The sequence below is a fragment of the Sylvia atricapilla genome, chromosome 4, assembly GCF_009819655.1.
Source record: "Sylvia atricapilla isolate bSylAtr1 chromosome 4, bSylAtr1.pri, whole genome shotgun sequence".
Classification (NCBI taxonomy): Eukaryota; Metazoa; Chordata; class Aves; order Passeriformes; family Sylviidae; genus Sylvia; species Sylvia atricapilla.
In genome coordinates this window covers 43,552,928-43,697,106 of record NC_089143.1, presented here as the reverse complement: position 1 = coordinate 43,697,106, position 144,179 = coordinate 43,552,928, and the positions used below count along the sequence as shown (strand labels likewise).

The following is a 144,179-nucleotide window of genomic DNA, read 5'->3' as shown; positions in this document are numbered from 1 at the left end:
CACGGTGCCTGTGAGCAGTTCATGAGGACACTACAAACTGTGTAAGAGATATGTGAGTTTGTGCTTGTCACCGCACTAAGCTGCAAAGTTTGTGCACACTGCTCTTGGAAATGTGACAAGAATGGGCCACAAGAAATTATTATGGCAGAGTTTCCGTGGCCAAATCCAGACCAGCAGAGAAAGTATTCTTTAGTGACATACCTTAAGAAAAAATGCCTTCAGCACAACAGAATGGATTAGCTCAGCAATGCATGTTCAGCAGCGAAGTTCAGGTTTATGTCTAAGTAAACAAATGGTTACTTATCTTCTCTGGTACCAGGTGGTATGATGTGTGTCCTGCTTTACTGTTGCTCTATCATAATCCTCGATACTTATATTATATGAACATGGATCAAGTTGTTTTGGTTTCTAATCGTGCTTTTTAAGAGGAGTCGCAGGGCACAGTGATCTGTTTATAGAATATTCTCTGGTTTTATATTTGCCAGAGGTATACACAGGCAGCAGCAGGGGTATAGTTTGTCTAGATGCCAACTTTTCACAGAAGAAAAGCTTCATAAATCACTTCCCTGAATTGTCAGTGCTGTTAGCAACTCCCTCTGGTGTTGCACAGCTGAGGGGCTTATGTCGAGCACAGCACTCCTCTGCAGCCAGAGGAGCCCTGCTTTCATTTATTTTTCTTTCTTAATTACCTATAGTAAGAGAAAACCGGTCCAACCTGAGAAACCTTTATAACACACACTGGATGATCAAAATACCGTGACATGCTTCTTCAGTGCCTAAAAATTAATTGTGCACAGTAGCCTGCATCTCTGCTAGACTCAGCTTGGAATCACTTATTCCTAGGCATTGTGGTAATAACCATTCCTTGTGGACTCTAAAAAAAACCCCCTTTTTTTTGAAAAAGATATGGTGTGGATGTCTGGACCTGAAGACAGATAGCTAATGCAGACGTATGGACAATGCACACAAAAGCTTCCCAGTGTCTGATGAGAAGAACACTGGCCATAAATTCTCTGTCTTTAACTTATAGCCACACAGATGGTTTTGATTACAGCAGATGTTGTGTGAAAATTAGCTGCAGCTTGTGGCTAATGGAGGAACATTTGTAGAAAGGGGTTCAGGAGGTGAAGGCTATTTTTAAGACTCCTGTATGTAAGACTAAATCTCTGTCTATACAAGGTGGCAGTTGACTAAAGGTGCAGGTTGTAGGCACAGAGGGGTAGGAAAATATTTAGCTTTGCACAGCTACCTTACATGATACTGCATGTAGATGTGCAGCTTAGCTTGTACTTAGTGATTTTATCTGCTTCAACCCATTGCCAGTTGTCTCTTGGCGTGACAAATTTCTCTTTGGAATATCAGAGAAGGAAATGAAATGAGGTGAAAGTGCCTGTCTTTTCTTGCATGCTGCTTCTCTTTCCCATACAGATGTGCAAAGATAAGATGGTGCAGACTGGCCTTTCATTCTGGCTCTGGTGCAGAAACCAGGAGGGGTTACCCTCTCCAAGCACAGATGCCTGGCAGCATTTGGATAGGACTGCTTGCCACCTCTCCCCAGGTCCATGTGGCCTGATTTAGGTACATAAAGGTGCATGCATGCTGCAGGTAGTGTTCCAGAGAGCTGGAGCCATCAGGATTCTCTACCAGGCATGAGCTCTATGAGGGAGTGTTGACCTCTGAGGCTGATAGGGAAAAATTGCCCTGCTGCCTTGGCTACATTTCCCTTTTCCCCAAATATCTCCATCATGGCTGGGTTTGACTGCCTCTTCCAGGAAGGTGACAGGAGTGCTCTTGCCAGGACAGGCAAGGGGGTGTGGAGGCACAGAGGCCTGGGCCAGCCCCCACTGAGCTGCCAGGCACATTGGGAAGCTCTTTGCCTTCCTGTGGGAAGCTTTTGCCTTGGCAACCAATGCTCAGCATACATCTCCAGCTGCTGTAGGAAAACAAAACTCCAAAGATATTGGGGAGAGAGAAAAGTGTCTCCCAGCAGCTCCATCCTCACAACATAGCCAGGTTTTTTGCCTCCAGCAATCACCCTAGCAACCAGAAACTGAAAAGGAGAACCAATGCATCCTTCTTCAGACATCTGAGCTTTATTTCACCTTTTGTTCTTATTTCTGCTTTTCCCTGAATACACAGACAGACCTATCTTCCATTTAATATATTCTATATGGAAAATTACACAGATTCATTTTCTGCTTTTTGAAACTCCCTAGTTAGCCAGTTCAACTCCTCTGTACTTGAACATTTGCTTTCAATAAGAAAAAATGTTGATTAACTCAGTGGTCTGGCCAAATCTAGTAAGTTTTTTCTGGCAATACCTCTAATGAGTCCCATTTATTAATTTTTTCCCCCTACCTTACTTGTGTAACAAATTTCCAGATATTAACATTAAGAAAGGCGGTATTTGGCCTGTTGTATGAGAAAAGTAAAAACAAACCAGCACAGTTCCTTTTGTAGTTCTGGATTTCATGCTCACTTATTACATATGAAAGGACCATTTTATAAAGTATAAATCTGGAGCTAAGTGTTAAATCATGCTGGTTTATACATACCCTTATGTACAAGCATGTATGTGCTTGTATGTACACATGCAGATTGTAAAGTGTCCATTGCAATCAAGCGACCACTGATCCATGCTGCCTTTTTATTTTTGGCAGGTCTTTACTCCTCTTTTTTAACACCCACTTCTCTCTCTGTCTCTCAGGGGAATGGTCCTTAATGTAATTATGCTAAACTGACGTTCTCTTTGTGGTATTTAACAAAAAAGAGTCATCATTTTTTCAAGCATTCACATATTATGAGTCTGTATTTTTTGGCTCTAAATTAGAATGACATTTGATTATGTTTTTAAAATATTATAGCTGGATAAATTAATTACACCAGAAAATCCAGAAGAAACAAACAATAAAAATAATAATAAACATTAGCTGCCACCTCAGTCCAAGCACACGTATTATATATTAACACTTTATTATTTCAAGTGGATGTATAATTACAGGAAGATGGAGACCATAACTAATGTCAATGCTAATGGAAACCCGTGGGTCATAAGTGTTTTCCTGGGAGCATATGGTTCCCAGGGAAAGCAGGGGGCTGAGAGGGTCCCTCCTTGCCCTGCTGAGTGGAGGTCTCTGGGTTTAGCACGTCTGTGGTGGTCACACAGGACACTGAGCACGTTGCCCCAGAGGAGGAAGGTATAGAGCTTTTGTCTATTGTGACACAAGAAGGGCAGCGCATGCCTTGGCCCGTGGGCTACACCTCCCCCTGGTGGGACCACCCTCCTCGCTGAGAAGGTGGCCAGGTTTCCCCCAAAGCTCTGTCCTTGGCTTCCCAGGTAGAGCTAGCGGTAATGACAATTAGTTCTGCTTTTGTGATGTTTGCCTCTGTCCATGGAAACTGGCCTCACACTACCAATTTTTTTCTCATTCTGTGGGCCACCAGCTGGTAATGATACGATTCTTGTTTACACTGACCTTGGCTGGATGTGAGAGACTTAGATGTAAATGGTTCCATCTCCCATTCCCAGACCCTTAAGCCATTATTCTCTTCTGCCCTACCAAGCAACATGCTGGTTTTAATAAAACATATTGCCATTGCTTTGAATATTTATACCCTTGAACCATTCAAAAAATCTATTCACATTAGTCAAGTTAGGCAAAAATAGCTCAAAGAGAGCACCCACTGCCAACATTTTCTTTGGTTAGTGCTACCGAAACGTCCCGTTTCATTCTATGGCTGAATTGCAAGGTAGTTATTCCTTATTAATTGTGAACATAGTGCCATTAAGACTGCCAAGTAACAGTATAGCCAATATAACTCCTACTCACTTTATAAAGACAAATATTAAAGTCATCACTTACTTTGTGGCTAAAAAATGGAAAAATGCAGGAGCATACCAGATGAACCTCAGACATCACACCCTTTGGCACTTGCCCCAGAATTTGCTGTAAATGCTGTCAGCTGTCAAATCCACCTGGTTACTGTGGATCCTGTTGTCCTGGCCATCCAATGAAGACAGTGACTGTGTGTGCCAAAGCTGAAGGGCTTCTGTGGTGAAACTCTCTGTGACTGGGGAGATGCAAGGACACACCTCCTGGTCTCAAGCATACAAACTTTTGTTTATTCCTGCATCTAAAGCTACACCTAAGGCCTTATCAGAGCCACTTGCTTTTGTGGACCAGTCTGTGGCAGTGGGATAGGTTATTATGACTTGTTGAACTCATTTTTCTCCTAAATTTTTCCCCTCAGTGGAAAATGGACATTTCTAAAGCTCAGTCCAGTTGCAGATAACAGCAAATGTTGCATTCATTGGAATTTCCTATGGGACAGAAAGTCTCACATTCAAAAGGCTATAGGCAATATACAGCACTACATGGTGCATAAATGGGAACACGCAAGCTTACCCGAGGAACTGATTTACAAGGTACAGTAGCAGGGCTCTGGGACTCTGATAGGCTGTAGCTCATCATTATGATACTGCTTTTCAATGACAAAGTAATCTGGAGCATTGCCTCTACTCCCCATCCTCGGATTTCCTGGAAAAGGATGGGGAAGCTGTAGTGATTTACTTGGGTTATTGTGGGTTATCTTGAATTTAATAGACTGAGAGATCAGTGTGGGTGCTTTACGTGTCCTTCTGAGAAGTGCACAGCACAACCTTTCTAGCAGGATGAATAACAGCTCATATAGCAGAGAGTGGTGCAGCAGCATATTCTGCTGTCTGCTTAGCCTTGGAAAAATGCATTTGCCTAGATAAAGGGACTAAGGCTGAATATCAGGGCATGCAGATATCTTACTACTACCCAGATGAGTCTTTAATTTATCAGTAATTTTTGAAGTACTTGATCATTTCTTAGCTTTAAGAGATTTTTGCATATGAATTAAAGAAAACATTGCTTTTCTTACTTATCTCATTCTAAACTTTAAAGAAGTGACCCTCAGTGAATTGTTGTGAATACTTTGGCACATACTTATTTGAGCTTCAGTAAAACCTGCTCAAACACATTAACAGTATACACACAGGCCCAAATCACTATTAATCCTTGCTCAGGGGAAAGTTTATGGGGTCCCAGCTGTACAGGGCTTGATGCTAAGATGAAAGGTCTTGTTCTGGCAGAACCACCTGCTCTTTTCCGAAGCCAAAGGGCTGCATTTGCTCATCAAGGCAATAAAACATACTCTTGTTCTTGCTGGCGTGAGAGGTTTTGAGAGCTGCAGTCCCGGTGACATAATGGGTTGCAACACACCGAGGGTGATGGTGTCCCCGGCTGCCGCACGCTGAGCACAGCGGGCTCCTGCCTGCTCACTCCGCAGGAGCCAAGTGCTGGAAGGATCCCTGGGAGGAGAGAGTCACCCAACAGTGCAAAGGTGCGACCCTCTTGATGCAAATGCATGAATATTTGTGGTTTAACTGCAGTGGTTTAGCTGAAAAACGATGCAAGCTCACCTCTAAAATGTGAGGGTGTGCTGTCAGAGGTGAAAGAGGCAGGTCTTAGTCATGCTGCTTGCACGGCAAGCTCTAGGGACAGCATCCATGTCCACCTCAGCACAAGAGCACACTGGCTGCACCAGTGCTGCATTTATTGGACAGACAACTTTTATTCCTCCTACTGCCCTGGGACAAGATCATGACCAGCTGGACGTGGTCACTTCCATCCTTCTGCTTTTCTTGTCGATTGTCCCTCAGTGGTCCCTTATTGCTTCTCTGGAAGCATGAACTGCCACAGAAATTCAGGCGTGACTGAAAAACTCAGTGAACTTGGAGGAAACTGATGTTTGAATGCAGATTTCTGCCCAGTAGGCAGCCCTGCCCACACAAATATCTCCTCAATAGACTGATGCACTGAGCTGCTTTGCTTGGACAATCATCTATATTATACAACTAGTAAGGTTAGGTCCACAACTGGTGTTTTAAACACATCTAATAAAGTGCTCTAATATGAAAAAAGCAGGAGTTACGTGAAATATCCAGGTTGCTGATACTAAATGAATACTTACACTAGACTTTAACAATATTCTGTGGGATGATAACCTCACAGCTGCCTTTCCAAAGTGTTGATTTAAAAAAAAAAAAAAAAAAAAAAAAAAAAAAAGACAAGAAGGAATGGCCATAAATTGTTTACAACACTCATTAAACCTGTCTTAGAGCAGCTTCTCCCTCCCCTAGGCCAGGGCAGGTTGCCAGCAGGGAGGCAGCAGAAGGGCTAGCTTCTTCCTGTATGTATCCCACTCATGGAGCCAGCTGAAATCCAGAAACTGGATTCCTACTCACCTACAAGCCCTGAAACAGGGGGAGCACTGAGGCAGCCAAGCACCGGATCCTTCTGCTCCCTGCATATGTTGCCAAAGGAGCCTTGGAGGGAAAATAAGTGACATGAAAAAGTGTCCAGCTGTAAATTATGCTGTACACAGGATGCAGAAATCTGGGAAGCTTTGTAGCAGACAGTTCCTCTGGGCAGTCACCAGGAAGACTAGCTCACAAAGTCCCATTGTGCCCTAAATGACAGACCAGGGATGTAGCCACTCTTTAGCTGGGACCTCTCCACATCACTTCTCAAGTCATCACTCCAGAAGTATTCACTTTGGCTGGTTTTAAAACATCCTGGAGGAGAAAGATAAGGCTTTTCAAAATATAGATTATAATATATAAATTTTTTCATGGACCTATGTAAAAGGATATTAGACAAAAAGTTATTTTTTCAGTGCATATTTGAAAATAAACCTCCAGTTTGTGTAGCTTGCATGCTCATTACATTATACACTGTATAGCTCATCATGCTCATTATGTTAAAGGTTTGGGGTAGGTACTTTTTTTGTGTGTGTGTGTACAGTGACTTCTTCTAAGACGGGTTATTAAAAGGAAGAGAGATTAGTGACGTAAACTGACTATAAAAAATCTGCAATGAAATAAATGAGAAAAAATCATAACCCAACTTCCTTAGGCCAAAGAAAATGATGATGTGCATACAGTGTATATTGTGCTATTATTGCTGTATCTATAATGGAAAGTTCCTCTTCATCAAATCCACTAAAGCCAGGCTCATTTTCTTCATGAGTCTTTCCTTCTGTTTGGGCTAGAGAGGGATGAGGAGAACTCTGTTCAGCAGAGAGCAATAACATTTCCACAGAGGCAGCAGTTTTTGTAGGGAAAGAATCAGCTAATTTTTAAGAAAACACATCCTTGCAAATGTATGTGTAGGTCATCATAGCTAAAATAACCTTAGAGTTCCTTAGCCCTTAGGGAACTTAGCGGAGAAGAGTTACACATACTGATAAAGGATCTGAGTAGAAAATTCTGTAATACCACTTCAAACACCCATGTAGAAATCACTCTCCATTTCAGAGTAGCAGGCATAAAACTTCAGCACATCGGTCTTCAGCACATCCTGTGGTTCTTACCCAGACAGAGAGGTAGTGGGGAGAGGGGAATTTAAGGGAAATAAAGAGTGCCACCCAGACCTGAGCAGATTTTGAAGTGGGTGTCACTTTAGAACCTTCCTTTCTGTCATTTGCTGTCAGCCTTTCTTCAGGGACAGAATTATCCTGTATGAATTCTGATGGGGAAACTGGCTTTATGAGCCTCCATGATGATTCAGTTTGTATAACAGGGTGATGTTGAAATAATTGGAGAATTCTGCAAGGATTCTCCTGGTGTGAAATGCCACAAAAATTGATCTTACTTTGAGAATTCCACTGTTATCATTTTCCCCTGTGGCCGGTGAGAAATTCTTGTGAAACTACACGCTACTCAAGAGAGATTCTTTTTCTCAATTCCTCCATCAAAACAAGCAAAACAAAGTCTTTGGACTGGGTGTTCTTTTCTGCTTTTGCTCAGGAATCTCTGGTGGACAGAATCTGACTTGAGAGCAAGACTAGTTTTGGAGCTCCTTGAAGGACTGAGCATCCTAAAGCTAATCTGTAGCTGTGGATCACAAAACCGTTCTGAGATGTGCAGTCAAACTGCTTTTTGCCCCTACTGTGAATTTTCAATAATATTTCAAAAGCACTTTGGTGCACCTCTCCCTTTCAGGGAAAGCAAAACAGAGGAGTGGCAGAATGGATCTTGGAGACAAGCCTTTCATCGCTCATTGGCATTTGTGGTGAGTGCAGTGTAGTGAAAGATGCCAGCTGTTCAGGGGTTCAGTAATAGTTCTTCAGTGCATGGTGAGTGGTACCAAGCTGTATCATAAGAGTATTCTGACAAGAAGCTTACTTCCACAAAGCTAAGGCTTCTAATTGAATCTTTAAGGCACTACATAATTGTTTTCAGGATATCAGAAAGTAGAATATACATCTGGTAACAGTAAAACTTAGCAAAATATACACTTAACCCCCCAAAAGATGCAGTCTGATAAAGGACTCATCTAAAAGTCACAGAAGTCAGGTATGCAGTGCCTGAGGCTATGCTGGGAAATTGTATTTACATTTACTGAAATGTGCTGTCCTTGTTTCTCCCTTGTGGTTGCAATGATTCAGAAACAAGTGTGAAGCAGCAGGCAATTAGGTTTTGCCACTCAGAAAGTTGAAACTTCTGCATAAGTAAGCATGGCTAGGAGGCTGGAAAGGGTGGATGGAAGAGAAACTCTTATAGAAGCATACATTTCTGCACATTAGAAGTGGCAGAGTCTGAGGCTGGTGGAAGCAGTTTGTGCCAGAGAATCCCTGCACCTACCTCACTTCTGTCTGTGCAATGGGTCTATAAATGTCTGAGCCATGCAGGGTGGTGTAGAGGCTTGTGAAGGTCTCAGACTTTTTCAACATTGCCACACAAGGAAGAAGAGTCTTAAATCTGGACGGCTTTGGCATAGGATGCTGAAGCTGGGAATGCAGCAGAGCTGTAGATAAAAAGGTGAGGTTTGCTCCTGCACCATCACAGCTGGAGCAGACACAGGGCTGCCAGCACTGCTGGTGAGCCAGGGGGGACAAGGCTCTCTGGCAACCTAACCCATTGTGCTGGTTTTAATACAAGCATCATAATGTCACTCTAGGACACCTATGAGGCATCCCTCACTATGACCTTGGACAGACATTACAGTGGCAATCTGCAGAATCAGAGGTTATATCTTTTTTTCTGGTCCATCAATGCACCTACTAGCTTTCCTAGAGCCTGACTGGTGTTATAAGTCACGAGAAGAAGAGAAGGCTATGTTACATCTGTTGATTAGTAACAAGAGTTGAACTCCTTTATCCACAATGGTTAAAGAATAGCAGTAAATGTATAGACAAGTAGCTGACTTCTAACACCCAAATGCTACAAGCTAAAACTAAGTATGTATTTTAAGGAACGCCTTGTGCTTAATTTATTTGTAAGTAATACGCTGTGACATTTCTTAAAGACCTTGTATATAACTGAATTTTATTTTAACTGTAATACATAAAGCAAGATTTAATGGCTGGCTTACAAGAACTAATAAGCAACTAAAGCTATCTTAAAGTGTCAGTGTGAGTCTGGATGAAAAGAAATGCCTTGTCTCTAGCCATCTGTTACACACTGGAGTTAAACAGACATACAAGTGCTTTTTCCTGGAAGCCATCTGCACAAATATTGATTGAGTAATTTCATAAAATTCCGATTTAGTAATTTACCAGCTGACAAGGTGATAGTGCACAGTGTAGGTTTTAGTTTCCTGGCATTTCTACTGCAGCTAAAACAACATTGATGTGCATTTCTTTTGCCACTAGCGTTATTGCAAAAGGAGACATTGGAATCAAATCCAACATAACCTATTGAGAGAGTCTGTAAAATATTTTCCTATTAACATCAGAATAAAAAATAATGTGGTATTCCAGAAAATTGAATGGCACTTACATTCCATAATCTTCATCAGATCAGCTTGCATGGGGTTTTGTTTTTCCTTTGCCTGGTTTGAGGCTGTTTATATTAATTCCATCCAGTTTTCTTTTAATTAGTTTAAAATTCTAGGGATTCAAGATCATCGTGGTATTTAAAAATGGAGTTTCAGCATCTGTCAGCAGTGGCTTTTTCAACCCTCAAATATTTAAGAGCTGCAATCTTTTTTCATTTTTCCCTCCCTCCAGACAGTGACTTTGCTGTTGTGACTCATGCCTTCAGCACCCCTGGCAGGCAGGCAGCTGTCGGCAGCAAACCACTGCTGGGTTTTCAGCCGGGGCTGGAGCAACAGGTCTGAGCTGGGGGAGCAGGCACAGAGATTCACCCCCCGTGCAGCCTGTCCTTCCACCACCTCTCCCCGTCCTATGAGCCCTGCAAAGCAGGGAGTTGGCAGTGCTCTTGTCCTGCCTCTTGCCATAGAAATGGATTTTTCCAGGGATAAATGGTGCCTAGTTTCACTATATTTTTCAGTTTCATCCCTTAGTGCCTTAAAGAAGCACCACTTTTTCTGAGGTAGTTGGAGGCAATTTTAGTTCCATCCTCTCATCATTGATTCTTGCCTGATTCCCACGAGATTGGACCAATTAGAGAATTCACGTAAGACAAGAGCATAGAACAACAGAATCATAGAAAAATTTAGTAAATACCTTTAAGATCATGTCCTGGGTCATAGTGTAGGATTTGCACAAAGTATTCTATCACCATCTTCATGAACTGATGAATCCAATTGTTGGAGCAGTGCTCTTCCCAGGCCCCCCTCCCTCTGGCATGCCTTCTGTTAATGGCCCTTCAGTGCCTTGCTGCATGATTCATAGACAACTCCCTCAGGGAGCTATCTCTCTTTAATGGGCCATCAAGGACCCACTGTATGACTCATCATCCCATTGTGAGATCCTCCACCCATGGGGAGGAGCCAAGCATTCTCACCTGGATATAAGCTGGGATTTGGGACAGTACAGGCAGCCCTTACCCACTGGATTCCCAGAGGACCAGAGCTATCAGGCCTTTCTATGGAATCACTGCTTCAGGAAGACCACCTCACCTGGATTGCTTCCATCACCCTGATCAGGTTGTATTCTGACTCTGTCAGTGGACTTTTTGTATTATTGCATTTATTTTATTTCACTTTCCCCCCCTCTTTCTTCCTATTAAATTGTATTTCTGACTTGAAGCCTCTCACTTGTTCTGCTTTCAAACCACTACAGATCATCAAATCCAACTGTACACCTATTACTGCCAAATCCACCACTAAACCATGTCCACTACATACAAAATACAGAAAGAGTAAGACTTCTTTTAAAATACAATTTTTTTTTTCTTGGTGAAATGGGTAGGTGAGAAACCAGGTAGTAGATGAAGGACAAGGCACAAGAAGACTTATTTTAAAATTTGCAGTGTGACAGAGGCAAAGTTTGGGTTCCCAGTCCAAGAGAAGATCATGCTGTCATTAATGCCAAAGAGAAACCCTTCTGGAAATGAAGAATCATTTCCCTAAAAGTTTGCAGTCCCACCTCAGACCCCAAAACTAGGCTCAGGCAGACACAAGTGGGCAGCTGAGGCACTGCACTCCCCCTGCTCCATCAAGGGCCAGAGTTAAAAGAGAAAGAGGAAAAAGTCCCATGTGCATTGATGCTCCTGGTACTTCAGCGTTGCCCCTGCTTCATGCTCCATTTTTGAAAGAGGTCAGCAGAGGTGACTCAGGGCACCGTGTCAGGTGTGGGTTCTAAAAGTGGCTCTGTGGGACAGTGGGATCTGGGCAGCCCTGAGCCCTGGCCTGTGGTTACACAGGGCATTTCCAACCAAGCCAGAACTCTACAAAAGTTCTTTAAATATCAGCACACTGAGGCCTCTGACATAGCCTCAGATGGGGTATGTCAGCTTCATATCTGCAATGGGCATCTCCACCCCTTCTAGAGCAAAAACAGTCTTAGCTTTGCTGAGCATGAATTTGTTTTACAGCACAGCTTTCCTGGTTTGAGTGTTTAGGGGCTGTAGCTCTAAATACTGATGAAGAACTGTGAAACCTGGCAGCTAGTATGGCCCATCCTCACCACTGAGATTAGCTCAGATGGTGTTAATAATGCCAAGGTTGTAGGTTTGATCCCTGTATGGGACATTCACTAGAGAATTGGACTCAATGATTCTTGTGGGTCCCCTTCAACTCAGAATATTCTGTGATCCTGAGAGTGTGTCGTCTGTTTTGCACGTGTGAGCAGGCACACACCGTTCATGAACACCATTTTAGATGCCACTGCTTCCTTTGGTCCGGCATGGGTTGAATCCCATGGGTCATTTAATGGCTTATTTACAGACAGTCTGGATAATAGCAAGGAAACTGTACCACAGGACCAGTGAGGCCAGAAGCTTATGAAATCCCGAGCAAAGGAGTAGGGGAGACACAGCCACCTGTAAAAGCTTCTTGCCAAAATGAATGGAACAAACTCTCCTCTGTGTCCATTGCAGATCAGGCACAAAACGACAGGCTGTCACTTCAGCAGCGATGACTGAAGAAAAGCATTTTACCAGAAGGGGAAGTGAGTCATGCAATAAATTGCTCAAGAAATTTTTTTCAGCCCTCAGCACCAGGGGATTTAGAGAAAAGGTAGATGAACCGTGAAGGTATTAGTTATAGGTGATCCTGCTCAGGGTGGGGAAAGGGCATCCGGATGCCCTCCTTAGCCCTCCTCCAGCAGACTCATGGTGCTGTATGTCAGCCCACTGTGTCTGGGTCTGCCACCCTTCTTGCACAGGAACAGAAATGTCTGTGCTTCTGTCACCATCACATAGCTGAAGACGTATTAAGTGAATGCATATGCATATATTTATAGGAAATATTTCGCAGTTTCGTTATGAGACAGTCTTCCAACTTAAAGCTCCTAAACTGTTCACAAAGGAAACCTCTTAAAGTATGAAATGTATGAAATGAAAAGAAATTTCACTTGCACATGCTGTGGCTCATATTGCATTGGCTGGAATAGCATTGAATTTTTAGGATTTAAGGGATAAGCTTTATTATGCTTCTGTCACACCATGACTTTGTTTTATAGGAAATAAAATGATGTGAGGAACAAAATAGGAAAAAAACACTCAACAACTCAAAGAACCAATTGGAGTGAAGGCTTTGGAAAACATTGTCATTTTATGAATTATTCCAGTGCTATGCTCATAGTTGTATCCTAGCTGACAGAAAAAACCCTGATCTGCTCTTTATACAAACACCAGGGGAAACAGGAACCTGACCTTGTATCAACCCTGTTTCACCATTTCCCTCCTTTGGGAATCTGAGATCAGCCCAATGTTATGTGTTAAATGAGGCTCCTGTGTCAGCTCCCCAGCCTGGACATCCAAGCAGTGCTTCTTCAGATGGGGGAGAATAGGGAGGTTATTTTGAGGAGGAATGAGCTGTTCTGAACAGCTCATCCACACAAATTAAATTAACCACTAGCCTAGAAACAGGATCATACAGCCATCATCCAAAATGCAGCACTGGAGACATTAATTTCCCACACAGCTCTCCTTGATGCTGCAGGGCACTGTCTGGGAATGAATCTTGTACCTCAGTGGTTCAGCAGCAGAAATGGAAAGAAGAGCTTTGAGGAGTAGGCCTGAATCTGTGAGGGTCGTGAGGAGCACATGAGGATGTAGTGGTGAAGGGATGATGGATCAGGATGAAGCTCAAGGTAGATTGAGGTTCTTCTGCCTGTGAGTCAAGCCATCCATGCTTGGATGATTTTTCTAATTAATCACAAAAAGAAGCAGATGCAGAATGCTGGCTACTGGGACTCAAACCTTCTGGGTCCTGCTTACCCCAGGAACCCCACAGAGAGCCAAAACAGAGTTTTTCAGATTTTCAGAGCCCTTCTATGACCAGAGTTCCATTTCCACTTGTAATTCCTACATTATACAGGTTTTCAGGAGAAATATTTCAATGTGTCAGTCCTGGTTCAGTGATGCTCTACACTTATGTCACTGACAACTCTATTTATACAGATTTAAATCAAAATTATAAGCATCTGAGGTTTCAAAAGCTATGAGAAGGCAAAAGTTCAGCTAAATTGCTTGATTGTAGAATCACAGAATTGTAGAATAATTTAGATTGCAAAAGCCTCCCTAAGATAATTGAGTCCAACCATTTTCACATAAAACATTTACAATAAATATTTGTAAGTGAAAACACATGACTTTTATTTTTTGGGTTAATAGATGAAACAAAATGTTCCACCAACCTACTTTTGTATATCTTCTTCAGGAGATATCTATATATAGTCACATTAGGAAGACCTTCTCTTTTACTGAAATTACAAGGAAAAACAACACAATTACTTGTATCATTATCTTAAAAATTAATAACAAACCCAGCCCATTGCACAACACTATTCTTAATATGTGGTATGAGACATGCTGCCATCTCACCCGAACAGTTACATGCCAGCTTGGAACTGACCTCTCTGACAAAGAGCAGGGAGCTCAAGGTGAAAGGCTCCCTGGGGACAAAGGTGACTCCAGCAGCCAAAGAGCCACGCATTTTCCAGCATTCCATGGTGAGTCTGGCTTTACAAGAGAAGGTGTTTCTGAAAAGCAGATGACTTTTCAGACTCAAAACTTGTGACATTTCCCTCATGGCTTGTCTCATGTAGCCTGTGGAAACTTGAAGTTTCCGCATGCTCAGCAGTGCAGCTCCAGTCCCCAGGAGATGTTTGCGGCCCTCAAAGGGCAGACAAGAGAAAACCATGACAAACATTACCCCAGACCCATCCTTCACCACTCCCTCTCCCACAGAGAGGAAGTCTCCAAGGGGAAGAGCACTGACTTACAAAAATCACTTGGGCAGGGCCCAGTAAGTCTTATTCCCATTCGCATTAATGAAGCTGTCAGTGGTGCCTCCGTGTCACAACCTCCTCCAGCCACTCGGGTTTTTACAGTGCCAGGGGCAAAGCCCGCAGCTGTAACTGCCCTGCTTACAGTGCCTCTCCAGAAAAGCCCCCCCGAGGCCCTGGGAGACATTTGTTGGTCTGTGGTGGAGCAGAACACATGTCCCTTGGATCCAGTAACCAGTACTTGTTTGCTGGAGAGTGACCCACCTCTGATCAGGTATTTTACTTGCAAGAAACACAGCATTCACAAAGCAGTAGCTAAAGGCAGCGTGCTAATAACTACCATAGCTGCCTTTTAACAGGGCTCAAGTCACCAGGGAATGTGGACTAATTTGCTGTAATTGGTTTAATATGTTTAGTCTGAGAAAAACATTTTCAGCCCAATAGAATTCTGAGAAATCCCATGTCAGTTTTAATTGGAAGAGGGTTATGGCAGCACTGAGGTGCCCTAGGGCCAGGGGGTGCAGGTCTCTACTGGTTTCCTCCAGGCAGGGCTCAGCCTCCTTTGGGCCTGCCCCAAGGTACCCCAGCTGGGGTCTGACCTTGCTGCTCTTGGAAACGAGATCTTCACTGCCTTTCTTTCCGCTGCCCCTCCCCCTCGCCCTTTTTTTTTTTTTCTTTCTTTAAGTTTTGTTTGTTTGTTGCTTTCTTGGTTTTCTTCTTTCTTTTTCCGATCCTCCTTTTCCCTTTTTTCTTTTTTCCCCTCATTATCCTTTCTTACTTTTTTTTTCTTCTTTATTTTTTACAGAACCAGAATAATAAATGAATAAATAAATACCTGAATGTCAGTGGCAATATGTAAGCAAGGAGGCCAGATGAGTTTAGGTTTTGAAAACCCTACACAGGGTCAGCCTGAGTCTGTGACTCTCACATACCCTTTCATGAGACACACAAGGATTTGTGTGTGAGGTGCTTGCTGCTTGTCATCTCACTCTGAACGCAGCTGATAGTATCTTCAAAATATCATTGTCACCACTTCTGGGCAACCAGGAAGGTCTGGACTCAGGAGTGTGGAATTTCCTTCTGCAGAGACAAATGACTTAAGACAGATACAAGGTACCATAACCCCATCAAATTTATTTTGAAGTATGTACATTCCTGAACAAGTATATTAGATGGCATAAGTAATGAGAGCTTAATAGTTTACAGATGATGTGCTCACATACACTTTGCAAGCTCCAGCAGCCAGCTGTAGTCAAGTCCCCAGTTTATGTCCCTGACTCTTTGTTTTCCTCAAACACTGCTCCAAGTGTGTAAAAGTGCTAAGTCCTACAGTCATTCCCCTCTTCCTTTTGGCCTTGGAACTCTGCAATCTGAAATTAAACTGAAATATTTTCCTGTGCTATTTCTTTTGAGTCAAAATTCAGTCTGGACATGGTATTTGTCAATTAATACTGAGATTATAGACTAAGTTTCACATATCTGAATGCACAAATCTAGGAGAGATGCTCCAGAAAGGAAGGTAGAAAGCAAACATGGGCTCAAAAGGAGAGTTTTCTGGGTCAGACTTAAAGAAGCAGAAGTTAAACCAAGCAAGAGGGGTATCATCACTAACCTTGATATGTAATATTAAGAACTATACATCATAGTGCAGTTCTTTTTTCATAAAATTCCTCATTTTGTGACTATCTGGCAGGCTGAGGAGAAATGTGAGGCTTCTAACCATATTTTCCCCTCATTTATTAAGTGTCTTTGCTCAGGTCATGTCTAGAGTTGGATCGTTTCTTATGTCTTCAAGAATGGATGGAATTTAGTTGTTGCCACTAAAACAAATGGATGTGTTTGGTAGCTCATATAAACAAAGTCAAGTCTGGAGAGGAATGGTGAAGCAGCCTGACAAATCTTCCTAACAGCAAAATGAACATCAGCTCCAGTATTTGGGAAATGCCTATTCTGGATTCTAAAAATGCTGACTTTCTCTTCTGTTTGACAGTGACACACAACCAAAATGTTTTACTGAGACAACAAAAAAATAGAGGAAATTTTAGGCAGAATATGAGGAAAGAAGTCCTGATGGTCAGGTCTACTACTCTGTGGCACATCCACTCCAGGGAACTGGTGAAGAGAAGCCTAATCGATTGAATCATATAAAACTGTATTGAAGTAAACACTGGAAAATATGCTGAGAAGGAAGAACTAGCTTCCACTGACAGATATCTAATTTCTGTCATTCTTCAAAAAGCCAGCATCACTGTCATTATGGGAGTGATACATTGCTGTGGCTGGGGAGCCAAGGATGCCAGATCAGCCCCACCCGACAGCACCCAGAAGGCACTAGGGCCACGTTGTGTACAAGTGGGCTCATTGCACTGTGGTCACGGGAGTCACTCTAGAGCTGACATCAGTCCTTGCCCTTGGGAATTTGGCCCGTGGCTGGCAGGGAGCAGCAGCCCTTGGTGGCCCCAACCAGTTCCGTCCACCTCACCCACCTGGGTACCACATACGTGTGACCACAGCACAAAGCTCAGAGCCTCAGAGTCACAGCTGTTCAAGGATTGAGATGGCTTTGGTTTCTTTTAGATTGCACAACTTTTAGCAGGGATTTGATTTGGTTTTAGGCTCACTAATTTTATCTGGAGCCAGAGGGCTCATACAACTGTTTACCATGCATCCGATGAGGATGCCTTTTTGAAACCAGTAATTGAAACCCAATGCTAGCTGGAGTTTCCAGTCTGAAGAAGCTTACATTGAACCTGTTATGAAATCCTGTTATGGCTATCCTGAACCTTGGAGGGTCCCATGCTGTTAGGGGGATCAGCAAAGAGATGAGCTCCCAGGGAAGACACAAGACTGCAAAGGTATTGTGTGTCCTGATGGAAAGTTTGAGGTTGCATGGAGATGTTCAGACTGGGAAGAAAGGAAGCAGTCAGGGAAAACTGGGGGAGCTGCCCTGGCTGTCCTACACCAACCTGATAGAGCAGACAGTGGTTACCACTGAGGAAAGCAATTAGAGAAAGGGGGAAAGGCATACCCAGCAAGTCGAGAAATCCTACTGTTCATTAAAAGAAGCTATATTAAAAATTATGACACCCCATCACATTATTGCTTTTACAGAAAACCACTATAGCTTGTGCAAACCTGGTCCTGTCTGTTCCCCTGTGGAATAAAAGTAGGGAATGAGAAAGACAGACATATTATATTCCAAAGTTTTCAAGACTGACAGTCGGTTCAGGGATCTGCTAGTTTCCAATCTGCTAGTTAGTTCTCCACACCATCTCTGTGACCCATCACTGTCACCCTGAATAACAGCACCTTCAGCCTGCAGAAAGTGCCTTGGGGTTTTCACTGGCGAAAATAGATGAAGCACAAAAATATTTTCAATCAGTACTGGAACAAACCTCACATTGCACAGCTGCAGTGTAAGTGCCGTCCCCCAGAGACCCTCTAGAATTTGATTAAGGTATATGGAAACTTGACTCATATTTTATGGACATTCATTTTCATGATACATTTTTAAAGAGACAGCATATATTTCCATCCTTTGGAAGAAATTAAGGCTGTTATTTTAAGAGGAATAATATGTTTATAACATGCAGCAGATCTTGATGGCAGCTGAAGCAGCAGCATGGGATCTGTGACACTAGCTGCTGTGGGGGGCTCTGTTTGGTGGGAGAAGCACCATGAACCACTGTAGAAATCACAGTGATTTAAGTTTTAATATTTAAGACGAAGAATAAGCAGGAGAAGAACTTTAAAGCTGCCATGGGATGTGTACCCCAGGCTTATGAGAGCAGAACTGAGTGCTCAGCATCAGCAGGCAGGGAAGGAAGCAGGGTTACCTCCTACACCCACTGGCAAAAGCCCAGCCAAAAAAGCTGTGATATGCTCTGGGACAAAAAAAAGAACATTGAAGAAGGATGAGATGCCATCTATCTGCCCACAAAAGAACCTTTGGGCTTTTAAAAAAGGAAGCGTTATCAGACTAGGGGTGAATAAATTAATGAATGGGCAAACACATAAAATGGGCTAATTCATAGGAAAGTGGGGTAATGCTTAGCAGAGCACATGCTCTTTAGGGCCATTCTGTGTGCTGTGAGAACTGCCAGAATATGCTGCACTTGCCCCCAAAAAGTGGGGCAAATACAAAAACGCTTACCTGTGGACTTTAACGTTTTTGCAGGTTATGAAACTCACAAGATGCTCCAGCAACAAAAGTAGGGTCTGCTCCACCTTGTACCTGAGCCCCCAGGAAAGACAGGAATGCTGTTGGGGATTCACACAGCTATGTGAATCTGTTGGTGACAGCAGAATAAACTCTGTTGTTCGCAGAAAGATGGTGACCATGAAAGACATATTTTGCTAAAACCTCATTATTGCAGTAGGAACACTCTCCATCTGTTTTTATGTAAATAATTTCAAAGTGTATGATTTGTGTAATGTATTTTGTTTGAATTAGTTTTCACCAGTGAGATGAGGATAAAGATTTTCTTTTATATTACACAGCTGGTTTTACTTCTTCTTAGCATCCGATACTTTTATTATTTCTATACAAATTCCTTTACTGCAGGAGATTTATTACTTATAGTAATCTTGCGTGCTGTGAATTTCTTATAGCTCATTCATTTGGTCTTTCATGTGACTACTCTAGACAGGAGATAGAATGAAAAGGAGGAGATCTAAATCTGGCCAATTTTATGGGGTGGTTCATCAGGAGTCATGCCTGCTGTCTTTTTTATGGTATCAAAGTTTATATGTACATTGCTCAAATAATTAACTAACTAGTTAACTCAAATAGAGCAGCAAAACCAAATTATTTAATGCATCAAAATCCCTCAGAGATACTGAAAATTGTGAGTCTTCAGAGACAAATACTGCTTTTATTACATAGTCAGACAAGGACCCCATAACCCACCAGTGCTAATGCAAATAATAAATAATAATGAAACCTGCAGGAGCAATTTCAGAAAATGCATTGATACTGAACACGAAACTGCATGTGTCTAACTGAGAAATTGGTTGAGAACAGCAAAATTTTGTTAAGCGATAGAACCAGTAGCAAACGTGATGTGATTTCCTGGGTCATTTATCCAAAATAGAGAGGATAGGAGGAAGGGAATGATGTACATTCAGATAATTTTCTTTTGGCAATTTCAGAATAAAATCTTTTGATGCTTTTGTACTGAAACAACATTGCTTTTAGAAGAGGTAATGGCTTTAAACTGAAAGAGGATGGGTTTAGATTAGACATTAGGAAGAAATTCTTTACTCTGAGGGTGGTGAGGAACTGGAACAGGTTGTCCAGAGAAGTTGTGAGAGGATAGTTCATGGACAGGTTGGACAGGGCTTTGAATGTGGTCTAGTGGAAGGTGTCCCTGACCATGGCAGGGAAGCTGGAACTAGACAACTGTTATGGCCCTTTCCAACCCAAACCATCCTGTGATTCTACAATCTTTGCCAAAAGATGAGCTGTTTAATGCAGCCCAAAACACGAGCACATGGACGGTGATGTTGTGCCACATCCTTGGCTGAGCTGCCCTTTACACGTAACTGTGTGAAGGATCAAAGGTTACTGACAGATGTCATAAAGGTTCAAGCTGCATATACTGATCCTTCTTCGTCTAACACTAAATTACTGCTCCTCCACCTAGAGGGATATTCCCACAAGATTATGCTGCCTGCCTTATGAGTCTACTTGATATGTATCAAAATAGCATTTGTAAATGATGTGTGTGAGAGGCTAGGAGGGAAATGTAAAGCAAGCATTGCAGAGGTATAGCCACAGGGCAGCACTGTTTAAAACACTCGAGAGATTAGGGAGTGTAAGCAATTTCTAAATATCACCTGAACTGATCTCTACAAATAAGCAAGAGCAGTGAGACAGACAGATACAGAGAGGCAGACATGACATAGGAATCTTTCTGCATTTCAGTCCGAGCCCTGACTGTGCAGGGGATGGATTTAACAGTGGGAAAGTGAAAGGCAGAGGATGGCAAACTAATGCTCTCCTGCTGAAAGATGGAACCCACAAAGCCCCTATACCACCCACACCACCCATTTCGCATGTAAAACTCGACTCGCTTCATCCCTGAAAGCCTCTGGACTTATTGCTATATATAGCCTTATTGCAGATCGAAGTGTTAATTTGTCTCTGCACCTACAGTGGTCTGGGGAACAATATCTGGCATCTTACAGAATCAAAGAATTGTTAAGGCTGAAACAGACTTCTAAAAATACCAAGATCTCTAAAAATACCAAGAACTTGTACCAGTCCCAACCCTACAGATGGGGCACAGGGTCACTGAGCATCATAAGGTGTGCAGCTCCATTTCCACTTTGGGCTGTTGTGGGATCAGTATTAAGTCTTACTTAAATCCTCCATGTGGGTGTGTGTGGTACAGAGCGGACGCAAAGCATGGAACTGACACTGCACCTCAAAAGCCAAGGGCTGAAACAGGCTGAGTAAAACCAGTTTTCCCTCATCTTTCTCTTTGGTTTTAAGTGACTGGATTAAACACTATTAAGTCAGTCCAGTCAAAGTAAATGGTACAGAGCAATGTAAAATTCAAGCAATGACAGAAGTAAAGATGCAAAAATTGTTTCTGGGCATTGTCTGTTACCTTGGCCTGCTGAAAAGGCTTGTTGATTAGCCTGGGCCACTATATAGATATACTGGATGTCACTTTGATTTTCAAAGCTTTTTCAAAAAAACCAAGCAGGCAATTACTGATATGCCTTATAATGATTAAAACAAACAAACAACCAAACAACCAGCATTGCTCAAGTTTTTTTGTGAGAAATGGAGTTCAACTTGCAGTTTCTTTTTTGTTGAATTTACTTACACCACTAAAAATTGAGTACTTTGACTTTAAACCAGCCACTGGAGGCTATTGGATCAATACATAGGTGGATTTGCCTAATGAGTTACTGCACTCTTGCCACAAGCCTAACATCAAGCTATGTTAGACATAAATGAAGGGAGGTAAGATGACTTTGCTAACTTTCAGTGTATTTTTCATTATTGTACAACTCTCCTGTTGTGGGGAACATTTTTAATCTCAGCTTCTGTCAGATGTTACAGCTTAAAGGCAGAAGAAGAAATACACAGGACTTCCTGAGGCCTCCTCTGAGCTAGAAGAATAAATCAGGGTATGTTTATTTTTTAAGAATTAATTTTGTTTCTTGTCTGCCCTCAGTATTGTCACAAGAACATTGTGATTTCTTCAAATGGTTGCTTCGTCCATCACATTTATCATAGTCCTTACAGGTCTGCTTCTATTCTACAGACAGTTCATTAACCATTGTCAGCACTTGATAGCTGGCATCCAAAATTCATCCTGCACCCACCAATTGACTCCATCCCTCTAAATCATGCGGTGTAAATAACTCCACACTCCAAACTAGGGGACAGAGGAGGCAAGCTGCTCCTCCAAGCAAGATGATAGGTTTCAGTAATAACCTTGACAAGCAGGAGAGTGAGGCAGCATGGGCTGGAGCACCATCTGCTGGCATCCTCTCTGCTGACTGCTTTTGCTTTGGGTCGATCCCTGGCATTCATGGACAGCACAGCTGGTTGCACCCAGAGGACACGGTGGCCAGGGAGCCTTGCCCGCACTTGAGGAGCACAGGACACGGTGGGAGCCCCCGGGGGAGGCAGGAAAGGGCAGGAGAGGGGGTTTTCTCCCCTCCAAAGAGTGTCAGGAGCCCAGGGGGCTGCGACAGCCCCAGGAGCACAGCCCGGAGCTGACACTCCATCCCCCACGCTCCCGCGGCTGGGCACCCGGGAATCTCGTCACCACTGCTGGAGAGGCAAACACCTCCGCAAAGACAGCTGAAAACTGCAGTGTGACCAACTCTCAAACACATCGTTTTGGCTTTCTGGGTACTGCTGACCTTGCCTGAGGCCTTCCCTGAGCAGAGAACAGATTTTTGCAAGGGTGATTGACCACCAAGAGAAGTGGAATAGATTTTTGCAAGAGTGATTGACCGCCAGGAGAATTAAATAAGATTTTTTTTTTTTGGGGGGGGGGGGGGGGGTGTTTGTGTGTGTGGTTGTTTTTTTGTTTGTTTGTTTTTGGTGGGGTTTTGGTTTTTTTCTCTCTCTCTCTCTCTCACACACACACACACACACCCCTTTTATCTTTTTATCTTGTTTGGGTTTTTTTGGTTTTGGGGGGTGTTTTTTGGAGGGGGGAGTTTGGTTTTTGTTGTGTTCCAGTACATCATCATAACTGTTCTCTCTGTCAAGCATCCTTTCAAAGTCTGGTTTTATAACTGTCAGAGGACATTCACATATTTTCCCTTTCCCCACATTAGCTGCTGCAAGCTCAGTTCATGCATGGATTTCTTGCCACATGCATTCCACAGAGGACAGAAGGGCCCAAGCAGCTGTGAAGAAATCCTGGCTCATGCGGAGGTCTCCACAACTTGGAGCATCCACAGGTGCCAAAAGAAACTTTCTACATGGCCACATTTTCTATTTAATAGTCACTGAATAAAACACACACACAAGAAACTGCAAAGGAGAGATCAGTAAGAACGATCTAAAAAAGTGACATATGAGGTCACTTAGAGCACCCTAAAGATACAAAAACCAGGAAAAGGGAAAGTAACTATCCTGTCATGCAGTATGGAGAAACACTGCATTGTCCTCTGTGTCTGGGAATAGGACACTGTGTTCTCTGTGTCTCTGGGAGTAGAGAGCTCAGCTTGCCAGGAAAGAGTTCAGATTGGACAGTTACTAGAGCACTACAGCAAGCTGCATGTGGGGTCTCTGTGGCCAGGAATAAGTCAGGCTTTTCTCAAGAATGAGGGAAGGTTAACTGACCTTGTCCCAGTGCACATCTTGAAATCCTCTTCCAGTTGTGTCTGCCAGCCTTAGTGTCCTGACAGCAAACTCATGCACCGTGGTGCAGACTTCCCAGAAGGAAACACATTTGTCCTCTTAGAGGCACATCTTGGATGTCTGGAGAATAAAGGAAACTATAGATGAAGGTAGGATGCAGATGAAAGTGGATGTTCAGAGTTACGGGTTTAAATTTAGACAGAAATTAGGATCAAATTCTACTGTAGCATCTTAAACATTTTTTCTCCCACTTTGGAGCTGAAGTTTGGTCCTCTCTACCACAGTCTCATGAGTAATATTTATGAAGACTAGGCCACGTCTAAGCATGCTCAATGTCCTAACATTTTAGGGCCCAGCTGTATTATTATGTATTGTTATTATTCCTCTACACATTCTCAGCCTTACAAGCAAAATATGGCTCAAAAAACTCAGGTGCCATTTTAGACTTCAACAGGCAGACAGAAAATTTGCCATGTTAAAATGAACAATAAGGACCCTTGTCTGCATAAAACTGAGAATTCCCATGGTGAACAACTAGATGTGGGAGGAGTGAGAAAACAAGGAAATTTTAAAGGAAAGATAGCAGACTGAATTAAAGACTAACTTTCAAATGTTTCCAAGCCTCTGTCACTAGCATCGGTGCACTTAATAGGAATCATGCTAATATGCAAATGTTTTCAATTAAGCTATTATCTTTTCATATTTCATTTGTTTATTTAGCCATGGTGTTAACAGTAAAATTATCTTTTCAGCACAGAGCCTTTGGGGATATTAAAGAAAGTTCCTTTATTATTTCAGGAGGATCCTGAGAATAGCATATATGTTGTATGTAGATGTGGCAGATCAGTGAAAGCATTTCATCACAAGACACACAAATCCAAGATTTTGTATTTTGTTCTCATGCAAAGGCATAACAAGAAAGAAAAGTTATAAAAAACACAGAGCAGCAAGCTAGGAAAAATCCAATAGTTGAGCACCACGAAGCCTCCTTAAATCAAGTTTTCCTAACTTGCTTTCTAGATCCTGGTATGTAACTGACACCTCACACTCTCACCTGTTTGGGTAGAAGTCTGGAAGAGAAATGCATACTTCATCTTTGGATTTCACCCCGCATGCAGAACCACATGTGTGCCTCAAATGTGTCCCCAGTTGAGGATTAAATTTTAATCTGCATTTTAAAGCACATGTGGTGGTGATTGAAAAAATTGGGGAAGAAACATTGCTGTAACCACAAGTTATTTAAAATGTTGACTCTTTGAAACTGTCCTGAATGCTGTAGAGCTGGATTAACCCAGCTGGTGAGATAGATTAATATGCTGCATGTGGCTGATGTGCTCATGCACCTGGTAAATTATACACATATATACACAGTACACAATGCTAGTGACATATTTAAGAAAAAGACATGGTGGGAATTTTCTCAAAAGTACAGAAGTTTCTCCAAATTTCTCTATTATGAGCAGATGTATACCAGTAAAATGGGTTTGAACACAATGATTGTCAAGGTGGCAGCATGAGAAAGCTTCTTTGTTGTGATGGTGCACAACTCAGGGGCATGTTTTTCTGAATAAGGAAAGTCTCTGGTTAATAATTTCTTGAAGGCATACCAGTCTGCTAGCTACACATTTCTATAATGTGAAAGAAGACAAATTTGTGTAAAACAATCACCCTGTATCATTTGTATCCTGCCAATAAATAGGCTACACAGCCAATCCCTGAGTATGAAAAAACATGGAATGTGAGATTTGTTACATAAGGCTATGCCTTGAGATAGGGCTAGTTTCCTATTTCTCTGGACTGCATCAACACCGTAATGAAAACAAACCAAAGTCTAAGGAGGCCACAAATGCCACATTCTGTCTGCTGTGCTGATGAAACTTTTAATTACAAAATGAGTGAAGCTAGTTAAACTCCATAAAACTGTTGATTGTGTTGGCCTAACACAATTACAGTTCTTGCAGAAACATACCTTTCTGCTAGCTCTTTCTCCTTTCTCTTAGGCATGTTGCTCAAAAAACATAGAACCAAAGGATTTTTAAACTCCACAAAATGTAATTTGCATCACTGGATTTGTGATGCTGTTGTTAATGGCCAAAATCAATAAACTATTTAAGTGTGTCAGTATGCTTTACTGGCTGCCCGTAGGTATGAAATAAACCCAGTTTCTGCTGTAGCCTTGTGAACTGGAGAAACTGAGTGTGTTGGAATAAATCCATATATGCTCACTGGAAAAGTGTGGAGTTTATCTCTGAAAGCACACTTTCAAATTTGCTGGCTGTTGAATGAGATCAGTACATAAAATGGATCACATTCATTTTTGATGATATTATGTCATCCTCAAAAATGGGTTGACCTCTACATGTCTCAAATTCCAAATCATATACTTGGTCCTGTAAATTTTCTGCATGATTTTGTAATAGCAGTGTCCATCAGTGAAGTCAGCTTCAAGTATGCCAAAATTGTGAGTCTTAAATTCATACTTCATGAAAATAGAGCACTGCAGGAACTTGAAATAAATATGTGTGAATAAAAATGTTTCCTAATAGGAGCTGCATGGATTTTAAAGAAGTTACAATGAGCACTGTTCTGGACAATTATTTTGTACCAAACTATTAGATGCTAAGGAAAGTAACTCATTAAAAATTTCTTCATCAATTCTCATACGAATTCTTATATATAGTATTTCTGTGCGGCACAGTTGAATAAAGATGGAAATCATGTTGTGTGCTGGAACAGATTAGCAAAGCAAGGCATTGGCTGTATGAGGCATGGAGAAAGCAATTTTGTGTCAGCTAAATACCTTTTGATGTTTCTCAAACGAGATAGCAGAAGAGATCCTGAGAAACCAGGCACCTGCTAAAAAATTTTGACTAGAACATAATCCAACAACAATGGCCAAATTTCTGCAGCGATAACAGACCAGGCTCCAACAGTTTGCACCTACAGAGGTAAATCAAGCAATGTCAGGGAAAATAGTGTTGTAACAATCCCTGCCTGTTGTCTCAAACAGTTCCTGGGCATAGGGGAGAGAGATTTCTATCTTCACATTGTCTTGATGTGCATCTTCCAAAGGTGGGCTTCTTGCCCTAACTGTTCCTATAAGGACTCTGTCTGCCAATGCAGCAAATAGGTTGATGAAAAAACATGGAAAAGAGACTGAGAACAGAAGAAGAGGATCTTTTTAGATCCTCCCATATTTGCTGCAGTTTCATCTCACAGATGTTTTTGGAGAAGTGAAATTCTCTGAAACAGAGGGCAGAAAGCTGGCTTTTGTCAATGCACTCAACAGTCTTACCCTCTGGCCACACGGGGTTTGTCAGCTTCCTTCAACAGGTTTTGCAGGTGCTGAGGAGTGACAGCTGCATGTTTCACTGTGAAAGGAGCATTATGCACTGAGGCTGTGTCCACTTCCCCCAAAACTCCTGGTGGCCTTGTATGAGGTGCTGACAGTAGGCAGAAATGCTGCAGTGATGAGTGCATGGTGCCTATTTCCATTGCCCTGTGTTTCTGGGATGAGTTGATAAGGTGTGTGAACACCCCAGGACTGCACTCCCCTCAGAGCTCCCAGGCAGGGGCAATGGTGGTGTCACCCTGGCCAGGGACTTGGAGGGTACCAAAGGGGGGCACAGCTGCTGCCATCAGTGCAAGGGCAAGGACTGTGGGGACACAATGGAACCACCTCTGACTGCAGCACCCGATTCCCCACTCGCTCACACACATGCTGAACCACAAGTGACTCCAAGACAGCACCATAAACAGCCAAGAATCAGACCAAATAGGACTGAGGTCTCTACAAGCCTCAGTATTTTGAGTAGCTCACAAAAGAGTTTCTTTCCACTCCAGCTCTGTACCATCAGAGCTTGCTTGCCAAAATTGGAATCCATTGTTTTGCTCCACCATATATGTAGGCTTTGAGCGGCTTTTTTCCCCCCTAAAAACAATCAACACAAAATGAAGGCATCTCAGGCACTTGCTGAAGTACAAACATCCATTTAAACTATATATGGAAGGTCGACCTACCTCCATACCCTAGCTATTCAGTTCTGACACATTTCCAAGTCCAGAAACACCAGGCAAAGCTGAAATGCTGAAAACCAGTTAAACCCACTTTTTCTTGGGAACATAGATAATTGTTTTTAAGGTCTTTTTATGTCATAACTGTCTGCATATCTAATATACCATTTGAATGTGCAGTTTATTTCTACTAAATACCAGTTTGCCACAGCTGAAGGCCGTTGAAAAAAAAGCCCTGTTAGATCATGGCTTACCTGAATTCTGTTTTTCCAATGGTACTACACAGAAAAGAAATATGTATGGCAAAGTACACACTGCAGCTGGCAGCTAAATGAGGGTTGCTGTAGTATTTAAGTAGTGAACCTTGGGGCCAGCCCATCATCATGTAAATCCACACTCCTTTGTTGGTGTGGTTTTGTAGGAACCTGGTACCATTAATGTCTCCCCAAGTCCAACAAAACAGTTCATCAGTGGGGAACCCACCAGTCCTGCTTTGCAAGTGAAAGACTCATCATGAAGTCTTTCAATATCAGCAGGCTATTTAAAAATGGAATTTGTGGCAGTCTGCAAGAGACTTCTGTAATTTCAATTAGGCTTTCTTTGGAATGGGCTATCTGAGAAAAGTATGGCTTTGGAAAATAAAGGCTTTATCTACTTATTAGCAAGTCAATAAAAGCCATGAAGACTCCAAACTTCTGCTTTGGCTTTGTGTGCCTTAACAGACCAAACAACCTAGCTTCATTTGAAACTGGTTTCAAATTACTTGCAGATGGCTGGATGCAGATGAAAGACTGCATAAAGGTGTTCCTTATTCTATTCTCTACTCCCTAGACTATTGGGCTATGTGCTGACACTTGGATGCTTGTTTTACAATATCATTTGACATGTGGGATTTATGTGTCAAAATTTCATTTAAAGCCAAGAAAATGTCAACTAGCAACTACAGAGAAGCAGAGAAAGACTGTGCTTTTCAAGACAGAAGTCAGTGAGTTGGACACTGCCAAGTCTTAACCCTGTACCAAGCACACACAGACAAAAATTTGACCCAACTGCCAGCAAACTAAGATTCCTTTGGTGTGTTCTGCTGAGATTCCATTACTGCCTTTATCATTAAGAAAATAATGCAATAAAATGAGACCTTTTCCCTGAATGCATTAATAAAGATAACTTGTTGGTCAAGCTCCAAAACCACTGGAGCCACATTTAATTTACTGCCTTTATGGATTTAGGATTTGGTTTGCTGCTATGTTCAGACCACTGCAACAATATAATGGGAAATTGTAATGGCATGTTTAAAAGAAAGGGTTTATAATTTATCACTGAAGCTTTAAAATGTCTTGTGCAGACATCCACAATTAAATGCTACCAAAAATGGGCTTTTCACATGGTTTCACCACAGCTCACCAAAGGGGAAACTGCGGACTAGCCAAATAATCATCAATGTAACTATTTATGCCAGTCACCTTAAACCAGTTTGGTGCAAGGAACAACTAGAACAGCTTTTGAGGGTGTTGCAACCCCATTTTACTACTTCTTATGTTGAGTGACTGTGTATTACTTCATAAAATACCAGATACCATACTGCTTTATTCCAAATCAATAAAAATAATGAGTTATCTAAAGGTCCTTCTGATACCTTAAGAATAGCTGCTCAGAAAGGGGCTGGTATTTTTTCCATGCCTAGTTTAGGCAGAGGAGGCTTTGCCATCACCAACACATGAAGCACTGAGAAAACCAGAGCACTTGTGAGGTGGTGTACCATGGCATCACCTCATGACAGAGATGAAGGTGACATGAAAGACCTGTATCCCAACCCTGTCCACACAGGAAGAGCATTGCTTATTAAGGGCCTGATTCTGCATCCTCCCACACTGAGCAGAAACTGCTCCAGCAGCTGCCTTCTCTCGGGTTTGCTACTACCTTGTGATACAGGAAAACTGGGAAATGAAGTATTGGCTAGTTTGAAATGTCCCTTACCTCTACAGGAGAATATTCTTCAGAATGAGTTTTTAAGGCGAAAGGCCAGCCTGAATGATTAGACATAAACTGGCATGGGTTCAGCTCATCGGCAAAAGATGAGCTCGAGGTCCTCTCCAAAAGCCACGTGCGTTCCTCTCCTCTTCCTGGGAGAGCAGGATCCTCTTCTTCTTCCTGCTTTAGGAGATGACAGCAGGAGCTCAGTCTTCATGTGGCTGAGCAGTGTCTCATGATAACATAACATGATCCAACCCCTGGCTGAGAACACACAAAAGCCTCTGACAGAGGGTGATCACCACACCTACACAGCTCATTCAGATTAATTCTAAGATTGCAGAATATGATAAAGAATATCTGAAAAAATCTTTCAAATTGTCCTTTGAAATGCACCCAGCTCTTTACTTTGGAGCAAGATAGAAATGAATTTGCATTTTAAATTTACCATCAGGTCTGATTAAATGCTTTGTAGGTTGTGTTGAATAGGGCATTCTTCCACTCAGGTGATAAAAAAGGCCTTATTTAGAAAATGCAGCTTCTCTAGAGACTTGCTCTTACTGCAGAATTAAACAAACACATTTTTTGTGTTTAAGAGTTTCCACTTCTGCAGCTTTTGCCAAAAGACTGAAGAGGTCTGTGATGTGTAATTTACTGCTCAGTGATTTTAAAGATGAATATTTGGATTCTCATTGATATTTGGTTTTTATTAGCTCATTTTGTTACCAGGGAGGTTTCCACAAGAAGCTTTATATAAACTCAATCTATTTTCTTGTTCTGTCTTTGGGATACAGTATGTCTTGCTTCAAGAAGAATTTGGAAACAAATGCTCTGGGGTTTTTTGGTTTCCTTTGCTTTTTTTCCTTTCCACAACTCATGCTTATACTTTCTATTAATTCCTTGCTGAAGGTAAATTCTTTACTGCTGGGATTTCTGTCAGTAGCTTTGGGATTCTTCCTCCTCCTCCTCCTTGCAGACCTGGAGAGCCAGGCTTCCCAGGGCAATGGAGGGCACAGCCTGCATCCTCACTTTTCACAACCCAAAACCTACCTGAAGCCTATGAGCGTGTGTCTCCAATAGGGACCGACCATCGCCAGTGAGAAATAGCTGAGACCCTAAACAGCCAGATCACACCAGGGCCCTTGGGACCAGCTCAGCTTTATATCACTTTATACAGGTGCTGTAAAATCCACCATGGCCAAAGCAGTTTTTTTAGGAACATCCAAGAAGTGAAAGAACACAGAAAGTCCTGAGAGACTAAAATCATGGTTGGACCAAGTTTAGAAGTTGAAATCCAAAACATGAACCCTGACAGCCCATGCTCAGCAGGCAGCTGACTCTTTTGGGAAAACCAGGACCAGGATGGCCCCTGGCTGAGGACTGAGCATGGTCCTCCTGCCCACGCCAGATGTTGCCCAAGCCTTGGCAGCTCATCAAGCTTAACCCAAGTCAAGGCCCACAGACAAGACCCATTAAATGATCACTCCACTGGATGCCCAAGGACAAGCCTCATAGGAGTTTTCAGAACAGGACTTTTCACAAAATACAGCAGCAATGTTGGTGGAAAGTGGACAGGGGGAGGTGACACCTTTGTACAACAGCCGAACAGCTGGAAAGCTCTGCCAAGGAGCAAGCAAATCCACTTCATTTCCTCCTCCCTGTGGAAGGCTTACAGCTCACCAGGTTCCCTGATTGTGTTTCACCTGGGCACCTAATCAAACAAACTGTTCATGAAGCAAGAGCTGACTGAGCAATATTTCAAACCCTGCAGCTCTATGTACAATAGAAGTTGTTTTAAAATTACTTGCCAAATTAGCTCAAGGGAGCCAGAAGCACGAACTCCTAGCCAAAGCCCTCAGTGCAAGTCTGAAAGCTGAAATAAAACTTTTAGGGCTCTTGAAAGAACAGGAGATGAGGGAAATGGCATTCACATTTATTACAGAAATGTAATTCATAATCCCAGCAGTGGGAATGTTAATGCCTTATGATTAATGACAGCGATTTCTTTGTGAAAGCAAAAAGATCTTTGGAACTGAGGACACTAAAAGAACAAATGAAACATCCTATAATCATGGCAATGATTCAGAAAAACAGATAGGTATGTGCCCTACCTTAAGTACCTGCTTAAGTGCTTTGCTGCCTAGTGCTGTGCTTGAGTCAATGTGCTTTTTTCCTGTACTAACGTTTGTCTTGCCTTTTTCTTAGTGAATGTATTCTGTTTCTGCTTCATTTATTTTTAAGAAAAATAGCTTTCCAGAAATGGATAAAAAATTTTCAAATATTTATTCACTAATGTTTCTTATCTGCCATTAATAATACATTCAAGAACTGCCTCCACAAATTAGCACTGACTTCAGTATGTCTACCATCCCAAACAAAAGGCATGTGCATTCCAACAAAATACCTCTGAACTCCTCTCTTGACATCAGATATTTCACCCCAAAATTAATTCACCTCTAAATAATTTCCTGTCCCCTTTTTCTTCATGTTTGCCTGTAGCATAGAAAGGCTGTGACAGGCAGAACAAGATAGTACCTATTGTATTGCATGGGTATTCCACCACAGCATACAAACCACCATCTATTTCTTGCTCCATTCATAGAAAGTGAGGTTAATTAACTGTCACAGACACCCACAAAAATGACACTGTAGGAAGAAAAGACATCCAGCAAAGTCTGAATTACAGTCTTATGTCCATATGTTGTGCAGTTTTCTATCATTGATAAATCCTTGAATTCTTATAAACAGGTAACTTGGCACTGAGCATATCCCTGTCTGAGAACCAAATGCTCTCTAGGCATGAGGTTCTAAACCTACACCAACTTTCAGTCAGTCTTGCACAAGAAATACTGTGATTTTTAATTGAATGCAAAATGGCTAAGTGGATTTTCCACAAAGCTTCAAATGTGAGAAGTATGTGTCATTGCTCATTTGGAGAGAAGGACTTTGAAACACCTGCAACTGAAGTCTTCAAAAGAAAGTGCAGAAATCTAAGCAGAATGATCTCAGTGTCATCTCTGGGACATCAGCAGTAAAGCAAACCATGACAATTCAGGTAAGAAAAAACCCCTGCATTAATGTGCCATGATTCCTGTAAATTTCTCCTATGAATAAGAATGCTTTCAGATTAAGAACTGGTACTTTACCTCTACTTGCTGCTCCAGTGTGGTTACTTCAGCCACACTGCCACCCTCAAATCACAACAGGAGGTGACAGCTGGCAACTGACAGCCTCTCCCCCTCCCTGAAAAAATTATTTATTTACAGCAAGGAGTGAGCAGGGAAGAGAGGAAAGAATATAATTGTTAAACCATAGGCTATACACATAAATTTTTTTTCCCAAGTAATATACATTGGAATCTCAAGTAAATGGAGTGTGTAATTCCTTGTGAAATGGACACGGAGTTGACACAGAAACAAGTACTACAAAACACAAACCAGCACATGCACAGAAACTCATGTATGTCTCTTTTGCACTTGGACACACACAGAAACTGAGATTTTTTTTTAACCAGTTAACTGTATGTTTTTCCCTAACATCTTCCTTTCCATACTTTCAAACCCTTATTTTTTTAATTAAGAACATCTAAATTTTTTTTTTTAAATGACAAAGCCACAGCAGACTTGAGGTAGGCTTCTAGAGTGCAATTACCCAATTCCACAGCACCAGTCCCTTCTCCTTTTGGATGGTAGTCACAGACTCCAGATGCCAATGTACTGAGGCTAATTTTTTCCATCAGCAACATCAAGCTATTTGGCAGGCAGCTCTAGAATTTTTGCTGGCTGCCTCAGAGCAGTTAAATGGCAGCACTCTCCATATATTGCCTGGGAAACTGATTTACCTGGGTGGTATTTTAACCAATGTTTTACCTTACTTGTACATTTTATGCAACCGTTTCCTACCAAATAACATGCCTGTGAATTATCTTCCCATTAAATTTCCACGAAGACATATTTTTATTTGTAGTCAGAGTTTTGTGCTTAAATGCTCTTTCGCTATTCACAGGCTCCTGTGGTCAGAAATCCAGAGTAGCAGGATTCCTGAACTCCTGTGTTGAGGGACAGTGGAAGTCATGTAATTAATCTCCTTGATTCACCAGTCAACCTGGGAGAGACAAAAGCAAAATGGTTTTAGCCCCTGATCCCAATTTCAATTTGCATTTGTTTGCAGTATATTTCCCGTCTCAGTGTTCCTTCCACTGGAATAAAACATTCTACATGATTCAAAAGTTTTAGAACACACGTATTTCTGAGTGAAAAGCTATTAAAAAATCTATTTTTTTTAAATTTCCTTAACAAATATTGGAAAGAGGTGCACTTTTTTGTTTACTTTTCTGATTTTTTTTCCTGACCGAAGCATTAATGGAGTTTTTTATGAATTAACAAGAAAATTATATGCCTGTTATCCTGATTTATTTTCCATAACATGTCATGAACTTCATATTATACCATACAGATCATACACAAAAAATATTGGTGCTAAGTTCGTATATATTTCTAAAAACACATAAATATATATATGCATGCTATCAGGTGCCCAGCTTGAAAAATACAGTTTACTTGAAAACATACAATGCCTAAGCTGAGTGACACAAAACTGGTCCTCAGTAAAGGCAAGTAGAGGGCACAGTTCCAGTTGGAAGAAGGGACTGAAAGGAGAATTGAGGCTCTTGGTGCCCATGTGGTACTGGATCAATGGGACAGACCTGCACCTGGGGATGCTGAGGCTGAGGACAAAGATAAAGGGTTTTATGACATAGCTACATGTCATCCAAACTTTTCTGTGGAGGAGGGAGATAATCAAGATCAGACCCAGGAAGTACCTGCTGGAAAAGGTTTGGTTTTAGCTGATGTTCCAGTATGGAAGGGAATAGCATCTGGGTGGTCCATGAGCCCACACATCCACCACAGCTCTGAGAGTCCATGACCCCAGGCTTGCTCTCCTGACAGTCCTCACCTCTTTCTTTCACCAGAATTTGACTCCCTTACAAATGAGAGATGACAGGCCATTGCTTACACCCCCTGCAATCAAACCATCCGGCACTTTCCAGGGAATGATGAACAGTAGCCTCTCCTCAAAGGGGGCCAACAATCTGCTGCTGCTCAGCTGAATGCTGGATGTCTTTCCATGAGCTGAGTCACAGTGATCAGGCCTTCTGCCGGTTTGCCTATTAAACCTTTGCCTTTCAATTAGGGGTCTGGGAGGAGGGCTGTTTTCTTTGGAAGAGGAAGGGTGTCATTTTCATTTTTTCCCTCTGGTGTTTCTTCCTCTTGGGAAAGCTCCCCCATGGAGCTTAAGTGTGGATAATTTGCTTTCTGTGTCAGGAAAAGCATCACGTGTGGATGTGTATTCCAGTGGACAAAGTGTCCCCTGGCTGCAGGACACATGCCTCAGAGCAGGCTGGTATCCGTGGAGTGGTGGGTAGCTCTCCCCACTGCCCGTGATGGGAAGTGCTTGTCCTTTTCACTGCCTGTGCACTTCTCCAAGCAAAAAGAAGTCTCCCACCTGTCCCTACAGAAACAGGTACCTTTGTGCATCTGTGCTGTGTGGTTGCAGAAAACATCACATTAAAACATGAAGGACCTGATGTTCACCTGCACTCAGAACCCTCCACAATTTTCCATCACTGCAGGGTTGTTTTAAGAAACAGGTTGTTGATAAGAAACAGGTTCTTCATCACAGCACTGTTCCTCCTGTGCATCTTTTTCTGTAATCCCAGCTGGTTTCAGTGCTGTCAGAGCCTTCACAAGAGCTGTGCCTGCCTCCCCTGGAGCTGATGACAAGCCACATGAGTGACCACAAGAACATTGTGTCTCATTCCTCTGCCTGGAGCCTTTCTCCTCTCCACCCCAAACCACAGACTTACCAAGAGCTGCGGAAGGGAGATGAAGAATTAAACCACATTTTGCTCTGTGTCTGAAAAAAACATAGCAAGCAGTCACATTTTGTAGAAAGTAGTAAACAATCAATTTTTTGTAGGACTGAATGCATCAGAATGACAAGAAGTACCTCTTGAGCTTTCTCTGAAGCTACGTTTCATATCCATTTCTGACATGGCAATGTACAATGTCCATCTTTTCACCAACGTACCATACTAGAAAATAAGATAATGGCTGGAACTAATTGTAATTCCTATTTTAAATTTATGGAGGTCAGGTCCTCTTTAGGATAAATTGAAAAGTCTTCCTCTTGCCTTCATCATTGATTCAGTTTTAGTGTGCTGGACTGTGCCTAAGTGCTGGCAAACCACCTGCAGGTTGATATATCCTTGCTGCAGCTGGAGCCCCTGGGAAGACCTGGCAGTGCTAGGGCTCCTAGTGGAAATCCAGGACTCCATCCATTTATCAGTTTCACAAGGAGCTTGCTACTAGCTTTAGGCACCTACATGTTCCTGCAAAGCTGCCTCCACTGCCAAATAGGATTTCTCCTTGTGGTGTGAAAAATGTATCATTTTTTCCCTTAACAACAATTTAAGAAGCCTTATTCCCATGCCAATTGAGATATTGCAAAAATCTGAGGAACTATATATAACTTGCAGCCTGACCTCAGGAGCTACTTAGCAATCTCAATTTGCATGTAACTCAGCCGGGTGACCTCATTCTCCAGTGTCCTTGGCTAGGTTATATTGTCTTACAAAAGATAAATTTACAGATGGAGGCCCAAGGGTAAAACTGCATAGGGTATAAGATCAAGATGAACCTATGGAGGCCTAAAGTCCTGGTTAGATGTCAGCTGTAAACCTCATGCAGGCACTTTTGGGTTATGCAGAAATGTAAGTTCCACACACATGCTCTGTTGACACTGCTGTTTGTCCCATGAAGTGTTTCTTCTTGGACAGACAAGTCGGATCCTGGGACATAAATACCACTATTTTATCACTGACTGCTGCCACGTGGAAGATAAAACTTGCTACTCCCCCCTGCCTTGCTGTCAGCCCTTTCTCCCCCAGCAGCTTGTCAAATGCTGTTGGCAGATCACACAGCTTTCCTGTACCCAGCGGTGGATGCCTGCCTGCCATGATTCCACACGCTCACAGTGCAGGGCACAGGGAAGGCTGAGCACCATCCACCCCCTGCTGCAGTCAACGACCACCCCATCCTGAAGCCCATTGGTGGGCCACTGGGAATGGCAATACCCAGTGTTTATGGTGAGCAGCAACTCTGGCATTGCAATGGTGCTGTGTAATTTTCAAACCTGAGGCTGCAACTTCTTGTGTCCTTAGCCAGGAACAATTTGACAGCTGCCCTTGTACCAGCTGGGCTCCAACTCTGCAAGGCTTCACCCTTCTAAGGGGAGCAGCCGTGAAAAGGAAATACAAAGAAATCAAAGAGAATGGTGTGACAGGTGGAGGGCTTGTGCAAGTGTGGCAGTGCCTCATCCTTCATTTTTACTGTATTATCTGTTACAGATGTCTGTAGGCTGTGGCTTCCCAGTCTCCAGTAAGATTGGGCTCTGAACAGGAGGGACCAGATGAAGGTCTTTAGCCAAAGAAGAGAAATCAATTACCATGATAGATGGGTTGTAGCAGTCGAGGTGAGGAAAAGAAAAAGAGCCAATGGGCTCTCCTACAGCACACAGCAATAGCTCATTTAAAGCAGCTGTAGTTCCCCTTCAGGAGCTGTTTCCAGCCACATAAAACAGCCATGGTCAGCAGAATAAATGCTCACCACCAGACAAGTGTGTTACCAGGAGCAGCTCCTGTCTCACTCAGAAGCTTCTGAAAATTCAGTCTTGAAGAGATCCTACTGGTATTTGTGTACTTGCATGGCTTGGTGCTTAGAAAATAATCATTCTTCAGTAAGGAAAAGTGTGGGTGAACAAAAGATTTTTTTTTCCTCTTTGATAAATCTGTTGCCCAAGCAAATTGTTTGCATTATTCTTTGAATGAAAGTGAGTAAAAATCATGGCACTGAGGGCATCACATCTTAGGTGTTCACATGAGAGGCTCTGGCAGTGTCAGGTCCTCAGAAAGCATCAAGAAGTAACCTTCTGAAAATGAATCCTTCCTAAAGTTACTTTATGTATATATCCAAGAAATATATCCCCTAAAATAACAGTTGCTTTAAAAAAAAACAAACTCTTTCTATAAACTAGGAATCATTCCACTATAATTTTGATGTAGCAATAATTAATCAACCAAATTCTACTGGAATATCTGTACACGTAGTCATATATGAGATCATTATTTTCTTACCTCTTATTAAATTAATATTCAATTGCCTGCATAGAACAAGTTTAGTTACTATTTCAGGAATAGTATAGCTTTGTTTTACACTAAATCCCCTGCTTATCTCCTGTACTATCTGCCCATCAGAGGATCTGAAACACAGCACTTTTTTAATACCAAGAAAAATACTATATACAAAGTGCTTTTTCAATAAGAAAAACAGGCCCTGCCAGATATGAATAGCGGCCATGTGCTAGACAATGGTGCTTGTTTAATTTGCAATCATACACAAACTTAGCAGTAAACAACCAAGTAAAAAGCAAATAATGAGCAATTGATGGAGAGCATTTTTTACAGGGGATAACAAACATGAAAGCCAAGATGAATCCATTGCTTCAGTTTCACAATGTGAATTAGAAACAGGCTGCATACATTCCGTTTTAACTTAGAGTATAAAGGGTTCTCATTATCTCAAAATCTAGATTAATTTTCAATACAATTCAAAACTTACTTCCTCCTAGTGGTTTTTCCAAAAATTTTATAAGTAGGGATAGCTGTGGTAAATAAGGCAAATTAATTTTATAACTTAGATAGATGTGAGACAGCAAACTGTCTTGCTATTAAGCTACAGAAAAGATGCAATTGATCACCTTAGACAGCTCAGATAAATCTTTGTGTGTTTAACATTTGTTTTGAAAACACAATTTTGCAAGTGATTGATGTGAAGAAAATTTGCTACAGTCTCCTTTTGCCATATTAGCCAGAAATGTCTATATTAAAACTTAACACACCCCCACAGAGATAAAATGTGCATGGGAAAGAATACCACAGCTCAGCAAAGCATGGGGGGAAGAGCCCACTGGGAAGAGCACAGAAGCAGAAAGAAGAGGATGCCACAAAACATCAGCAAGCAGGAGGATGGTAAGCAAGCCTCAGAAAAAGTGAAAGGAGACAAAGAGCATATAGCAGTGAATAAATAAAGCCAGAAACATAGCAATGATTATAAAAAAAAAATTATAGTAGAGGAACAAGCCTTAAAGAATGTTAAAATATTATTTATCAACTCCCAGTCTCTGCATTTTATGGTGCCCACCTGATTGGCAGGTGTATTAGCCAAGTTCCCACAAAGAAAACTCATTTTTCAGGCGCACTGCTGCATCTGGAGGGAGGTGTTCTGTATTTGTCTTGATGTGGATTTTTGCCTACATCCACAGGCTGTCACGTTGCTGAGAATATCCCCTAATGCTGCAGGGAAAAAACCTGCCACAAGCAGTTCCATTTGCAGCTAAGGACCAGGGAAATCTGCCAAGCCTCTCTAAAATTAAAGGATATTTTCTCAGTTCCTCACAGAGGATGACTGTAGATGTCACACACAGGACATTCAAGTTAGAGAACTGAATTGCACAGAGAAAACAAACATTTGGGAAAAGTTTGAGCTCTCCAAAACTGGAGAATATTCTTGACTGGATGAAAAGAGGGGAAACAGTATATACTTGATATGCCATATATTCCTACAACAGAGAAGATGAGCTAACAACTACCTTACCTGACAGCAATCTATGAAACTCCAAAAATCTGTTATTTTTACCAAAGCAACAACAGTGAGAGACTTGGAAGGACAATACATCCTCACCCTGTATGGTGACTCCATACAGGGACATTGAGAAAGAAACCTACCCTGCAGTACAAGTTCTGTGCTAGATCCTGACATTTCTGTATGGATTAGATGCGGATGGGTGTGCAGCTCCCTTCAGGAGCCATTATTATTAACTAACATTTTTCCATGTGCAGCGGACAGGCTAATATTACCTATGAAAAACTGCACTTTGTGGCAGACTGACTAAAATCATGCCTCCTGCCTGAAAAGTGACAAGTAAAGTGTTGCAAGAGTACAATAAAACCCCAAAGGCTAGGTATGAAATGGATAAAATTTAATGATATAAGACAAGTTGTTGACTGTTTTACTAAATTAGATGCAAACCATTTCTGTTTAGCTATATTCCCGTCTGGAGGGGGACTGTGACAGGGGGCTACAACAGTGGATTGACAAAACCTTTTTAAAATGAGAACACAGTTTTTGTAGTAAACCAAAACTGAGAGAAACTTCATTCACCTCTGCCCCCTCTGAGGGGGCAGAGATTTTTGTTAGCCATCAATATTAACTCTTTCATTTGCCAGGGTTCATATCCTTGGCATGTGTGATCACCTTTATTGGTTTCATCTATTCTTTTAAGGAAAGAGTGAATTGTCTTTCCTTGATTTTACAATTTTGAATATGGCCCAGACTTATGATTTTGAATGTACTTCCCTCCATGCCAATCAAGAATCCTAAAGACACTAAGCCTTTAGCTCCAGAGCCACAGCTGCCTTCTTTATTTAAAGGTTTTTACCTTTACCTTAAACAGAACACTCTAAAGTGTTGTCTGCAGTGCATAACCTGCTGATCTAACGCTTTAGGTTTTAAATCAAGTTGATGCTTGTATGAATCTTAGTAACTCATTTGTGTCACAGAGAGATATTCCCAAACGTACACATCACTCAAAACAACTAATTTTCAATACCATGAAGATAAAGGTAGGCCTTTTCCCACATAGTGCATGATGATATGGTGAAACATATTGTTGTCACCATATGGAAACCAGAAGTGTAAAGGAATCAAAAAAGCAATTAGAGCAGTTAAGAGGAGACAGGAGAGTGCAGTGGCTCTTGAAGGCAATTTTGCCCCTCCACCTTGTAGCTTACCATGTGTCATGGTAGATGCCAGGCCCCCAGTGGACAACTCTGTTCTGGCTGTGGTATTCTTACCCCAGAGGTTGTTGTTTGTTGCTGGGGCAGAACGCGGGATGGTTCCTATGATCTTCACTGCCTTCCTTAGGAGCTGTGGATAAAGCAAGCCTTCCTGCAGCTGCCTCTGGAGGAACGTTAACACTCTGAGAAGTCACCAAGACATTTGAGCTGTATCCTTAGCAGCAGATGCCTTTTGCTCTTTCTTTTCATGGTACACACTACAGCTCCAGAACCATCACAGAGTACAACTGGGCTAAATATGCACATGGGTGCAGAGAAAAGTTTTTGCAGAGGCAAATGCTACCACAGTCCTTCCACTCTTGGACTATGCTGAATACTTTTGCTCACAGAACTGACCGTTCATTAGCAGAAGCTGTCATTCTTTCACTGCGGGTCTGCAATCCTGCAGCTCTGCTGGTGACACACAAACTGGAATTCAAGCTTCTAATGTAGCTGGGACTTGGCTGATCAACATAGTGGAAGACTGGGGCCTAAGCCCTAAGTCAGCATCCAGAGTTAAGAGACAGCTGAAGGGCTGGAGCACAGGCCCAGCCTCCTCTCCACATGGAGAAGGCAAGCAGCCACATCGTGCAATCACAAACATCCTGTCCAATGGTCACATATTCCAATGGTCACAAATATTCTACTAGACTCCATGGAAACAAACAAAACCAGAACAAAATTGCAGAAATCTTGCAGATCAGAAGATGTGCTCTGAGCTCTTGGACACCAGACCATTTGGATTAAATTGTCTAGCTTTATAATGTTTGTGGGGCAGGGAAGGGAGGGACCTTTAGCCTTTAACTCTTCAGTTTATTATCATATCTAAGTCCTGCTCACATTTTTTATCAGATGGAGCAGATACTCCGAACGGAGTCTTTACGCAGTTTTGCGTAACACATTAATGATTTTACTTTGCTTGTTTATAGTGCTCTGTTGACTAAAGAAGGGTGACCTTTCCTTGAAGAAATGCTTTTCTCTAAAAATGTTTGTTTAAATCAATCAAAATTCTTTGTGATTTGACTGCTAATTTTTGGCCAAAAATAATTGGACCTTCAAACAATTCAGAAGTTCAAGTGTTTTGATTTGTCATTGCCTTGAACTGTTTTGCTTCCTGCTTTACTAAGGGCTTTTAAAATCTATATAAATGCTTTTATTGAGCTTTCAACTAGATGCATTTTTGGTGGTGGTCATGATTTTACAAGGATGTAATTCATTGAACCACTTCCTGCAGTTTTGGGGGCTGTCTACCAAACCCAAAAACATTGTCTTTTACACCTCTCCCATGCAGGCAGCCAGGGATAACCATTACTCCAGGTTATTGAAATTTAGAAATGCCTTCCTAGTGAGACTTGCTGCTGAATAACATTAATACTCTCTAATCCTTCTGATCCATAAGGAAAGAGTTCCTAGGCAAAGTAGCAATGCTCAAAATGCTCAGGGAGCTTATGATCACTACATGGGCACCATGCTCCAAACCTGGGTGCACAATCACGGTTTTCCTAAATCTGGGTCCATTTTTACCTACATGACACTGTCTGTAGCGTCTAGAGTTTTATTTAATTAAATACATCACACAGGAAGTTACTCCCCTTAAAGCCCTCTTAGCTCTACTTTCTCACGCCAGTAGAGGCAGCCTCTCCCCTGTGAAAAGTGCTTGTGCTGTTGCTTCCTCCTAAAGCTTCAGTGTTTTACAATCAGCAGTTACTTGGAAGGTAAAGGCTCCAATCAGCAGTCTGGAGGCCTTTCTCTTTTGATTGGCTCTGGATTTATTTGCTGCTCAGCAGGACAAGTTCAGCAAAGGGAAATGAGAGCACTTATCAATGCTGTTATCACTGCATGCCTCAACTCTAAACCAAACCAATAAACAACATATTCTTGAATAACAAGTGCTAGAAAAGGAGAGAGTTTGCACAGCAGTCACTCTGCAATGTACAAACATAAGAAACAAACATGAGAAAGTCCCCACACCATGTAAGATCTCCTTGATCACAGATGCAAGGCTGAAGGCACAGCTCACATCTGCTTAGAGAATTGAACAGGCAACTTGAGTTAATCCATTAGCCACCATGATTCCCAACTCTTTTCTCAGACTGCAGGGTACTAGGACAAATGTGGCCAGTATTGCACCAGGACAGAGTGCCATACCAGAACCAAAAGTATCTGACTGACCCCTTTTTGTTATAATACTTCCCTTGGGTACACTTCATTCTCTGGTCTCTTAGTGAACTGCAACTTACTCTTCAGATAAAAGGTAAGAAAGTGCAGAGATCCAAGATGTGATCCTGTTAATGTCATTGACTAGAGATCATAAGGATTTTACACTCTTCTTATGTCAAAACTGGAACAGCCAGGAAAAACAAGTAAAATACCAGTCATTTTGTATCACTACAGCAATTATTAGCAAATAAATTCACAACCTCATCACAAGTTTTGATTTACTTGATGAATTATATTGTAAATTATACTATTTATGCAAGAACACAAATTTTCTACAGAATTATATAGTAAATTATCTTTTCCCTTACCTCAAGTCTCACCTTTGTGAACTGACATTATGTACTTTATTGCTGTTTAACTCCCTCTTGAGTCACATTTCAGCCTCTCCAACATTTGGTTCAGCCAGGCTGACAAGCCCACAGTAATAACTCCAGTTGTCTCAATGTCAACATTGACTTAATATTTACATTTATGTGTTCCCCATGGTGTAGGGGACTGCCACATTTAAAAATCAGCCCCTTCTCACGTAGCTCTTTACAAACTCTCATGAACTAATTATTGAGACCTGTAGGTTAACCAGTCTGGCTATCTCAGTGGAAAGTGTTGCATGACCAGCCAGAACAAAAGCATCACTTGCTTGTCTCTTCTATTTGTCACCTCCAGTATTTCCCTAACAGGAACTTCAGTGCTAAGCCTTTCTGCTTAGCTTCATCCACTGTGGCTAACCCAGCTGGATCAACAGCTTGAATCATTTAAAAGAAAAGCCAGCTGCAAACCCAAGGAACAACTCCCAGCTCCTTGTCTTCACCAAGCCACAAGAAGGCAAGACCTTTCCCCAGCCATCCTGTGCAGGACCTCACTGCGAACAGACCCAGCGTGTCTCTCTGACTCCAAAGTGGGGTGCTAAAAGCTCTCAGGATGTTTGCAATGACAGCAGCCACAGCAGGAAGGTGATACCTGGTTTGGTGTGGTTTTTTTTTTTTTTTTTTTTTTTTTTTTTTTTTTTTTTTTTCCCCATGGAATTTAGGACAAAGCAGTAAACATTCAATCTTCTCACAGGAAGCTTCTGTTCATGCTACTGTTGTTTTGTTCACCCAAGTCTGTGCTAACTGGATCAAAGCTCCATCTAACCCAAAAAATCTAGTTTTTCAGAATATGTTCCCAAGTTCAGCCACTTGTAGCTGGAGGATTTCCTGAGCCAGAACAATGTCATTCTATAAAGATCTCTGGACAGAGGTTTCTTCCACAAATTTTTGTGGGACATTTTAAATTTTACATACCAACATAGGCATATATATGTGGAACACTTTGGTTGCTGTAGATACATTAATTCAGAAGAGACTATGTATCATTGATAAGCAAAGTCATTGTAAGAATAGCTGCTTAATAGAGGCCAAATGGTTACATAAGCAAAATGAATCCAATTAAAAGTCCATTTTTCTCATAACCACAGTCTTCTGAATCACTCATTGTTCAGGCTGAAGTTTTCCATGCCTAGAGAGAGAGGTTTTCTTATCCCCTTACAGTCAAAGCAAAATCCCTGCAACCATTTTTAGGTTATGGGAGAGTGATTCTAACCAAATTTTTTCCAGAAGAACTACAGTAAAAACAGATGAAATTTGAAACTTGGCCACGACTGAGTAATCAATAAAAATTAGTGCCCTTGCATGCTTTGCAAGTAATTTTCTGTAATTTAGCAAAGTTGCTGCTTTTCACAAATGCATGCTGTGTACTCCTGGCTAAGACGTCTACAGGTGGATGTACTGCAGGGGTGAGTGAGCACAAGCATTGATTTCAAAAAGATCTCTGTGTTGCTCCAGAGCCTGCCATTCACTGAAGTCACCCTGTAGAAGAAATAATTCTCTTTTATGGATATGGAGATCTGAGATAATCCAGCTCTTGAATTTCTTCCAAACTCCACCAGGTGTGAGGGCCTTGTGCTCAGAATGCAAGAATAGGGTAGCACAGGTAAAAGGCAAGAATCAGTAAACCAACCATCTTCTTATAAGAGCTTTACTGAGTTTGAAAAATACACTTCTTACTCTTCCCTGTTTTAAGAAAATCCTTCAGCAGCTCAGTGTTGGAGAAGAGAGAGCCCTCCCTCAGAAAAACCAGTGGTCCCCATGTAGTCAGGGATGCCACTGAGATAAAAATGTTGGTGGTTAGTACTCCTTAATATAGGTCTTACCTCATAATTCTTAGTTCTTGAATGAGTGCTTTTACTCCTTTGCAACCAGGAACAGCAGGAGTTCTGGGTGAAAAGAGGTAACTGGAGATTTCTGCTGTATTCCTTGCATTCCCTGAGACAGTGATGACAGACAGGTAATCTTCTGAGTATGACTCTTTAGAGAGTCAACAAAGTTAAAAGCTGATTGCTCAGGGCACATCTCCCAGAGGCATCTGCTGCCTCAGGAAGGAGTTCACTGACTGAGTAAATAATCCAGGATAGGCAAGAACCCTGGCAAGGCCAAATGCTTAGAGAATTGACAAGCTAATGTCTAAGCTAGGCTACTTGAATCTCCCACTCTGCCTTTGGAGGGAATATTTCTTTTAGTGGTGGCCACATCTGATTATTTTAAAAGATTCATTGTCCTTGAAACAATATAAGAAACCACATAAGATCACAACCAGCAAAGGAACAAACAAAAATCAGCCTCAGCTTCACCCAGTGTCATTTTCTGAGAGTTCTTCTCAAATATCTCAATATCCCTACACATCACTCATCTGCACCTCTTTGTTTACATGAATAAATGCTTCCCACAATGTCAGAAAGGTTTCAATTCTGGCAGTAATCGTCAAAGAAATTCTTATTAAGCAATTTCCTCCATGTTGATTTGCAGTGATTTAAAATAAGATTCCTTTTCTGGGAATTGTTTCCTTGGACAAAAAGTTACAAGTGAAACTCTTTCTTGACAGAATTTATAAATTCAAGAAGAAAGGAAATAACACCATTCTGACTAATCTGAAAATTACTGTTGTGTCTTTTACCTATTCTTAAAGACTTTAAAGCATTTGGATGATACATGACAGATTTTTACCTTGAATTTATGCACCACTGGGAAATCTCATTATCCACCAGGCAATACTGAAACACAAAACTCTACAAGTTATTTATATGATTTACACCTTTTTGTACTTTTTTTTAATCAAGAGCTTATCAGCTTAATATATTTATCTATTTTGTTCTTCATTGAAGCACAAAATCTGATCTGAGCACTTTTAAAAAATGAAGTAAACAAACAAGGTTAGCCAGATAAAATCACATAGAAAATGATGCACAAAAATGATACTAGAATTACTTTCAACATTGAAAACACTATCATGGATGACCAGGGAAGCATTAGGTATGAAGAAAAAGATGTCTTTAATGCTGTAAAATCTTAGATTTTCACTGCTTTACAAGTTTCAATCCATTTGCAAAGTTGCAGCTATAACTGAATAAAACCTGCTACATAAAACCAAAGAGAGATCATCCACGACAATTCCTATATTTTGGAAACACAGAATTGTTTTCAGTACTAATTTTAGCAGTATTCAAGACTGAAATGTGAAAGGTATCTAATATAAAACAAGCAACTTATACGTTCTTTCCAAAAGAAATCAAAATATCAAAACTATTTTACTGTTGGGTTAACCAACCTCTAATAACCAGTGAATCAACTGGAATACTCTGAAGCATCTCAGCACAGGCAAGCAAGAACCAAGTCAGACCCAAGAAAAGAGCTATTTTTTAAATTCTTTGGCAACATAATAAAATGGTTTCTGTTGGAAAACCTAAATTACCTTTTTTTATAGCCTCTCCATCTCATACATGAGATTTTAATTTTTGTCACTTGCCATGGAAAGACTTTGATCATGTGGTAAATGGTTTTCAGTAAGTGGGCAGGACTGCAAGTAGCAAGATGCGGAACAAGGAGCATGTCCTCGAGTTTCGTTTTGATGGGTTGCCTTTGATCCCACAAAAACTGGATTACAAAGTCCATCCTTGCAGTGGGTGGATCACCTCAGGAACTCAGCAGAGAACAAAGCACATTCCAAAGACAAAAACTGTAGGACCTGGCTTAAAACTCTTGAGCTGCAATCCAGGGAATTCACCAAAAAAAGAAACCTGATACTTGTGCCAAGCCATCTAACAACCACAGAATTTGGGAGAGTGTTCAGTTCACTTCCTTTTTTATCTGTTTGTCCAGTTTCCAGCTTTCCCCTTTAAGATCACCAAGCTTGTTCTTCACCAGCCACTGTTAAACAGAGTTATTTCTTGAATATTGAATTGTATTCTGTTTTGCCTATACCTTGTGCAAATGACAGGAACTGTTCAACGTTTATAATAATGCAACAGAGAAAAGATTTTGAAATACTTCAAGACTACACAGGATGAAAAAAGTAAAAGCATTCAGAATATCTACAATAAAAGAAAGAGAAGATGACAAAAGAAGTCAAAGATTTGGTTTTCCTCTGGTGAAAGCCAGCCAGGAATTCTTGAAATTCTTCAAGCTATATTGAGCTGCATCTTCTAGATCTAAACATGAAGCTACACAGGATTTAAGCACATGTTTCCAAAGACTTTTCAATCACTGGCAATTTCTGTTCTGACAGAAAGACTATCTCTAATCTTATTGGGTCTCTACATCTTTTACAGCCTATTCATTAAAGTTGTTTCTGACTCTAAAATTTTGTTTCCGAGTAGTGAGTTTTGTGGAAGTCATAAAGTGTTAGATTTAATGTAGAAGCAAGCATAAAATGATGTAATTTTTCATCATGTGAGCACTCTTCCACACATCTAAGAGATCTGTCCTAGGTGAAAACTCCTACTGATGCCCTAGGGAAGAACTGGATTCAAATGCATCATTCCCAAATTACAGTTACAACATTCCCAAGTTACAGTCTTATACTTGCAGGTACTGAAAAGAGGGAAACCTTGTGGCTGATGTCAAGAAGAAGAAACTACATTAAAGAGAAGAAAAGTAGTGCGACTTCTCTCTCCTGTGTCCCCTGACAGAAACAGATTCCCGGCTTGAAGTCCATTCGGGAAAGGACATTGTATTGCATTTGAATTGAGCACTCCAACCAGGAGGAATATCCATAGGAAAAAACAACTAATTAAACCACCAGCAATCCATTTAAAACAACAACAAAGCCTGCTGGGAAAGCTCCTGGGGAGAAGGTAATACTGTTGAATTTGGTGCATTTCCTCTAAGATTTCTTAGAGGAAAAATTGTACAATTATAGGTGTAATACATAAAACGCAGTGATTAATTCAGCCTTTGAGCTACAGATGATGCTACCGAGAGCATCAGCAGTTAGGAACTTAGGATCCAGCTGTGGTAGTTTTGCATGCACAGAGGACCCAGACACCAGTACTGTGAGCAGGGTGATGCTTTCTCCAAGTTAACTCCTCTGCCCCCGAAATAAACTATGAATTTCACCCATGGAACTAGCCTGCTCAGAATAAAAACTACTGAGAAGCCTAATGACCTGCCCGGGCTCAAAACATAATATTTAGTTTAATTAAAGAAAACAGTAAGCTCTTTCTACCTGTCTATGGTTAAAAAATAGTCCATCTGTCACTGATCATGAGATATTCTGCCTTAGCAAGTGCCAAAAGTTCCGAAGATCCTTTCTAGAGGTTCCTAAATGCAAGATATTTAAGTTCCCTTACTCTCACAGAATTCTTTATAGCTGGAATTGTAGTATTAATAGAGCTTGGCTTTACAGGCAGAGACAGAAATAGAAACAATAAAACTTTAAAACTTACTAAAATATTTTATGAATAAGCTGCTGTAAAATACCAGGCATCTACAGAGCATGCAGTGGTGTGAAATTTGTGGCTTCTTGGAGATGACCTATATATCACAGCATCTTCACTCAGAAACACTGAATCTTTCCAAATGCACACTGCAAAACTTTCTCAGACCACATTCCAAAAATGTTAAAATTTTTATACCTATCCCAAACACATATCTTCTGTACTTTCACATCTCTAAAATGGAGTGAGATGATTCAGTAATGCAACATTTAATAGCAAAATATGCTTTCAGCAATCTAACTACAGCTGTCCGGTTTGAGTTCAATTCCCAAAATAATTTTTGGCAGGAAGAGATACTGGGGGGATGGGGTGAAAGAAGGGGGTAGGTGAAAGATGGGGTGAAAGGCAAGGAAACAGAAAAAGAAGAAAAAAAAAGTAGATTTGTGAAACTGGAAGCTTAAGTAAAATGTGTCTGCCTTTGAATTTTCATCTATTATTTATTAAATGTGAATATTTCCATTACATTTCAAAATATCTTGATGAGAATTCAAAAAAAATATTTTTAAATATTTGAACCCCTGGGCAAATTTTGAAAAACCTCAGTTGGTCCCAAACTCTCATCAAGAAACGGCAGCTCTAGAAAGCCTAATGGATTAAACAGAGCTCTGTGAAATACAGTACCCTGAAGTGTGCTGAAGCCCAGGCCAATACGCACATTCTCTTCTGTACTTGCATTCATGTTCTATACAACCTTTTCAAATGATAGTATTTTCTTTCTCTGCACAAATAAAGGTAAATTCTTTCTTCAAATATAAGAGTGAAGCACTGTTAATTCAGAAATACTCAATACTTCTTTCTGGTTTGTTCTTCGAAGGAACATGAAGAACCACCAACATTATTCACGGATAATAAGCATTGTCCAGTCCATTAGTAAGTGAAGGAATGGTGATGTTATGAAGGTTGAAAAACACATAACGGGATGAATATGGCTGAGTCAGAAGCTGGGACACTTTGCATACAACAATCAAATAAAAATTGGCTGCAAATACCTAAGGTCTACAAATGTTAAACTGCAATTATTTTTGGTATTTACAAATACTGGAATAACAACTGAATTAAATGTATTTCGAGATGTTGAAAATGTAGGTTCTGATGACAGCCACAAAAACTTCTCAAGGACTGGAGAAAATGATGAATGGTGTGACAGTAGAAAAGGTTGTAGAGTTACAATGAGCCATCATATCAGGTGCTCCTTAACCTAAAGCAGAAAAAGATATTGTACAATCCAATAGTTGGTGGATGAAGTTCGGCCAATTCACATATGAAATTAATCCAAATTCCCTTTTTTAAACTGCTCAAGTTCTGTTTCAATCAGGCTTGTTTCTGTCACTGGCTCTACTGGAAAATATTAAGCAGTCCAGAAAAATCTATCTGTCTCTACCAGCAACCTCGCTCCAACTCTATTTTTCCCTGCCAATATACTCTGCAATAAATGTATCATGTTGCAGTTCTAGAATTAACTCTTACTTGGCACTGTGTCAAATGCCTTTCACTCAAATACATGAATTCCATTTAATTTATGCATTGACCTATCTTCTCAAAGAGTACAGTGTTTGGGCACATGACCTACCCTGAAATTCATGCTCTTACATCTGTGTGTCCTGATTTTTCTCCAAAGCTGATTTCATTTCAGTGGAGGTAACTGTTGGAGGGCTGGGTGAATCCTTTTATTTTCCCCTTCTGTGCTACGGGGATTCAATCATGACTTCCAATGGCGTACTTTTATCCTTTCTTTGGTTAAAAGCCACACAATTTCATGCCTTACCATACCATGCTGTTGGGCAAGCTAACTGCACATCCACATGCTCTTTTTCAGCCTTAGGACAAGGACTACTATTTCCTCTCTATTTGAGCACATTGTCTTCACCTTAGGCGTGGTCTCTTTTCCTTCTCTGCCCTTACTATTACTTTTGTCCTGTCATTATTCCCATGATCATCATTATCAGTAGCTTTACTGCAAATTAAGGTTAAAAATGCCTTCACTTTAGCTAGAAGAGATTAAGAGATTCTTTTTAACCTCTTCCTCAATTTTCAGGGTTCCTACTTCTTTTCTTCTTTTTATGAGCAAAAAGCCTTTGGCAGTTTGCAGTAATATCCTTAAGTCTAGTCACTGACTGTTTGCAATCATTTTTCTCCTTTTAAACATAAGCACTTCATACTGGACAGTCCATACCCCTTGGGGTTTTTTTGCCCTGAATAATCTTTGCTATCCAGACAGTTCCAGCTAATGTTCACATCTTTGGCTTGATACAATTCTAAACCTCTCCAGCATTCAGACTGCTGTGTCCCAATGCCTTCACCTCTATATTTATGAAAGTCTTTTCTTTGAAGTCAGTAATCCTAGAATTCAGCTTATACGACACAGTAGGGAACACGATCAAAGCCTTCTTGGGTAGCATAGCTATGTCAGTGTGATGTTCCACTTGAGCTAGTGAACTTTGAGTCTGTTAGCTGGAGCAAAGAATGCAGCAGTGCTGCTTCAGATATTCAGATCAGCCCATTCAGAAGTAAATTGGTTGTCTTTGCTGGATAGCTAATGTTGTGTAGACATAATTCTTAGTTACAGACCTATTTCTTCCTTTCTTTGGGAAAGGCTTTTTACCTTTTATTTTAACGAAAGTAACTTCTGGTTACAGATACAAGCTTGTACTCTCCAGTAAAGTTTTCTGTAGCATGCTGATTTTTTATGAAAATAAAAATTAATATAGATCGTCTTTTGTCAATAACAATGTGAATAAGTGTGCTAGCTCTATATAATTAGCAGTATCTATTTACCAGCCATATGTATACTATTGCAGAAAACACCCCAGCAGTACAGTTACAGAAAATCCTATGTGTACACATACACATACTTGTGCCTAAGCCTATCTCAGAGGCTACAGCAGGCTCTGCAACCAACCAAAACCCACTCTACCTGGACAGTGAGCATTTTTTTGAATTGGAATAATTACAATTGGAACTCATCTCACCTGATTTTTCTCTTCCATGTAACCCAGCCAGGCTTAAGAAATCATATGTGTCCTCCCTGACCTTCTTCACGCTGTCTTACCCTATTCTTTCCCTCTTCTTGGCTGACCAGCAGAACTCTGCTGAAGATCATTGTCATGGTTTAGCAATGGTGTTCTCCAATTTAGTGCTCCCACACTGCTGCTCAGTCCCTCTCTCCAACCTCACTCCTGTGTTGGGATGGAGAGAGAATTGGAGGAACTAAAAGCAAAAATCACAGGTTGAGATAAGAACAATTTACTGGAAAGAGCAACAAGGCAATAAAATTAACAGTAACAATACTAATGACAGATAGTATAAGAAAAGAAATTATTCACATGGAAAACCACCCAAAAACAGACAATAACTGATTGCTCCCCTCGAAGAGAGGCCATGGCCATCCTGGCTACTACCAAAGTTAACCTTCTCCTGGCTGGAACCACGACAGTCATCTAGGCTGCAAGGTCTTGAAACCCCAACTTTTCATCACTCTCCTTGACAGACTGCAGCAGATAGTTTCTTTTGTCAGGAAACTGCAGATGAGCAAAGAAGCATTTTTTTTCTTCCTCAGAGATTAGTTCTGTGTCAGGTCTTCAACAAGTAATTCTGTCCCTGGCAAGCAGCACAACATTATTTTCTGAAACAGCTGAGCTGTCAAATAGTCAGTTCTTTTTAACAGGGAGTCTTCACTAACAGAGATCTACTCTTTGTCTGTTATGTATCTTTGCTCTTCCTTTCAACTCCAGTTTATCCAGTGTTCTCTATCATAAACCTTCATCTCTCTATTGTAGAGACAACATCTCTGCTTAGAAGAATCACTCCAGTAAACAAATATATATATTTCAAAATAATGTAATCAGCAGTCACTTGGAAGATTTTGCTCAGATTCATAATTAACTTTTCTCTTAGAAAGAATACTCCAAAAATCTATCTCTTAATTTATTTTAGGCAGATTTTTTGTGAACTAATAAGCTCAGTGAGTGGCAAGTTTGATGGTGTTATTTCAGTCCCCAGCTTTGCCACAAGGCATCACTAATTCTGCCATGGGATACAGTATCAGGCACTTTTGTTTATATATGTGAGAATTATCATTGCTACAAAACAAAAGAACTGTAACAAAGGACCAGCAGACCTGCACTCCTCAACCTTGCAGTATTGACTGACACAAGATCTTCCTAAGGAGTCAAGGTCTCAAACATGTGTATGGGCCTTTTACTCACTGTCATGTTTTAAAATTCGATTACCAAGATGTCTTCCTTGCTTCATCATTTCACCTTTGCACTAGTTGCAGTAGTCAAATTTCCTTGTTGCTTTTTGTCTTTGTGCTAAAAACTTCACTACTTAACTCTGTAAATAACAGAAGACCTCATTAAACCCCACACAAAAACTATTGGTAAGAGGAGGCTTGTGGTACTCCCCCCCGATTTATGTCTAATTATAAGGACAGAACACACCAAATTCTTTTAACAGGAAATATTCATAACTTGGCTCCACACCTTAAGCGCTTAGGGATCAGAATGCTCAATTTTCAGTTATTAAAATTAAGTTAAAAGAACTATGTGAAGGGTGAAAATGGTGAACAGTGAAACGTTTTAGCTGCATATGGAAAAAATCTGAAGGAAAGTGGAGAGTACAAACATATCAGCAATCAAGCCTAGAGTTTATGACATCCAGCAAGAAAATTAAATACAGTTTACTGCAATTCTATTGCCAGAGAAAAGAGCAGGCTGCTAAAATTTACCAATCTCTACCTAGTGAATATGTGATCAGCCAATGGCACAAGACACCCCATTAGTGTGACAGAAGACAGATATCAAAGTTCGAAAGCTATATGACTGTGGATTTCAGCCGGGGGGGAAAAAAAAAAAAAAAAAAAAAAAAAAAGCATCTCTCAAAAAAACCCAATCAAAAACCAATGCTACAAAATCTTACAAAACCCAAATAAACCCCCAAACTCAAATAACCACTCAATTTCCAAATCCTTCCTGGTTACCTTAACAGTTACTAGGATAATTTTGAAGACGAATTTTACCCTTGCACTTGACCTCAGGTAGACAAGTAGAGAAGACAAGTAGAAAAATCCTTGTCTGAAAGTGTAATTATTCTGTGCATTCAGTAAAAGCAGTAGCAAATCAGGCTGCCAACTGCAGTTTACATAAAAGAAAAATAAGAAAACAGTAAGTGACCTTTCCCTTACAGACCATCCCAGACTTCTCTAAAAGTCGCTCCAAAATAAGCATATAAAGCAAGGTTTGCATCAATCACCTGGAAGCACAGAGGAACTCCCATTCCAAATCCCAGCCCCCTGTCCCATGCTGGTTCTACTCTTTTCTAGGCTCTCGATTTCTCTTAATGCTCCCTCCTGCTGGTTTACAGCCCTGTGTACTGGGGACCCAGCTTTCTACTGCCACTGGCTCTTGCAGGAGCATCAGCAACACATATGTTGCCCATTTCTTCCAGGTGCATTTTTTATTCCAGTGCCACTGAAAACAGTGGAAGAAATTTTGGGATGTTGGATCAGAACCCAGTACTTAAAAAAGCTTTGAAATGAAATAAACCCTACAGTTTGCTGAAAGGGAAGTGCTGGAAAGTAGTCTGCAAGATCAGGTTTGAGATAGAACTTTCCCAGGTCAGCACAAACAAGTTTGACTTGCTACTCATTTCTTTTGGTTATGGAACCAGTAATACCATTGTAGAAACTCTTTTGAGTTTCCCATTTGAAAGTTTCCAACAAAATGGTGGAGGTGGATACAGGCAACAGCCAGGTATTCCCCCAGGTTGAGCTAGTGAATAGGCACCATCTAGCCCCATCCACTCTGAAATGTCACTTCTACACAAGAGCTACTGGCAGCCAAACAGCTCTCATGGTCAACAGCTTAACTTTCACTTTCTGAGAGCTTTTCATAGGCAATTAACATGCAGTTTTAGGGAAGGTGACCCATATTATGTAGATACTAGCTTTCAAATAAAGCGCCAAACGTAGGAGTATCTTCAAGAGGATAACATTACACAAATGCGACTTACAGTTTTCAGTTTAGTCTGCAGGGCAGAAATACCTTGTTTTAAACATGATAGTCAAGAAATCTGTTTTTTAATTGCAATTAAATTTTCATTTGAAGTTTTGAAAACCATGCTAGATTCCTTCAGTCCTTTACTATGACATCTGCATTTTCAGGCATATGGTTTGGCTCCTGATACTTCAGCCAGTACAGGATTTATTAGGGTCAGTCAAACATTTATATAGTAACAAGGCAGCAATTGTGATTTTTGTGACTATCATCAGCAAAAGGATTTGGTACTTTCTTCATTGCTCAAGTAACTCATACATGTCAAGGAACAGAATAATTTTGCAATTCTAGCCTACTCTGCAGTCTCTCAGTATTCCTTACACATGCTCTTTTATTACTTTCTACACATTTTAGAAGAAAAGCATCTGATGTTTTATGAGGAATAGCCCTAGCAGCAATGTAAAGTGCAAGTCTTAACCAGAAAGTTTTAGATCTTCATTTTTTTTCCCTTCTATAAGGCCTCTTTGCTTTTGCTTAGGCATCCACATTTTTTCCAAAGTTTTTTAAATGTTGTATGTATTTACAGAGGAATTCTCAAAGCCACCAAGAGGATTTTGATGTCAGACTGCAGATTTTTGAAAGAGTTCTGAACACACAAATCCATGCACAGGCTGAATATACATTAGGCTATCCATACATGCTAGCAAACAGCTAACAGAACTAGCAACTATAAGGCACCCAAAACTATACTCAATTTGATTCTGCAACACTTTAGTTATTGCAACCAGATCATCTACACGCAACTAAGCCGCATATTGCCATGGTGAGTTGGTTCTGTTGTGACAGACATTAAGATCAAGAAGCTGCAAAGTGATTTCACTTGCCAAGCAGGCCAAATCCTAAATATAAACCTCCCACCACAGTATATTCAATTACAAAGTCACAACTGCCTCATATTCCAATTAGTGCTTTTACAGGGTTTCAGGGAACACCCCCTTCCATTTGCAGCCAACCAGTGCAAATCCCTTCCTTCAAGGATTCAATTCCTCTCTGTTCTTCACCCTCAGAAGGCTGGTTTCCAAGGAGCAATGTCGGCATCACCACTGGGAGGAGGTCTAATCCCAGTGGCCTCACACATGGCCTGGGGTGGCCAATTGGATTGCCAACTGGTCTTTGAGCTGGAGAAGTATAAAGCCATATGGGCACAATTGTCAGTCTGGTGCTAGCTGATATCCTAGTAACATTTTTTTTTTCTTGTCAGGGCAGCATGTTTGTAGTTTATAGAAGTCCCAAAGAGAACAGTTAAATATAGTTTTCAGGAAGCTATGTGTCAGTAATAGAAAGCAACTGAAATGCAGCACAGAGGATGGATGGCTACCAAATGTAAACAATACTAGGAATTGTCAGTGCAATAGACTTAGCAACAAGAGTTCATTTTTATTACAACTATTTTTTACCTAAAACTGCTTTCGGAATAATATTTGTCTTCAGCCGAACATAAAATACAAACTAAATAGGGATTTGTGTACTAAAATAGTGTTTTTAGTATCATTTTAGAAAACAGGTATACAATGCTATAATCTGTAAATAATAGACTCCCCAAAAATATGAAGATTTTTTTCCCTTTGCACAGAAATCTACTTGAACATCAATATAACAATTACTACCGGTAGATGGAATTTTTATATCCATTTGGTAGTGATTTACACCAGTGTTTTCAAGGCTGCCAACAAGCAAATCCAGAAGGCAGGCAGCCAAAATTCCAGAAGAGACAACTGTCTTTTATTTTATAGCTTATGCTTTTTGAGCTTAATATGATTTTCCACTAACAAGTTCTGTACCTTCTCCAAAGTGCTAAAACTTGTGTGCAGAATTGCAAAGTAACAGAGCCTCTTCAAGGCAAGCTAATATTAAAGTCATGGTAAATTATAGAAGTTATACTGTTTTCTTAGGGGAAAAACAGTAAGGGTAAAAGAGCTGTGCATGATTTATTGCAGATACTTGTTTCAAGTTTTTGAGCTTGAGTATATATGACAACAATATATCAGCTAAGTGTTGTTTCCCATTTGATTAAAAAAATCAATAAATATGTAAGAGACAAGGAACAGATTGCTGTAACACTTAATAGGAGCACAAAGTATGCATTGGTTATATCACGGGCTTGATAAATAGGATGCAAATAATATCTACTCTTCTTTAAAAAGGCATAGAAAACAAGCTGAATTTGAAGAAGCTAAAAATGCACAAACAGAAACAGTTTTCTTGTTTTTCAAGAACTCTAGGAGGTGGGCGCCCATTAGCAAGGTGAGGTCCAAATATTGCCTTAATATGATTACTGATGCTTTTTAATTATTTGTAATGCTAATAGCAATAAAGCATTTGCAAGAGCCATATTAGCAAAGAAAAAATTACTCATCCATCAGCCTAGACTCTTTACATGAAATGAAGGTTTTGTTGTTACCTGCTTCATATCCATCAATGTGAAGGATGAAACAGTTTTGGTGTGCAAAGCATTCATTCTTCCACTGATCCTATGTTGGAAAGGTGACCCCTCTAAGGATGGCAAGTGCTCATTGCTCACCAGAGCAATAGCTGCCACTTGTCCATGACCATCTGAAACTAAAATCAAATTAGCAAAGTTGCTGACTTCACAGAAAAGGTAGCTCTGTGTGCCTTCTGATACTATAGCTGCACAGAAGTGAACATCCAAAGAACACCTTTCCTTGTATTAGAAATTACTTTATAACTTCAGACATATAAGTTAAAGCCAATCAGGTTGTATATAACATAATGCCAACAGAGAATAACATTCATTCTGAAATAACATCTTTAAGTTGAATCTCTGTTCAGATGTGAATTGTGAATGGCTCCTTTTTTTTTAATGGCTTCTCCCAGTGGAGTTTTTTGCCTGACTACAAAACTTACCATCCAATTTTCTTTCTCAGTTAAATTTGTCTTTCCCAATGAATTCCTAAGCTATGTCTCATTTCTGAGCCACAGCAGTACAAAGAACAAATGCCAGCTTTAAAAGAAGCACTCTTGCATAGCATCATGGATCCTGTTGCATGTGCAGGGTGCACAGTGTCAGCGTAGCCTCAGAAACAGGATCTTATTCAAAGACTGGTTATGAGCCCACAGGCTGCAATTGCTGACATGCATGCTTGAGGAAAAGCAGCCACTGCACACATGCTACTGATCCCACAAAATCACTCAGCCTAACCACACTGCATGCTTTTCCTCTACCTGTTATGACCTATACAATATCTACTCTGTACACACCCAACTTGTAGCAGATTCCTAGGTACCAATTAGACACTTCCTTATAGCCCAGTTTTAATACATGTGATGCAAAAGACTTTTAAACATATGGTGAAGAAAAAACAGAGTTATTCTAGATGTATTTTCTGTGTATTTTATTGAACAATATACAAGCATATACAGCATGTGTGTGTGTCTGGATATACATACGTACACTAAATGCCCTGTGTATAATACATACAAAAAACATGGCCAGATTATCTGGTCTTGCAGAGATCTTTGGTCCATCACAGAACCAAGGACCAGGGAGGAGGCATACACTACCTTCAGAATTGTAACACTGTCCTTTACAGCTGCCTGAGCAGCAGGGCAACCTCTGTAATATGACAAAAAGACAATAGATATCTATTTCAGATCTAGTAATAGAGAGTTTTTATCTTACCACTGGTTATTCTGTTTTCCAAAGGTGATCCATTATTCAGATTATTGTGAATAAATAATCTGACTTGAACCAGGAGACTTGAACCAGGAGATAAACAAAAGGTGCACAGAACCTGCTGAGTGGGTTCCACACCACAAAGATAGCTAAGAAAACCCACTGGGGAGCCACTGAAACCACACTAGGCCAAACAGATCGTTGAGACCCAGAGGCTGAGATGTGGGAAACCTAGGTAAACACTAGAGAAAGAGCTCAGAAGGAATCCTTGTTTTATTCTTTGCCCACCCCCCCAAACCTGCTGCAGTGACACATCCCTCCAGTACCCTCTTCTAATACCACTACAGAAGCAGTCAGAACCCACCAGTACAATAACAAATGTTTTCCACAACAAAGAATTATTTCCATTTATTTGTTATTAATGCATTTTGTAAGAAAAATTGTAAAATTGGTCCAACTGGCTATCAGGCACTTGGCTGGGTGTTTTACATAAGAAACCACAGTTGTGAGCTGAAAGAGAAGCCTCGTGCTCTCACTGTACTCTGGGAAGAAGAAGAGGTATAGTTACCAAATTTCTGACTATTTTATATTTTAACTTTTTAGGCTCATGAAAAAAAAAAAGAATACTAGTGATAAAGCTCTGTGAGGCACATTTTGCAGTTATAAAGTAACAAAATACATTTTAAGCCATATTTTTTACCACAAAATACTGCCAGTTAATAACCTAAACCTGAATTTCTTCTTCTGTTGTAAGTTCGTAGCTTGGATCAATACGACACGTGCCTATCATTTTCCCATCAGCTATTACTGGAGAAGCAGAAGGTGTCTGCACGGTAAGTAAAGACAAAGTAGGAGAAAATCTGGGGGTCATGGTTGCTGGAGGGTATCCATGATTATGGATAATGGGAGGATAAGGGTATTTATTAAAAGCTTGCCCCAACGTTTTATTTGGCATTCTTGGTGGCACTGTCCTTATGCCAGGCTGTGCTACTGACGTTATCAAGGGAGGAGGGAAAACAAGAGATTTCTTCTCCTTAGAGAAGCTGTGAATGTGAACATTTTCATCTTTCAGTTCTGCAATATCATTAAACACTGAGGCAAGAGGTAGAAATCTGGGTTCACAGCTGAGCACATAATCCCAGTTATAACCACCTCTGAGATCCTCATCAGAGATGCCAACATTTGCAAGCAAATCATGCCCAGAGTCTTTCCTATCTGACATCAGGACATAGTCTCTCGTGAGATCTGTCATTATGCCTTCCTCTTTTATTCCAATTTTCCTAAGCGTTTGAGACAAAATTTTATGTGCATAGGCTGTGTCACAGGCTTCTTCTCCACTTTCTCCTTTAATGGTCTGCACATTCTCCATGCTTTGCATGGTAGCTGTGACATCTGTTTCTCCAGACTGATAGGAGAACTGATCAGACTCTCTTGGGATCCCTGAATCTGGCATTTGTGAGCTGTGCTCTCTCAGCACTAAGCCAATGCTTTTTCTGCAAGGATATTCATAGATCCGTTTGATTTCCTCATCCTCTGCAGTCTCTCCTTCAGCAGAACCATGGCCACTAGAGTCTGAATGCCTGCAGGAGACATCATCATCCTTCCCCTCTCCAAGTCCTGCTAAGCTCAGCCATTTTGCTATAGAACCCATGGGAAGCATGCTGCTCTCAGTACTTTGGATTTTCTGGCAGTCCTCTTCTTCTCTTATTGAATTCACATCAGCAGCTGAAGAGGATACCGGGTTTTTTTTCACACAAGTATTTATGAAATCTTTCTGCTTATGTCTCAGAGCAAGTGTGATAAGACTGATGGCAAGCAGCAGGAACGCCATCAGTGAGATGGAAACACTCACTGTCAGGCTATGTGCTGACACTGTGGGATCACTCTCAGGAGAAGTGGAAACATTTACAAAAACAGTGCATACTGTGAACCTTGACACAATTTTGGGGCTATGAGCTCTTACCAACAATTTTAGAGTATCGTCATTCCTTTTGATACTGTTTTTCCTTCTGTGAACAGTCTGAGTCAAATAAATATTACCATTGGTTTGATTCACAGAACAGAATGGAGAAGGTTTTAGAAGGGAGTAATTAACAACTCCGTCCAGTCCACCGTCACTGTCTGATGCTGTCACTCTTCCAATCAACTGGCCTGCTTCATTCTTCTCAGGGAGATTAAAGAAATAATGCTCTTGTGTAAACACTGGGTCAAATTCATCTTTCCCCTCAATATCTACCTGAACTGTAGCGGTAGCCAGTGAATCCCCTTTGTCTTTTGCTTGGATTATGAGACAGTACCTATTTTGACTTTCATAGTCAAACATTTGCTTTGTATGAATATCTCCTGTTAAAGGATCAATGAAGAACATATCATGGTCTCCAGCAGCTTCATGATTAGCCAGACATGAAGACTGAATGGAGTAGGTAAGGTGCCCATAGGAGCCTTTATCAAAATCCAATGCACAAACAGCACATACAAAAGAAAAGGTAGGCAGATTTTCACTGACAGTGCAGCTCAGACTGGGAAACAAAAAAAGTGGGGCATAATCATTGTCATCTAGGACACTAACAAGAACAACAGCAAAAGCCGTATTTTGTACATCAGTTCCTCCATCCGTGGCTTGGATAACCAAAGTGAATTTCATGGTATCCTCATAATCCAGAGTTTTCATTAAATTTACAGACCCGGTTCTACCATCCAAGCAAAAATACCCTCTGTCATTTCCAGAGATGATGGCATAAGTGATATCTGCATTGGCACCTGCATCACAGTCTTTTGCTGAAACTTCAGTGATGTGACTGCCTATGGGGATGCTTTCTTTGACATGAACATGATACTCTGGGCTGCTAAATACTGGAGGATTGTCATTAACATCCAGCACAGTAATTTGCACTGTAGCAGTTGAATTCAAGGAGGGTGTTCCATGATCAGAGGCAAGGAGAATCAACTGGTGAGAAGCAGCTGTTTCCCTGTCAAGAGCACTGCTCAAAACAAGACTGCCAACAAGTTTGTAGGATGCTTCAGACCCCATGACACTTGTTTCCACAGAGAATAAATTCCCAGCGTTGGCACCAATAATCGAGTATTCAACAAACGTGTTTTCACGCGTCCAGTCACAGTCGATGGCTGAGAACAGCAGGACGCTTTCTCCAGCTGAGGCATCCTCACTCACACTGAGATTGTACAGGACCTTTGTAAAGCGAGGGGCACAGTTATTGACATCTTCCACGTGCACCTCTACAGAGGCAACTGCACTCAGAGGGGGACTGCCACCATCTGTGGCCTCTATCAGGAGATGAATAACGGAAATATTTTTCAGCTGCATAACTGGTTCTGTGGCAAACAGCGAACCTGAAAATAAAACAGAATTAACAAAAGCCCACACTTCACGGGCAAGTAAATGTGATTCCAAAGGCTGATTCTAAACAGTCAAATTTGAAAATGACCCAGCTGTAATGGCTCTACATAATGAAATAACTCTCTTGCATCTGGAGAGTAGTGGCTCAATGTCTGGATGGACATCAGTGACAAGTGGAATCCCCCAGGCACCTATACTGGGACCAGTACTGTTTAATACCTTCCTTAGTGACATAGACAGTGGGGTAGAGTGCACCCCCAGCAAATTTGCAGATGACACCAAGCTGAGTGCTGCTGTTGACATACCTGAGGGATGGGATGCCATCCAGGTGGACCTGGACAAGCTCAAGAAGTGAGTCCACGGGAACCTCATGAAGTTTAACAAAGATGAGTGCAAGGTCCTCTACATTTGGATTTCAACAAATAGTGGGGAAGAACGGATCGAGAGCAGCACTGTGGAGAAGGACTTGGGGGTACCAGTAGATGAATAACTGGATAACCCATCAATGTGCACTTACAGCCCAGACAGTCAAAAGCAGCATGGGCAGCAAGCAGGCAGAGGGACATGATTCACTCCCTCTGCTCTTGTTGGAGCCCACCTGGAGTGCTGCATCCACCTCTGGAGTTCCCAGCAAAAAACCCACATGGACCTGTTTGAGCGAGTCCAGAGGAGATCATAAAAATGATCAGAAGACTGGAGCCCCTCTCCTATGAGAAAAGGCTGAGATAGTTCAGCCCAGAAAAGGCTCCAGGCAGACCTTATTTTGGCCTTAAAGAGGGTTTATAAGGATGGGGACAGATATTTTAGTAAGATCCTTTGCGATAGGACAAGGTGTTATGTTTTTTAATCCAAAGAAGGTAAATTCAGATCAGATATTTGAAATAATTCTTTCCCATGAGGGTGGTGAAACGCTGGAACACATTGCCCAGAAGTGGATGCCCCATCCCCAGAAACACTCAAGGTCAGGTTGAACAGGACACTGAGCAACCTGACCTGTTTGAAGATGTCTCTGCTCATTGCAGGAGGGTTGGATTAGATGACCATTAAAGATCACATCTAAACCATCCATGATTCCAAGAAATCATAGCTAATGCTGTGAAGGCAAGACTTCCCCTCCGTAATGCAGTATCATATACACATACTGCATTTAGACCAGAAAAAATACACACGGTTCAGGGACAAACTGAGAACTCCAGTCTTTGATGCGATAGTTTCCCAGTGATAATGGCAGATACAGCAAAAACACAACGGACTTTGGCCACTACCAATTTCCAGAACTCAAGTAATCACTTGCAACATGTGAGAAAGCAACAGCACTCTTCAATTTATACTTCAAAAATTGAAATAATAAACCATGCAGACTCACCATTCTTGTGATCAATGGAAAATCCCTCAGAGGAAGAGAGGATTTTGTAGGAAATCATTCCATTACATTCAGAATCCCTATCTGTGGCAGAGAGTGTCAGAAAAGTGGCATCCATAGAAATGAACTCTGGCAAGATCACCTGACATATAAATCAAAAATAGAGCTTAATAAAAGATTTTAGACATTAAAAACTTTGTCTTTATTTGATCTTATTTTCTTCTGGGACAAAACCAGAAAGAGCTGATACACTGAAAACTATGCCATCAATAATCCAAAATGCATAGTAAGCTTTAAACAGTAGTAAAATCCATCTAGTTCATTATGACAGCAATTTCAGAGAATAAATGAACCATTTTTTTCAAGAGTACACGTATGGACTACAATTAAAGGCTTTTCCCCTTGCTTTCAAAAACCCATTCATTTCCATACATGGAATACCGTCTGCAGTCTCTGTCTGGAGTATATGACTGAAGATTTAAAAAAACCAATATATGCATCCTGAAAATTCCAGCACAAGGGCACTTAATCATCACTGGATTATTCCTTGAATTTAACTTTTCAAAATGCTCCCTTTTTTTCTTCTAGGAAACCAAGAAAGTTCATTCCATTTTTATGAATATTCATTGTTTCAAGCCCAGATACAGCACTTTTGTGACCAAAATTTCCTTCCACCTTATAAATCCAATTTCAAATGAACAATTTGATATAGCAGCTACCTCTGTCATAATTCGAAGTGTTAGTTTAAGTAATTTAAACAAAGAGATTATATGTATATAATAACCACATACATATATTAAACCATATATGAGGAGCATAAATATGAAAACACTTGAAGGAACAAGGGTAAAATACAGGATGATGAATAGGGAATTATACATATCATCAACCAAAAAGAAGCAGTGTATCTTACTTGCCAAGCAACACATCAAAACGTCAGGACTGTGGAAAGAGAAGCTCAGCAGTTTACATTAAAATAGTAAATAGAGCTACACTGTTTTGAATCTATTAATAATGTTCCCTATAATGTCTGCTCCAATCTACAAAAAAAATTTCTAGCACTTGCAGAAGCAAGTACTTGCCTAAACTGCTCTCCAAAATCAGGCACATATGAGGGTTGAGGAAAATTAAGGTCTAAAAATCACTTGAGTGTTACTAGTGTATTTTTTCCAGAATGTAGATTTATGATTTTAGTAGGAAATTTACACAGATTTTGTCCACTTAGGCACCCAAAAGTTTCACAGGTGCCTACAGTTTGTCCCAAACTACTGTGCCTGCACATGCTCAGAGGTTGAAAATTCTTTACTAAACCAAATGTTTAGACTTTTTTCTTTACTAAAACTGTCTGAGACTTACAAATGGAGCATTATTAAATCCAAGTCTTCTGCAGTGCCTCAAATTTTTGGCTCTGAGGACATCTACCACACACAGAAAGCACCAAGTCAAACAGCTCAGTTCACAGGATTGCAGAATGGCTGGGGCTGTTTGGCATCTCCAAGGTGCAATCCTTGGTCAGAAGGGAGTCACCTAAAACAGGGTGCCCACAACTGCATATTGCTGAGTTTTCTCCAGAGACAGAGACTCCCCAACCTCTCTTGACAACCTGTGCCAATACTTGTCACTGTTAAGAGTCTGAAGAAAAAAAAAAAAAAAGTGTTTCCTGATGTTTAAACAGAATTTTTTGTACACCCATTTGTGCCCACTGCCTCTTGTCCTGCCACTGGACACAACAGAGAAGACTTTGGTTTGCCCATCTTTACTTGCCCATGCTAGTTATTTACACAGATTGGCAAGACTGAGCCTTCTCTTCCCCAGGCTGAAATGTCCATGCTCCAGGCTCTCCTGGGCCTTAGCCCAAGTTGCACAAACCCACACCAACAAGTCCTAAGAACACAAAACCTCTGGCAACTTACTTTCCCTGTGGCTATTTTATTAAGGCTTAGACTGGAAATTCAGAAACATTTCTTTACACAGAGGGTAGTCAAACACAGAAACAGGTTTCCCCAAGAGGCGGTCAATGCCCCAAGCCTGTCCATGTTTAAGAGGCATTTGGCCAATGGCCTTAACAACATGTTTTAGCTTTTGGTCAGCCCTCAAGTGGTCAGGCACTTGGACAGGATGATATTTGTACACCCCATGCATCCCAAACTATTCTATGACTCAGTGATTCTGTTTTTACATATGCTCCATTTTCTTTAATCTCCACTTTTCTGTACAGCCCACAGCTGTCCATAGTCACTAAAAGAGATTTGTTTTCACTGTCGGACAACTTCACTTCTACAACAGTACAGCAGTTCAAATGCTTGTCCAGGAGCACAAAAGCTTAGCTCTGTACTCTCCTCAGTCTCAGGGGATGTTGGGGAGGTCAAAACTCATATCCATCACTCTCTAGGTGAGTACCATTGCTGTAAGGCAGCATTACACATAGCAAAATTTATGTGCATCATCTACCATAGGGGCATTTACTACACCTCTGTGGACCTGGGTAACTGAAAATGAAGAAATTTATGCCATAGTAACAGGGCCAGTATAAAGGTACCAACTTGTTTAGCATTCTCTCAGAAGAAAGAGTTCGGAACACTGGACCCTGCTCCCTAAACTGGACTGGATTGTATCCAGTAACTCCTAGTAATGAATGCATCATTTATGGAAGGCAGCTAGCATTCACACCAATTGCCTTCTGAAGACAGAAACCACAAACACTGAAATGGAATAGTTTCCTCAGTCCTTTTAGTAGAATTCTTAGGAAGGGGCTGGAGGTCCCTAGGAGAGCTCTGCTCTGTTTCTGCTCAATAATAGTTTGCAGACAGCTTTCTTCTCAGTGCTCACATGCATTTTAAGACAAATATTAACAAGCACTCCTACTATTTATCATCCTATATGGAAAGATACCATATGCGGATTGTCCATCTGCCATGTTCTCACCTGATAAAAATCTTGAGTAAACACTGGAGGGTTATCATTGATGTCCAAAACAAGGATAGTGAGTTCTGCTTCTGTTTGATGCACAGAATCTGAAACTATGATATGCAGTGTATACACAGCAGTTTCTTCAAAATCTAATGGTTCCACCACTATGATGACACCAGTGTGTTGATCGATGGCAAATTTCATTTTAGGACTATTATCATAAATAAAACCAAACTGAAGTGCTGGCCTGGAGTCTGCATCACTTGCTGACACTTGAGTCACTATAAAACCAGGCAGGGCATCTGAAACAATAATTTGGAGAACAACTCAGAATTAAAAGATAATGTTACAATTTCTGAAAATTTTGCCTATTTTATAATATTGGATCTTGCAAATAAGTAATCTTTCCATATAGCTTTTGATGTATTTAAACTTTGTGTTTTACAATAATCACAATATCCAGAAAAGCTATGGAAACAGTAGTGGCTTTCTTCAAAGGTATGTGCTGTATCCCAAATTTAATTTGGGTTTTCTTTAGACTTTCCCAGATCCAGTGTAGCCATAAGAGTTTCTTCATCAGCAATAGGAACTTACATGGTTTTCCACAAGCATTTAGCTGACATGTATTTACTGAACAATGGCACAAGAAGAGTTAACTGAAGCATCAGAGACCCCGATCTGTGTAGAACCAGTAAATGCAATTCTGGAGCTTTTTCAAAGGAGGAGAAGGCCACTAGAGAGAAACAAAGTCTTCAGAAGACTTATATGGCACAGCAATATGAAGAGATCAAGGTATAATCCTACGAGACTGAGAAACTGGATACAGACAGCTTTTGTCATGGGCTGATTTGACAGTGCCAGTGCTACCAAACTGAACCTATTAGTGATCATTTTACAAAGCCTGGAACTAACAGAAGCTAAACCATTTCTCATTTGCACGCCTGGGGCACAAAGCCTCAAAAATACTGTGCCATGTCCTAAAGCAAGTGTTATTAAACAGAATACAAAAAAAATAATTTAGTAATCAGCAGTTTATAGCTGCTGTGCATCTATAAATTCTGTACTTGTCATTACCAGTGGCAAGCAAATTTAGAAAAGACTAAAACATATCAGAAAAGACAAATTTGATCTCTTTTGTTGACAGGAGTACTGGTGTTTATCATTTTTCTGCTGTGTATCTTAATGCACTCATATGTATGATGCTTGTATTTGAAAATTACAGGCTCAGGACTCAAGCTATGCAGAGCTGAGCTAATGTCACACAACACACAAGTTATATGCTGGGATAAGGACTCCTGAGTCCTTCTCTTAATGAATATCAACTGGATCTAGCTATGGAGTTTGATTAACATTTCATTCAAATTTATAGGAAATATTTCTTTCATCACAATGAAGTTCAAAATGTCTCCTTTGTAGCTGGTTTTAACACCAAACATTTTTATTGGAGAAGAGCAGAAATCAAAGACATATGAAGAGTACAAAACTGAAAACGAACATATAAAAGTTGTATTTCTGCAGATTTTTCCCTCCTTCTGAATTGCCTATGGTTTTATTGCAAACTGCTTTTAAACAAAATGTCTAAATATTAAAAATAATGCCTCTGAGAATAAAAGCAGATCACAGTTTGCTTTGATATTTCATCTTTAATACCATCCATTATAGTTTTTACTACAGTTGTTTTGGTTACACAAATCACCAAAAGCATTAAATCATTATCTGAGAATTCCTAGCCTTAACAAAATTTAGCTGTGCTTTCACACTTACTTTCTGGGACCTTCACTTCACCTAGTGGTTGGATGACTGGAGCATTGTCATTAACATCTAACACTTGTATCTTCACAATGCTCGTAGCAGATAGTCTGGGGTTTCCTTTATCAGCAGCTTGTACAACCAACCTAGAATCAAAGGAGGCACTAATTGTCACTTTTGATCAGAAATCACTGAATTATCCATTATGATTATAAGCAGGGGAAGTTTTAAACCCAAAAAGATTAGCCATTTCTGTTCCTCACTGCAACTCCTAAACTCCATCTTTCTGTAAAGGTTCACTGTGCAGTTTCACTTTTTGGTTTTGCAGGAAAAATGTCCAGGAGATTCTACATGGCAAAAGAATGGTAAAATCATACAAAGAAAAGGAATTTTTCATCTAGACTCATTTAACCCAATTTCATATCAAATGTAAGTGGTTAAACAACTCTTTCAATTAAGACATAGTTCTCCCATTGGTAATTCAGAGCAGGAATTAAAATCTAAGTACCAAATTTACATTTGCAGAAACCTGACTCTTTTCATTGTTTATAATGGGACAAAAGGGAAAATCGGAAAATACAAAAACCAAAATAGTATTCAGCCAGAATGCCTGCAGACACAGAGTAGGCCTTCTATTACATTATAAATGCAAGTGATAAAGTGAAAACCTTGAATACATGTGCCATTTGACAATGGCAAATTTCCCACTGATTTTAGTGGGATCAGAATCTTGCTGTCAGATTAGGTGAGTTTTGACAGTACACTTCCATTTCACATTTGCACAAGAACGTGTTGTAAATTCTGTGAACAACCTTTTCATTTCCACAAGCAATGCTGCAAAGAAAACGGTAAGCAGCAACATGATAAACATGGATAAAATGTTTACTCTTTGGGGGAAGCAGCTTCTCAAAAATAAAAAGTAAATGTAAGCTAAGATTATTTGGAAGACTCTACCACTTCCCTGTATTCAAAATTAAATCTAACTCCACAGGTGATCTTTAAAAAAAACCAAACCAAACAAAACCAAATACCAAAAAACACAAACCAAAAACCAAAAAAACCCCCACAAAACAAAACAACCCAAACCGAGTTATGCTAAAGGATATACAGGTCAAAGCTGAGCATCTCAATTAAGTGTTTCATGTATTAACAACTGTTTTCATGTAGCACCTTTTTTTTTTTTTTGCCTCCCCAAAGATCTTCTAAACACTTTATTTCTCCCTCTTTCTTCTAAGTAACAGTAAAAACTTTGAAATAGGTATTACTTCCTAAATGTTCACTTGACAGTATGGAATACCAAGGCTGTAACTCAAGCTGTGGCTTGCAGCATTTCCATTCTTTAACCACACCAGCTCTGCTCTGGGTATGCTTGTGGTTTCTGATCTGAGAGAAGACAACTTAAATTGCAGGCTTGTATTCAATCAGTGACCATGCATAATTCCATATAGAAAATGTATTTTTCTAGAATGAATATTGGTAAGGTATACATATGGAAATATTTTACTAAAAATAATCACTTTCTAAGGTTTCAGGAAAAAAACCTTCTCATAAAAACATCTTAGCCAAGGCATTAAAATTAAGGTTCTGTCAACACTTTCATTATAAACCCCATTGTAAGGGACTTAGAACTTCTGGGGATGAAAATGTTCAATTCAGATCCATAAACAACTCCTTGCAAATTGGAAAAAACCAATGATAACATTTTGACATCAAATAGGAAGAAAGTTTTGAAAGCTTCTTTTGCTATTTACTTTTCACCTAACAATGTACAGATTAATGACTTATTTTAGAGACAAAGAATATAAAGCTACAGATTCTCTGAACAAACTGTCAAACTGGAAGTCTAGAATTCGAACAGAAATACTGAAATACACCAGGCTCCCAGTTAAAGAGAGATATGAGAATTATTATGCTCCCATGTACAACATTTCACCAACAGTTAACAGCCTTCCTTTGAAGGACATATTCCAGGTGTTCTTTTGAAGTACTAGTTACAAATGTATTATGCTATTTAAGCTTTTGAAAATCAGAATTGATTATTTTGATTCAAGGAAAAACTGAAAAAACCCTCCAAATTAAGTGCCCCATGTATTAAGTTAAAACAAAATGTTTTGGGGACATTATTATCAAATCAGTCTGATATTAAAAACAAAACCAAAAACAACAACAACAAAAACCAAAAAACAACAACAAACAAACAAACAAAAAAACCCCCCAAAAAACCAAAAAAAACCCAAACACCAAAAACACAAAAAAACAAAAAACCAAAACAAAAAAACCCTAATTTCTCAATCTTCTTGGATGTGGTTTTCTACAAGTTGATCTCATTCATAAGGATTCTTATTGGATGTTTCAAACTTTGAGGCCCCACAGGACAGGAAAACTTGCAGTATTTTAATTCATACTGCAACCAGATGGAAAAAAATGTAATTTCTACTGACACACACACAGAAATAATACTTTTTGTGGAGATTGCAGTACTTAAAATGGGCCTATTAATAATCTCTATAGTCATATTTTCTTTTCAAGGCATTATTTATTTGCTTTCTCATTCAAACTGTGGCATGACCCATAAGGAAAAACTGTCATGTCCCCTTGACCATATTTATTCAGAGTTTCTGAAAAACAGGAAAGAAATAATACTTAGTGCAAGACATGTTATAGATGGAAACAGTTTAAAAAGAGTCTTTATCACATTATTGAGTAGAGATTTTGAACTATATACTAACTAAAAACTAGAACATATCCCTATTTTTTGGATTTGATTTGAATGTTTTTATAAAGAACATTTTCTGAGAGGGAATGGCTGTACAGTTATTAATAAACTAAAATCCAGGAACTGTCATTGTTTCTATTATGAATGATCCCATTTATATCAATAAGTTTTTCATTGATTAAACTAGATTATATTTCTTTCTCTAAATTTGGTAAGTACACAAAAATCTATAGTACAAATGGGCAGCTTTAGTGCTGTTCTCAGTGCTGTCTGGCTTGCACCCAGGTTCTGGATAATGGGTAATGGATATCAACAGGAAACTATGAAAACTGGACAAAAAGAACACTTTTTTCTGAGAAGCTTACGTACAAACCTGTAAGACGAAGAGCTTTCATAATCGAGGCCTGTATTAGTCGCTAGAATTCCTCGTGCTGAATCAATTAGAAATGTTGCATTTTCATTACCAGATAAAATTGAGTATTCAGTTTCTCCATTCAGGCCACTGTCTAGGTCAGTTGCAAATACCTGTTTGTGAGCAAACCTGAGGCTTAATTAAAAACAGTAGAATGTGATTTCAGAAAGAAAACCCTTATACTACAGTCAGATATTTCTGATTACTTTCCTTTTGACTGCACATATTTAAATAAATCAACATCTTTGTCCCCAGCTTGAGTGTCGTGTAAGGTCACAAAATCTGCTCATGAACTGCAATGGGTGGCACATGAATGAGAAATTTGAAATTCAGCTACATAAAGCATTACATCTGAATGCAATAATTTTACTATTAGGCTGCTCTTAGAATGTTCTCCCTGTTGAGCACTTAAAAATGCAATTTCTCAGTAGTACAGGACTGACCTTTAAAGTATTGCTGCTATACAAAGAGATAAAGGATAAAAAAATTAAACTACTAAGCTTTCAGAGCTTTCATGGAATAGTTCATTAATTTCCTTTTAAAAATACCAATCAGAAAATGTAAAAAGGGCAGAGGCAATGTATAAAGATTTGACAACAGAAAAAGGAACATTCAGCAGCAGTGAACAGGTTTCTTAGAGTCCTCTTACTCTTTGAAGAGTCATTTTTCTATTTTTTTGGTTGCTGAACAAGCAGCCTAATGAGTCTGGGATCCAAAACATAGTAGAGGCAATCAGTCAGATTGAATAAAGGAAACATAATAGAATGTATTCTGTCATAAAATTTTGATTACACATCTGGCTTGACTGCCTTTTGATTTTTCTCCATTCCTGGACATATGTTTCTCTAAATACAGTGTCCATCAGTTTCTAATCACTTTGCCCTGGAGGCATTTGTAGCTTTTCATTTATTTATTCTCTAGAGAAGGAATATCTTTAGTACCTAACATGACCCTCATCGTGACCTGACTTGCAATGCAAGAACATGTACCGAGGAAATTATGTGTTCTTCTAGTCCAACTGATGTCTTCTTTTGCTCTAACATGGCCAGCTGGAAACATTTTGGGAGAATGGATCCATTCAGAGGAAGAAGTGTTTGCACATTTAAATTAAGACAAGCTGCTCTTAAGGCATCAGATTTTAAATTGAACACTTGGGTTTGAGTCTACTAGTCTGATGAGTAGAAATTATTCTTTTTATTGCTATAGTCCTTTCTGTAGAGGCATTAATACAAGACCCAGCCTATATTGTACCAGAATCACAGATTTGAATGGCATTTTTCAATTGCTTGAAGATAGAAACAGAATTTTTTAAAAAAGAAAATTTAAATTCCAGGTGCACAGTTATTAAGAACATACAGAATTCTCTTTCAACTTCACAGACCTGAATAAATTATCTGATATGACATGTGGTCCAGAAAAAAAAATATTTTTAGATACCCAAGGAGAGTAGTAGCAACATCAAGAACCCCACTACAAGTTTTTAGGACAGAATGGTCCAAACAGACCTAGCAGGACTAGTGATGAACAGATCAGCCAAACTTGTTTTTAACTACAGCACTGTGCTTGGGAACATACACTTCCACTTACCTGTATGATGTCTGTTTTAGGACTCTGGCCTTCCCATACCGATGCTTTGTAATAGCTCTGCTCAAATTTAGGTGCATTGTCATTCACATCTTGAATCAAAACTGTCACTCCACAGAATACTGAATTGAAGCTATTTTCAGCCACAACTGTAAGATGTGTTTTACTCTTTACTTCATAATCAAGGTACTTTGGCTCTTTTACTGTGATTATGCCTGGTTTATTACAAGAAAAAAAATCCCAAGATGTGACACACTCATTCAGGAAAAAGCATGTACAAATGCAGTTTTGAAACTCCTGGCATAGTTGGTCACCTCCATTGAACACATGATGGAATTCCAGCAAGTTTGCCATTATGTCCTTTTTCTACCAACCATCATCCCACCATGCTAGTTACTGAATAAATCTTGGGTAGCTAAGTTTTCACCAACCACCACTACAGTGGCAATTTCCTAAAACTAAACGAATTTTCTAGCAGAGGAACAAAGTGTCTGCATGATGTTTCCTCCTAGGCACATGACCATGAGACAGCCACAGCAGAAAAGATTCTTGTCCCTCATCAGTGACTACCCCTCCATCAAAATCCACATCAGGCAATAGCTGTAGCAATTTCTGTATCTGACTGACACACAGGCAAAACACTCATTCCTCCTGGTGCACTGAGCTCCCTCCTCTGAGATGTTATTCTATCAAAAATAAACAAATAATGAGACTTATTGAGATGACAGGCACAACTGGCCACCTCCACGCTAAACACGAAATGTCCTTAGAAATCTGAAGTCATTGTTTCAATGTTTAGGAACATACTCATAATTCTCCATTAAATCTAAGCATAAAAGACACTTGATTTGTATATTAATTTTCATTAGAATTTAAATTCAGTTTTGCATGGACTTTTCATTAGTAATGTCATGAATCTTATTATCCCAAACTTGAGCTATCATAAGAGTACATGAACTGTGGCTCTCCAAACTGGTGCCTTTTTTTTTTTTTTTTTTTTTTTTTTTTTTTTTTTTTTTTTTTTTATTTTCTAGGATAAGCAAAGATTAACTATTGCTTATGGACCTGCATCTTGAGCATAAAAGTTTCACAGGTGTTTTATTTTCAGCACAACACTTAAAAATATCACATTCTGTTTACAGAGAAAAGAAAACAGACAATGACAGAAGAAATACACTTGCAGATGGCAGACAGCAAACTGAAAGGCTCTAGTGTAGAGTGAAACAAATAATCAAGTTTGAGGTACACCACCTAGGAGGAAGATGTGAAAGAACCAGAGATGCTCATTCTTAAGAAGTGCACTTGAAGAAAAAACAGGACAACAGCCTCCAAATATGTAAACAATAGGGGGTTTGCCTTTGTCTTATGTCTACTCTTAATAGATTATGAAGTAATAAGTTCAAAACATTTCAGCAAACATTCAGATAAATATGAGTAAAAACTTTAAACTGCCAAGACTTCTGCAGACTTTTGAGAAGGTTTGCAGGATCACTGTCCCTGACAGTACAAGGTTTTTAAGGTCAGTACAAATTTCTGCCAGATTTTAACACAATTGATTCCCCTCCTGCATTGAAGGACAGACTAGTTCAAAGACAGACTAGTCTTTGAGTCATCTCCTACTCTACTTTCTACAATTCTACAGTATAATAAAAAATTACAATGTTAGAAAGTCTTCTCCAAAGTGTGGTTAATTAACATTCGTGCTTGAAAAGGCAAGTAGAGCAGACCTTTGGCTGTTCAGAACATGTATTACAGACAGGGTATTGATACAGCTCAAAATACTCCTGCTGTAGAAGCAATGGGTAGAGAATTACTGATGTCAAAATTATGCTAATGTAAGCACTGCTCTTAAAAAGTCCTCGAAGGTTGAACTTCAATTAATGTTTTCTATGAAACAGAAGAAAGGCTTCAGAGAAAAGGAAACAGAAGAAACCACAACGGATCAAATGTCTCAAAAGAAGACTTGTGACACATTCCCTGCTATAGAAATTCCACTCCTGTTTGTGAAGAGAGTACTTATGAGACTCTTCAAAGCATCATGTATCCATTTTTCAGCCTAGCTTGATTAAAAAAAAAAAAAAAAAAAAAAAAAAAAAAAAAAAAAAAAGAAAATCCCATTTAAATTTTAGTTCTTTTTGAAGGTGATACTGGAAAAGATTCACTTCCTCAGCAAAAAAACTGTCTGGGTCAAAGATGTCCTTTAAGGCTAATCTCTCTAGTTTTATTTCAGTGAAATAAGGAGGACTTGAAAAATCAGAAGTATGCACTTCAAGAGCCCCTCATCTAAGAGAATTATTTTAGTGGTATGCCATTTGATGTCTGGAGACATCAGGATAATCAAAGGTTAAAGCTTTCAGAAACTCAGGGATAAAGCTATTTATTAAGGGTAGAAACTATTTACACTGTTTCTGAGGAAAACTGCTTACACTGTCCATATGCCATCCCAAGAAGAGAGACTGCAGCTATTCAGAAGGCAAACTTATTGCAGATGTTTAGGAGTTGAGAGGTAACCAGAGTAGCTGTGCTCTCTTATGAGCCTTAGAGAAGAACATATAAATGTAACAGGGAACACCGCACTCTCCTGTACCTGGAATTCCTGACTGAAGAGCAGGTGAAAGCAGAACTGCTGCAGAACACAAATACAATCACAAAATAGTTAACAGACTTGACTTTAAAATGTGTTGAGGTTTGCCTGAAACAAGGAGCATCAAAATCATCAAGAGTCTAATGCTTCCACATTAGAAGTGTTTTGAAGGATTTTGTTTGTTGAGTTTTTAGGAAATTCTATGATGAGAAACAAGATGGAATCTCAGCTTGGATCACAAAGCAGTAGTTTATCAAATCCCAGCACCTGGTGATCAACAGTAAATCGGAACTGAGCATTTTAAACAGGTATACTGGTGTTCAATTTCTTTTTACCCCAAGTTTACAACAGTGTCTGGATTTACTAATGACCTTCTCATTGTAACAGAATTATTACTAGGGAGTACTCTTAAGATATCTAGCCCTTGTTCTTGTGGTAAGAACGTATTAATGCTCCAAAGTACACACAGACACATGAAAAAATTATAAAATGTACCTGTAACAGGGTGTATGGAGAATAGTTCCTGGTCACCAAAGATGCTGTATTTTATGTCTTCTCCAGTAAATTTGTGTTCATAGGCTTCTACTGTTAGAAGCGATGTACCTATGGAAGCAATAAGACATTTTCATCATGACCACTCTAGAAGGTTTTGTTTTAATTTTATAGTATTGGCATTAATAACAGATGCACAAATACATACTAGGTTAAGTGATCATCCATTAGTTTAGTAGACAGTAAGAATAATTCTCCATGATTTTTCCTATATTACAGATTCATAGACAAAGCACTGTCTATCCTTCCTTCCTCAGTAAATTACACATCTGATAATAACTTTACCTGCCTAAATAGAATTATGAGATTTAACATTTCCTAACTGCAAATGCACAGGAATCATTTGAGTTCTCTCTTACCTGAAGTCATATCTAATTTTGGGGGATTTTGGTGCATCTTGTCACCCACAAATGACCAGAAAGATCTTATTTTTTCTCCATTTATCAGGATTCAATTTGGGTTTTTGAACAGTACCTTAAATTAAACAACCTTCAGAATTTTAATTAGCCACATTTTGACAAAGAGAAAGAAAAGATGAAACTACGTGCATAGGTATATGCTAATTCACATAGAATCTAAATTCCATGAAAAGACCAATAGTTCAATATAGAATGCAGGAGACATGAAATAAAAATCCTGTTTGGAATAGAATAAAAGGGAAAATGTGGAACTCAATAAATTATCCTGCCCAGAATCATCACATTTAACAAAAATATAGCAAGTTTAAAGGCATTATCAAAACCTCCAAATAATTATTCTTTTCAAACGACTTAGGAAATTGTCTAGCATATATGACCATTGATTTTAATGTTTATAGTTATTTAATTAAATTGTAATTGATTCCATGCAACTGTGATAGAATGAAGCAACCTGAGTTCTTTCAAACAGCATTAGAGGCAACTAATTATTATATCACAAAGGTCATACTGCTTATACTCCGTGTCCTGGATGTCACAGGAAAAGACTTTAATATAAAAAATGAGAAGCAACATTGCTATTACAATCATCTGACACCTTTTTTATTTCAGCAGCTACATATTACTCTTTGAAACCCAGTATTTTTCTATTAAGGTTTTACTATTTGCCCTCAAAATCTTTCTGTCAAAAGCAAAAGTATGCCAATTTGGACATGTGATTTTCTGTACTTGTCAATATACTTGTAAGATATTTACTAGAAAAGCTGTGGAATCAACATCCATCTGTCCAATATGTAAAGACAGATATATGAATGCTGAGCTAGAGTTTTTTAGGAACTAAAAGAGGGGGCTGTTTGTTGAATTTTCATTGCCAAGCAACTTTGATTTGCTACAGAAAACTGCAAGGACAATCATTCATAGCATCCTCAGAGCAGAGTTAAAGATAAAAAAAAAAATGTCTGAAGACTATCTCTATTTATCTTTTAAAACTGTCTGCATCTTTTTGTTTGCTTGTGCATTTAAAAAGAAGAACTACCAGAAATAAAGGAAGCAACAGCATTTCTACTCGAATCCCTGTTTTTCAGAGGTTAGGGTAATAAACTCTTGTTCTGAATCCTCATACCCTAATCCTTTAAGCTCCACATTTTTCACGCAGATAGAATTGTTTACAACTTTTTTTTAGCAGAGAACAAATCTTTTGTGTTCTGATACCTTTCACAGAAAGCAATTCCTCCAAACAGTGAATTTTTACAGTTCATTGTCAAAAAAATATGACCAAAGTGTGACATAAACAGGCCTTGTACAGACGAAGAGCAACAGCAAATGCCCATCTGCTGGAACTCGCTATTTCAATCACATGCAATTCAGACATTGCCTCACGCAGAGGTCACATTATATAGCTCTTAACAGAGAAAAACCAGGGAAAGGGAGCTTTCTCCCTGCAAAACACTTTGAGGATGACATCAGCACTGAAGATAGAGCAAGACAGCAGGGAGATCAGGTTAAAAGCAGAAAGCAGTCAGATTGGCTTGAAATGCTAGGCAATTGACCTCTGAATTAGTTTAAAATATTGAAAGACATGAAGAGTGATATAAAATATGTAAATCTAGGGGGTTTTCAGTTTAATCACAATCTGACTGCATATGGAAGTATCTCAAACTGTTTTATGCAGACTAGATCCCAACATTATGCCTGCAGACTCAAACCCAAAACATGGCAGAGTGAACAGCATTTGCCTACCTGGCTAAATGAGCTCCAAAACATTTGCTGAATTCTGGGTTAGGAGATATGTTTTATATATATGGAGGATTTTTAATATGTATGTCCTAACACCAGCACCACACTGAGCTACTGTATCACTGTAGCATTTTCTTCTTTCTTCAGTACTCATTACAGTAGTGTCTTTTCCCTGTCCTCTGCCATCTAACCTGTGTTCATACCTGCCATTATTTCTTTAGGGCTCTTAATTGCCATGAAAGGAAAAGCTGAGCAAAGAGACAATGATTCAAAAGCCCTCTGGACATAATCCTGTGCCATGTGCGCTGTGATAACCCTGCTGGAGCAGGGAGGTGTAGGACCAGATGACCCTTTTGATCCCTTCCAACCTCACTCATTCTGTGATTCTGTGACCTAAAGAATGAGGAGATACCTATTTGATATCTAATAGAAAAAGAAAATATGGGAGTCAAGAAGTTTTACTGGTGAATCTGTCTCCAAGGAACTGTTATGCAAACAACCTTTCATCTAAAAGTTGGGTAAATAATAAAGGTTTCTTACCCTCCAAAGAGCACAGTCATTTGATTATTTATTGATTAGCTTCTAAGTCCCTGCTCTAATACAGTTTATAATATTTAAATATATTCAATATTAAAAAAAAGGGGGGGTGGTTCTGAAGGTCATTAAACTTAGAGGTCAAACACACAAAGAAAATATGACCACAAGGATCAGTTCCTGAGGCACTTACCCATTTGATGGGTTTAGACTAAATTAAAACTAAGGATGCTTGGCTTTGGTTTTTTGTCATTTATATTATTCGCATTTTTTTATTCTTTTAAAATAAATGTAGCATTTTTCCCCTCCATCAGATAAGGCAGAAACAAAATTATGAAGAGAAGCCACATTTATTAATACCAGTTCTACAAATAATCAGTATGTAATGTAGATCTTCCCTGGACTGAATACACTGAGGCCATTCACATTCATAGGGGTCCCAGGATCACATCTATCCTGTAGGCTAACTTCTATGAGAGTTTTAATTACAATCATGCTTTTCTTCCCCACTGAAATGTAAAATATTTGATATTTATTTATGCTTATGAAAAAAGGAAAATCATATAAACAGAGACAAACAGTGCTGGTATTTGGTAAAATCTCCTATATTCTTAAAATAATTTGATCTTCTTAGCAAATGGAAGTATTATGAAACACAAACTAACATTTTGTGATCAAACCCTCCTGTTTACCCTGAAGCTTTGCTAAATTTCCTTTAATCAAAACAACTTAAATTGAATCTTAATTATATTTCTATAGATTGAATGAGAGAACACAATGGCATTCTGATACTATGGTTCCTTGGGGCCTTTCTGTAATTTCAGGCTGGCTTTTCTAGCCTGATCCAGGAACACATCTACACTAAAAAAAAAATAAAATCTAAGATCAGAGCAGTTTATCTATTGCCATTAACCTCTGATCTTTATTTTCTTTTGTTAAATGTAACAATTTGAAAATTTGGCTTGTAGTCCCAAACAAGCACAGAGGAAGGAATGGCTGAATAACCACAGCAGTAATTGCTACAACAGCCATCTTCACCCTACATTCTCTTCTGTTGGCAATCATCCAAGAATATTGATTGGTTTTCCAAAATTACTAACACATTTCTTACTTACTGATGCATAATCCAATATACAGGCTGTTACTCAAGATCTATGAATTAACTAGTCTCACGAAACCCTTAGGACATAAAGGAATACTGCTCTTGTTTTACAGAGGGAAGTTTGAATTATAACAAAGATAAATTACTTATTCAAGGTGAACCTCATGAGCTGTTTGAATTGAGAATATAGTGTCAGTCAGATCTTTAAATACATCTAGACAATTATATAGTGAGATTTGTGGAAAAAAATATGTGAAAGGCATTCCTTTTTCCCCCTCCTCAGGACAAGACCAATCCCTGATGCAGGAGAAGAGACCATATCTAATTGGCTGGAGGGATAACTACTAATGTTCTTTGAATGAAAAAAAATAGAGCAGTAATTCTCATCAATACCCAGAACAAATCCAAATAAATCTGTAAGCACTTTGTGACTGAAGCTATAGGTAGCTTTCCATAGTGCAGCCTCTACTTCGAGAGACACTGTTGAAGCCTGTCTGAGTGACCATGTACCAATAACCTCTAACCTTCTCTACCCCATCCTACTCCTCTTTCCCCTTCTTCTGCAAAGTCCAAAACTTCTATAAGGCATTTCTGAAAGCTACTACAGTTTTTGAAGGGTATTGTGAAAACAAGAAATGCCAGGTTGCAGCTGGTTCCCAACACTCAGCCCATCTGAGCTTCTCTGCACTGCCCAGTGAAACAACAAGTAAATGCTGTCCACCCATCATTAAAGTAATTTTTTTAAATGAATTATTAGACAATGCCTCCTCCATTGCATCGTTTTCATGCTAATGCACTGGAAAGGGGAAAATAGGTATTAGCTACATCCATATTAACTTTTCCCTGCTGCTGCACAGAAAAAAAGGTCTCCCTAAACTATTCATTACAATTACCATTCTGAAAGGAGGGGAGATTGGTGACCCCAAGAAGAGGGATTTCATGCCTACCTGCTGCACTGGTCTCAGACACACTTGCTTCATATAGGCTATGGCTGAATGAAATCACCTCCTCTTGCTCTTCTGTAAAGATAATGACCACAGCCGTGGCTGTTCGAGGTGCAATGCCTTGATCTGAGGCCGTCACAAGCAGCTGGGTACTGAAGTCCTTGGAATCCAAGGGCTCCCGAAGAATGATGTCACCCGTCTTCCCATCAATCTGAAATACAGTTTCTGCCGTCATCAGATTAAAAACAATAGCTCCATTTGATCCCAGATCCACATCCTCTGCTCTCACAATGGCAACTGTCTCATTCACAGAAGTTTCAGCAGGCACAAAGACCCTGACAGGATTCTGCAAAAAAATGGGATCATTGTCATTGACATCATCAACTTGCACCACAACCCGGACAGTGGTGCTCCTTGGGAAATGGGTGCTACAGTCACTTGCCACAGCCCTAAATGTGTACTGGGACTGGGTCTCCCGGTCCAGCACCTTCGTAGTAATGATGGATCCCGTGACACTGTCAATTGCAAACGCTCCATAGGTGTCATCAATGAGGGAGTACATAACTTCACCATTCAAGCCAGCATCTTCATCAGAAGCAGAGAGGTCCAGGATGACTGAGCCTTCCTCCAGGTCTTCTGTCACAGAGATTTGATACTGGGTCTTTGAAAACAAAGGGCTGTGGTCGTTTTCATCCAAGACTGTTAGATGGAGCTGTGCAGTGGAGCCTCTCGAGGGACTGCCTAGGTCATGGCACTCAATTACAAGAGTGAAATTGCTGATGTCTTCTCTGTCTAAGCTACGAGTGACCAGCAGCTTTCCTGACGTGTTATTTAGTGTGAAGTATTCTCCAACATTTCCACCTTTCAAACACATAAAAAGACGAAATGATCACAACTACTTTTAAAAAAAGAACCCCTTGTGAATGCTCTATGCTAATTACAATAACAAGGTCCAATTGCTAGTGTGCTTATGTGCCTTTCACATATTTTATTTCTCATATAAATAAAACCTGCATTTCATTTAAATCAGTGAGTGGCAGTGAGAGCAAATACAGAAGGTCATTTCAATTTACAGACTGGCTATTTGGCCAAATGCATATCTGTTTTTCCAAATCAGCCCACCTTATAAAAGCTTATGCATCTATGCTGCTACATGAAGTGACCTCTTCCCAACCTTAGTTACAAATTCCACAACTCTATAAAGCATTGCTGATAATTGTAATTGCTTGCTCCTTGTTCTCTTCTACAAACCTATCTCTTGGAATTCAAGAGTTGTGCAAGGTCATGATTTGGGAGCACTGGGAATAAATAAGAAACAGTCAACTGAAAAGTCAGCATTTTTAGTAACAGTGAACGGCACACATACTTTATAACATGTAGAAAGACCAAAGGTAACTAAAATAAATGTCATGGAATATCACAACATTAAAACCAAGAAAACAAAGAATTTATAATTGTTTCTTAAAAGAAGTATGTGATGGTTTTTACCACAGCAGCTCTCTGCCTACATCTGAGCTAATGCTCAGAGCCACAAACCAAAGTAAGCACAGCAAACTTGTATTTGTCCAAAGATACTACAAGAGGCTTTGAACAGCTATGGAGCTTACATTGGCATAGTGGACACAGGGAGAGTTTGGCAAGATGGAAGCCAAATATGACATTACTAATTGCTGGGTGAAAGAAGTTCTCACAAAATAAAATTTATGAAATAGAATTAAATAAACAAAATTCAATTAATTTTTGGGTATATTTTCAAGGGTATGTTTACATTCAGACTTCTACAACTATAACAAAAAGAACAAAATTATGCCTTCATGATTAATGTCTCATTCCAGCATTTGGTGTTTTTTTTTTTTTGTTTTGTTTTTCTCTTCTGCACTATTTCAAATCCAGAAAGCAGAATGAAAGTATGCCTCGGAAGCACTTATTAGTGCTGACAAAAGGGTGAAAGATCTCTTTTCTTTTCCACATAAAATAAGCATGTGGACAAGATGGGAGGTAGGAAGGCCTGGTAAAGTCAAGACTAGTCTAAAACTTGGATGCTGCTGTTTATATATTCCTGAATTGTACTAACAAAATGATGGAATGCAACTCACCAACTATTTTGTATCTTAGAGCTCCATTATTGCCAGCATCCATATCTACAGCCCGGATAACATAAACAACAAAAGGCTGTTGGTTCTCTGGAATAAAGATCTCAGAAGGAGGAAGAAGAAACATGGGAGAGTGATCATTTTCATCCAGCACTGTGCAGATTACTGTCACTGTGCTTGACAGCGACGGGGTTCCACTGTCCCGAACCAAAACTAAGATAATAAAAAGAAAGCAAATTTCATTCAGTGGTTGTGGGTGCAACAATACATGTTCTTTAACAATATCAGAGTAGGAGAGTTATTTGTGCAATTCAAAAAGCATATGCTCCTCTGTACTGGAAAATCTTACCATTTGCAACTCATTCAGAAAGCACGAAAAAAAGTAATGCTGATAGTATTAAGTCACTCACTCTCACTACCCACTCTAGAGGCATTCATAGATATTTCACATCGCTACCTTTAATACTGAAAATCTCCTGGGTTTCCCTGTCCAGTGATGCAGCTGTTACGAGTTCTCCACTCTCCAAGTTCATCTTGAACTTCTCATAACCAGCTCCTGGTAAGATTTCATACTGAAGCAAGGAATTCAGCCCTTTAAAACAGAATGGAAGTCTTAGTAAAACACAGCAACTCTTCTCACATTCAGATCTATTTATTTGTGTTTTTCTTTTCCCTCCAAATTCTTCTGAATGAAAATTCCATACAGTTCCTGATCAAACCTACAATTTGTATAAAGTGCAGGGATATTAGCCTTCCCCTCTTTCTCTAGGAAATAGGCTAAAACTGTACAAGCTTTTAGAAACCTTCATTTCATAGTTGCCCACCTTAGATGCACAGGAAATGAGACTCAATGTTCTCACCTATTATGGTTGTAAGATAATTCTTTTCGTATTTCTTCTAGTTTCAACATCTGCCCAAGGAAAGTAAAATGTCATCTCCATCACACTTATTACCTTTAATGAGTTTAATCTTATGCTATACCCAAAGCGTTGACTATCATGCCCTTTTCTTTTTGGAAACTTTTCTATGTTTCATTCAACTATTCTGTGTTTTTCCCACCCAGAATTAGTCCTTTAGTATGGCAGGGACAGTTGGTACACCTGAAAAATTACATTACACTTCTAATAATATGAAAACTCTTATTCAATGTCAAACACTGCCTACCTGTTCTCATCTGCTGCAGTCATCTGCTGCACAAAATCTGCATGAGATTTGATGGAGAAACACCCATGTGAGAGAAGACACTATTCACAACCAGTGCTGAAAAAACATGGGTGCCATCCAAGTTGACTATTCACACAATGCTGAAGTTAAAACTTTTAACCCTTAAAGAACATCTTAATTATGTGACATCTTAATTACATTTATTTACCAAGCATTTACTGACTCCCATATCCAACTGCTAGGAAGGAAAAAGGTGCGCACCCTGCCCAGGAGAAGAGCATGCTGACTCTACACATTCACACACTACAGCAGAGCAGCTAGCACATTTGCACTCAATCCAACCTGCTGGTTAATTATTCAGTAGCACTAGTCACATTTTAGGGGCTGAAATTACAGACTGAAATAAAAAATGTCCCCCTGCCCCAAATCCAGATTCAAGTCTCATCTTTATAGGACCTTACAATAATGTCTAATGAAAGGCAGCGAGCCTGCCTCATAACTGTAAGTCAATGGTTCTACTAACCTTTTAAGATTTTTCTCCTAAGGCTCCAGATATAACTATTCAACCACAAAGGTGAACATCAGCTTAAAAGGAGACCTTGCCAAATGCTAGTTCAGTTCTACTGCAAGGACCTACCTCAAGAAAAAAACTTGACCTATCTTAAATATGCTGTTGGTATCTTTGCTTTCTCATGCATATTTTTCCAACATGCATATTTTCCAATGTTAACACCTTTTACACTTGCATTTCCTGATGTTAACCCGTCAGATGTCAGCTGGGTGGGGGTGAGGGCATGGAAGGCTCCCTAAAGGCTCCCAGAGTCAGGCAACATAGAGATGCAGTAAGTGCAAGTGTCATAATGTGCATGAGGGAGGTGGCTGAACAAAAAGGTTTCAGAGATATTCATTCATGTGAAAGAAAACCATTCCAAAGCAGAAATTTTACTTGTGATCCCCCCCAAAAAAGACTCTCTTCCAGTCACAGAGAATGAAGTAGAAAGGAAAATAAAACAAAAGGTTGATAATGACTGGTTCCTCCCAGTGGTCACTCAGGGAACATATGAAGTGAACAAAAAAGTGTGGAGTGAGAAAATCCTCCACTGAGATTATGTAAATATTACTGGGATGTGAACTGCAATTTAAAGAGTGTGTATAAACAAGTATGATATAAAAACAAAAAAAGTACATCATGACAAGAGTCACCTTATTCAAAAATTGTGTTCCAAAAACATAAGAAAAGTGAGCAGCATTATATTTATACGACTCCTATATAAATCAAGTTTTCTTACATTATGAACATCATTTTAGTATTAATTTGAAACAATACTATTACACACCCATGACATGGGGCCAAATCATGCAAATGTGAGAGAAAGACCCAACAGAAGGACTGTGGTTACTGGAAAATGTACTTTAAAAAAATAGGAGGAAGGAACTATCAGCCACAACTGTGCTCCAGCCCAAAGTGTCTGCACAGGCAGGCACACACTGTGCCACCCAGTACAACTTGGAATGCCCTTCCTCTCCACCCTGCCAAGCCACCCCGACTCCCTCCCACTAACTGCTCCGGAAATTTCCTTTCTGCTGTATCTCCCACAAGATGTGAAAAAAATATAAGGGATGGAAAAGGAGCGAGAAGAATTAAAGAAAATTCTGAGTTGTCTCCTTTATCTTTCAAACCTTTCTGAAAGGAACATCTTTTTTTTGTGATCCACAAAAGAAAGAAAATATTTGGAAGAGTGAGATACAGAGGCAGACTGCAGTGCAGCTCAGCTGTTATGGAGATCATTACAGACAGGGATACCTACCCATACGTAATTTCTAAATATTTTACATACTTGTGGGGAAATGTCTTTTCTATATAATACCTCTATTGAGTTTACACCAGCCTTTTGTACTCATTATGTGCTCCACATTAAAATTACAAATCTTACTGAATACAGAAGATTATTTTGCTAACAAATTCCATTATCTGCTTTTAGAATAGCACAGTCTTACACAATTCTAAAGAAAGTACAGAAATTGAACCCCCAGTAAAAATGAAATCATTCACAGAGTTGAGACTACCTTTGGGCTAAAGACAGCAGTATTGTAATATTTAACTCTCTTCCCAGATTTTATTATTTATCACATAGACCCTGTATAACTGCTCCAGCATATGTACTACATTTAACATCATATGCTATGCATTTTAGACAGTTCAAAAAAGCAGGTAGTTGAAGAACTGGAGGGAACTTTTTGTTGCTTAGCAGACTCTCATGTTTAGTGCTTACATGTGATTCATTGAGGAGATGAACCATCCCCACATCATATTCATCCATTCTGTGTATTTTTGAAAAGCAATACATTAACAATCTTCAGCATGTAAAAGCCTACTTAAAATCCGGAGCAGCTTCCTCCATCCCTTCACAGATCAGCCAGCTGGAAAATCTTGGATGACAGTGCCCCTCTCTGGTCAGCAAAGATGAGTGCATACTTGCCGGTTCTGTTACAAATCCACGACTCTTGACTAGTGAACTGCTTTAAAACTATCCAAAACGCTCTGACTGAGAGTGACAAAATGTTCAGATATTAACTTGGAGTTGAATATTTTTCGCCCATTTATACCCAGAATACGTTGGCTTTCTTCACATGAAACCTACAAGTTTTCTCACACAAGGACAAATTTTACATTTAATATACCCACCAGAGCTGAAGTTACCTCGGAGTGCAATACCTCCAAGCTCCAATTAAAGATTGAGAGTCTGAACAAAAACTGATACTTTGAAACTCAGAAGTCGTACATTACCGTAGGAAAAGCACAACAGCTGCAGACACAAGGCATCAAGATTGGATTGGTCTGCTACAGCCCACAAGTAAATTACTAGCAAAAAGACAAAAATTACCTGCATCTCGGTCCATAGCCTCCACTCTTATGATAAACTCCCCTGGATCTTGGTTTTCATGAACTGAAACTGAAGTCTCATAAAGTTGCTTCAGAAATACTGGGGTCTCATCATTCACATCAAGAACAGTGATGGTTAGAACTTGTGTGGCAGAGAGAGCTGGGCTGCCGTCATCAAGAGCTATGACTGTCAAACTGTAGCGCTCCCAAACCTCACGGTCTAGAAACTGGGCTGTAGTTAAGAGTCCTGATTTAAAGAAAAAAGGTTTTAAAGAAATTATCCTGATCCAGGTTATTATCCTAACTATCCTAATTGTTCCAGCACTCACAGCTTCAATGTAGCATCACTATGCCACTGCTGCAAGGTTTCCACACCTTGCAGTCATTCATTACCTGTGATTACCTTTACCATGCTAATTGGCCCAGAAATACTGCCTTTGGCATCCAGGGAAATTGGAATTCATGGAAAACTCAAGTGGAGTTCAGAGACTGCTTGTTATTAAACTTTGGGCTTAACTTTTTAACCTTATTTAACTTAAATATTTGTCTTCTTTTGCATGTAAAGTATGCATTTAGGAGCCCTACAAATCAGGGTCAGCTGCATCACCTAATGAATTCAAAATCAGAATAAGAACCAGAAAACATTGTAACTATTAAGGTGATATTCACATCTGTGAGAACATAGTGTAATAGTTAAAAACCAGAGAATTTCAGAAGGCTGAAAAATGAAACTCATCAGCACTTTGAGCCTCCACTGAATACGTTCCAGCCAAAGCGTAATGCTCGTTCTCAACTTTGCCTTTCCTCATGTGTACATACCATAACATACATATGTGCACATGCTTTAAGTATGCATCATGCCAAAACCAGAATGAAGTATTTCACTGCACACATTTTCTTCCCACCTCCCCTAATGCACTATTGGAAGATGCCCCAGTATACCTACACAACACAGTTAACAGTGTTTTGAGCTGAAAGTTTTGAGCTGAGTCTCACAGAGCTTGATCACTGTGCACTGTACTGCCCTGCCCAAGACAATCACCCCTGAGGACAATAAGTGACCTGGGCAGCGTGCCAAACTAATGTGGTATTTCACCATCGCATGGTATGTACTCCCAAATGTTACCGTGAGAATCACAACACAAGAAACCCCAGAGAAGAGAAGTTACAGTACCTGTGATTTTATCCAGTACAAATGTTTTGTTTTCATTGCCTGAAAGAATGTGATATGTAACTTGTCCATTTCTTCCCTCATCAGGATCCTTTGCAATTATGTGGTGTACAAGGAAGCCCACCTCCACATCCTCCATGACATAGCAAAGAGGGGAAGACACAAAACTGGGACTGTTGTCATTGATATCTAAAATAACAATTTTCACAGCCTGGGAATCCAGCCGACGATCAGTCAGATTTATTGCCTGGTCTTCTGCAAACACTGTCAAGATCACAGAACGAGTAATCTCCCTGTCCAGTGGAGAAGCTGTGGTCAAAGTGCCATACAAAGGGTGAATAAGAAATGGATTTTCCCCCGTGTTACTCATTTCTAAGGAATACTCTATTTTGCTGTTCAGAAAACTGCCATCTCCATCCTTTGCATTGAATGTGTAAACCAGAGTGCCCACAGGTACATTTTCTTCTATGCCAATCACTACAAAGTCATCTTGAAAATATGGAGAATGATCATTCTTATCTTCTACATCAACACTTAGGAAGACAGTGCTATTTTGTGGGGGATTATTATAATCCTTTATAATAACTTGTAAAAGAAAGTGTGAATCTGTTTCATAGTCAAGCTCCCTGGAAAGATAAAGGTCTCCTGTCAAGCTGTCTATTTCAAAATGAACATTATCATCTTTAGAAATACTGAAATGCAGTTTCCTGTTAAGTGCCAGATGGTTACTCGGTGCCTTCAGAGAATCCAACACTTGTGCAGGTTTAAAATTTTCAGGTACAACAAAGTGCTTGAAGTCTTGAGAGTTGTCAGATCTTCCACTGGCAAGTGGGATCACCTGCAACGAAAACATACAGTCTGCAATATTTTCCCACTGTTATTATGAATATTTTAATATATAGTGGGCCGACCCCGGCTGGATGCCAGTACTAGCAAAGATGCTTTCTTACTCCCCTATGCCACTGGACATGAGACAGAAAACATAATGAATGTTCATGAGCTGAGACAAGGACCAGGAGAGATCACTCAGCAAACACCATCCCAGTCAAAACAGACTAGAATTAGAGATATTACCTGAATTTATTGCTAACAAATCAGAGCACGATAATGAGAAGTAAAATAAGACCTAAAAAACACACCTTCCCCCCACCCCTCCCTCCTTCCCAGCTCTACCTCCTCCTCCAGGGATGCAGGGAGACAGGGAATGGGGATTACAGTCAGTTCATCACCTGTTTTTTCTCTCCTTGCTCAGAGAAAGGAGTTCTTAACTCTCTTTAACTGTGGGAATCATGTTACGACAAGCTACCCAAAATTAACCATCTTTAGGGTGACTTGAAAACAGCAGCCTCAATGACATTCAGCCCCTGACAGAGAAGTGCATAGGTGGCCTGGACAAAGCAGCCCCACTGTGGCTCGATGAACAGCAGGTGGCTGGCTATGGAATGAGCACACACTGCATTTCACACTCCTGTGAAGAGCAGCTCTGTATAAACCAGCACAAAGAAACGAGATATCCTTATACAAGGTTATAGAAACAGAATTTAGAAAAGAGAGCAACTTAGTGGAGAAAACAAAAAAGTTTACTCTCTTCCCTAATTTCAGTCACACTTGATATTTGTTTTTCTTTCTGCCTACCTGGATATTTTTCTCCTATTTTCCAGTGTTTCCAATGATCTCCTACTAAAGCACAAGCATCATCTATTTGCAAGATGATCAAGAATGATGTTGTACATTCTTAACAAATCAAAATGAGTCTGCCCTCACATTTCCTCCCTCAACAGAAAAACAGCTAAGGAAAATTACCATAAGACAAGGTACTTAAAATTTTGAACTTCTTCCTTTTTTCAGTTTGTTTCCCAACCTTCTTCCAAAATTGGATTTTATCTTCAAAGAAACTAAGCATTTAACATAATTGTTCTATCAGTACAAGGCACATAAGTACCTGGATGTAAACAGCAGCATGTCCTTGCAGTGAAGGCATCCCCTGGTCCTTGGCTATGACCATCATTCTGTAGTCAGATCTCTCAGCATGCGACAGAGGCCGGGTTGTTCTCAACTCTCCACTGACAGCATCGATCTGGAAGTATCCTATATCCTCTTCTGCGGGGTAAAAACGGATATGTGTTATTGCAAATCAGTAACAGCTTGCCTCCATAGCATTGAACATTGTAATGAACAGCGAAAAAGAGCAGGACCTGAAGGAAAGGAACCTGCTGCATGCATTTGGATCTCTCTGTCTTGTTTGGTTCACCTTCTCTTCTTTCATTAAGTACACAGTTATTATAAACCACAGTTATTATAAACCACAATGCCACCTGCCCTGCTTGTGCTCTGTACCAGCAGCCAGCTGGGGGTAGCTACAATCTTACAGAAAGCTATTGCAGAGCAACATGTGAATATTGGAAATTATGCTTATATCTTTCATCAAGGACTGGTGGAATTCTAATAAAGTAGCTTTTAATTAACTTGCAGCCACATCGTTTGAGAGTTGCAAAGAATAATTTTACCACAGATGAATGAATAGTTCTCTGTGACTTAGAATTTTAGAATCATTGAAGTTGAGAAAGATCCTTAAGATCATCAAGTGTAACCTTTAACACTGCCAAGTTCACTAAACCATGTCTACATGTCTTTTAAATACCTCCAGGGATGGTGATGCCCCCCACCTCTTTGGGCAGCCTGTTCCAATGCTTGACAAATCATTAAGGAAAGAAATTTTTCCTAATATCCAATCTAAATCTCCCCTAGGAAAAGAGACTGACACATAGCTCCCCCATTTTCAAGAAATGGAATACAAATTACTTTCAAATTTTACTAGAATGGGAAAGTATCTATAACTTTGTATACATTACCAGAAACTGAGAAAATCACAGTTGTTCTAAGCACTTCTCTCTTAGAATACTATCCAAACAGCTTTCTGTTGTGTGAATTTTGAATAAGGTGGGCTAGTGAGTTAAATAAAGTCTTGCAGCATAACAGCTGCTATTATAGTAAACAACTGTGGTAAAAATAAATTCAGTGCAGATGTAGCACACAAAACACACATAAAAAATTACATTTCCATAGGCACCTAAGTGAGCATGAAGCTGTTTACATTCTCCAAATCTGCACATTCAAATTAGTTAACTGCATATATGGATGTTCACTTTTGTATCCAATTATATGACCTGCAACTGTAACATATTTGCACCTGTAACATTTGAAGAAAAATCACTCAGCAAACTAGTTATAAAACTAGGTTTTCACAACCAACAAATAGGTATTTTATTCAACATTGTTCTGCTATTTTTTTGTGTGAATATAGCTTTCTAATTCTCCATCAGTCCCTTCTGGGCTGAGTCTTGCTGTCTGGAACATTAACAAGGAAATTGCCAACAAAAGGAAACAATATAGAGAGACAATGATATTGAAGGAGACAGTCATGCATTTTGCATTTTTCATGGTCGTTTCAAAATATTAATGCTGCTATGTTACTATTTTCATAAATAGCTTTTGGTTTACTTTCCTGGTGTTAGTCCCAACAATATGTCTCCAGTCACAGATCTACTATTTTGTTCCCCATAACGTTTCATGACACAAAATCCCAGCTTAGCAAAAGTCACAGGAGATATGAGAAACAGAACACATAATGTGAATTGCATGCATTTTCAGTATTTTGCTAAAACCCATACTTACAGTTATACTAAAATTCAAATATTGCATGAAATAGTTTTGTGCATATTTTGGTGCCAATGAAAGTAATGCAAAAATCTGAAAACACTGGAAAGAGATGTATAGAGGAAAAACCCCTTAGGACTTCCATTTTGTGTTTCGTGTTTTCATTTTTTTGTCTGGTAACACACTATTAAGAGAAGCAAAACTGAAATTCCCCATATTGATTTTTCTAATACTTTTATCAATCTATTTTTAAAATGTATTCCAAGTGTAGTCATTTGATTGATAGTCAGAAAAAAACTTACAGTGAGAAAAAAGTTTAACACTTATATAGCATGTCAGTCTTTCCTCTAAAAGCTTATACTCAATGCACTTCCAGAAACATTCCCTTAGCTCTCATCTCCGTAAGTCACCTGAATTCGACAACTGCTGTTTATATCATACATCCTAAATATGTCCCTTTGTGTCTGAGGAGAAAAGGAAGAAAGTGTAGGAGAAATGGATAAGAAATGAGGAAACTGGAAAGAGCAAATGAAGCATGGAACAGAAAAAAATTTAATCTCTCAATAACTAGACTCTCATGGCCCCTGTCTCCTCTTGAGCTTGCAAAAGTAACCTTCCATAAATACATATGTTTTTACAATTAAATTTTTCACCTCTGCCTTGTCTAACCTGTTGGCCAGACTTTCATTTATATGAGGTTCTCCAAAACTCAGACACTCTTCTCAGCTCTGTGCTCTTAGATGATCAAAGAAACTAGAAACTGTAGTTTAGAATAACAACAAAAAAAAAAAAAGCCACAAAAAAAAAACCAAACACAAACAAACAAACCCAAAAAATAACCCCAAAAAACAAACAAACAAACCCCCACAAAAAACCCAAATCACCACACACCAAAAAAACCCAACAAAACCCTCCCAAAGAAAGAAAAAACGTGGCCTGAGAAACACCAAGCAATGTGTTACTGTGAACTTTGGCTGGCTGAACCTTCAGGCCCTACAGAAACTGGCATTTAGGCAAAAATGGCCCAGATAGCAGACACAAACTAACACTAGAGATTTCTCAGAGATTAGTGACCTAAACACACAGTGATAGTTAGCTATATATTTTTACCTAATTTCCTGAAAACTGTTTCTTTCCTAGGTGTTAAAGTACTTAGTACCCCGACCATGTCCTCCTCCTTTGAGATAATGGAAAAGTTGTTTCCCCAACAGAAAAGAGGAAGGCAATGCCACGGCTCCCAAAGAACCTGAACATGATGAGGACTTCTGCAGAAATGTATCCCTCTGCAAGTCTAGGAATGCTCCCTGCATATTGCTTGCTACTCATTCTGGAGAACAAGGACTACTTCACAGACACACGAGTAGCACTTGCCAATTTGTGCATGTTAGCAGTGTAACAAGGCTTCTCTTGGCACTTATGTGGTCAAAGGCTAATGTTGCATTTATATAATTGCTCCAAATATAACTGTAAAAACCTCTGTCAATGCTGGTCTTAACACACCAAGCAGCAGTTCCAGATGCCCTCTAAATACACACTCATTTCTGTTATAAATGCTACACTATACCCTATTGACAGTCATAAAGAAGACCAGGCAAGTCACTTTCCAACTGCCAGCATCACTAAGGAATAAATAGTACACACAGCTGGGATTAACCTCCCTCTGAATTAGGGATAACACAGAAATGGGCGTAGGGTCATGTGACCACCCATTTCCATACACATATGTTTTTAAAGGATGATATGCTTTGATTTTCTAGGAAGAGGAAGGGGAATTTTGAACTTTTATAATTCCCTATAACCTAAAATTCATCTGGTGTGTAAACCTCATAGTTCTTTTACAGATTTTTTTCCTCATGTATTTTGCTGGCATTTGTCATTAACATTCCTGCATAGCTTAATATATTGCTTCTATCTTGACATTCCTTTAAGATCTCAAGAACATTAAAAATTACCCAGCAACATTTACAAGCTTAGCAACTGACACTTGCAGTTCTTCATCTTGTGGCAGTCCCATGGCTAAAGAATAGAGCACTGGTCTGCATGGAGTTCTCCAAGGAACCTGCTGTCTCTCTGTTTAACAAATATGGCTGTAAATCAAATCATATTTCTTCTTCATATTTAAGTACTGAACAATGTCCCAGAACTAGAAAATACTTTTTAAAATATAAAACAGGCAAAAACTTCACCATGAAACAGAAGACCAGATGTTAAAGGTTGTGAGCCAACTAACAACAAAAATTAGTATCAGAGAAGCTCAGCTGTTTCTGGATTTGTTTATCAGGAAAATATCTAGTTCCAAGGCTGGGAGGGATTTGTAGTGGTTTTTGCATTTGAAAGAGGGGGCGACAGGGGTGTGTTTGCTGCTGTTTTTACTCTTTTGTTCTTTCCAGAGACAGCTTTTGCAAGAGCAGTCATATTTTGTGTTGCTAGTCATTTTTATAATTTGAACTCTTACTTGCTTCCCTCTGGGGCTCTAAAGGGAAGCCAGTAAGAAAATCCAATGTGCTGTTTGAAGAAAGAGGATATAGTTGGATACATAAACAGCAAGAGACCCCTGAAAAACACTTCTGGTATTGCCTGGCCATCACTTTTCAAATGATGGGTTGTGCATTACTTTTTCACAAGGGGGATCTTTTTTGTGCAATGCAGAAGTCTAAGATACTGTCCAATTCCCTCTGGAATAGGCAGTCATTTATATCCAAATTAAGGGAATAATATTTTCTTGCTCTGATGAAACAGTAAGTTCCACATGCAAATTACCACAGATTACAAATCTCAAGCTTAAAAAGTATTGATTACATTAAACTGGTAGAACAGAACAGAAGCCAAACAAAAAAGAAATAGTTCTGTTCCTGGTAGCTCTTACTGTTTTGAATCAATAGTGAAGGAAAGCAGGAGGAACAGATCTGTTCTCCTTCCTGGTTACAGATGCTGTTCTCACTTTTATGAAAGTGTAGCAAGTGGTATGCAGCAAAACCAGATATCATATCTATGTCTCCTACCAGTATTAATGCCCCAGTCCCACTCATATTCTAATTTAGGACTGCTCTGTTATTAATTTCACTACAAACAAAACTAGACCCTACAGCTTACACTAGAAGTGAACTATTTACATGTAGGAATCATGGGGAAAACTAGAGAGAAGTGTTTTTAGACAGTGATAACACAGAAGTAACTATGTCAGGTTAGCACAGTGCTTAACAAAGGGTGGAACCTGAACTAAAAATTACAAACCTCACTGTTTGCCCAGATTATCTGCTGATCCTTCTGATTCCTGTCTCAGGCTGTCACAAACTGTTATTTTAGCAGGAAAAATTTCAACTGGTCATGGGAAAAGAGAGAACATTTTTCCTTTAAGATGTTCTATAACTGACTTAAATATTAAACTGTACAGTACATTATCATGGTCCTAATCTTTTCTGAGTGCTGCTTGAACACTCTCTGGCCAGCCACAGAAGCAACTAAACCCTGTGAAAGATGGGGCAGAGAGCAAAGGGAGGAAAGGCAGCTGATTGCATTTCTTTAGATACTTTGTAAGACACATGATGGCGCTGATTCCTATTTACAGAGGCATTTTTGTTCTAGCAGACACAAAATAAACATAAAACTTTGTATGATACATGGCTTTTCTAAAATGCTTGTTATTTTAATGTATCTTTTTGTTTTAACAACCCTTTAAATTCTTACCTGATTCTAATGAATATAATACAACACCGTTGTTTCCAGAATCCAAGTCTTTTGCAAAGATGGTGGTAACAAGCGTCCCTGATGGCTGCCCTTCCAAAACCTGTCACCAAGAAGTTTATAAACGATTTGCAATTACACATGGATAAAGCCAGTCTTAAAACAAATCCCTCGCCATAACACAAGAGTTTAGCTGCTGCTCTATTTTCCATTTCAGTAATATTTACAGCGAGCGCAACGAGCATTTCAGGAGATGGTTAAACAACAGAGTTCTATCAACCCCCTGCGGCGATCTGCATAGAGAGCGCTAACCCGGACATCTTTACTGCGGCAGACTGGGAGGCCGGCAATCCGAAGGGATCCCACCGCACCCATGCCAGGGTCACGCCCGCGCCATCCCCATGGGTCCGGCGGTGTCCGGGCCCCGGGCGGCCGCGGGGCGGCGCTGTGCTCCCCGGCCCACCTGGCGGCGCAGCGCCCCCTGCGGGAAGCGCGGCGCGTGGTCGTTGCGGTCGCGCAGGGCGATGCGCACGGCGGCCGTGGCGCTGCGCCGGGGGCGGCCCGCGTCCGTCACCAGCACCCGCAGCTCGTGGTGCGCCCGCTCCTCGCGGTCCAGCGCCGCCCAGCTGATGATCTCACCTGACGGCCAAGGAAAAGGGGGGAGAAAGGGAGTCAGGCGTTTAGTGTATGCTAGCACTCAGCGCGTGCAATTGTGCGTTTAATTCAATGTGAAATAATGATACGTGCCCTCTGATACACCTGATCGCTGACATGAAAACCTCAGCTTTCCAAACCTCATCCTTTAGAAACATCCTGTTAATCACAGTTTTGCATATGTACTTCAGTGCCCTACGACATTTTTTACTGTACACTGGGTGCCCCGGAGCAAAGGTTTAAAACAGTATAGACCAAAGTGCTGACCGTCCAAAGAAATCCATCTGGCCTTCACCACGCTTCAGGGCAGATAACACATGAGCACAAGGGTTTAACTGCTGACAAGGGGCCTTTATTAATTATGTACATTAATCATAAATCCTTATGTCTCCCATACATTCTGGTAAACCCAGCAAATAAATCTGACCAATCTTCTCCCTATCTGCTTAGCCATACCCAATATAGCCGGAGATTTGTGGTTGACCAAAGCCCATCACACAGATAACAACATGGGGTTGTTTTTAATCTTCTTGATTAACTCCTAGTATTCTGTTTGCCTGTAAACTTCCATAAGTGTACTCAAAAGGAACCTGATTTTATTTCGAGATTCCTACTGAGAAATTCTGGGAAAGCTTATTCACTCCCCGTGAGGACTGGACATCCGGAAATAGGAATTTTAAACAGCAGATCTTTGCTCCCTACGAATCATTTTTCTAAACTGAATTATTTACGGTGCCTGTGTCCCTTGAAGGATTCCCTTCCTTTAGGCTCTGGTATTACACTCTGTACACATAACCCCTGTTACTTGAGGCATTTGGGATACACTGCAGAGTACATCCTATGCTGTGAAAAATTTCTCTCAGCCAATTTGATGTCTGTGATGCCATGTACAACATGAACTCAGTTTGGACGTCAGTTACAGAAGCATTCACAAGTATTTTAAATCACTTTGTCTAACTTCATAAGTACCTTTATAGTTACATACGGCTGATCTGTACTTTTCAACTCTACTTGATCACAGGCAAAAAAATATCTTATATGAGCTATTGAAGCTATAACTTAAAACTTCTCTTTTTGTTTCAGCTAAATGCCGAAACTTCTGACCCGAACGAAGTTATGAAAAAAAAAATCTTAAGGGCTAGTTCATTCTTTATGAAAAAGTATTGAGTTTATTTCATTCCCGAAATTGTGAGGCTCTGAGTTAAAATATTCATATGTTAACCCAAAGGATTCACAACAGTTCCTGAAAGCTTTATACTTTACTTCCATACCCCTAGGGAAGGCTGCTTTCCAAAAGCAATATTAGGCAGATTACAAATCATAAAATGCTACCTGTGTTGGAATTTATCTTGAAATACTTTCCATCAGACAAGAGGTAATAGGAAAGCTGTCCATTTCTTCCTGAGTCTTTGTCAATAGCTGTAATGGTGCCAACCACACCACTGGGAATCGGATTTTCCTCAATTTCAAAGAAGTAGCTCTCACGCATAAACATGGGAGAATGATCATTTTCATCCAGGACATTAACTATAACAGATGTACTTGCATTTTGCCTAAGGTTTTCATCCTCAGATGTGCTGACCAAGGCTCTAAAACTCAGCATCTGTACGCATTCATAGTTCAAAGGTTTCCGAAGATAAATCCAGCCAGTATCAGAGCTGATTCCAAATGCGACAGAATCAGTGCTAGGCTCTAAGGAATACATCAGATTGGAGGTAATGCTGTGTGGATCAAGTGAGTGGGCTTGAACCTGAAGGATTTGGGCACCTGGGGAGGTAGCTTCACTGATTTCTACTTGATACACCAAGCTTTGGAAAACCAAAGTAGGGCCCATCTTCTGCTCTTCAATAACCACTGTCAGCATCAGCAGAGAAGTCAGAGAAGGACTTCCACAGTCTTCAGCTGCTATGTGTAGAGTATATTCCTGCTGCTTTTCTGCAAACACTGTCCTGGTAAGGTTTACCACTCCAAGACTTGGATCAATGCTAAATGCATCTGACTGCTTGCTTGCAATACTGTATTTGATTGCCCCATTTAGGCCACTGTCTTTGTCTTCTGCATGAGCAATGTAGACAGCAGTGCCAGGAGGCTGGGTATGTGAGATGGTTACTTTATCAGATTTGGTAGGAAATACTGGAGGGTTGTCATTAATGTCTGTCACAGATATGTTGACTTGAGTGCTGCTGTAGACAGGGGAGTTACCCAGCTGTGACTGAACAGTGAGCACCACAACAGACTGAGCTTCGTGGTCAAGCCGTTTCTTGGTGCGGATAATGCCAAACTGGGGGTCGATAGAGAACTTTCCATGTGGATCACCAGAGCAAATCCTGTAAGAAACCACTTCTAACGAATCTAGAAATGAACACAACAAAAAATGTAAAACAAACAAACTCCAAAAAACCAACCGATCAACAAAAACCAAAAAAAAACCATGATCACAAACATTGGCAAGAACATCTGGGGAGAATGCATGCTGTTAAACTCAATGGAATAAATGTAAGCTACACAGATGTTTGACATTCTTGGGCTTTTTATGCTTCCTTCTTCCCATCCCTGGAGCCCTTCAGTAAAATATGAATGTATACAGTTTTCCCACTTCTGCACTGTTTGATTTTCATCGCACTTGTATTATAAAACTCTATAGAGAAAATCACATAATAGCCTCTTGTTTTACCCTGATCTAAAAAACAGAAAAATCACTCCTATAAATTAGTCTTGTGGGAGCAATTTCACTACACACAGGCATTCACTATAGCAAGGAATGAAACAGGTGGCAGTTCCCTAAAAAAACGTGTATTTTAATATACTTAGTGTTCATTGGTGGCCATGGTTGTAACATTTATACATCAGATGCTACCTAAAGCACAAGCTATCTAAAGAGTCAGGCTTACTACCAAGGCCACCCCATGGGTGCTATCTCCACCCTGAGGACAGTTCTTCCCAAAAGAAGGAAATGGAAGGACCTAAGTAATGAAGCTTGTATGAAACCTTGTCATCTACCACTTTACATTTACAGATCCATCATCAGGCTGTTACATGGACTCTCAGATCCCACTGCTCTCCATAGGAACCAAATATGTACTGCTCAGGACAGGGCTTTTTATGACCAAGGACTGTCAGGGGCTAACCCATTTCCCTTTACAAATTATAACAAAACCAGATGGATTAAATCTCTTTTCAAAAGATCCCACAAACATTCATCTGGACTTCTCCACTTAATTTGAGACAATGGGGAGTTTTGTTTGGTTGATGGGTTTTGGTTTGGTTTTTTGAGGGGTAGCCAGGAGCTCTTCTTGCAGATCCTCTGAAACTTCTGAATACTCTCTGATTTTAAGTATTGCTCTGAGATTTGCCTTGCATGGCTAATGCTTTAATATGAGCCAGACTGTCACACTTACTTAAGCTTTCACAACATGCTTCCTATTTCCCCATTTACAATTACAGAAATCCATCAGGAAGAAAATGGAAACCATTGCCAATCTCTGTGGACCACCAAGAAGAGTACCATCAATGTCCAGCTGTTCTAAAGAGTATCCTGATAAACCAGCCATTACACCAGTGGCTGTAAATACCAACAGTAAATTCTATTTAATGCTTGAGAGACTGAATGAATAACATGAAGGTTTATGGGGGAAAAAAAATCATCTACAGCTATTTCCAGTTAATGGTCACAACAAAAATACAACGTAATCTCTGACTGAAAATGTGACTTACTTGGAGGCTCTCTGGCCTTTACGGTGCCAATCACACTGTCTTCAGGTGCATCTTCTGGAACAGAAAAGCTATACCGGGATCTCTCAAATATGGCAGGGACCAAAACAGTCTGAAGGATGTTTACTGTGACAGCTGCACTGCTGGCAGAGGGAAGACCACCCCCATCCCGTGCAGAAACAGACAGGAAAAGTGCAGAACGTGCCAGGTGGCCAAGAGCTGAGGTCAGGTAAATAATTCCTGAAAGTACACAGAAATAAAACAGCACTTAAGAGAGATGTAAGTTAAAATTCAGCAGGCTGTTAAAATAGTTCAACATGTATCACTACTCAAAGAGAAGGCCAGACCATGTGGACAAAAATCAGCACTCCCAATTAAATTTTTGAGAGACAAGTCCTTTTCAAACTATATGAACTTCACCATTCACAGAGCCACTGAAACACAGCAAGTTCTGTTTCAAAACACAGTGTCCATAATTCTGATTTTGGAAACAGATTCAGTCAAATCTTTACCAATGCTATATTTTACTACTACTACTACTAATTTACAGCAATTTGGAAATGCATTGGGATGGGAAAAAGTACTGTTAAAAAAGATTAATTTATCTTTGCAAATGGTAAAGTTAATGTTATTTTAAACAAGGTGCAGAGACATTCTGCATAAGTAACTCCTGAAATAAAACATCCACACAAATGGAGTCAAAGCCCCAAAATACAAACCTTAGGAGCAGGGGGCTCTGTAGAAAGTATCTGGGAAGCAATCACCTGCTGTCTGATCAAAAGTTTTTGTCAAAATACCCTTCCATAGTGAATTCTAAGGTTCATTGAATTTGCAAGCTGCAAATATTCCATTTTATATAAACTGTATGAAGTAATTCTTTGAAAAGAAAATAAAATGTTCAGTCCCAAAATACAGCACATTGGATGTACATTTCTCAAGATAATGTATTTGCAAAGTAAGTTTTTCAACATAAAAATGGAGATGAAAGATGGCCATATGCAGGAAAATTTTTCTTAGCAATGAGTTTAACTAAATATATGCTAAAATCACAGTGTGCTAAGTAGTGAAATTGCAGTTAACTCAAGTGATTCAACTAATAGGTACAACATTTACATACCTACTGATATTTTTAAGAAATCACCTAGCTTTTTGTAGAAGCTGGTGAAGACTCGGGTGGTTCAGTAAAACCAAACCTTTAAACTTTGGGCTACCTCTATAACTTCCTGGCTGTCAAGACAAGTTTAGTAGGGATGATGTCTGCTATTCAAGTTGGACATTTGGTGGTTAGACACAATAAAACCAGAGTTAGCTCAAAGCATCTTAGGAGAATCAATGCATGATTCAATGAGTATGTATCTTCTCAGAATTTAGGGTGAAGCTGCAATATGAATTTTCTACAATCCATTTTTAAGCAGAGTAATGGAAAATAAATAAAAACCTTATATATATTCAAATGTACATGCAGTATACTTCCCAAATATACTGCTAGGACATAATAAACTGTGTCTTGACATGCTTAAAATGCAGTAAAAGTGCCTTCAGGATCAAGGAAAAATGCTTTTCACTAGCAAAAAAGGGACACTTATTCCAGTGGTGACAAACCACACTAAAAGCTCAATAGTGATACAGATGGATTCAGGGTTCAGTACTGATCCAGCTCCTTTGCTAACAACTGATGCAATTCAAAGAAACAACCTTATTTTGGCTTTGTAATTTTTTTTCTTCTGATGTTTAAGTTTTATGCTTACTTAAGCAGCTCAACAAAGTAGTCCTTCAAGGACATAAACTTTTGGCATTTCCTGAGGTAATCTGAGCAATTGCAGCTTGAAGGAAAAAGGAGTTTAGCTATTTTTCTCCAGAGGATAAGCATATACACATGGATTTTTAACATAATTTCTGTCAAATTAATTTAAATCAATCAAATGGACTGTATGTTACTAATTTGACCAACTGGATATTTTTCTATGGACAAGGATATAAATATATCGTTCTCATTTTAGATACTTCAAGAGGTATGTAGAGAACTGGAAGATGTCTACAGGAAAGCATCAAACTGAAAAATGTTACTCTTGGAGCAGTAACTAAGGACTTTACAACATCCTTTAGCAAAGGGTGGAGTAAGCAGTGCTCCACTCCAGCAGCTCTGAAGACCTGATGGAACAGATATATTTCAGAACCAAAGCTCCTTCTCTGCTGACCTAGACGCATTGCAGCACACTCCATGCCAGTTCAGTTATGGAAAGCAAAAGAAAATTAATAAAAGCTTTTGTTTTCTTTTTTCATTGTTTTGCTGTGTCATAGAGAAAAAGGGGAATAGGCAAGTACATCTCACTAACTCAGCTCTCTTTTGCAGGACCAGGGACACCATAAGAACAATGGCAGAATCCAGGTTAAAAGTATGTGTTTTCCATATGGTTCCCTCCAACCTCAAAAACTGTAGCATTCAGAAATTTAATAACCCTTTTTGACTTATAACTGTGTACATTCTGTTTCTTCCAGCATTTGTAGGGCATTAACTTTGCATCTGGTGATACATAATCTATAGAGACATTTGAGATAGCTCTGCCATATGTTGGTGAACATGCCTCATTAGGCTGTATTATGGCACCACATGACGGGAAAGAAGCTGTAGAAGAAAATGGCATCTGGGATTTCACTTTCTGTATGATTAGGTAAAACAGCAGACTGTGACAAAAATGTACAGTCAGGACCACCTGGGTCAAAAGCAGCTGCCAGCACACCTCAGAGCAGGCTGGCTGGGTGCATTTCACCTGCTGCAGCAGGGTGAAGGAGGTGCCTGAGTACTACACTGAAAAGACAGAAGCACAGAGGAAATTGCAAGGAGCAAGAACTGCAAAAGTCATAGGTTCAGTGTGTGAAACTCAATAGAGGCATGTCTCACCAAGTAACAGGCTGAAGATGAACCACAGTTTTCCTTTCTTCCTCATTCTGTAATTAAGATTGGGGCTTATTAATGTTATTATCACAGTCATTTGGAGCCTTTAATTCAAGGCTTCAGAGAACTTAAAAGACAATTAGGTTGCAGTGGAAAAGGACATATTCTTCCATTATGAAAAACAATTTCTATAAACATTGACAATGAAAAGGGAATAATGAGACAGCTCCTCTACAAGGAATGTTTTACCGAAGCTCCCAGCAGGAGACCACAAAGACATGGGTGTGGGTCCACTTTAAGAAAAGTGCCACCTTTCTTACAGCTTGACTCATCATATAAATGAATAATTTTACCTGCTGCCTTTGAAAGCATTTTATTCCCATTTTCCAGATTAATATTTATATCACTGCAGTGCTTTGAAGGTTTTACCTGTGATTAATTCCTTATTCTGCATGCGAGAGAGCTGGAATCAATTCTGCTTCACAGGTGAACAATCCTATAATTACACAGCAGACGAAGCATTAACATCCAGCCTCAGTCACACCTTGGCAATCTCATTTTCTTGACTAGATCCGCATGAGTATAACTGATGAGATCTGATTGCAGATCCCAACCCTTATAAATGAAAAGCGTGACATACAGACTGCCTGCTGCTTGGGTATGATCTGGGTACAGATTTCAGGCAGAACCTGCAATGCTGGATGCATGTTAGCAACTGCCACTGCAGGCTGTAGTCTGGGAACAGCTCTGTTCCAAGGCAGGTCAGCACAGCCATGCTGGAATTTACAGACATTTTGCTGCAGAACAATCTCTGCTTAAGTACGAGCAGAAATCATTACAATGGTTTGGAGGACTGAATGTATGGGGAGAACTAGTACTACTGAAGGCAAAATCATGACTGCCAACTCCTTCATCTGCTTCATACTTCCTCACTCACTGTACATCGTAGCTCATGAATTCCCAAGTCGTCTTGCTCTTCACTTTGTGCCTACTCACCCAGAAAGTGCAAATGGACTAATGAAGAACAGTGCATCCTCTAGCAATGGCAAAATTTCTCATGGGATTTTGCTGTTCTTATTTTTGTGGAGGTGCACCCTACTCCACAAATGGGTTAACTGCTGTTTCTCAACAGTTAAAGGCAGGAAATCCACATGAAATGATTCTTTTAAAATACATTTTTTATTATATTCATGATCCTGTGTTCAGTCCTAATCTTATAACAGAATACAGCACCAAAGCAGATTCACTCACCAAAAGAACTTTTTGTATGGGAAAAAAAAATCATACTTGTTAACCCAAGACTATTTCCACACACATCTCCCGCTGAGCATTTTGAAAATCTGTTTTTGCACATGGCTCTCTCATAAGCAAAAAAATCAGCCCTACATTTATAACCATTTGTAGGCAAACCAAATGTTTTCTACTAGTCAAGTGCTGCAAAGATAAAAATCGAGATGCGCCAAATGCACCAGCTTCAGTAATGAAGTCTGGATTGCATAGGTATTTATACTTGCATGGCTTCTAATATTGTATCATTGTTCATGAAATGTTCATGAAAAAGCAACTTCAGAACATGGCAAGAGGAAAAAATCAACAGTTACCAGTGATTTTACCTAAGCCCTTGAAATCAAACACCCTAACAAACTTTAAATGGTGGCACTATTTCTTCAGCAAATAGCCTAGGATGAGCCAGCTGGCATCACCTGACACAGCTCAGACAACAAGCAGATGGCCAAATGGTTCCTCACCCAAGTTCACCTTCAAAGCCAGCCACTGGACCTTCTGTTCATTACTGTGCAGGTCAGAGCTGACCCACTGATCTGCCCAGACAGCCACCCCAGCTCAGCAGCTTCCCAGTGCAGGGGTTCCCACATAGCTTCGCTTCTTATGTGTCAGAAAAAACTTCAAGATGAGGACAGAAAGAGTGATCCTTGTCTGTACTCATCTTGACGATGAAGATGGATGCAGTTAGGAGGCATGCATTTTGCATTAACATTAAAATTAGCATTGTTTTAAGGAAGAATGGTAGTGTTTCTGCTTGACATTTCTATTTAGGTTTATCCAACTTACTGTCTATACTGTCATCTTGGCTCTGCATACAGGTTACAGCTGTAGCATTTAATTTGTCCTTAAAATGCACCTTTTTTAGTGAAGCTGCATTCCTGATGTAACCATAGCAACACTGCCATATACACTGAATATCTGATTTAATAACTGCCAGGGGAAGGAAGGAATTAATAAGGAATTATATTGTTATTTACAGTCTACCTGCTGTCATACACATAGCTTTAGCTCCCATGAAAAGTCTTGAAAAAGCTTACTTTTGATGGCACAAATGCTGGTTTGCATTTCAGCAAAGAAGAGGACTTCTTCAGCTTGAAAATATTCAGTGTTTAAATGGTTTTATAGAAAATAACTGACCAAACCCATATCAATCTTCTGGCTACATTTGTACTTTACAGGTCTCATACCCCTACACTGGAGATGCTTTCAACACTGGCCCCTCTGTAGCAGGTTCCTGTGCTCAATTCATAGTTTTCCTCTTAGAAAGAGAAATAGATATAAAAGGACTTTGTGTCTACAACCAGTAGATACTTTGTGTCTACAACCACATACAAACATACAGTGTTTAATGACAATATAATTTGCTTAGCACATGAAAGTCTGTTCCAGAGCACTTCATCAGACCCTGATCATGTTGGGAGTCTCCACAACAAACCAGTACCTGGATCTATAAAGTAATGTAAGCAGTTTTAACCTTGCAGCTCCCGCAAGAAGCATGACTCTACTATTTCAAATACAAAGAATTTGTACACTAAAGCAGAGAGTTTTAGTGAGCTGAAAGGTATTCATCAACACATAAAATATGAATTTCTAATTACAGCAGTTCCATTATTCACAGAGTACCCACCTGAGCATCAGCCTCTAATATTGAGCAAAAGAGGGCATGAATATAGTACTAGAGTGGTTTTGTATAAGAGAAAACTGAGCCTAGATGATACAAGTGCTTTTCAGACAAAGTCTTGCAATTCAGGATGCAAACTTTTATGTTCCTAGAGACTATATTTTGCTAGTTTAGAAGATCAGGTGCCTCTTAGCTTTCTCTATTTTGTAGTACTACATGTTTCAATAATTATTCCCTAAAAATCCACAAACAAGCAACACCATGAAAATCCCAACAAAATTCTACTTTTTCAGTGAAGCAGATAACTAAAGAGATATCATTTGCTATTGCAAGGAGACTTCCTTTGTTTCCACCCTGGCTTATTTCCTTTAACCTAATCATAACTCAGAGCATGTTTGTTGTCTGATTGTGTACAAAGCAAACACTCTCACACGAATGTGGGTCCATCCAGAAATCAAAGCTTACACCAGTAAGCAGGACTTTGGCCTGGTGAATTGCTGTGTTTTCAAAAACAAAAGACAGAGACCTCCCCCGACAATCTGCATTGCTCCAGTCCTGCCACACCTTCTCAACAGGTCACCTTCCCTTGCTTAGCTTACCAAAGTTTTCCAAAAACATTATTTTAATCAAGGATGTTTTCAATCAAGCTTCCAGCCTCTAGATCCAAAAATAGCTCAGTGCACAACCTGGTAACAAAACTCAACTGCCACGGTAACAGGGATGGCATTTCTTTAAAGGCACTGAACAAAAAGATTTATCAGGGCAAAGACACAATGAAGCCTGCTATAAGCCAAAGAAGATATGTTTGCTGCTCTTATATTAAGAGCATTACAAAACATTACAGATGTTCTTCATTTACATTAACTGATTTTCTCTGCACACCCTTCCCTGCTACATTCATTCTAACATTGTGTCACAGCTGTCTGCTCCCTTGGTGTGACCTGCCACTTTATTCTTTTATTTTGGTTACTGAGAACACAAATCCTGTACTCTGAGACCCATACAGTCTCTAGCAAAGAAAAGAGTTGCTTGTCTGAATTTCACTGTATAAATATCACATTATTCCTCTCCTCTACAATGAGAGGTTTGGGCATAACTTTTTCTTTTTCAACATTTTAATCAGGCCACATTATCTGTGCAATGCCATGAAAGTTTGCTCTTTGCCTCTGGTGGGCTCTTCTGTTTCTGAGATCAGACATTGGCTTAACCAGGAGAAAGGAGGGTGGGCCAGAGTATTTTTGTTAATACTTTGCATTCTTTTATGCACAATAATCTCATGTACACCCCACTATTGCATGGTTGAGTTTTTGGCACATAGCTTGTAGGAATATTTCCCTTTGTAGATGGTTGATTCGATTGGATTTTATACAAAAAGACCCAAAAAACAAAAAACAAAAACAAAACAAAACAAAAAATCAACAAAAAACACAAACAAACAAACAAACAAAAAACATTAGGAGGTAGCAGTATGGATATTTTTTCATGCTGGTCTGCTACACAGCTTTCTTCCAGGGACAAAATCTGCACCCTTACACATAGCACAGCAAGTTTCATGGGCTCCTAGGACAATATACTATTTTCTGCATCCTTTATGGTAAATTTCTCATTAGATGAGATCTCAGTGAAGATAAATATCTACAAATAACTCAGCTGAGATCACTAATTCTTCCTTTTTGATTTAACTCAAACTTCTTCAAAGGTGAAAACATGCTGTGTTAAACCAACATCTCAGGCGTATTCCTCTGATTTGCAGCATTCCAAATACACTATCAATATCATATGACAGATCAGAAAGACAGTAATTGAAGAAACTGCAGTTTAAAAAAAGAAGTGGCCTCAAAATGTTCCAAACTGAAACACTCCTAATTTTAAATGCTATTTATGTGAAGCTCTTCATATGTTTAGCAAATGTACTACATGCTGTAAGAAAATACCAAGTCATTAAAAAATAAACTATTTTTTCATACAATACTATACAAAAACATCGTAAATCATCATAAATATGGCCTTGTTTTCTTTAGAAAGGGTGTATCCCCATTTTAATTTGATGCCTAGTACAATCTGCTATATATTAAACACTGTACAATAAATGGAGTTAAGTAAAGTTTTGGGGTCTTTCCCCCCCCATAAAAAAAATGTTGGTATTTCAACATTACTTTTCAACCCATATTGCAATAAAAATAAAGCAAAACTTTTTCATGCAATTAAAATTTCCTAAGATGCATCTGCAATTAAAATTTCTTAAGATGCATCTATAAAAAAAAAGTTCTATTTTTTAATAAAACAAAAATTTTCAGCATCCTTAACTGGAATGAATCTATTCTGAATCAAACCAAAGTTTATTGCAAGTTAGTTTCTCATCAAGTTGCATTTCCATATGGTTCCATAGTGCTGTACTGAAAGTACTACAGCACTAAAATGCACACTGCCACAAGAAACACACACAAGTGAGGCACTGTTCTGTACAAGCTCTACACAACTCCTCTTCTTATGTCCATTACTAGGCACTGCTAAAGTGATAGGATGCTGGAATTAAATTTGGCTGTTGGCTAAGGTACTTATATTCTTAAATTTGCATGATCTTTAGGTGTATTCATCCTTCTTCATCAAGAGACTAAGCTCCTAGACTGCTCTACATCTTCTACAGACATTTTAGTCACATGATGCTCTTTGCTTTTCTGTTGAAACGAAATTATAGTGCATCTTAAAGGGAGCAGGTTTTTAGCAAAATTTCCTCAAAAGAATGTTCATTTTGCAGGAGCTGTACTCCTTTGGTAAATTTTTTTTTCATGTTCAACTACTAACCAGCTCTTGCAACAAGGCTTTCCTGTTCTCCTCAAAATGTGTTTTTTGGTGTAAGTAAGTAACAGGGAATACTATAACAAGAGAGTGATCCAAGTATCTCCAAATCAATGGAGAGATCTCCAAATATCTCAGTGTACTGTGTTTATGTGGCAAGGGTTTGGCCATGTGGGGGCTACACGAGTGGCTTCTATGGTGCAGACCATGGTGAGGCAGCTCTCCCCCTGCAGCCTGTGGAGGCCCACAGTGGAGCACAGATCCATCCCCAGCCCATGGAAGATCCATCACTGGAGCAGGTGGATGCCCAAAGAAGGCTGTGACTTCGTGGGAAGTTCATACTGGTGCAGGTTTTCTGGCAGGACTTGTGACCCCACAGGAAACTCTCACTAGATCATTATGTTCCTGAATGACTGGACCCTGTTGAAATGACCTGTGCTGGAGCAGAAGCAAAGTGTGAGGAGAAAAGAGCAGCAGAGACAACCTGTGATGAACTGCACAGTTAGCATTCCCCATCCTCCTGTGCTGCTGTGGCCAGAGGAGAGAGAGAAAATTGGAACTGAAGTACAGGAAAAGGGAAGGGGAGGTGGAGGGGAACATCTTTTATGATGCAGTTTTTTTTTCTCATTACTCTCCTCTCATTTGATTGGCAATAAATTAAAGTCACTTCCTCAAATTAAATATCTTTTGGCCATGACAGTAATTGCTGAGAGATTTCTTCCTGCCTTTTTCTTGACCCACAAGCCTTTTGTCATCATTTTCTTCCCCTGTACAAATGAGGAGGGGAGTAATAGAGTGACTTTGGTGGGCACTTGGCATCCAGCCCAGGTCCATCCACCATGTTCAGAGAAAACATTCTCTATAAAATACACGAAAGGAAGGTCATAGCCTTTGTTCTAGGCATCTAATTTAGGTAGGAATCACAGAAACACGAGCCTAAATATCTCGCAGAGTTGAAAGAAACATGCTAAATTAAGTGCTTATACTGGTGTAACATACACTGAGAGAATAATACTTTCTCTACATCATTTTCATGCTAGGTTTAAACAACAAATATATTCACATTAAGACAAACCAGTGGCTGCTGCCTTTTGCTTAGCCTTCATGGTAGTTTTCTTTGCACACAGGGACTAGCTAGGGGATTTGCTTTAAGACAATGAACAGACTGTTTACCTGAAGATTGACACAAAGTCACACATTCTGGTCCAGAATAATTTTCAAGGACTAATATTAATTTTGTTGGTTTGAAACAACTTCCCTGAACCAGAGCTATGATGATAATCATCTTTTTATCCATCTCTTGAAAACGGCATCACTAAGATCAATGGGAAAATTAATTACATGCCCTTGGGTGAAGGTAAGTATTAACGTTGTTACTGTAATGGATTTTAACAAATTCTTTTGTTAATCCTACAGTCTAAAAGTTAAGCACTGCATAGGTTTTCTGCCACACTTAAGATTGCATTCTGTGACTTACATTTTTAATTACCAGCTCAGCCATAACTATAAATACACTGTCTTTCAGATAGCTTGTTAGGTAACAATGGGAGAATAAACAAACATAGCTCAAACAGTTTCTTAGCCAGAAGAGCTCTTCAACTTGCCCTGTTCTAATCAATTCACAAGTACTGTTCACAGATCATGCACGGATCAGATAGCTACAAAAGGCAACATAATGAAGCCAAGATGTTGTTTACACCAACACTAGAAACAAATGATAGCAAGAGTCACGAACCAGCAGAGGAGCTGGTTTACAGTTTCCTATCCATACATTTTTCTAGTTACATAGTTCTTAAAGTGGTTTTCCTTGTGGAAAGTCTATCATCAATCAAATGAAAAACACTTCAACTTTTTCAAAAATCGAAACAATAAATGTTATTTATGAGTACAAGAGCATATCACAAACAATAAAACAGCAAACAAATATAACTAATAAAATCTCAATCAGAAAAAAAAAAAATGAGTGGAATATCTGTCTGGTCAATGAAAGGATGTTCCTTCCCACTCCTACTGAATTTATCTATTTACAACATTCACATGTCCCAATGCTTGAAACAAAAGACGGAGCCCCTTCAAAGAGCCTGGATGTGCCTCAGCCTCATGATATCGATGCATCAAAACCAGTATTGTTAGATTCTATACAGTCAGGAGTTGACCAACTGGTAGGATATTTTGAACACAGCTCATAGAAAAACTAAGAGCTTTAACAAACAAGAGGCAGAAGCAAGCCATAGCAGTGAAGAATTTGGGTTTCAATTGTTATTTTTCTGTTTTATACATTTCTCTTCCAAAAATTCAAGAGTTAATTTCTAGTGAGTATTCTAAGTGCAGCACTCAACAAACATCCCTGAAGAAAATTACAGTGAGTTAAAGTTTCATGAAAAAAAAGAGAAAATGGGAAAAAAACCCCAAAAAACCAAAAAAACAAAAAAAACCCAAAAAAACACAAAACAAAACAAACAAAAAACAACAACAACAACAAAAAAAAAAAAAAAAAAAAAAAAAAAAAAAAAAAAAAAAAAAAAAAAAAAAACCAACCTGCATATGTCATGGACAACAGCATCATCTTGCATATATCTTAATGTCTCATAGTGTAATGTGACAAACTGCTTGCTACTAATTATTTTAAATCTCATAATGCTGAAAATATCTCTGTCCACATAAAATATTAACGGGTGATAATGAACAGACTAAGTCAAAATTACTAATGCACTGATTCTCATTTCTCTTTTCTAAATGTTCCATCAGTGAGAAAAAAAAATTAAAAAATAAAACTTATCGGGCAGGCAAATGCACAGAATTCCAACACCATCATTGTCCCTCTGTTTAGGTCCTCTAATAATGAGAAGAGCAGATAAAACAGGATATGCCATACCATAAATTTGAAAAACTGCAGAGCACACCAGTAACAGACTGCACATATGTAAGATCAGAAAAACAAAGACCAAACTGTAAAATCATCTCATTTGGCTTTCTGGTTTGAGCATCCATCTCCTGGAGTATGCCTGTTCCATGCTTTTCCACTGCCCTCTGTTCACAAAATGCAGCCCAGCTAACTAGATGAAGTCTCTCACATAACCTTCAGAGAGGCACAGCTAAATTAGGCCATATATCAGAGCATATGAAGACAGCTTTAGCACAATGAACACTGGGAAATGTCTCTGTTGTAATGCAAGGTAAAGAGGAAGAGCTCAAAATCTCTGTGCCCTAACAGCAAGCCAATTGCTTCATCTCTCTGAATACTGAACAGGTTTTGGTGCTCAAAGATTGCAAAATTTCTGTGTGATAAACTGGTAAGTTTAATGTGAGGGGTTTTTTTGTTTAAAATGTTTATTTTTTCTAATAGTTTAAAAATCATTTGCCTCAGCAGTGATTGAGCATAGGCACTATTGTCAGTAGATGTGGAAGAATATAAATAGAAAAAGTGTATTCAGAAAAAAATGTTCACAGCATTAATATTAATAAGTTAAAATTAGACACAGCCTGACCTTGTGAATTACCCAGGAGATCTGATTAAGTGCAATCAGATTCCAAGCACTATAATGCTGGGAATAGTGTCTGACCTAAGTGCTTTTCTCATCATGAAATGTCAGCAATAATGACCTCAAGCAACTTCACCCTGAATTTGGTGTGCCTTTGATAAAATACCATGATAGATCCACAAGGTAATAGTAACTTACAAGCTTATAGAGTCTTCATCATTAAGCATGACATTTTTCCTATACAAAGTGCCAAACTGGAAAGAGAGGCCAAAAGGTCACAATCCAAGGAAGAAGCCTTTCAAAAGGCTTTCTTTCAGCAGAGGGCTGCTGCAAAGCCAGCGCTGCTAATGTGATCCATAGGGGCTCTCTTCAACAAGCCTGATGGGACAGTTTTAAAATGACCGGTTAAATGCCTGTGGAGATCCAGCTCCCTAATTATTGACTGACCTACATATTTTTGACATCAGTTATGCCCCTGAGAACCTGACCTGACAGGTAGTTAAGAGTCCACAGTTAAATAAATTCTGAAATAGCCAAGACAAGCAGTCTGACTTCCTAAGAAGATTAGTTTTTTCTGTTCATCAGAATGTTTTGGGAACTGTGTCAAAACAGACACCTTTTTAAAGAATAGATCCTTGCAAGATTTTGTATGCCAAAAAGCTATTATATACACACACATACCACAATCTAAAAAGCTCTTAAAACATATAAAATAATCTGTACCATGACCATCTGTTGAATCAGGATACATTCACATGCAAGAGCTGGCCCTCAAGTAAAAGACACAAAGGTAAACATTGAGTCAAACAGGGAAGCAAATATGCCTTCTAAGACTGATCAGATGAGGATTTATCCTAGCACATAGGATAGAGGAGGATTAGAACAGAAACAGAGATGAAATGAAAGGAGGAGCATCTTGAAGGATGTTTTATTGCTCTTCAAGAGGAAGCCTAAGAATTTCAGAAATGCAGATATTTTTGTAAAAAGAGCAATGTTTTATTATTTCTCACAACGATCAATATATTTAGGGCCAAAAGTAGTGGATAAGTGGGATGCTTCTTGCTCTTCATTGTGCTGGCATGTACTATGTTTTCCATTCTTCTGCTCATTCCAGTGAATGTAGAAGTTTAATATTAAACCTAAACCCTATCTACCTCTAGAATTATTTTCCATCAGAATCTAGGTTTCACCCGTATGTCATGACCCCAAATACAAAAAGCATCATCAAGGAAAATGTATATCTTGTATAATTATCACCTTTCTGAATCACAGACTGATACAGTACCTGTGGATGTATCCACTGTGAAAAAAGAAGAAAATTCTCCTGGAACCAGTTCATATGTGACAATACCAAAAATTCCCGAATCTCTGTCTGTGGCAACAACATTGATGACTTCTGTTCCCGGCTGTGTGTGACTGCTGATACTTGTCACATAGATGTCTTGTTCAAAGACAGGTTGATTGTCATTAATATCTTCTATCTCAATGCGAACAAAAGCTTGGGCACTCAGACCACCCTGTTGGATAAATGAAAAAAAAAAAAAACCAAAAACAACATCAATTTTTAAAATAGGATGGTACACAACTGGCTTCAGTCCATCACTAGGAAACAGAACATGCTGCAACAATATTTATCAATGAAAATGTCCATTGAAAGCAACTTACAGTATCTGCAAAACCCCAAAACACAGCACACAAGCAAGCTGCATGCGCAGCACAACACCAAGGGCTGATCAAGTACATAGAGAAATTCAGCTTCTCTACAACAGCGAGGCCTGAACACAAAGTCACTTTTGTTAATGCTAATGAGCACCATACATCAAAAACCTTGCTAGTCTAACCTCACCTGCTTCTGCTGACATCACCAACACCCCACTTATTCCTTCACAGATAAAAGTCAGCGTGTTATGCCCCAGAAAGACATGCCCCTCAAGTGACTGGTGCTCCAGTAAAATAGGAATAACTTCTCTCTATGAAATTTTGAGATGTAAAAGCATGATCCTCATAAGGGTGAATATGAGGCTTTTTCAACCAGGGACACGGCCTAAAAGCAGTGCAGGACAGCCAAAAGCTGACCTGTCAGGCTGCTGTCAACGAGATCTATCCTCAATTTACTGACACATGCCCTTCAAAAGCCCACTAAAATATCACATGGGACTACATTTAGCCTTGCTCTGGAGTAAAACTGGAGAAAAAATGAGCAACTGTAAGCTGGTTTATCAGACTGTGCTACAGGAAAATACTGATTTGCTATGACAAAGCACTGAATTTTGTGCCAATCTGCAAAAAAGACAGTTCTATGGGGTGCTGAAGTGTAGACCCACAGGCAACTGAGTGAAACTAATGACAATTTACTTCTCAAGAGGACTCCCTGCATGAGTTTGGAGGGGTTCATATTTCCAAGCTTATTTTACAGCCATAGGAAGTACAAGCATTTTTAAAAGAAAGCAGGTCCACTGTGGCAGAGATAACAGTGAATGCTGAGGCACTGGCACGTTCAGAGGCACGAGGCAGCACAGGCATGTACAAAGCCTGTGCTTTATGCAGTACATTAAAATACAGACGGAGGAAGAATCCTGAGCTCTTCAAAGGCACACTGAGCATGCTGTGCTTGTAGCAGCCACTTAGGGAAACTGCTGACACAGATCAGATGTTCATGCATACACATGACAAACTCTGCTGAGCTAGAGCAAACTTCATTTTGCAGTCACAGTAGCTGTGATACAAAGAAAACCAAGCCAACCCAAAACCAAGTACATTGCATAATTCTGCAATCCAACTGTTCACATCAATTATTTTTAAACGTGACCTTCATTAACCTATCCAAAGATTCAGACTGGATATGACTCCTTTAGACTTACCTAGCCATATAACAGTCTCCCACAAAATGATCTTTGAGGGCTTGCATAATGTGTCCACAGGTTCAGACTTATTTTTGGAAAAAAAAAATACCATCAGCATTTGCTTCTATATTTTCATATTTATTTTTGCTTTGCCCTGTTTTTTGGTTTTTTTCTTCTGTGTTGTAATGTTACCACTATTGGTGCAGTGACATTTTCATAAAGGCTCAAGTAAGTGGAAAACTAAGATGATCTTGTGCATCATGTGTCTGTGTTTCGCCCACAAACAAGGAGATCTATCCCACATCCTCCTGGTGTGCTTCTGAAGAAAATAAAGCATGGCACATTTCCAGGGCTCATGCTGCTGCACAGGCAGCCAAAAGCCAGGACTCTTGCCTGGGGGCCAGGACTCTAAAGGACAGTCATCAGCCTACAAATTACTGGGACTACCACAAAACCCCATGCCAATATGGAGAAACGGAGAAGGCAGTGAGCCCAATGCCAACACCCCTTCTTCAGGGCAAGCCTCTTTGCCAGGACCTTGATTTCCATGATGAGGAAATCCGTCCACAGGACCTAAAAGGGAAGGCAGGGGAAGGGGAATGTGCTCTGCTCACTGTCAGAAGATGCTCTGTGTGTCCACGGCTTTCAGGTACTTTAGAACAGAAATCAGAAGTATTTTTAAGGGAAGACCAGGGAAGAATTGAGGTCAAGAATAAAAAGCATCTAAAAAACAATGGTTGGAACAGCATGAAACCAAACTCACAAGAGCTTGTGTTAAACTGTTTCTTTCAAGCTTCACTACTGATAAACAGACATGAAAAAACCCCAAACCCCACTCTTCAGCCAATTTGTATTCATGATACAGAGTTATGTAAAGACTGAAAAGTCTTTTTAAATTATTAACTCTACGCATATAGAGTAACCTATTCTCTAAGAAGATTGGCCAAGTTTTACAATGGAGGCAGAACTTTCTTTTCCTGAAGAAGCAGGGTATACCTTCACATGCCACATATGATATTTACTTAATAACTCATTAACTGGTTATGGCCCAATTCTTGCTCTGACAAGTAAAAAAGTATCATTCCAATTGAGAAGGAACTAAAACTCCTTTTATTGCTAATGATGTGGCTATCTTTCCTTTACTCAGAAGCAAGCAAAACACAGTTTTTCCAAAATATGAAGGCTGACATATATAAAGTATATTGCTGACAGAAAATTACATTGTCAAAACATGTTAACAAGCAACAGAAAGCTAGAGCTGTTCATTTTAAAATCCCTTATCTTCAAGTATTTTTAACGACTGTTGTACTCCCTGATGCAACAAAAAGTAACAATTACAATGACTTCTTTGTCAGAGTCCTGAGGGTTGTGTCCTTCATGGAAGAAAAAGGGACATATACTACCATCAAGTCAAAATAACAACAATCAATGTTTTCATTACTTCAGAATAATCAAATTTGTGTGAATAGCTGAAGCTATTAGCAGACCTCTTTATCAATATTTTTTTAAAAAAATTTACCCTGCCTTTGGTGGGGGAGCCTCTTTGTCTTAATAAGTAGAAATTATGCTATTTTGAACAGCTGTATTTCTTAATTTCAGTGCTCTAAAATGCTTAAATCTCCATCAAGATTTTCATCATAGCCTCCAAAGTTTTTCCTACTGAACCATGCTGTCAAATTTTTGTTCCAGACTGAACTGTTAGATACAGAATCTCTGACATAAAGGCTTTTTTGGGTAAGCCTAAAGGATATGTTGTCTTGAAGTTGTAATGCTGTTCAAGTGGACAGAGAGGTCTCAAATTATTTCAAAAGCCTTAGGTTCTTCAGAAGCTTTGTCTGTGAGTGCAAAGTGTTTATATCTAGGTTTCACTTGCCTCAGTGTAAAAGACAAAAGAAAATTGGGTAGGCAGGGTGGATAACCAAAAAGCAAGAGATAAAGGGTCTCTCTATGCAGAAAGGCAGTAAGAGTCACTAACACCTGCTGAAGGTGTACTGAACCTTTTGCAGTGGTGATGAAGGAGCTGAAAAACTGAAGACCTACCATTTCATATAGAAGAGACAGGGATACTTTTCATCTTTGCTTCATCAGTGAGAGTACTCCCACAGGATGTTTATTTAAAACCAGTTTAACAGAAACTGTCTTCCACCTGCCTCTCCATAGGCTCTTATGTGCAATTTAAGTCCACTCCTTACATTTTCTACACAATGCATAAAAGACATGACTGACAAGCTCTAAAGCCATGAAATGCAGTAGCCAGGAACAGGTGGAGGAAACTGATAGTTTTGCTGTAAGATAAACTGCACACCACCTGGAAAGAACTTTATTTTCCTCCTGATTTCTAATTAACTGTGTTATTTTCTTTCCTTTTCATCTCTCTACCCTCCTTTGTCTCAAGTGACCCTTCATTCTTCCTCTCTTTTCTGTGCACATTTCTCCCCTGATCACAGCCTCTACTCTGAGCCCCATGTCTAACATCTTTAATCCATCAAAATCAGCAGCAGATTGTCAGTAAATATATATTCTACTACAACTCTGATTTAAAGGTACAGAGTTGGTCAACACAAGTTCAGGTGCACTGAAAGTTTTGAAAAGCTGATATTGAGTTCAGGTGCTTAAATATTTAGGCGTCAGATGGGCAAACCTCTACAAAGTGCTGACTTCCAGTAAGAACACCAATCCTTGCCTGTCACAAACAAGGCAATAAAAACCTGAACTTTTCTCCCCATTATCAAACTTCTGAAAACACAAGGTCCCCAAATGAGGGATTTAAAAACTAAATACCCTATAGTTTCAATGCTTCGACTATTTTTCTTTGAGGTAAGATTTATCAATAGAGCAGTAATTTAAATAAAAAAATTAAGGCACTGAGCTTTTTTCATGCAAACATATTTTCTTTAATATTTTCAAAATAATTTCCTGTACCAGACTGAATATCTTAGAAACTTTTCAGAATTTCACTGCTATTGTCCTGCTCTCATATACCCTTTATTAATGACTAATCTTGATATTCCAGACATGTATGTGTCCTTTACATTTATACAGCTTCAAAACATGTGAATGAGAGGAAAAATGAAATGAAGTATAACACAATGCATAATTTTCTGCTGTTATACATTTCAATACAGACTACTTTACTCTCCAAAGTTCGAATATCTAAACTCAAGCATAAATTTTGAAGACAGAAATCACATACAAATGAAATTCCAAAATGGTCAGATAGAACTACCTCTGCTCTAGACATTACAGGCACTGTCCTGGAAAAACCCACTCTTATATTCTTATATTAAAATCACAGAATGGTTTGAGTAGGAAGAGACCTTTCAAAGGTTGTCCAGTCCAAGCCCCCTGCAATGAGAAGGGTCAAGTTATTAGACATCCAAATCAGATGAGTATAGAAACAAGCATACAAATATATTCATGTAATTTTTTCTCCTCTAAAAAAAGCTATGAGGAAGAAAAAGCACACTGCTAAAGGCAATATTAATAAAAGAATATTTCTGTAGCCTCTGAAAATGAACACTGAATTGTGGCAATTAAAGAAAAAAACAGATTGTTTAACTGTTACATAAATATCTGAATTCATCAAATCAGAGATATAACCTCAATGGCTACATTCTCAAAATGAAATAATTACTTACAACCATCAACTGCAGCTCTTTAAATTCATTTACTCATGAATATGGAAAACATATGTCACTAACTTTCTTCAGTGTACAGTAACAAAAACTACAGGCATTTCAATGAAAACTACAGCATGTCTAGCACAACTGCATTTTTTAAAATTTGTATTAGATACACTTAGGGCATTATCTTAAATGCAAGTCTAATATTCAAAGTAAGAAAACTCCATAGCCTATTATAATTGAATTTCAATGTTTTTTGGGACAAATTGTACTGCAAAATGTGACCTGAGTAACATTTTGAAAAGTGTCCTCATGTTAATTGTAACATTTGAAGGCAACCAATAACATTTTCTTCAACTTCTTCACAATTCACTATTGAGCTGAAGAAGGTAAAGACAAGCATGGACTGAGCCTCACAATGCAAACCACCTCAGACTGCAAATCACCGAGCAGATCATGAAATTAATATGTTGTAATGAATATAATATAATAAATAGTTATCTTCCATTATTTTTCTGGAGCTTACTAGGAAAATTTGTTACATGGCATCAGGTAGGCAAGGTGTCCATTCCCGACATCTTAATATATTCCCACCACAGCAAATGTCTCCTCGCCCTCCTTACCAGGATCTGCAATGGACTATTTCAGGCACATATAACTACCCTGCCCTTGCTGTACAATAAATACCCACTTCCAAGCACCAGATCTTGTAAACTGGGGAAACTACTAGACATGCAGCTGCTGGGAGGCTGCACCCAGCCACAGCAGCAGCAATGGCATCAGCCAGCTAGAAAAGACAAGGAATTTACCCAGGAAAGTCACTGCCACCCACAGTAGCCATGCAGTTCTAGCCTATGGTACTGCCTTATTACTGCTGCAGTGATCTTGAAAGCAGGAAGCAGAAGTAACTTGGAGTCAAGTGGTTCCAATAGAAGGAGGGAAGTTAGTAAGAAGTAACACATCCTAGGAACATTTTTCCAAACCTTATTTAGGAGTCATTGGGCATTTCACAGCCGATTTTATTAATTTGGGTAAAAAATTCACAGTTCATGAATATAATTTTCTGCACTCTTTAAGCATAATACATTTTATTCAAATTCATGCAATTTTTACACAGTTACTACATTCTCATTTGAAAGTATACCAGACACTCAAATTGGCAAATGCATTCAAAAATCTGGCAGTACAAAAAGGTGAAACTTACCCCATCTGTAGCTTTTACTAAGAGATCATAAGTGGTTGGATCTTCTTCTCTGTCAATGTCTTGAGACACAAAGATCTGACCAGTCTGTGGATCAATCTGGAAAGCTTTGGATTTTTCATAAAAATTAAATCCATCATAAAGAGAATACTCAATTTCTCCAAACTGGTCAGCATCTGCATCTGTTGCTTTGACCTGCAGGGAGACAACAAGAGATAACAATGAAGCCACTGAAACTATTTCTCATTAAAACAAAGTGCCTGTGATTTTTGAGCCTGTTTGTGTTATAAAAGCCAATGTCTATACACAGAATAAACACAAATGTGTTCTGCTACCTAAGCTGGCTGCCTGCAGTTTGTAAAATACCGCAGCTACTCACAGTGTAATTATCAATCTTCTTCCTTTCCCATGACTGAAGAAGCCATGTCAGTAGGCTATAACTTAAACTATTTTCCCTTTATGTTATTTTTATCAGTGGAGGTGGCTTTTATGAAAAATCAGAAAGCTCTTACGTCACACGTAGATTTGAAAAGCGCTGCAGGACATCCTTACTTAGTGTATTCTATAAAAGACTCCTCAGATCTTAACTTAGTTTTCATTTGAAAGAGGACGTGGTGGTACTCATGCTTTTTGACTCACACGTGAGTTGATTTAAAATGTATTTGATAAACACAAAAGTTTTGTACATTGCTCCTTCAGTTTTATTCTCCTAAGATTTTTGGTAACAAGTTCTTTTGATAACAAGGCTCTTCTCTGGCACATTCCATTGTGATAGTTTTCACTTAAATTTAGAAACATTTTGGTAGAAAATAATTTATAAAAATATGTATGCATTAAGAAAGCCAGTATTTTCAGTTCCTTAATTTGTCATTATTGGAGATACATAAAGAATTTCTCCTTTGCAATTGGTTTCCTCTTCTACTTTTTCTTTGAAAATTATAAATTCTGTGGTTTTTCTATCAGTCCATCTGTACAAGCACAATGCCTGAAGACCTTTACAGAGCTTTAGAAACTTTAGTATCACAAAGCTCAAGAATTAGAATTGGTGGGAGCTCACAGAGAAGATCTGTGCCAGTCACTGCCTGCACCTGACACAGGCTGACAAGGTGAAACCCACAGCCATCATTCACAGACAGGGCAAAGGTGGAGGCCTGCACTGCCTGCCTGTACAGAATACCACCTGGCAGAGTTTTAGATAGAGTTTCAAAAGAAACATTAGAGGACAGGGAGTATTCCTAGAAGTAAGTTTGGATTAGGTCATCCTGTTTGGGTGATATAAATTAATTTAGTTGCATGGACACAAGTTGTGCCAGGTCACTTGGCCTTGGGACTCAGAACAGCCTTTGGCTGCTGCTCCTACCAGAACAAATGTGGCCACAAAGACCAGTTGATGCCTGCATCACAAGCTTCTTTCTTTGCCCACACAGGAATTGTTTTGGCACTAAGATACTTAACTGGGACTGAATTAAAACCAAATGAACAAAACATGTCTTGGGAAGGCTGAAAGGCATGGAAGTGAGGAAAGGGAAACCACATAAAAAGTGCCAATTCAAATTATAAAGTTAAAACTTACTCTAAACAAGTTACATCAATCAGAATTTTAAAATGACAGCCCAAAAGACACACGTGTTATTTCAATTATTATTTTTTGCTTGTTGTGGTTTGGTTTTTGCTTGTTTTTCAGACTTTTCCACTTCATGGAAACTCAAGATTTTTTTGTATTTCAGAAGTATCACAGTGACTGCATCACATATCCCATTACATTTTTCCTCCCATAAGAAGTTTTTCCACAACACCAAAGGCCATTATACCAGAGTTTCTGGAAAAAAAAAAAAAAAAAAAAAAAAAAAAAAAAAAAAAAAAAAAAAAAAAAAAAGCTCCTTTAGGGGAGCCCTGTGCATGCAGCCCTTCGTGCCTTTTCCACATCCTTGCAGTTCGCATCCCACAGCTGCAGCACAGTGTGCAACGTGTGTCCGCTCCTGACCTCAGTCTAACCACTCGTTCTGGGCAATTTAATGGCAAAACTCACAATCACACAAAGCTAAACAAGGATTCAGTTCTAAAAATGCTTTACAGCTGTATGTAAATCAAATCTACAGCATGCATATTTCTCCAGCCTCGTACTTGGTTATTTCTGTCATAAAAACAAGAACAGAACATATGTCTAGTGTGCTCTCAGTAATCTACCACCCTAATGTTATGGAACAATAACTCACTTGGCCCTTACAAGAAAAGTATTTCAATTTATTTCTTTTGCCTGAAATCCAACAGAGGTGACAATACTGAAAAGTTCTGTCTGACTGTGCCTACATGCAGTTACATGTGTAAATGCTAACATTTTTGGTCTGCAATTGAGCATGAGTGATTAATTACAGGTGAAATTTGAGGGTATTGTTAGAAGTTTAGCTCATTACATTCGGTGACTTGTTTTCTTTGTTGTAAATTATGCAGTCCTCAGACTTTGAACAGTACATGTAAAGGCATAATGAGTGATGAATTTAAATAAAAATGCTTCAGTTCAAGGCAATGCAAATTTAAAGGTCTAATTGTGATCAACTTCAATTACTATAATCATCTCTCAGGCAGCAGAACTAAGTGGTATCCATTTTTGCAGAAAAATGTCATCTTTTTCCCTGTTCAAGTACCTCAAATCTATTCAATTTCTACCCACTTAATAGTCCTTTTTTAATCACTTGCCATGGAACCTTTGATCTGAAAAGGGAAGAGCTGGAATTAAAAGGGAAAGAAAACTTTCCTGTAGCAGAGAGATACAATGTTGAATGGCACTACACTTGAGGTCAGGGAAGCTATTAACTATGATCATAGAATCATTTGGGCTGAAAAAAGACCCTTAAGATCATCAACTAAATGCAAGCTGATTTAGAAGGAAGAATACAATGAAAACATGCTAACAAATTCAAGTTTTTTGACACAATTAAGAGACCAAATTATCGAAGACTTTAGGAATTAAAGCTCACAGTAGTCACTGTCCAGAACACATTGAGTTGTGATAGCATACTGTGAGTACCAATCCTACAGAGTATTGCAGCTGTTAACTGCCCAAGAGCTCTGAGTTACAGCAGCCCAAACAGGAGGAAATGAAGGCAGCAGTAGGAATTTTTACAGTGGACTGATCAAGAGTGTTGTATGTTGGCAATATCACAAAGGTGATAGAATTGAATGGATTTATGTGCCTTGAAGAAGAGGGAGGCAAGAGAATACCAAATATGTAACACCTCTGACAAGCCTAATACAAGACTGGAATCTTGGAGAAAAAGAAAGGGGAAGAAAAGCAAGGGTTATGCCCCCAAGCTCTTTCTCCTTTCACTAAATATGTTTTCTACACAGTTAGTTGAACATCCAAGTTTTTAAGGAGTGTAAACTTCGAAATAAGTTCAGGAAAAAGTATTTCCCCAAGAAACATTTTTTAAAGCCAACAAGATCATTGTATGGATAGCTCATGCCAGTCATGCTTCCTGTAGACTCCGTCCTTTGGTCAGCTAGTACAATCTAGACTAAAAATCTGTTAGAAAAAAAAAAAAATCTTCTGTCCTGTTGACACTACCAATAAAGTGGTCAGACTTAAGATGTCCTCTCAGGAGGAGAAAACAGGGACCTAGAGAAATGTTATGCAGAACAAGTTAAAAAAAATCTGACCCACCTATGTGATGTTCAGACAGACCAGTGCAAGAGGATAATAAATGGTGTGAAGTGGTAGACACTAAAGGGTGTAAGAAGATAAATAAAATTCAACAGTGTTAGGAGTGCAAAAATAATCTATTTGCATATGGAAAGAGGGGATGATCTCAAAGAATCTGGGATTTTAGGAGTAATTACCTTAATATACTCACCCACATGCACACTGTAACACATGTCCAGATTTAAATAGGAAAAAAAAAATCACTGGCAGTAGACTTAAATAAGAGGGGACAAAACTACTTTTTACCACTATGCTGAGAGAGACTTCAGAGCTTACAGAAAACAAACATTTGGCAGATCTTCAGCTGCTTCCATTCACTTCAGTGGAATGGTGAGAACTCATAGCAATGGCCAATACGTCCTCATATTTTACAGGCATTGAATAGTGCAACCAATAAGTGATTAGTAAACAAGATTATAGAGAAATAGATCTGCTACTAAATTCCACATTGCTTTAAACACATGCATTTTAAGAGAAAGCTCCCCTTTTTTTTTAATTTCCACCCCTTTTTATTCTCAACAAATAAAAATAAAGTCCCTGTGCTTATAATTAGCTTTTTTATTTTGCTTCATAGATATTCTTTCCTAACAACTGAACATATTTTTAAAAGCAGAACAAATATTTTATATTATATGCAAAATGGGGGAAATGTCTTGTGCACACAAAACCACAACAGAAAAGACAATCCTATTACTCACAGATCAAAAATTCAGAACTTATATAAAAATGTTTTTTAGGATTTAGAGTATGTAGCCTTAAAGATCACTGATTGGCAATGCTGAATTTCACATACGAGTGATCAGAATTAATTTTACATTTTTCAGATAGACAGACTAAAAGTAGACCAGACCACTGGAAAGACCAGGCCATTCAGTCAAAAAAGTCATCACCATGGTCATCTGTAATAGCAATTAAATGAGACTAAGAAATATTAAATCAATTCTTCACAGCATAAGAAGTTTTACCATACCACATATTCTGTCAAGTTTACTTCACTTGATTTCAGCTAACAAAGATACAGATTTCATAGCTATTAAAATCTGTTTGGTGGACTCAATGTCAGAGTGTAACACAGATTTTGTGCATTTATTTTGTGCATAAAAAGTCTGTTTAACTGTTTTCATTCTACTGAGATCATGAAAAGCAAGTTAATTCCCAGGAGCCAATTTTTAAAGAAAATTAGAATATAGGGTAAATAAAAGCATACTACATTACTGAGGACAACCAGGAGATCAGGCCCAGCCAGTATAGGTTTAGGAATGACTGGTTCTGCTTGACTAAACTGATCTCTTTTTATGGGAGATGACCCACCAAGTGAATGAGGGGAAAAGCTGTGGATATGTCTACCTCAACTTTACTGCCTCCCACAGCATTCTCCTGGAGAAGCTGGCAGCTCATGGCTTGGACAGGTGCACTCTTCACTGGGTTAAAAACCCGCTGGACAGCCAGGCCCAGAGAGTGGTGGGAAACATGCCGCAACCAGTTTGGTGGGGCCACCCTGTTCCATATCTTTATCAATAATTTGGTCAAGGGGGCAGAGTGGATCCTCAGTCACTGTGTAGACAGCAGCAAGTCAGATGGGAGGGTGGATTTTCTGGAGGGCTAGAAGGCTCTACAGAGGGATCTAGACAGACTAAATTGACAGGCCAAGGCCAACTGTATGAGCTTCAGTAAGGGAAAGTGGTGGGTCCTGCACTTGGGCCACAACAACCCTGTGCAGGGTTAAAGGCTGTGAAGCTGCCCAGTGGAAAAGGACCTGAGTGTGCTGGTCAGCAACAGCTGAACATGAGCCAGTGTTGCCCAGGTGGCCAAGACAACCAATGGCATCCTGGCCTGGATCACGAAGACCATGGCCAGCAGGACCAGAGCAGTGATTGTACCCCTGTACTCAGCATGGTGAGGTCACACCTTGAGTCCTCTGTCCAGTTCTGGGCCCCTCACTACAGGAAGGACACTGAGGTGCTGGAGCATAGCCAGGGAAGGGCAAGAGAGCTCATGAAGTGTCTAGAGAGTAAATTATGTGAGGTGTTACTGAAGAATCTGCAGGTGTTCAGCCTGGAGAAAAGGAGGTTCAGGGGTGGCCTTATTTCTCTCTACAGCTGCCTGAAAGGAGGCTGTTAGCCAGCTGGGGGTTGGCTTTTTCTCCCAGGTAACAAGTTACACAAGAAGAGTGTGGAGGCCCCCAAAGACTATGCAGAGGGAGCAACGTTCCTGGCTCTCCCATGGAGGGTGTCTAGCCCTTGAATTTCCCTAACCTAGTTGTCTAACCCCTTATTATTTGAAGTTGGCAGTTAAAGTTACTTCCTGATATGTTAATTACCTTACCCCTGATTGGTTCTTTTTGGATCCCTTCTCCGATTGGCTAACTTTTCAATCCGCACCACTATTGGTTGCTTTAGTAAACCCCACCCCCTGAGTTAAGAATAAAAATCCAGCTCCCAAGACCTTTGGGGTCATTCCTCGGAGAGTCGTCGGAGAATGAAGAAGGCTCCTGAAGAAGACCCCTGGCTCCTGTGGTTTCTCCTGCACCACCTGCGTAAACCCCTGCCTGGAAGAAAGCTGCTTTGGCAGCCACAGCCTGGCGAGAGCTGACAGGCTTCATCACTTCTTCGATCTCACAAAAGAGCTGATCACTCTAGAGGAGTGCCTGTGCTGCCTGGATTGAGGCCATCTCTCATTGGGCGACTCACTTGGGAAGGTCACGGCACCCAGAAGACCCCTGCCGGGGAACTGGGCAGTCGGCGACACAAGAGGGCATAGACTCAAGCTGTTGGGGGGAGGCTCAGGTTGGAAATCAGGAAGAATTGTTTCACTGAAGGGCTGGTTAAGCAATGAAACAGGCTACCCAGGAAAGCAGTGGACTCAACATCCTTGGAAGCATTCGAGAAATGATTGGATACGGCACTTTGTGCTATGGTTTAGTTGATATAGTAATTTTTGGTCAAAAGTTAAACCTCATGATTTTGGAGGCCTTTTCCACCATTAGTGATTATGGGATTGTGTAATCCACAATATTCATACTTAAAATGTGAAAACTACTCCTAAACTACAAAAGTAAAAAAAAAAAAAAAAAACAAAAACAAAAACAAAAAAACAAAAAAAAAACTACTGGGGAGCTGAAAAGAAACAGTTCAGTGATAGAGTTAGGGTGCTGATCAATGGTGGTTCTGTCCTGCAGTCATCAACAGCACAAAATCCAGCATCCTTACATTTGACATACTGAAGGACAGCAGGCCTGTTTCCAGGCAGTACAGCAATACCTACAGCAGCAGCAGATGCTCACCAGTTAAGTGTTTTAGTTCCTCATGTAGGCAACCCAGGGACCACTGAATGGTTAACTACTGTGGAAGCACCTGCTCCTCCAGACCTTCATGCCAGGTCCACGACATGGAGAAGAGAAGGAGAGGAGCAGTCTGAGTAGGTGGCATGCTGTCAATAAAATGTGACTGCAGAAATACTGGCAGTGAAATCACTGGTAGAAGACATTTTTCAAGTCACTTGAGTGTATCTGGATGATACATTAGCATGCAAGCTGCCACAGTCACACATCATCAAATGTCTTCAAGTTAGTGCTCTGACTTACAACCCTGGTTAGTGAGACAACAGCATATCAAATACAAACCAATGATCTCTACCTCACAGCTGCCTGAGGCAGTGCAGACAATAATGCTGACACCAAACCTAGAGTGTAATAAATACATTACTTTGGAATTTTATCTATCTGCCTCAGCACCCATGATTAACCCTCATCTCCCTAGTGCAGCAGGTTTAACACATGGAAATGGAACTAAAGCTGCAGATCCACTTGAAGCCCTAAAAGCATGAGCCTTAACTTCAAGAACAGGAACTGTTTGCCTGAGGGCTTAACAGCTGTTCCTTTACAATCTCATTGACAGCAGAAAAAGCCCCATTCTTCATTCTCAAACTGAGCTGCATCTGGAAAGCCACAAATCAAAATAACAACTTGAATTTAAGCTGATCATTCAGCTGACATTGATGCTTACTTTGTCAACCACCACAGGTACCAGATACTCAAAAAATCCCCAATAAATAATAAAATCCTTAGCCCTCATCCTTGCTCTGATGCAAAATATCTCTACTGTGCTGGTCAGGTCAATGGACTTGGCTAATGTCAATCTTTCTGCATTCTTTTGATCTGCTATTGGAGACTTCCACAGCTGAACAACTGACAATAAGAACTACATAGATATGACCTAGCTAGCCTGTATGAAAACTGATGCTTATTCCCCAGCTGCTTTCTGATTCGCTCCAGAAATTGTCATCAGTCTTATGAGGTGCTAATAAGAAGCAATTCCCATCAAAACATTCAATAATTAATTCTCAACAACCTTTCATGTGAAAAGAGAAAAGCCTAAATGCAAGCAGAGACAGAGACCAGAAACTCCTCTTTGCTCAAGGACAGTGTGTGAAACATGGTATTCGTGGTAACCTCAACTAAACATTACATTTCTTAATTATGATAAGGCTTTTGGTTTTGGCTTTTCAAACAACTACATCTGTTTGGCTCTCTTTTTTTTTTTTTAGCTTCTGCCCCCATGGGTTGTACAGAAATCCCAATGAACTACATGGTTATAAAGTAAGGTAAAACTGATCCCACTTCACATATGAATCTCTCATAAATGCTTGTACTGATTTTTATCTTCTTTATCTTTATATCTTCTTTATTTTTACAACATTTTCTATCTTCCCCACAAAAAACAAATGAAAATAAACTTAATTTACATGATGAAGGATCATGAGATCTTAGCTTTTTGCCTTCTCTGCTCTTCTGTGTATCTAACTGATGACTGTGAACAAACCTGCCAATAAAAAATATTGACAGACCTTTGATTTACTGCTTTCATTTAGTCTACAGAAAGCAAGAAAAATGAAAATCACTGGAGGGGAAAACAGCCTAAAAGTACATTACAGCATCACACTTTCACTCTGAACACCAGGCACCATTCAGCAAGCTAAGCCCAGATCCAGGAAGCACTAAGCATTTCAATCTGTATTGTAATATGCAGTTCTTGGTCTGATGCTAGCCAGAGCCTGAATTCATTGCAGTTTAACACAGCTATTCCTGACATGCCTTAAGTTTTGCTACCATGCCTCCTGCAAAACAGCACTAGCAGCTAGATCCCATTGAGGTGAGCCAGGATCCAGAGGTGTGGGAGACAGGTCCAGCCTGGAATGCCTGACCTTATCACTCTTATTACATTGATAGGATCTAGACCACTGCACAATTGCCAATGTCTGAATTCATAGCAAGTAGCTGTACTGCTAAATGCATATTTGCCACATGATAGAATAGGGGTTAAAAAACATCTTTTTGGGAGTACAAAGCTTGAGTTCCAGCACCAAAAATGTCTGCTAAAAGGATCGTCTACTCTGTCAGTCTGTTTGGTTTACATTGCCTTAATTCTTATTGTGTAAACATAATAAAATAGAAAACAATTTAATTTTGTTGTCTATGTAAACTGCCAGAACAAATGAAAAGAGAATGCAATTCTGAGGAAAGAAAAAGGAATTAGCAGCAACTAGCAAATATTTGCATGACTAAAGCCTTATTTAATCATGAAAGTCAACCCTCTACTTTTCAGGGAAAGCAGCTCCATCCATTTGTTAATGCTGTTCACGTACTCTGCTATAATTTCAGATTTTATAACATGCTAAAGCCTTGCTATGGACAGTTAAGGATTTAAGTGCAAATTCATTTTTATTCATTAGTAAGCTACAGAACCCCAAGACTGAACACCTCTGCCAAGCAACAGCAGAGCACAAAAATTTCCCTATTCTGTACTAATTGCATAAAGCAAGGAGTGATGGGTTTAATAATTGGGAATATCTATCTCTTAAATAAATATTCATACTGAATAGGTTATTTTAATGATCTTACACTGGAGCATGTTTTAGCTTTTAGTGGCAAGATTATTTTAGATTTATCTTTAGTATTTTGTTTTAGAAAACACAACTCAAGGTCCTAGCTATTTTGTTTAGGGCAACTTACTATAAAACAAATTAATAATGTAACTTTCATTACTAGCATTGATTATAGCATTAATTTAAAAATTGTTAGAATAATTCAAATTTTTTTGCTTAGATCAAGTAACGTCATTACTATACTTATAAAGCTGTAATGTGATATATTATTTAACTGAGCCAAAATGATCGAAGTATGTATCATGAATTCAGAGTATGTGTGTGATCTTAAAACAGAACACTAATGACAAAAAAAGTCTTTTGGTTATACTCATCTCTGTTAGACAAATTGCAGGAGGATGCTACAAAGTAGATAAAAAAGACCTCTCTAAATAGAAAAGCAACCTTGCACCCAGTTGCCTTCCTTTTGTCACAGTTTTGTGCAAATGGATTTTGAGTCAGATCAAGAACAGGATTCAACAAAAGCTCATCAGAAAACCTTGTTACTGGTCCAGCTTTAGAATTCAACCAAGTCACCTGATTTAGCTGACCTGAGGCAAATAGTAAGAAGGTAGCAGAAAAAGTTCAGTCCAGGTAGAGCCTAAACCTTCTTTAAGCAGTGACATGGTCTTAAGACAGGCTAAATCTGAACACTTACATGCATTTGTGCAAATATTTTCCAAGCCCCAAAACCAGTCTGAGCTGCTAATCCTTGTCAAAAAACCACAACGCTCTGACCACTATTCCTGACTGGACTGCTACAACTGTTTATGGAGCTTTACTGGGAACAAGATCATGAAGAGCAGTGGTTCATTTAAAGAAAAAGAAGACAGAATGAAGCCCAAGAAGCTTTATTTGTATATAGTCAGATTATTGCAGATTCTTTTCCTAGTTAATTTACAAGTCACATTAGAAAGTGTGAGTGAGCAGCCAAGATTGAAAGCGCAAACTTATTTTGCTGTCAGACTGAAACGATTTGTTATTGCACCTTTACAGTAAGGAAAAACTATGTGTGGCCTACCTAAATTGCCACTTTCAGATACACTTGTAAATTGCTGCACTCCTAGGATAGATATGGTACTACCAGGCAAAGGGTGGTATGGGAGGCCAGCTAGAGGCCTGCTGTACCTGGAGAAAAAACCTTTGAGATATCACTACTTGTTCAAAAAGCTCTAGCAGATTAACTCAGAAGATGTACAGTTTTGCTCAAGTTCAGAGAAGATGTCAGAGAGGATACACCCAAAGCCCAGTCCCTCCCACATCTGTATTACAGCTGTGGGTATTTAATGCAACATACATGGGTATTTGCCAGAGCAGCAGGTTGACTGGTCACCAACTTTCCATAAATCAGGAAGGAGTCCTCATTTAAAACAAAGAAATAAAACAACAACAAAAAACACCACCACCCCAAAACTCAGAACAAGCAAGTTGATCAAAGTTTGACAGATTCTTTTGCACTCATCATGGCATCAGCTGTTTCAGTTTATGTATTTCTTCAAATAGTGGTAGGCTTCTTACTACCCACTCTTTTTTGACAGGTATTTACCTTCCAGACTGCTACCAAGTCTGTTACACTAGCAATGAATTAAATAACAATGGACTTGTTTAATTTACCTAGTCATCCACAAACCCTTGAAAAACATGTATTTCTATTTAATCCATTAAAAAATCGGGTTTTTAACGACTGTAGCAAATGTGCTAATGTAAGTTAGATAAACAGCAATATCATTACCATCATTATTTGTCCATTTTATTTTGATCAGCATGGGGAGGGTTCAAGAACACCAAGACAGGCTTTGCAGAACACATAAGTACAGGAAGGCAAAGGCTTCTATCACTTTGCATGTCTAATGCTCTGAATCTGAATGCTCATTTAAACAGACTGCCAAATATTAGCAAATATGAAATGGCTTCCAGAATCTCTTCAGAAAGCTGGCCTCTTCAGTCCTGACTCCTTCTGAGTATCTGTTAATGTGCTTATGTCAAAAATCACAGAATTAATAGCATCTTCTAGCTTGGCTCTCAGAAATATGGTCTGCACTACTTTCAGTTATTGCCTGCAAAATGTTGTGTCCTTATGTGTTGAAAGAAGAATAAACTCTCTCCTAAGGAAAGCATACATTTTGTGTAACTGGAGTCTTATAAATCATGTCCAATTTATATTTGGAAGTCAGCAGATGAAGGCTCTCTTAGTTAATTTTTGCTTTTATGGAAAATTTAAAACATGGCCAAACTCACAGCTTGAATATTGTATTCATAGCACTTGAGAAAAAAAAAAAATCATGTTTTGTTTATTGCAGACTAAAAATTAGTGAGGGATCTTGTATATCTCCTAATAATTGGTGCAAAAATGAAGCCTGATACAAAGTATAGAGACATTTTCCTTCCTCTTCCTTCTAAATCAATTTTTCATGTGCACATCAATGCGGATTTCTCTCTGCAACACTGCCTGTCTACACTTCTAGCTGTTTTTGCTCTACACAAGCCTCACACTCATAGAATTTAGGGGCTAAGCAATCCTCAGAATTGGAAGATTTGCAGAACACGCAAATCTTAACCTCAACTGCATGATATGAAGCAAAATCTGGGATAATGTCTTATAAAAAAAATCCTTTAGTGATTTATTTGGTTTGAAATACAAAACCCACTGAATGCACAATAAACGTAACTGAACAGCAAGTTCTTCATTTGAAGTTAGCTGTATGTTTTACAAACCCGATTCAGATGGCCCAGCTTTGAATATGTGGAGGTGGCAGAGCCACTCCCAAAGCGTTAAAGGGTATCACCTCTGACGCACGATGTTTAAACAGGGATATGCAGAAGCATGACAGATTCACCACCATTCTAAATTTAACACAAGACAGAGTTTTTAAACACTCTCAATACTTAAAACTGAAGTTACCATAAAATAGTTCCCAATCCCAAACTAAAAGTCCTGATTAGTATTATGAGAATTACACTTCTTCATAAAACAAAAAAATCTGTTTGGTGAAGGGCTAGTAAAATGTACCTGGAACATATTATCCTTCCAACTAAGTCATACACATCAATAAGAGAAATAATTGTATGTACACTGTCTTTCACAAGCTACAGGCCTTCAAATAAATGTAGTAACATCTATGTCATTCAGAATTATGGGGCCAGAAGTGCTCTATGCCCTTTTCAGATCAGGCTACATGCCTGAATAAAACCATGAGATGCACCTTTCCTTCTACAATCAGTCCCTATTTATACATCCTCCACACACAAACCGAACTACATGGTGACCACAAGACTAGCATGTTATTTGTGCACATATCAGGATACACAGCCAGACTATGCACTGCATGACAAATATTTCATTTGTCACTGTGAGGGATCTCCATCAGATGGGGACCTAGGAGCAGACTGACCCACTGAGCTGCACGCACCACACAGAAATGCAAAGTTACAAAAGCTTCCAGGCCAGGACAGTCCTCAGCCAACTAACACGGCCAAAGGGAAAGGGTCATGAACCTGCAGCACAAGTGGACAACCCCCCTCAGCCCCCATTATAACAGATGCATTACAAACTCCAATTTCTACATTAATCCTTTGTTCATGAGTTCAGAGCATTTAAATAGCGTGATTCACTATCTGATAAACCTTAAGAGCCTTAAAAAATACACCTCATGACTACAGGAATAATGTATGAGGGAATAGTTCAAGCACATACACAAGCACAGAAAAGTAGCTGTTTCACAGTGTAACATTTAAGGAAAGCACGCTGTGTACTAGCAGCAATTTTTAATTCCTAAAAATAACATATGGATTAAGTTTTGGGAAGGAAATGAGAAAGGCCGATGTTATAAATTGGCTACATCAGTGATACAGACACAAGCATCCCTTTCATTTGACGAGGAATTCTCCTCCAAACAGGACACTGAAGTCTTATACTGTTCCTATACTTCTTGCACAGCCAAAGTCAGCTGTTTTGAAGTGGGAGATGATGAAAATCAGATGGCTAGGTCCATTTTCTCAGCTCCAGAACTCTCCGAAGTCTTTTGTTTTCTCTTAGGAAAAGGCAATACTCTGTTCTAGGAACTGGTTCTGAGCACCTTGAATTTAGCCCCTTCAGTGATCAAAACAGTTAACTGGAATGAATTTCAGCTTCAGCAATCAGAAGAATGAGATGGTGCTGGCAAGTAGAGGAATTCTTCAGTATCTGCTCTTCAGAAACAAAAATTAGAAACATAGCAACTCCAAAAAGAAGTGTATGTCCAACTTGGTATATACAGAATTTATACATCCATAATTTTTGGGAGGATTGAGGCCTCCCTGAATATTCAGACAGTATGTCTCTAATACTAAATCACTTTATCACATGTGCTGCTTTTAGACAACCCATTCCCTATTTCCTCATTACACTTTTCTCAAACTAATGGATAAGACTATTTGAACCACGATACTTAAACTATAAACAGACCACATATTCAGATTAAACCAGAAGGGATCCCTGCAGTTTTGTCACATCTATGTGCTAAATTTGTAGCCCTTTAATTTCCATTGCTGTGTAATGTTTGTCCATTTTCTGGAGAAGCTAAAGAGACACATCAGAATAGCAAAGAATAATGAGATTCTGCTCTCAATTGCTTCTATCTTTCATGCATATTATTGGTACCATGATGTTAGTTATTCTCAGCTGCCTTTATTTAAACTTTTCACCATATGGCCAAAAAAGTGGCTCACTTTTCCCAACCACTGCCATGTCATTTAATCTCTAACCCTGGTCCTGTCCTTTCCTATACCTCCTAAGAGTGACAGCCCTCCCTCACCAGCAGCTATACAGCAGACATATAGTTTTTTAATTTAACTTTTTAAACAGTTTCTTGCTGAGACCTGGTTCCTGCTAAACAACAGAAATGGGAATCATAGCAACTACAGTTTCACAACAGAGCTATTATATTTCACCCACACAAGGGACCCTGGAGAGAACACAGATGAGAGATGGGGATATCTGGGATACAGTGTGTGCTATTTCCACTTTGCACCACTTTTTTCCACTTTGCTTGTAAATACACCATATTTTATTCTCAAGATCTCATTCCCCTACACAGAATCAGAGCTTGTTTCCCAGTTTGTCTCACTACATTACAATCTCATTTTTCCCCCTTCCTTCCCAAGTGAAGCTGTAGCTTTTGAAGGAACATTATAAAGATATAAAACTTTCAGACTGGAGCAGAGTGACTGAACCTTTAGTGCAGGACCTGGTTACTGGACAATGGCAAGTGCCAGAGTCTGAAAATCTGAAAAGCAAGATGCAAGAACTGCACAGCTGACAAAACTACTCTCTTGCCCTCTCCTATGAAGTGTTCAACATATGTATAATAGTTAAACACGCTAAAAACCACAGGTTAGAGTTTTATTATTTCTTAAAACTCTTCTAAATGAACTGTCTTCACTTGTGTTAAATCCATAAATGTCTAAAGAAATCCATAAATTGCAAAAGAAAACCCCCTGCCAAGAAAAGTCATGGCTACAAATCTTCCCAGGAAGCATGCTCTCATAATTTTTTAATTTATGCCTTTTCAATTTAATGAAGTATCTTTTAATGTTAGTAAAGGAGTGAAAAGCTCCTAATATCTACACTGAAATATTAAATTATTTCATAATTCCTTTACTTAGTGTCCCTTTGCTTATTTTCTGGCCAAGATAAACAATACCAGTCTCTTTTTTCTCTTTGCCATTTCTGGAACAGGAAACACTTGATATCAGTCACAGCTTGTGTTGGGAAGCTGTGCTAATATATCTGCAGAGTACCATCATACAGCACTACAAAAAAAAACATCTCCTTAACAAGTATGGAGACAGCATTGTCCTATAAAAATGACAGAGCAGTACCAATAAAGATCCTTTTCCACAGATAATGATCTACTAATCCTGGATATCCATCCATACTTTTATCCACATGGATTGAAGTAAAGTCCCTTTTGCCTTGTGGGAATGTTGGTAATGACTAATAATTAATTGTTGCTAATGATCACTTAGGCATGAAAGTTGAAAAGTCACAAAGTGGTATCTTAAAGGTGTGACCTCAACCCAACATAGAATATTCTGAGTTGGAAGGAATCCACAAGAATCAATTCCAACTTTTAAATGAATGGCCATACAGGGATTATACACATGACCTTGGTGTCAACAGCACCATGCTCTGACTAACTGAGCTACTCTCAGTTGACCTTGAATAATGCACCAGAGTCCTCCATCAAGAAGGAATATGGAATTGGTTGGTCTGCCTTTAACACTGTTGGGTCTGGCATCAAGAGGCATGCCTCCACAACAACTTCTGACATTTAGATTCACTTCACCATGAAGTATGGAAGTGAAATATATTAATCTTGCTTAATTGGAAGCTGTTTAAAATTTGAAAATACACCATTTAATGTAGCACTTGAAGCTTTCAGTGTGCTAAGTGAAAGGTAGGATGCAAAAATGGTGCATGGAGTAGGGTGAAAATCAACTCAGAAAGGCTAAAGAATAAAAACTGACATTACAGAATTACAGAACAACTCACGTGGTCTACAGCAAGCACAGCACCTCTGCAGCTCAAAATTAACTCCAGCAGAAAAGTGATAGCAGGGAAAGGGACTTACAGTTGGAGAACATCCACCATCTTAAATGAAAAAAAGTTGAAATTAAAACTTGACATTTTTAATAAGCCAGTTCCACAGAGGGAAAAACAAAAAAATCATCATGAATATACACATGTGCTACTATCAAATAATTACTTTCCAAAGAGAAGTGAAACCTAAAAGTGAAAAAACCCCAGTCTTCACAGAAAAACTAAATGCAAGATAATAATGTTTTAAAATGAAAATCTTTCTACAAGATGTTACAAAACACAATTAAGAAGTTTATGAAAGAATTATGATGAGAATGATGGGCCTTGGTGGTAAAACAGCTGACCTATCACAAAGTAAGCATACCCCATCTGTCCTACCAGTTCTACACATGCACACTTGGAGAATTAAAGAAGGCTGAGCACTTGAATGGTCAGGTACTGTAAATGATGCAGTTTTTTGGGACAGGAAACAGAAACATGATCTCCACATCACCATCATTGTGCTATGTGCTCCATTACAATTCACAGCTCTGTCATTTGAGCTGCTTTCACATCAGTAACTCAATGCCTCAACCTGAACACACATCTGGTAATGCCATGTGTGTCATGTGCACTGGGAGCACAGGTGGGGTGATATAAAATAAGTGTGTTTTGAAGTGAATCCAGAATGGATTGGAAGTACATCTAGAAATAATTAAATACAGTGACCATAAAAGTAGCAGCCAAAGCTCACGAACAGTGAGCTGTCTTAAATAATTCTTGGTAGAACTACTTCACCATTAACACACACTCATAAATAGCCTACATTGAAGAAAGAAACTGCTGCTTCTTGACAGCAGCAGAGCTAAACAGAACTACAAAGCAGGGGATTCTCACCAACTACTTGATTATAATAATTATCTGCTAGGCTGTGCAATATGCTCAAAAATAAGCAAGTAAAAGTAAGCAAGGCAAAGAGATTTATAGAAAAAAATAAACAACAAAAATGATACTTTGTGTTCTCATTATGGGGCAAAACTTTCTTTGAAATTACAATACATTCTCCATCTGCCAGAGAGGCAATTTCCAAAGGCACCATAAGATGGAACAGTGAAATTTACATTTATTTTCCTCTCACTAATGGCAATTGAAAATGCTTTTCTGCCTCTGAAAACTGTCCATAAGAAGTGTAGTATTCTGATCTCACAAAAGACTGTCATTATCAGGAGAAAATAAAAGCACTTATCAGGCAAATAAAAGCACTGTTTCAGACATGCAGTACTACTGCTTCTCTATTATATAAAACCCAAGCTGTTAAATTAAGGCAAGGAAGTGTCTTCTGCGTGTTGTTGTGCTAGGAACACACCATTACAGTGAATGGAAGTTGATTATACATATATATATTGTAGTGAAGTCAGAGGAGATAGATTCATGAGTTATGCATAATTTAAGCCTTACAAAACCCTTCCCATCATCCTCTGACTCTTCTAGCACTTGTCCAGTACCAACATCGTGGCCTCATTTCCCGCAGCCTTCTCCCCTTCAGGATTTGGTCTACCTCTCCTGTAACTTCAAAAAACTGGAACTGAAATTGATCCTGTACTAAATCCTGTGGCCATTCACCATTTTTTTTTTTCTGTGAAGAAGTACTTACTTCATTTCCACTTGGTGCTATAGGCATCTTCCATAGGCAGAACTTCAAAAGCTACAGAATGCTTCAAAACCAGGAGCTGCTTAGTCATACTTTGCAGGACAGACCAAGATTTGGATTACTATGATTTGTGGTAATGAATACAAGCTATGGAGTAGCAATATGAGCTGAGTACTATGAAACAGTGCTGTGAAACTGAATTACAGAAGTAGAAAAGAAGCAAAGGAGAAACTCAGCACAAAACTCCAGGAAAATGAGATGATGGCAGAAATCCAGGTCTCCAGCTTTAAAGGGAAGAAGCAGGTACACATCATGAGTATCAAGTGGTAGTCCTTTGTGCTAAAGCTGCCCTCAACTGGCTGCAGCACCTGGCTACAGCATTCTGGCTTTTCACAGCCCAGAATTCAAAAGTCTCTTTTCTGATTCCTTGAAGATCCACTTCCAGCAAATTAGAGTAATTCACCCATTCATACCAAAGAACATAAATTTTTGAGGTAATTTCAGAGCCAAAAAATACTTTCTCTGGAGTCACTGTGGTTCCTCCACCTCAGCCAACCAGCAGGCAAAAAAAAAGTTCAAGAAAAATTAAGTTTAAGAACCCAATCTAATTACATTAGAAAGATAACTTTAAGTAATAGAGTAAATTAAACAAATAAAAGGATAAATTCCATTCAAGTTTTGTTCGTATGTAAAGAAATAAACAACTAAAGGGAAGATGAATGAGCTTTCATGTAAAGACACTGATACCAGCACTATGCATTGCTCTTGCTTTTCCAGGAAGATGTGCAGCTTCACACACATCTTCCTGGATTTTTAAGATTTTTAAGCAAACTTAAAATTCCAAGAGCAAATTCGAGTTCATCTATGTTTTGTAACAATATGGCCACAGGCCAGTATGTCAGAGTATCTAACAAAAGAAGGCAAAGGAAGGATAGGATGAGACCAACTAAAGAACAGAAAGTAGAAACTATCTAAAGAAAACAAAACAAAATAAAGCAAAAAACAATTTGTAAAGCTATCAGACAGGATAGGAGAAAAATGCAGTTACAGGTGGAAGCTTTTTTCCCCAATTCTAAGAAAAGGCAGGAAAGTAGTTCTGAAATTCCACTGTGAAATTAATATGAAATTATACTAGAGAAATTAAATAGGCCAAACAAAATTACAGATTCTCTAACAAATGTTTTTAAAAAATGGCAACATTGCTGCAAATTCCAATTGTTCTGCAGCACAAAGAATTCAGGATTTTAACAGCACTATCACAGTAACATGCAAAGGCATTTGCAAAATGTATGTCAAAATCAATTTCCCAGCACAGGCAGTATTCTCTATTACTGCATGAAATCCTGAGGGACTGGTTTGAACTGACCATGACTGCACTCAATACATTTTGAAACCAACCCCTCTGTCACCACCTGTGTTTTCCAGACAAAAGAAAAGCTGCTTACGCAGGCCAACATGGAGAAAAAGGATGTCTTTCTCAGCATTATTTTCTACCCTGCAAGTATCTCCTTTCTGTACTGCCATCTCATCTATAATCTGATAAAAAATAACTATCTGCTCCAGCCTCCCTCCAGTCTAAATGTCTCCTTTAGTTACAGAAATACATCTTCAGTGTGTGATTTAAAATTCCTAAACTAGGAATTTTCACAAATAAAAAAATCTTACAAAATTTCTTCTTTTTTATGAAATTAATAAAAAATAGATTTAATACAAAATTCAAAGCAAATTATGTCATGGTATATTTGCCCTCCTTTAATAACCTTTCCCCTTGCAAAGAATTCCACTATTTTTTAACATGCTTGCCATGGACTGGAAAATTTCATGAAAATTACTATTAGCTTTATAAATCACCTTGGCATTCAAAGGCAAACAAATGCAGACTTTGTGTCTTTATTAAGGCTCATTTTATGCCTAGTATAGAAAATAACATCACTCTGTGGCAAAGAATGTCAGTGATAAAACATGAGCAAAGTCATGCTGGCATGTGTTTATCTGACACTTGCACACTGAGATAACTTGCCCAAAGACAATAAAAATAAATTACTAATAAATACTGGTAGTGTTTTGCAGAACAAAGGCATAAAGACAAATTATAGGAATCCTTGAATAACTGATGAGGCATCTTTTGGACTGCAGCTTCATAACAGCCCAGGGCTTCCAGCATGACTGCGCCTATTGATGATAACACCACAAAGAGCCTTGCCCACAGGCTGCCAATGCCAAAATATTGAATGCCACAAGAAAAAAAAAGATATATTTCAGGAATTGAACAGGCTGTACTATTCATGCATGTTCTATACATGCATGAAGTACAAAAACTCCCACTGTAAAAATGAAATCAAATGTCAATATGTCATCAGTATGTCAATAGTGCCTGGGATAATTCCATGACATGAGAAATGTCTCTTGCTGCAAAATACAGTGCTTTCAGCAAGTAAAATTAAAACAGATGTTAAAAAAAAGGATTAAATCCTTAATAAATACCTGCTTATCATAAAGCAGGTCCATCAGAGAGATCTCACCTTGAAATCAAATTCATTAATGCAAAAATCAATAACTACATGACAGCAAATGACATAACTCAAAAAATCAAGTGTAGAAAGTAAGAGCCTTTAGTTAACACTGTGGTGAGCATGCATGCACTATGTCTGTCTGTTCTACTTCATATGCAGCTCCTCTGCATTCTTTGAGGAATTATGCTAAGTCCAAAGATCATCTGGCTTCATCCATGGACCTAGTGGTCATTGATAGACACACTGACAACGTGTTTTTAAAAACTTCTCATCTTCACATGTGTTATCAACAGCAGTTTGGAAAGTAAGATATTTCTGCTGCTTTGCAGATAACAAGGATTTACAGTTTTGAACTTTGAATCAGTGGAAATCAGAAAAAACCTGCTTGTTTAGTACCAAGACAAAGTTGTGAGATGAAATAGCATTTTTCTACATAATTTTAAAATATGAATAGTACTAGATCCTCTCTGTTGCATGCAAAAGCAGCTTGTTACATGGACATAGTCTCTGTATGAAGTAGCAGCTGTCTCACATTAACATGCTTAACAACACAAATACAGTTAAAATATAGACACAAAATTACAAATGTTGAATTAATTTTAAGCTAGTATATAGTTGATACTAGCCCTTTTTTTCAGTGAGTACCAGAATCTCATAAATCTCAGCTACTGCTGAGGTCTTGGTCCTTATTTTCTTTGGCTGCATTATACTAAACATGTCTACACTTCCTTTTTTTTGAGCTTTAATCACTCAGTAAAGTAACTATTATTATTTTGTCTATTGGGTTAACCTGTCCACAATCACATACTACTTTTAAAAAATTTGAAAGGTCACACAGCAGTCATTTTGTGTGCAACCAGATAATGTCATGTGAACAACTGCATTTGGACATTTTTAATGTAAACAAGTCTAATGAGACTTTATTAATTTTGTAGGAAACTCTCACATACTTGCTTAGCACACATTTGGTTCCCATAAAAGCCCCAAACAGCCAGCCCTGGCAAAATGAAACCCCTTCCCTCCTCTGACAGGACAAGTTCCTGTTGGTGTGTATCAGCAAAAACCACAAGGAACCCACTTTTAGTACAGAGGTTTCACTACCTGTACAGTTAGGGGCTGTTTTGTTCTTCACTTGGCTGCCAAAAGGTCTAGTTTCCTTTGCAGTGTGATCTGTGACAAATGAAGCAGCAGTAACAAGTCCAAGATACCCAGTTCCATTCATGAAGGCTAAGAAGGTATAGAAGTAAGACTGTTAATTAGAAATGTGCTATAAAGCTGTTCCTTAGAATTTGGATTTGTAAGATAGGGGGGAAATTTAACTTTTCTCTTTTGTTTTTCAGTTATGTCATATTCCCTTTTAAAAAACCTTTTGAGAAGGATCTCCCTTGAAGCACACCATATTTGGCTATCCATTTATTCAACTCCCCTATTTACTTACTGTCTGTAAACTCCCAGTTCCTGAGGAAGCCAAGATGCTTGACAAGAATTGCCTTCAATTCTCTTCAAGGAGCTGCCAAGAAGTGGGATTCCTCCCAGATGAGAATGTCACTGCCATAAACACCTCCGGGGGGTGATCAGGCTTGTGGTGAGCTGGTTTTAGAGCTCTTTTCAAAAAATTAAAGTGTTCCTGCTCTTCCACAAAACCACTGGGGAAAAATTAAATATAATTTGTATACTTATATATATATATATATATGCAAATATATAATTGTTGGCTCATGTACTGCCAACAACCCTTTCTGCTATGATAAACAAGAGCATGATTCCACAGGTATTCAAGATGTAGGATATGTAGTGGACAGCCAATTGTACCCTAGCAATCCTAAGATTGTCCTAGTGGAAAAGAGGAGTTATAAAACCCTTACACCTTTCAAGTATCACTCATATCAAATGTAATCTCCCTACAGAACATAAGGCTACCTTTTTGGTATATAAATTTGAATTTATCATCCTTCCCAAGCACTCAGAAAGCCACAACAGCTTGGGGGAAGGGGGGGGGGGGAGGGCGGGTGAGGAGAGGAAGTGGGTTGGAAGGTGGTGCCCACTGCTGCCACAACTGGACCTAATCACAATGATCACAAGTGTTTCCATCTTTAGGCCTCACAAGTTTGACTGCAACAGAGCAGATAAGTGAAGATGCCACAGCCTCAAATCCTGGAAGGGCTCCTACCAGACTGAAAGACAGCACAGCAGTTGCTCAGCAGTCACAATCACTCAGCACATCTCCTCTCTGTTTATTCTCCCTTTACTAACCCCCTCCATTGAACAGCACATCAATGCAAGGCTCACAAGAACCATGGCTAAAAGCACCAGTAGCTTCTGAATGAGAAAGATGCGTCCTTGAACAAAATGAAATTTTTCAAGACGATTACAGAACTTCCCTTCTCAACACGGCAATGAACACTGAAGCAGCTGTTCAGTGGGAAGTAAGTTCAGCTGTGGTTCAGTCAGGTCCCACAGTGCAAGAATGAAGGCTCTCAGAAGCAATGGCAGATTCTGGAGTCAGAGGGCCACTTGATGATAGCAGAGTTACATAAACAAGGTGAGGAAAAGGAAATAACAGAATCACTGGAGGGAAACTACAGCCAAAGAATTACCATCATTTGGGGCTGAAATAAAATATGCTTTTGGCATCCATTACAAGAAGAAGATCTCACAAAATGCTGAGGAAGTAGAGGAGCATTCTCACATTTTCAACACTATTTATACAATTCTATCTGTTAAATTCAAGTATTCTTGTTGACAAACAAAAATTCTTTCAAAACCATATGAACATAGTTCACAGAAGAGGTGATCTTAAAACTTATTAAGGTAATACTTCACCACATATTTTCAATGTGGCCATTTCAACAGGCTAAACGCTTATGGAACTATGAAAAATGAAAATCGTCGAAGGAGGATTTATGAAAACAGCATTTTTATAGTACCATTCAATGTGCTTAAGAACAGAATTTTTTTTCTCACACTAACAAACCCCAGTCACTAACAAGTTTTACAAATTAGACTTAATGTGCTCCTATTCCTGTCACTAATGTCACACAGTAATACCTTGTCTTACACATTAATGACTTCTTTGCATACATCATCTGGCAGCGCCAAGGGTCTGAATAAGGAGGCAGCATTGGAGCTCTGTTCCATAAAGACTCTCAACTCCCAAGAAGCAGCAGCTACACTCCTTGTTTTTGTCCCAGAAGATAACACATACAACTCCTTCTTTACTGTAACTGCATCTGCCATGCATATAGTACTAGCATGAAAATAAAGTACTTTTTACTGTTTATTTCAAGTTCTGCCCAGTGTACTTTTCTTTATGTTTGTTATGTAGCCATCAGAACAAAGTTACTTGTGAGAACAAGTCTACTGACACCTACTCATCTACAGTCAAAGCTGAGGATAAACACCCATGGAAAGAGTCATCACCCCAGTGCAGAGAATATTACTGAGGCAAGTGGAAGGAATGAGAAAATGTTCAAGCACTTGGGATTCTTGCTGCCTAAAGACAGTGAACAAAAGGCTCATGGAGGCATGTGAGCCTTCTCAAGAGAAATTAAAAGCAGCTGTTAATTTTCTCACTCTCCTTTAAGCCCTGATTTCACTGTGAGGAGTCAGTATCCTGTTTTACAAAGCAAAACAGGAGGCTGGTTTCTTTTTCACAATGGGACCTGACCTGTTGATTCTGCTGCTCCTCAGATGAAGACACTTGGACACACTACAGCTGCTCAGCTCCGGAAGAAGGCAGATTTCATTCTGTAATAAAATACTGCCCACAGTCATCCTGAAGGTATAAAACGTATGGCTTTAAATTTATTTTAGGACTGTTGTTGACGAACTGTATCTGTAAGATATATAGACTATCTACACAGCTGGGGTGGATTTTTTTTCCAATAAAGACACCTGCAAATTTGACAGCTACTGTTAACTAAGTAATCTCACAAATTTTTAAGTAATCTCACAATTTTTTTTAATTCCTGCTGATACACTGCTATCAAAAAATTCAAGCCTTGATTCTTATCTTAAACATCCCTGGACTCAGACAGTGAAATCAAGCAGCTCTTCATTTATAGATGCATCTAAAGATAGACTGCAGAGGATCAGAAAGTTTGTTCAAAGTTATGATACTCTTCACAGTATCACAGAAACACAGGGAAAAACTCACAACGCAAAAAATTATTATGTAGAAAACATCAGACAAAACCTCAGAGATAAAATTAAAACCTGTCTTCCTCTTTATATTTACAAGCCAGGTGACCACATAATTATAGGTACTTAAATGTTTCAGTAAAGTCCTAGCTACTGGACATGTTTAAAGGCTTAAGACAGAAATAGACTGAAAGATAGAAATTTTTTTTTTCATTGTGTCAGAAACACTGGTAAATTTCCAGAGAAAAATTTACCTTTTGATAGAAAAAAATAGTAACACATCGATAGAACCAGAGAAGCTTGACAGTTAACAGAATAATCTTTGAAGCTTGGAAAAGTTTGCAAATGCATGTCAGTGATTCTCCACAGGAATCAAACAGACTGACCACTATCTTGGGTAGGACTGTTTGAGATTTTCCAACCACAACACAGAAAGACAAGAAACCAAAACCACATCTTTTGTTGACTTAATTGGAAAAAGAGAAACCCTGCCAAACACAAAAAAATGTATCATGACAGGACTAAGTGTTCTGCATTTGTCACATTGATATTACTAAAGTGCTCCTGACTGCTAAAACACAGAAATGCAAATACTGCTAACAAACATAAAAGACAGCTGTATTATTAAAAGCATGTTTTTTATAGGAGCAAGGTTTTTTAGCAGTACAGGGAACAAGTTGCCATCCTGGTTCATGCTATGAAAATTTCTAATATTTTATTGCACTGATAAATATTATAATGCAAAAGTTTAACAGAAGCAATTAGAAACCCCATGTAACAAATAGTCTCTTTGTATACTTGGAAA

At 39.2% G+C, this 144,179-nt stretch overlaps 1 protein-coding gene across 1 annotated transcript; it reads right to left on the bottom strand.

Annotated features, from left to right (window-relative positions):
* Window positions 1–58,241: 58,241 nt before the first annotated feature.
* DCHS2 (dachsous cadherin-related 2) lies at window positions 58,242–119,136 on the bottom strand. Its single transcript, XM_066317692.1, is given in 20 exon segments — window positions 58,242–61,512; window positions 62,886–63,024; window positions 65,808–66,094; window positions 67,557–67,687; window positions 70,631–70,782; window positions 72,257–72,468; window positions 75,333–75,440; window positions 80,126–80,983; window positions 82,219–82,428; window positions 82,673–82,807; window positions 86,265–86,510; window positions 87,438–88,272; window positions 89,377–89,534; window positions 94,779–94,878; window positions 95,239–95,414; window positions 96,762–97,781; window positions 99,144–99,380; window positions 112,508–112,739; window positions 118,893–119,099; window positions 119,101–119,136. Coding segments are annotated over 20 exon segments (8,106 nt in total). The 3' UTR covers window positions 58,242–58,885.
* Window positions 119,137–144,179: the final 25,043 nt, after the last annotated feature.